Genomic DNA, 144179 nt, shown 5'->3' on the forward strand with positions numbered 1-144179 from the left:
ATATTTCCTACTATTTCCTGTGACTCGTGCACCTGCCATTGACTTTTCAGTGACAAACCAACGTTTCACAATAAAATGCTTGCACACGCATGGTACATGTAATTGTGAAAGCACTGGCATTATGAACTTCCTCTTTTAAGCTTTTGACCCTACATGTCCCTTACGGTAAAAATGCTGAGCTAGCACAAGAAGCTAATCGTGCCAAAGATAGTCTTTCTCAGTTCTTCTATGTTTCTTTTAGTTTGCCTTGTCGCTTCCTCCAGTGCCCAGCCCCCAACACCACAACACGGCCAACTGCAGGCTACTGCCATTAGTTAAAGGTGCAGTCTGGAACTTTCTGGAGGTTGCATGTACATCTACATGTTTCCATGGAAATAGAAATTTAAAACCATACTAGAGAGTTTTATGCCATACTATGGAATATTAGAGCCAAAGGAACAACATTTCCATGGAGACTACGGCAGATGAAGGCCTAGGCCAAATAGTTTAGTAGAGTCAGGTTTGTGAAGATACAAGCCTGCTCACAGTAAGGACACAATTAAAATAATATATTTTTAATACTTTTATTTTTATCTTGTTATTCAAAATTTCAAAAAGTCTATTAAAAAAGTGATGGAAAATTGACTTCAGAAACAGAGCAGACTTGGAAGTAGGCGACACTGTTGAGCTCCACTGTGCGTGCTTTAAGTTGGGTTAAAGAGAGGGTCCCTGTACCCCTTTTTGGGAAACACTTGCAGAATACCTGTAAAAGAGGAACCCTTGGGTGCTCTTGCTCGCTTGGGCCTCTGTGATGTGGCTGTACAGAGGAAGCATGCGGGCGCTCACGCTTCAGTCTGAGATCAAAACGAAACCAGAGGACCAGTGGCGCACGTCTGCTACTGTATCAGGGGGAGGGGGGAGGGACAGTAGTTTCATTCTTTTTTTTAATTAAAGATCCTATATTACTCAAAATGACTCTTGATATAATGTTACCTCATCAAAAACATTCATGGAGTTGTGTTTTGTTTCATTCACACATGGTCCACCTTGTGATGTCATGTAGTTTTCAAGTGAACAGCTCCTTTTACCTTAGGTTCAGTGGAGATTGACAATTCCAGAGGTGAAATTGTCCAAATGATTTTAGTGAAGGTGTATGGAGTTTAAAAACACAGTTGAGCACTTTCTGTATTACCACATGACATCATAAGGTGGAGTGTTTTCTGTTTGAGAGAAGAACTCAGCCTAAATGTGCAGGGTTTGTGTGTTAAACATGTGTGAATGAAACAAAACACAACTCCAGGTCTGTTTGTGATGAGGAAACAACATTAGAACATAGACCAGATAAGAGTAATAATCATGAATAAATATGAATAATCCTAGATAAATAATAAGTATATAATAATAGATAAATCATAGTAATATGGGCCCTTTAAGACATAAAGCACAGCACATGTGACAGACAAACACAAGAACGTATGAGATACTTTCTGCTGATGTCATCAACATTCTCTGGGAGGTGATGCTAACTGGAGGCACTGCTCTGTCTGAGACTATGTTTACACTGAAACAAATCTGTGTATAGTCGTATCACCGTATCGGAAACTATTTGCGTCCAGACACGTCGTTTCTGTGTCCAAGCCTTCCCTATCCACACAGCTTTGAGCATATTTGCGTTTTACAGAAACTAAACTTAACTAACTGAACTAAGGCTCAAAAAACAGCTCGCTATTGTGCGCTGATGTGGTTCAGCTTCTGTCGGACTAAAGGACATGACTCAGTGGAATATAAATGTTCTTTCTGTGACAGAGGGGTGTTCTGCTGATGGTGAGTCTGTTCTGTGCTTCTATCTTGTTGGAGATGGTTCGTGTTAAACTTTTCAGATTATACATCTGCAGGTTGTATGCATAGACCATATATATGAATGGACATATATATTATTATATATATTCTAGTCTCTTACCGTTTTGGCTGTGAATTTCTTCACAGTGCATAGACCTACATCAGCGTATCAGTGTTTTCAGGCGTCCACACGGTGCCAGATCAGGTCTGAACTCAGATGAATTCATAGGAACTGGCAGCACCAGATCGTTCCGTTTCTGGAGCCGTTTTCAATTGGATTAGTGTTAAATTAAGTAGCCAGGCTGGCACCATCTAGTGCCCCCCTCAATTTCATTTGTCTCTAGCGCATAGGTCAGGAATTCGAATACACTAGACAGTTCGCAAAAACCCTGATGTGCGAGTTCGGGCCATACATTCTGTGTTGGCAACGATTCCTGAGATTGAGGATTTAAAGGCAGAACAAAGAGAATGTTTGGTGAATTTTATCAAGGGGAAAGACGTTATTGCCCTTCTTCCTACAGGATTTGGGAACACTGCGAGGTCAGACAGTTTCCATGAAGTGAAACTGGCTGATGAATCAGGCTATAAATTAAGAGCTATGATGCAGCAATAGCTAAAAAAACACTAGATAGACCATGATTCTGTGCTTCATTTCAGTGTAGACTACAAGAAGAAATAACAGTTTTAAGCACTTTTAAATCAAAGTTTTTTGGATTAAAGGTTGTATAGAGGATTTTCCAAGGAACGAGAAATCCAGCGACTGTTTGTCCTTTTTCAAATGTTGCGCATGCGTGAAACCACCCCCCCTCCCCTACAGCTCCCTACGTAGAAACGCCTCCTCCCGCCTCCTCTTTACGCCAGAAACAGGTTTGTTTACAGCCGGTGAGCTGCACATGACTTGTAAACAACTAACTACAGTGTTGGTTAGGCAAGGCGGAGAAGTTAGGAGCGGGGGGAGCGGGTGTGCAGACATTCCGTTCGCGGACGAGAAGTGAGGAGCAGGGAGAAGAGCGGAGCAGGGAGCAGGGAGAGGAGAGGGGAGCGGTGCGCGGAGATTCCGTGCCCGGAGAAGTGAGGAGCAGGGGGAAGAGCGGAACGGGCAGCGGGGAGAGGAGCAGGAAAGGGGTGCAGAGAAGGTTGCGCGGAGATTCAGTGCGAATGAACTAGCTACAACACGCAGCAGCAAGCGGACTCTTTCTTTGCCTTGAAAATTACGTTTTCAGACATAGGATATCGCTTTCGTGTCCTGAAAAACGTTTGTCTAGCTCTTGGAAATAAAGTACGTTTTCATAATAAGCAGAAGTGACCTGTCCAGGAGTAATTTGGCGACCAATGCGTCAGTCTTTAGACCCTGCGTCTGCTTCAGTCGCGCCATCGCTGGAATGAATCTTCAAGAATCACCTTAGTTTGGCTTCGCTGCTTTTCCCCTTGTCTTCTTCTTTCAGCGACCTCAAAAACGGACTTTCTTTTACGGCGAACTGCTCCTGGATTCTTGTCTGCCATTGCAACAAACTTTGTGCTAACTGCGAGGAAGATATATAGGTCAAAAAAAGCCGCTAAGAACTGTTGCGTTGGTGGAGTAAACAGCGTCTGTGCGTCTTGCGTCTGTGGACTGCGTGACAGGCGTACGTAAACCATGTACCGGCGGCGCGCAGGCAAGTCAGTTACACTAGAAACGTAGGGAGATTGATTGACAGCCTGTCAGCTAACAGATAACGAGGCAGTGTCGTTATCTATTGGCAAATGTTTAGCCCCACCACGTCCAGAGTTGATGAATTTTTATTCTCTTTTTTTTTGTCATCATAATTACAAGGCTACTGCACCTCTATAATGCTATCATTGACAACTTGAAACAAAAAAAACAAAAAAAAAATCCTCCATACAACCTTTAAGTCTTGTCAAGGCATTTTAAGTGGAAAAAGTTGCATATTAACAGTTTTGTCAGCATCCACAAAATATCACAATAAATACCGTGAGTTGTATATCATGAAAATATTGTACCGAGAAATTTGGATATTGTTACATCCCTAATCGTGAGCCTCCACACCATACCATGAGCTTTCCCACAATATCCCAATAAATATCGTACCATGAGGTTTATACCATGACGATATCGTTTTATGAAACTTGGATATCATTACACCCCTAGTAAGCGCTGAACATCCTGCCATAGACATACATGCAGTCCCCCAGTGTCACTTCATAGAGAGGCACAATAAGAAAAGTAGCATATTGTAGTTAAAAGTGTTGCAAATATCTATCTCTTTGGTCTCTTTAGTACACATTAGAGATGCACGGATGGGCTATTTTTTCATCCGCAACCGCGACACAAAACTAATCATCTGCCCGCTATCCATTTGCACCCAAGGTTTTGACCAATTTTCAAAACCGCCCGCCATCCGCCGATTGATTTTAGATTTTAGAACAATCAAATAGCAAACAAACTAAGGAGCCTCGATAAAAATGCAAACTCTATAGCTCATTCATTCCAAAATTCGCTCAACGTGCATGTTCGCATTCTTAATTGTCCATAACAAAACGCTCGTTGCTCAGGGTTTAACTCCCTGTTCGGAACCTCACCGTACGACGGAGTATAAGGGTCAGATAAAAAAATAATAATAATAATTATGCTGGCGCTACGAGAATAAAGTCGTAACATTTCGACATTAAAGTCATAATATTATGAAAATAAAGCTGAAGCCAGAAAAAGTCGTAATTTTACAAGAATAAAGTCGAAGTTAAAATAAAGTCGTAATATTATGAGAATAAAGTTATAATGTTACGAGAATGAAGTCGTAGTAAAATCAAAGTCAAAGTGAAAAATGCGGCAAAAGAAGAACATTGTTTTTCAATATAAAACCAAAAATAAGAAAACTAAAAAAAAAAAAAAAATTTCTTCATTATTTGCGCCTCCGGACTGAACCAGGACTAAACCACAATCCGCGCATCTCTAGTACACATGCTATGAATTTCAAATATGGATCTTTTCTATAATTGTTGCAGGAAAAAATGCAGGATCAGTTCAATGCTATAGACGAGTTTCATTGTTGACAAAAGCACATGTTGCATGCTGGGAATTATTTTGGTCGGTGGCAATAAACACTAATTCAACATGACGGACGGAGTGAGAAAGTACGTAAAGGGTATTGATCGCGGTTATTTATCCATTCTAACGGCAGAGGACCAAAGACGATTTGACGATTGAAATTGGTCATAAGCATCGATGGAGCCAAATCACCCTTTTCAACCCCGACAAAAGGTGGACCAAACCAAATTTCTGGTCGGAATCACCAACTACCTGGACAAATATTCACTTCGGCGATATCCACAATGACTTGGTGGAAACTCCTGGGCCATTCACAGCAGAAAAGATGAAAGCCTCCAAGAGTCTCGATGTGTTGTTGAACTTGTTGGAGTCCACGGTTTGTTAGGATCTTCTACGTTTGCTCTGCAAATGTTTGAAAGCCATTTAATTCACCGTTAGCGGTTCTTTTCACTCAGAATACGAAAAAGACATTTTCCTTCTTCCGTGCTTCTATTTGTGCATCTGATAATGCAACAGGAATTTACCATTATTGGGGATAAATAAGCAAGGTTACGCACTGTGTTTGACCGCTATCGTGTTTCTTGCCTCCGACCAAAATATTTCCCAGCATGCAATGCAGGCTTTTAATAACAATGACGTCAGCTGAAACTCGCCTATACTGTGGAACATTACAGGTTACATCGCCATGGAGACATATTTTGCTAAACTAACCTCTTTGGACCTTTATAACCAATGTCCATGTCCATGTCAGATCTGTGGAGAATTAATGCTCACAGTAATGGTGTTATTAACTCAGTAACATAGATAATAGGAGACAAGTAGGCGGTGGACCCTCCTGCACAAAAGTTACTTAGGCTACGTTCAGACAGCAGGACTTAACACTCAATTCTGATTTTTTTGTGAAATCCAATGTTTTTGTGAGGTCGTTCACATTTCCAATTAAATGTGACTTGTATGTGATCCCGTGTGAATGTTAAATGGCCCGAAAGTGTCCCACATGTGCACTGGAGGACACCATGACGTCAACCGCAGCGAGCGTGCTCTGTGTTTACGGAAGTTGTCCAAACATGGACGCGAGCATTGAGCACCTGGAGATTTTAAAGTTCCTCTCGTACCCGAGCCAGAACATGAACAACTTTCTAGTTTTAAGGAGGAGATTGAGAAGGAGAAGGACGAGGTTTTTGGCCGTGGCGTTTTTTGGGACAGCGGCAGCGACGTCCGTTGAAAGGAACGTGTGGATGTGGAGACGTAGCCAAGAGTGGTGAGTGGTGATGTGCTTCGCTTCAGTGACACGGAGTTCATTAACAATTTTCACCTACTTCAGCTCAGAATAGTGACGTATGTGTCTTGTTAATAACGTGTAGGTCAAATGAATGCGCTTTGGCCGTTCACACTGAAGGCACATGTCAAAAGATCAGATATGTATCGGTTTCAGGACCACATATTCAAGTGGCCTGGGTCGCATTTGAAAAAATTGGATCTGTGTCGTTCAGACTGTCATTAAAAGATCAGATACAGGTCACATAGAAGCCAAAAAATCGGATTTGGGTCACTTCAGGCTGCAGTCTTTATGCAGCCATAACACGTAATTTTGTGGTTGCTATAGTCACGCTTGGGCGCTCTTGTAGCTGAGTGACTGATTCACGGAGCACTTATTAAAATTTGTATCTTTTATTCTTAATGTAATATTTGGGGGATTTTTGACCAAGCGCAGCATGTGGGATTTGGCATGTGAGATCTTTTAACTTTATTGTGTTTTTTATATGTTTGATATGCATGTCTCTTTTGTTTTTGCTGTGTCTTTAACTGTGATTTGAGGTACATTCCCTCAGTTAACAACCCGAAACCCATGAGTAACTCGGTGAATCACCTGCCCCGTAATGTGTGCAGTGGTGAGCAACAAAAAAGCAGAAAAACAGTGGGTCAAACTGCTGCTGAAACTGGGTAGCGGGAGCAGAGCCAGAGAATGCGGTCTGTAGAAGACAGTGAGAGGGCAATGAGAGAGAGGACCACACCCACACCAGATCATCTCAAGTAGAGCACCACGATGTAGACACCCTACCTCTTCTGTGAGCAGTGTTGGGAAGGTTACTTTTAAAATGTATTCCCCTACAGATTACAAATTACATACCCCAAAATGTAGTTTGTAACATTATCCATTAAATTACTTAAAGTGAGTAACGTAATCTGAATACTTTGGATTACTTGATTTGCTGTAGAGAAGCAAAGACAAGGATATCGTAACATAAGATGTTTTGTCTGTTAAAAGAAAATAAAAAACCTAGACTTTATTCAACCAAATAAAAAATATTATTGATAGAAGAGGAGGAGACACGTCCACGCAGCATGGTTGAGTCCTGTTAAATCCTGTTTTAGTCCTGTTTTAGTCTTGTTTTAGTCCTGTTTTAGTCCTGGTTTAGTCGTGGTTTTAGACCAGTTTTAGACCTGGTTTAGATCTAGTTTAGATCTAGTTTAGACCTACTTTTAGTCCTTTTTAGTCCTGTTTTAGTCCTTTTTTAGTCCGGTTTTAGTCTGGTTTTAGTCCTGTTTTAGTCCTGCTTTTAGATCTAGTTTAGACCTGGTCCTGGTTTTTCCAGGAATGAGTAGAATTACCTGAAAAAAAAAGCAAAAAACAGGAAAATACCGCCGTGTAATCCATTTATTTCAACAAAGTAACTGTAATCCAATTACCACTCACTGAAACAGTAACTGTAACTGAAGAAAAACATTAAAATCACAATAAAAACACAATAAAAACTGTGGAAACATTGCTAGCCGTCTAAGTGCAGCTGCTTGTTGTAGACCTCACAGGCTGTATTGTATTGTACTTGTGTTTGTATGTAGTGGTGCTCTGATCATGATTCATAAATGATTATATTCATTTGAACAGGTGACCTGACTGCTCTCACTGTTACATAATATTTTAACTCATCATTGACTGAAACAACAGAGTGGAGAGAAAGAGGGGCTCAGGAGAGAGAGAGAGAGAGAGAGAGAGAGAGCTCTACTGTTGTGTGTTCAGAGTTCACCTGGCGCTCCTTGGAGTCTGCCGTGATACTGCAGGACAGAAGACACGAAGGTGAGACACATTTGTCCTGAGGGCTGTTACTCTCCTCACACTGCCCTGACACTGGACTGGGGTTGGCTTTCTATAATTATTGTATTTTTACTGCTCTATGTGCTTCAATTGCCTCCCGGGGACAAATAAAGTGATATGACTGATTGATAAATTAAAAAACATACCAAGGTTAAAATGGTCAAAAGTAGTTCAGATGTCTGCAAAATGAATATATGATTTAATCTGTAACCTGTGTGAGGGAAATTTGTATTGTGAAGAAATATTTCTCTGAGTCTAAATCAGGGATCTCCAAACTTTTGCTCCGGTGAGCTATCTTTACAAAACAAAAATATCAGAGAGCTACTCATTTTAGCAGCCATAAGAAAGTGACAATTATAAGAAAGAGGGTGAACTTTTGGGACACCTATGAAACACAAACCATCATCCATTCAATACTGCACAAAGTTGGGCTTTAAAATGATATATTTACATTGGTAATAGCCCATGTAATTAACCAAATTACATTCAGAAAATTGTTATTCAGCACGATGGTATATTTCAGAAATCCTTTGGGGAGCTACTTGGAAGGGGTTGGAGAGCTACTGGTAGATCTCGAACTACAGGTTGGAGCCCCCTGATGTAAATGAATGTGATTTCTACCTGAGACCAGAGCATCATCAGAACATGTGTAAAGACTCAACAGACACAACTGTCTTACTCTGTGCTGTCTTACCTGTCCTCAAATGTAAGTTAAGTTTATTAGTTTAGTAGCAGTTTATTCTGCAGTCTTTTACCATCTAAAAAAACATAACAAAAATCAAAGATTTACTGTCTAAATCAGACTTGGAGAGACTTATCCATGCGTTTGTCTCCAGTAGGTTAGATACTGTAATGGTCTGCTCACTGGTCCCTCCAAACGAGCTGTGAGACGCTGCAGAACATCCAGAACGCTGCAGCTCGGGTCCTGACTCCAACCAGGAAGTCCGAGCACATGCGTCCTGCGCTCAGGTCTCTGCACTGCCCCCTGTGGCTCAGAGACTTTAAAGCAGCTCTGCTTGTACAAGTCTCTCCATGACCGAGCACCGAAGTCCATCTCTGACATGTTAGAGCCATATGAACCATCTCACACTCTGAAGAGCTCTGGGACCGGCCTCCTGCTGGTGCCCAGAGTCAAAACTAAACATGAGGAGTCCGTGTTTCAGGTTCACGCAGCTAAAATCTGGAACAGTCTGAACATGTGAGACAGGCCTCTATTTTGACACTGTTTAAATCCAGACTCAAAACATTTCTGTTTAGCTGCTGTTAGGTATCCTCAAAAATCATCAAGCGTGTTCTCTTAAAAATAACCACTGGAATCGATCGATTAAAATCAAAAAGAATTTATTCCCTAAACAATACAATTCTAATACAGAGCTCTGGGTCAGATCACTACCCCTGACCGCCTACGGCTACACAGGTCTTAAATCAGGCAAATCTGGACGCCTCTAAATACCTCAAATCAGGTTTTATAGACATCCATATGAATATGCAAATAATATGTTGAACAGGTAACGCCTTGAATCTTCCCTGGAGTATCTCTGCATTCCTTTAGGTTTAGGGAGTTGACAGCAGCCCAATGTAAATCAACAGTTTGTTTAGTTTCGCACCAGGCCGAACCATCTCCACTGCTGCTGCTCTGCAATGAAATTTCTTAAACGGACACAACCTATATCTGCAAAGGATTACTTTAAAAGTATACATGTTTCACATAGTGGTACCTTTAAACATACATAAGATTTCAGTGGTTAAACAACTCAATGTGTAATAGTCAAACAAATATATAAATTCAATGTTTAATATGCACATGTGATGCACTCAAGAAACTTCACCACTTCATACAGCCTTCACTGCATATGACTGAACGGTTTTCATTCCGCACTCTTCTCTCTAATTTATGTAATTAATGTCTCTCTTTCTCTTTTTTAATTTTAATCCTTAATTTTATGATGATTATTTATGTTTTGATTTGTTTGTATTGTGATTTGAATGTATTTCTTATTCTGTAAAGTACAGAAGCCGAAAGGGGTCACAACAAACGCCGCAACAAATACAAATGCAACAACACACCAAAATAAGAAGCCACAACGGAAATGACCGCGGGACTCTATTTTAATGCAAACGCCGCAACAAATACAAATGCCACAACACAAACGCGAATGCCACAACACATTAAAAAGCCACAACGGAAGTGACCCCAAGACTCTATTTTCCAACAGACTGATCAAGAGGCAAGTAAAGAAGAAGAACTACAACGTGAAAAGTAAAGGAACTGAGAAGTTGGAAACGTAAGTAAAAGTAATTTATTGTTTTATCATTATTCGTTTCACGTTGTAGTTCTTCTTCTTCACTTGCCGCCTGATCGGTCCGTCGGAAAATAGAGTCCCGCGGTCACTTCCGTTGTGGCTTTTTAATGTGTTGTGGCTTTTTGATGTGTTGTGGCTTTTGTCGTATTTGTTGCGGCGTTTGCGTTTGTTGTGACCCCTCTTGGCTTCCGTATTAAAGCACTTTGAATTACTTTGTGTACGAATTGTGCTATACAAATAAACTTGCCTTGCCTTGCCTCAGTCTATGAAACAAAAGTCACTCTGCTTTGATATGTATATAATATATATGTTATGGCGCAACAATGGAGGGACCCAAAAATGGACTTCAGACCGGTTAAAAAATGGAAAAGGAGAATTTATTTTACAAAGGGCAAAATGAGGGCAGAAGCAGGGCTTGGAGCAGGACAGGAGCGGAGCTGGAGCAGGGCTGGAGCAGGGCTGGAGAGGCAGGGATCACGTGTGCAGGTAGGAACAATCTGGCAGAGTCTCACAGGTGAGCAGGTGTCAAGTAGTGGCTCTTGATTGCTTGCAGGTGCGATGAATCAGGACCAGGAGACTCCGCCCAAACACACACACACACACACACAGGGAGGGGAGCACCAGCCATGACAATATATCCCCTTTGTCTGTGTTCCAATAAACTCATCTGGTTTTGCAAATGGATTAATTATTTATCCTCAAGAGATACAATATTTTTTCCACAACACCTGTCATCTGATCAAGAACAGAGAACGATATCACTGCTTGATTCTACTTAGTCAGAAGTCTTTGGTCGCAGTGACGTAAAACTAAACATGCCTTTGACTTTGGCTCATGTGTGAATTACATCAATAATAAATAACTCCTCTTTTTGAATGAATTTGTAATCATGAGTCATGTATTACATTACTTTCTACACGTCCATAGTAAGACAGGATGTTGTGTGTCTTACCCTGGAATGAATTTTTAGATTTCCTCAAAAGCCCGTAGTGTTTTGTAAAAATACAGAGGAAATGACAAAGCACTGGTCCAAATGTAATAGTAAAATGAAACTACTCAAGTATAGTCTCGGTTTTAGACATCTAACATCTAATTTATCATCTGAGGTTAAAGGAGATGTTATTGCTTTGCCTGGAATGCTGCATGGTACGGCATTAAACCTAATCTTACATTTATTCAATTACATGTGTTTTTATGACAAAAAACTCCCTTGGAAAACATGCATTCATAGTGTAAGCGGACTCCATTCTCATCTGTAACTTCTCCACACCTCTTCACTGAACCCCTGTGAGACGGTCAAAAGTTCAGGAGTTATTCTTGATAGTGAGCTTAGCTTTGAGCCACACATCAACTCCATCACAGTTTTTTATCATTTAAAAAATATTGCGTGCGTCAGACCACTTCTCTCTCAAGTCAGTGCAGAGACTCTGATACATGCTTTTATTACAAATCGTGTTGATTACTGTAATGCTCTCCTTTCTGGTCTTCCAAAGAAAATTACAGCTCCACTGCAGCTCCTCCAAAACTCTGCAGCACAGAGCTGACGAGGACCAGGAAGAGAGAGCACATCACCCCAGGACTGAAGTTTCTACCTGGCTTCCTGTGAGCTTCAGGATGGATTTTAAAGTTCTTTTATTGGTTTATAAAGCTCTTAATGGTCTTAGTTCTATTTATTTATCTGATCTGCTTTTATCATTTGAGCCTCTCGAACTCTCAGGTCCTCAGGTGGTCTTCTTTTAACTGTCCCAAGAGTCCAAACTAAAACTCACGGTGAGGAGACATTCAGTTTTTATGGCCCGTGTCTGTGGAACAGTCGACCTGAAGATCTTTTCAAATTCATTTCTAAACTTTTACTTGTTTTAAATTTAATTATTATTATTATTTTACTTCGTCTCCATTTTAGCTCTCATTTTTAAAATGTTTATGTTTTATGTGTTATGTTTTTTAAAGTGCTGTTACATTTCAAACGTATAAAAAGTGCTATACAAATAAAGTTTGATTGATTGAATGATTGATAGGTTTAATGCTATACTGTGGAACATTCTAGGCAAAGTAATTACATCAGAGGAAACGAGCAGGTTACATAATCAAACTTTACACTCCCCACCGATCAATCATTGGTAATATCGAAAATGTGTAAATAGTCATGAGTATAGCAGCAGCTCACTGTCTAGACACAGCTCTTAGAATGAGCTGTACTCTTCAAGTAAAAGTGGAAGAGCGAATGAAACCACCCACAACAGAGCTGGATCAGTTGCCTGGCAGTGCCACCCTCCAGTTCCTTTTAAATTACATTTACAGGAAATGTCGCTGTTAAACAATGAAGACGGCACTGACAGGCAGCTGGACTAGAGGCGAGGTCTGGAGGCAGAAGAACAGTGTGATGAGCTCAACAGGTATCTACACTTTAGACTTCACCCCCACAGCCGGCATGAACATGTGGCTGCAGTTTGGACGATTATCCAATCCACGTTTTACACACGACAGTTTCCACAGTGTTGCACGGACAAATTAATACATATATACATACATATAAATATAAATTAGGTTCAAGATGTATTGTGGGGCCAGTACTTTCAAAGCTTTAAAAACAAACAATAAAATCTTAAAATCAATTCTAAATCGAACAGGCAGCCAAAAGATCCAAACAATATGACCTCAGTCTTTCCTTCATTCAGTTTTAAAACATTTTGAGCCAACCAAGCCTTGTCGTCACTTAGACCATTGTTTCCCAAAGACTGGGTCGTGACCCACAGGTGGGTCACAAGAGATTTTTGTTTTGGGGGGTCGCCTTGTCACGATCTGCATGTACGTCTGTGATATACAGTTCTGACACATGTTGAAATGTTAAGACATGTTTTGTATCATGTATGTTTTGTATTTCTAATCATTTTGTAATTATTTTATTGACTATTTTGTTCCAGTATTGCTGGTTCAATTAAATGTTAAAAAGAAAAATAAATGTTTTACATTTAATGTCCAAATAGGCGACTTCTGGATCCTTTTATTACAGCTTTAATGACTGTTTTTCATTGTGTCAAACTTGAGTAATACTAATTGTTCAGAGACACGATCACTCAGTGAACAATAAAATATCCTCATTAATGTTCAATAATGCTCAAATCCACCTTTAGTTTATGATTTATGAATAATGTCAATGGACTTGGGTCATGAAGGTTTGTGACGTTTATAATATGAGTTTGGGAAACACTGACTTAAACAGTGAAAAAAAGGTGTCAGGGGGTTGCTGTGATTATCTTTAACAACTGGCATGTATATTTGACAGTCATCGACATAAAAACTAGAAAAGCACTCAGAGAGCGCAGACCTCCGCCAAGGACTATCCCCATTTTTTATATAAATTGCGATAAAATCAGTCTTCTGGATCAGATCCGGATCAGCCTTTGGAATATGAAAGAGGATCCCATTGTCCATCCCTGAGTCAAATTTCATGGGGTTTGGTCAATAATTAACCGAGATATTGAGAAACAAAATTTTTGGCCCTATTTACCACAATGTTAACTAAAATTTCAAAGTGATCCAGAATCCAGGATTTCTTCCGGATCATCCCCAAAATTTATCGCAGTTTATATAAAAAATGGGGATAGTCCTTGGCGGAGGTCTGCACTCTCTGAGTGCTTTTCTAGTTTACATTATAAATAACAAACAAAGATTTTCTCTTTATCTTTTATAACTCAGGGTGATCATACACCAGCAGAGGACTGATGGTCTTATAACAGTAGTATTTGTAGTACTTGGATGATGTGGTCAATAGTAGTAGTATTTGTAGTATTAGTAGTAGTATTAGCAGTACTTGCCCAGGTGTTGAATGATGTGGTCTATAGTATTAGTAGTATTTGAAGTATTTGTAGTAGTATTTGTAGTACTTATGTGACAGATTGCCAGGGAACCTAAGAGCAGACACAGGTCAAGGGGGAATCGATAGATATTTATTACTGAGATGCTCCCAGGAATTTTACAGATCAGAACAGGACGGAGCAGGACTCTGGAGCAAATCGGAGCAGGAGAATAGAGCAGGTCAGAGCAGGAGGTCTGAGGCAGATGGACAAAAGGTAAGTATACAAGTTACAGGTAGGTTACACAAACGTAGCTGGAATGTAGGACTGACTGAAGGAGGATTACGATCTGGCTGAGCTGGCTTGAGTCGAGTAGTATTTGTAGTAGTTGTAATATTTGCAGTACTTACGCAGGGGTTGGATAATGTGGTCTATAGTAGTAGCAGTATTTGTAGTAGTATTTACCAGTAGTATATGTAGTAATTACGCAGGTGTTGGATGATGTGGTCTATAGTAGTAATAGTATTTGCAGTATTTGTAGAATTATTTGTAGTATGTACGCAGGTGCTGGATGATGTGGTCTATAGTAGTAATAGTATTTGTAGTAGTTGTAGTATCTGCAGTCTTTACGCAGGGGTTGGATGATGTGGTCTATACTAGTAGTAGTATTTGTACTATTTGTAATATTTGCAGTAATATTTGTAGTACTTACACAGGTGTTGGATGATGTGGTCTATAGTAGTCAGTATGTAGTATTTGTAGTATTTGCAGTTATGATGTGGTCTATAGTAGTAGTAGTATTTGTACTATTTGTAATATTTGCAGTAATATTTGTAGTACTTACACAGGTGTTGGATGATGTGGTCTATAGTCATTGTAGTATTTGCAGTATCTGTAGTAGTATTTGTAGTATGTACGCAGGTGCTGGATGATGTGGTCTATAGTAGTGGTAGTATTTGTATAGTTGTAGTATTTGCAGTACTTACATAGGTGTTGGATGATGTGGTCTATAGTAGTAGTAGTATTTGTACTATTTGTAGTATTTGCCATAGTATTTGTAGTACTTACACAGGTGCTGGATGATGTGGTCTATAGTAGTAGCAGTATTTGTAGTATTTGTAGTATTTGCAGTATTTGTAGTACTTACACAGGTGCTGGATGATGTGGTCTATAGTAGTAGCAGTATTTGTAGTATTTGTAGTATTTGCAGTAGTTTTTGTAGTACTTACACAGGTGCTGGATGATGTGGTCTATAGTAGTAGCAGTATTTGTAGTATTTGTAGTATTTGCAGTATTTGTAGTACTTACACAGGTGCTGGATGATGTGGTCTATAGTAGTAGCAGTATTTGTAGTATTTGTAGTATTTGCAGTATTTGTAGTATTTGTAGTATTTGTAGTACTTACACAGGTGCTGGATGATGTGGTCTATAGTAGTAGCAGTATCTGTATTATTTGTAGTATTTGCAGTAGTATTTGTAGTACTTACACAGGTGTTTGGATGATGTGGTCTATAGTAGTAGTAGTAGTATTGCAGTATTTGTAGTACTTACACAGTGTGGATGATGTGGTCTATAGTAGTAGTAGTAGTAGTTGTAGTATTTGCAGTCTTTACGCAGGGTTGGATGATTGGTCTATAGTAGTAGTAGTATTTGTACTATTTGTAATATTTGCAGTAGTATTTGTAGTACTTACACAGGTGCTGGATGATGTGGTCTATAGTAGTAGCAGTATCTGTAGTATTTGTAGTTTGCAGTACTATTGTAGTACTTACGCAGGTGTTGGATGATGTGGTCTATAGTAGTAGTAGTATTTGCAGTAGTATTTGTAGTACTTACACAGGTGTTGGATGATGTGGTCTATAGTCATTGTAGTATTTGCAGTATCTGTAGTAGTATTTGTAGTATGTACGCAGGTGCTGGATGATGTGGTCTATAGTAGTGGTAGTATTTGTATAGTTGTAGTATTTGCAGTACTTACGCAGGTGTTGGATGATGTGGTCTATAGTAGTAGTAGTATTTGTACTATTTGTAGTATTTGCCGTAGTATTTGTAGTACTTACACAGGTGCTGGATGATGTGGTCTATAGTAGTAGCAGTATTTGTAGTATTTGTAGTATTTGCAGTATTTGTAGTACTTACACAGGTGCTGGATGATGTGGTCTATAGTAGTAGCAGTATCTGTAGTATTTGTAGAATTTGCAGTACTATTTGTAGTACTTACGCAGGTGTTGGATGATGTGGTCTATAGTAGTAGTAGTATTTGCAGTAGTATTTGTAGTACTTACACAGGTGTTGGATGATGTGGTCTATAGTCATTGTAGTATTTGCAGTATTTGTAGTAGTATTTGTAGTATGTACGCAGGTGCTGGATGATGTGGTCTATAGTAGTGGTAGTGTTTGTATAGTTGTAGTATTTGTAGTACTTACGCAGGTGCTGGATGATGTGGTCTATAGTAGTAGCAGTATTTGTAGTATTTGTAGTATTTGCAGTATTTGTAGTACTTACACAGGTGCTGGATTTTGTATTTTTTCGTAAAACTTTTCATTTGCGATTGTGTGCTTTGCGTCTTTGCTCATCCTTTTACTTTTTGTTTTTGTTTCAATTTAAATATCCAGACATTTAGTCATAGCAACATCATTTTAATTAACGTCATTTCGCTTTCACTAGAAAAATACCAAATGACTCCCCTCTCCCGCCCTGTTCTTGAAAAAGTCATCCACGCCATCTTCTTCTCCTGTTTACTCTATTACACCCGGCTCCTCTCCGGGATCAAATCCAAATCCATGTCCCATCTGCAAATGGTTCAGAAGCAGCAGCTCGGTGCCTGCCTGGGTTTAACAAACAATAACTTATTTGCAGTATTTATAGTAGTATTTGTAGTACTTACACAGGTGTTGGATGATGTGGTCTATAGTAGTAGTACTATTTGTAGTAGGTGTAGCATTTGCAGTATTTGTAGTAGTATTTGTAGTACTTATGCAGGTGTTGGATGATGTGGTCTCTGGTAGTAGTAGTAGTAGTATTTGTAGTAATATTTGTAGTAGTATTTGTAGTACTTACGCAGGTGTTGGATGATGTGATCCATAGTAATAGTATTTGCAGTAGTATCTGTAGTACTTACACGGGTGCTGGATGATGTGGTCTACAGTAGTAGCAGTATCTGTAGTATTTGTAGTATTTGCAGTACTATTTGTAGTACTTACGCAGGTGTTGGATGATGTGGTCTATAGTAGTATTTGTAGTATTTGTATTTGTAGTAGTATTTGTAGTACTTACAGCAGTAGTGTTGTAGTATGTAGTGTGTAGTCTGTAGTAGTAGTAGTAGTATTTGTAGTAGTATTTGTAGTACTTACGCAGGTGTTGGATGATGTGGTCTATAGTAGTAGTAGTATTTGTAGTATTTGTAGTACTTACGCAGGTGTTGGGTGATTTGGTCTATAGTAGTAGTAATATTTGCAGTAGTATTTGTAGTACTCATGCAGGTGTTGGATGATGTGGTCTATAGTAGTAGTAGTATTTGAAGTAGTATTTGTAGTACTTATGGAGTCTTTTCAGTCCGGGCGCCTCGGCTTTGGAACGACCTGCCTGAGGAGGTAAGACTCGCACCATGAGTATCATTTTTTAAATCACTTCTTAAGACTCATTTTTATCAGTTGGCCTTCCTTTAAGTAGTTTTAGCTTGATTTTATTATAATTTATTTATTTTTATTCTATTTCTATTTTTTTAATTTATTCAAATTAATTGGATTGTTTGCATCACTGTCTGTTTTTGTGCTTTCTGTATGTTATGCTTTTAGTTTTGTTCTTAAAATGTGTGTGAAACACATGATTATGTAAAAAAATTGGGGTAGGACTCTATACATTTTTGAATCTTCATCCTCCTCCTTTTGAGCACCAGGTCCCAAATATGTTCATGTACATGTCCCTGTTTCTGTTATTGTTTTTGAATTTTTGTTGTACCTGGCTCAAACAAATAAAAAATGAAATTAAATGAAAAAAGTACTTTATAAATATACCGTATTTTCCGCACTACAGGGAGCTCTGGATTATAAGGTGCACTGTCATTGAGTGGTCTATTTTCAAACTTTTTTCACATATAAACCTCACTGGACTATAAGGTGCATTAAACGAAACACAACAGTCAAAGTCAGTCAAACTTTATTTAATATAACTCTCAACTTTGTTCAATTGTAACACGTAAAAAAATATACTGTCTGAGACGCTCAATTGTTCGTGTATTCACAGTAAGTCATAATTGTTCAAACAGATGTGTGATTCCGGCGTCCAGCACCTCCACATCCCTCTTGTCATTATCCGAGTCAGTGTGGTGACTGTTCCCTGGAGTTCAGTGAGGATTCTGGTCTTCGTGAAAGCTCAGACCACAGTTGATACTGATCCTTATCTCAGACGTCCACGATCCGTTGGCAGATCGTGGCATAAGTCACTCGGCGCCGTCTCCCTGTCTTGGTGAATGTGTTCTCCTTCTCTCATCCACTGCTCCTACGCAGCTCGTACTTTCACTTTATAATAGTCTTGAGCACAGGTGACAAACATAAGGCCCGGGAGCCAGATCTGGCCCTCCAAGACCTTTAATCTGGCCCTCGACTGATTTTATACTAAAATAGTTTAATTATATTTTCTATTAAAATATTGGTAATTTTCTGTGGTGTTTATCACAGCAGCGTCTCCAGCGTCTCTGTACGTGGCCCCTCCCACCAGAGCAGCACAAATGAAGACTTGTCTCTTTCCAAACGCTCTTAAAGGACGATCGTTTTGACTGTTGACCGTGACACCCTCATCAGAAAAATGTCCAACATGAGAAAAGTGGAGCCGAGTGCAGGATTTTCCAAGAAAAATTGACTTATTCCTATTTACATACAAGTTCATATTAAAACATTGTGTTGAAATTACATTTTTTTAAAGTTTCAGGTTGTTCATAATATTATAATATTTTGTAAAAGAAAGAGTTCATCAATTAAAAAAGATTTCTGTAATAGATTTTTGTTGATTTTGTTTATTGTTATTTTTGGGGTTTATATGACATGAGTTTTCTGATCCGGCCCCTTTGGGATCAAAGTAGGTTGGATAAGGCCCCGGACCAAAATGAGTTTGACACCCCTGGTCTTCAGTTTAAAGTGGGCGTTGTAAGCGTGTCTCTTGACAGGTGCATTTTGATATTAAAAGGAATCATAGTATGTATTACTCCTGATGCTCCTGACTACGGGAGCTGTGTTACATTTGGGCACTTTTTGGCTTTCTCCTGTTTTTTTATTGTCTATATGTTTTGGGAGCATTTCTGCCTAATTTTGTTTTTGTAAGTTGGTTATGTTTTTGTGGTTTTTTTGTACTAATTTCCAGCAGGAGTCCTTAAATGCACGAGCCCGATGCCGCCTCTCTCTCTCTCTCATCCTCCTCGTGCCCCCGCTCCTTGGTAGCTTTTTTGTTAGCCATTAGCCTTTTGTTTTGACCTGGTGGGACCGGCTGTCCTGTTTTCACTTTTCTGTTGAGTTTAGGTTGTTGGGTTTTTTGGTCTTTAGTTACAGGTGCTGGGACCGGCTCCTACGGCCCTATATAGGGTTGGCCCGGTGTCGCACCCTTTTGTTCTTTTTGGCCGGCTCATCAGGTCCACCTTTCTGTTGTTACTTTTCTTGGTTTGGGCACAGATTAAGGGTTTCTTTTTGGGTTTAAAAACATCTCCACAGAAAACAAAAACAAAACTCTAATCTTTAATTTGGTTTCCGTGTCCTTTTAAAATATGTTGAGACTCATCTTCCTGGGTTGTAACAAGCCGAAATTCTGCAAGTGGTGTGGCTTTGTAGTTTACTAAAGTCGTACTAAGACACCCCAATAAATTCATATATAAGGCGCTCAGGATTATAAGGCGAGCAGTCGTTTGTTGATTAAATTAAAGGCTTTAAAATGCACCCTATAGTGCAGAAAATACGATAGATTTATTATTATTATTATTATTATTATTATTGTTATTATTATTAATGATGAACAAAACTACATGTACTAGAATTGGAAGAGGTCTACCAGTAAATTCCTGTCAAAGTGAGTCAAATTGTGAAATGTGAAATGAAAGAGGCCAAAAGTGCTGGATTTGATAACGCATTTCACATGTAGCAAGCATCAGTTGGATGTGACCAAGTGGAGATTTCCTGCCAAAACTGCTGAGGTGAAGTGGATCATTTTTACCTCCTGGCTGGATGTACAGCTAACTTCAACTGTCACCTAGCAACCACACTGTAAACAAGGGCCGTGGTTGATCTAATTGAAATGATTTGACATTACGTTATTTTCTGGTTGTTTCCTCATCACAAACAGACTTGGACACACATTTAACTCACAAACCCTGCACATTTTGAGTTCTTCTCTCAAACAGAAAATACCGTTCCATGTTGTGACGTCATGCGGTGATATAGGAAGTGCTCTACTGTGTTTTTAAACTCCATACACCTTCACAAGAATCATTTGGGTGAGTTCAGTGCTGGAATTGCCTATCTTTACTGAACTAAAGGTTGAAGGCAGCTGTTAAATTGAAAACTACCACTTCATGACATCACAAGGTGGAACAGAGCTTTGGACTAAGACTAATAATTATAATAAAGGGTTACTCAGACATTTGTGAATGAAACAAAACACAACTCCAAGTCTGTTTGTGAGGAGGTAACAGCATTCTAATATGGATTAAAGCTCACAAGAGTCCATTTTGTGTAATTAAGGACTTTTAAACTTTTTTTTAAATAAATAAGAAAGAAAAAAAGAAAATTGCTACATAAGATGGCAATGAAAAAAAAAAAAAAAACACACAAAATTTAAATCTCAACTAAATACATTTTAGCATATTTCTGGATTGCCAAAATGTATAATTTAATTTACTCATGACTTGTAACATCTTAGGGCAAGGGATAGAACATACTGTAGGCTGACATTGCTCTTCCTGCAATGTTCCACAGTATGACATTAAACAGCTCTACTTTACATTTATTCAATTTCAGGTGGTTTTATAGCTCAAAAATACATAGAAAAGTGAGCGGGGTCGCTTCTCCACAGATCTGGCATGTAATTTGATCTAGTTAGGTTTCCATGAAGATAGAAAGGTTTAATACCATGCTGTGAAACAGAGTTGGGGACTTGCAAGTCGTGATTTGCACTCGAGTCAGACTTGAGCTTGAATCACTATTTTTAGGACTTGAGACTTGACTTGATAAAATGAACTTGGGACTCATCTTGAGACTCAACTTAGACTTGAAGTTCAGTGACTTGGGACTTGACTCGGACTTGATCCCTGTGACTTGAGAAAACTTGATGCTTCTCCTAAAAATATATGTTTTTAGAAAATATTTTTCTCTTTACAGTTGATAAATCTGGTGCTGAATTTTACAGGAACAAACTGGAACATGTCCCTCCCACTTCTCTGTTTGTTACTTTGGATGTAACTGAAGTACTGTGATGCGGTATCGTCAAATGTACTGCAGTAAAACACAGTACAACACTGAAAAACGGAGGGAACTACAGAAATCATGAGCTTTCATGACAAAATAACTATTCTTAAGCACTTTTAAATGTTAACTCTTTCTATTCTGGCCGTAATGATTCACACTAAGATCTTGTTAAGACATTCAAAAATGAAAAATAGCCTTTCTACAACTCTTATATAAAAACTCATACATAAATATACCATGACTTTTTAAGCACAGTTTATTTAAAAAAATCATATAAATTGCCTCAAGTGGAGGAGTTCAAGTAAATTGCAAAAATCTAAGCTATATTTTGGTACATTTTTGGTTTAAAGACTTGAAATGACTTGAAGCTCAAAGCAGACGACTTGGACTTGACTTGGACTTATGGACCAGTGACTCGAGACTCGACTTGGACTTGCCTGTATTTGACTTGGGATTTGACTCGGACTTGAGACTTACCTAAGACTCGCAAAACAACGACTTGGTTCCACCTCTGCTGTGAAACCTTCCTGGCAAAGCAACAACATATCGATGGAGAAAAGCTTTCGAAAGTTACAAAATGCACCTTTAACTAAACAATGAGATTAAAGATGAAAGGTCTGTTTACATCGGCACAGACTGCAGCTGAGTCAGAGTCTCTTTATTACCACACACGTGTTTATTCCACGAGCTGTAGATTCCAATGTTCAGTCACATCCCGCGTGGCGGGCGGTCACCTCTTCCCCTCCTCTCCCTCGTGATGAAGACGTGATGAAGACGAGGTGGGGTTTTGGGGGGGATTTGGGGAGTTTTTTGAGTCCCGAGTAAAGCTGTGTGTCAAGCGTGACTTCCGTTGAATTCCTAAATGTAGTAACGTAGAGTGGCATGACCTGGACCTGATGTCTGGGGTCTGAGAATCTGTCCTTTTCAAAAAATTCCAAGATACAAATACTTTCTTTTTTTTTTTTTACATACCAAATTGCAGTGTCATGACAGCTCGGACTATTGTATTCAAGGGGGTACCATCATGTTTTATTTTTAATTTATTTTAAATTCTATCTACACTTTCACAAATTTATTGATCCACAAGAGAAATTATTTGGACACAGTTACACACATTACAACATAATATCATAACAAAAAGTAAAAAATATAAATGGTAATAATAAATAAATTCTAATAAGCAGCAAAAAAGTAAATAAGGCATAATTATATAAATGTGTTTGTACATAAACATAAGTATATACAGTGATTAATACAGATATTTTGCAGTTAAATGTATTTCACAGTAAGTAAAAAGTCCCCAAAATACTTCCTATGTTGGATGGCTTTCTGTAGTAATGACAAATACGGATGTCGTGCCCAGTGACATAACAACAGTATGTGCTTTTTTACTTCTCATTTTTTTTTACAAACTAATTTTGGATGTTTTTGTTGTGTCCTTTGGCAATATATTCACTCACGTTGTCCTCTCTGTGGCTTTCTGTCGCAAAAAGGTGCATTATTGTAAAATATGTGTGTCTTGCCCTTTTTACTTCTCATTTTTGAACAAACTATTTTAGGCAAGTTTTTGTTGTGTCCTTTGGCAATACACTCCCCCACTTTGCCCTCTCTGTGGCTTTCTGTCACAAAAAGGTGCATTACTGTGACGGCAGTAATGACAAATATGGGTCAAGTGTCTTGCCCAGTGACATAACAACTGTATGTGCTTAAAGTCAGATACACTTTTTTTCCTCACTTTTCATTTACTTGGTTTTACAAACTATTTTAGGCAAGTTTTTGTTGTGTCCTTTGGCAATACACTCCCCCACATCACTTTCTGTCACAAAAAGGTGCATTATTGTGACTCCAGTAATGGCAAATGTGGGTAAAATGTCTTGCCCAGTGACATAACAACAGTATGTGCTTCAAATCAGATACCTTTTTATTTTCCTTTTCATTTTTTACAAACTATTTCAGGTGTTTTTGTTGTGTCCTTTGGCAATACACTCCCCCACATTGTCCTCTCTGCGGCTTTCTGTCGCAAAATGGTGCATTATTGTGACTCCAGTAATGACAAATGTGGGTCAAGTGTCTTACCCAGTGACATAACAACAGTATGTGCTTCAAGTCAGATACACTTTTTTTCCCCCACTTCTCATTTACTTGGTTTTACAAACTATTTTGGGTGTTTTTGTTGTGTCCTTTGGCAATACACTCCCCCACATTGCTTTCTGTCGCAAAAAGGTGCATTATTGTGACTCGAGTAATGGCAAATATGGGTATCTTGTCCTTTTTACGTCTCATTTTTTTACTAACTATTTTAGGCAAGTTTTTGTTGTGTCCTTTGGCAATACACTCCCCCACTTTGCCCTCTCTGTGGCTTTCTGTTGCAAAAAGGTGCATTATTATGACTGCAGTAATGACAAATATGGGTGAAGTGTCTTGCCCAGTGACATAACAACAGTATGTGCAAATCAGATACACCTTTTTTTTTTTTAACACAAACTAATTTTGAGTGTTTTTGTTGTGTCCTTTGGCAACGCACTCCCCCACACTTTGCCCTCTCTGTGACTTTCTGTTGCAAAAAAGTGCATTATTGTGACTCAAGTAATGACAAATGTGGCAAAGGTGTCTTGCCCAGTGACATAACAACAGTATGTGCTTCAAGTCAGATACACTTTTTTTTTTTTACAGACTATTTTAGATGAGTTTTTGCTGTGTCTTTTGGCAATACACTCCCCCACATTGCTTTCTGTCGCAAACAGGTGCATTATTGTGACTGCAATAGTGTCTTGCCCAGTGACAATTTCAGGTGTTTTTGTTGTATCCTTTGGCAATACACTCCATCATATTGCTCTCTCTGTGGCTTTCTGTTGCAACCAGCTGCATTATTGTAACAGCAGTAATGACAAATGTGGGAAAAATGTCTTGCACAGTGACATAACAGTAGAACGTGCTGCAAGTCAGATTTGAACCAGCTTCCGAATCATCAGAACAAACACAAAAGCAGGACCTGAAAGTCTTACTCATTTTTTCACGTGTCATTTAGCTTTTACAAACCATGTCAGGAGGGTTGTGGTTACATTTTTGCCCAAGCACTTGCTGTTGCTGTATCCTTTGGCAACATACTTCTCCACATTGCCCTCTCCGGTTTCAGTCTGACTAAAGTGTCATTCTTGCCAGCAACCGCCAAAAAAGATAAACATTTTAAAGCGAAAAAATCTTTAAGCACGTTGTGAAAATCAAATGACGCACCAACTGTATGTGCTGCCAGTCAGATTTGAACCAGCAACCCTTTTTCATTTTCTTTACTGTCACTACGTCCAAGGCTAAGTCATTAATCTACGAATCTATGGTTGCTCGTTCAATTTTTGCCCAAGCACGTGCTGCTGTGGAAATTGGCAAGACACTTCTGACTGACTGACTAACTGACTCAAAGCCCGTCTAAAGCATCGTTCTAGTTAGCAATCACAAAAGTAAATAAAAAAAAAATACATTCAAGGGTTTCAAAACGATGCCACATGAGGACTGTTGCCATAGTGATTAACATTTCTAAACTAAATATTCTATCTTTTGAATCTGAAAAAGTCCTTGAAATGTTGCATATAACCAGAAGAAGAAACCATAGACTGTACATAAATGGACAAGTGAGCATGGGCGCTCTTCCGGCTCCACTGACTCTGGGTCCAGTTCACTTTCCATTGAAAAATCGTTGTTGTCAGGCTCTTCATTTTGGTCTTAAAATGTCCGTGTTAACCCTCTCTACGTGATCCTGGTGTTTTTATTTCAATATTTTATCTGACGTCACTCTCACTTAGCCCACTTCTTTATTAGGGCTGTGCAAAAATAACGAAATATCAATGCATCGTATCGTTTCATGTGCTGATACAGTATCAATATCGTGGGCTGCTGTATTTATATATCACCAAGAGTGTTTTTTGGTGAATTTTACTCAATTATTTTGTTACAGTGCTACAGTTTTATTGCTTGTTTAGAGGAAGGAAACTCATTTATGTGACATATTTGACATTTTCACTGTTTTGATGATTAAAATGTTTGTGTTTCACATGAACTTTGCACAAGAAGTGGTTTAACAAAGACTTTTACTATCACAGCCATGATTCAGCCTTTATTTTTACTGAACCGTGTCAAATCGATTTTAAAAATATCGTATCGCATCAAAACTATTGAGATATGTATCATATCATGGCCTATGCATTGAGATATGTATCGTACCATGGCCTACGTATTGAGGTATGTATCGTATCGTGGCCTATGTATCGAGATATGTATCGTATCGTGGCCTATGTATCGATATATGTATCGTATCATGGCCTATGTATCGAGATATGTATCAAATTGTGGCCTATGTATCGATATGTATCAAATTGTGGCCTATGTATCGAGATATGTATCAAATTGTGGCCTATGTATCGAGATATGTATCAAATTGTGGCCTATGTATCGAGATATGTATCAAATTGTGGCCTATGTATCGATATATGTATCGTATCGTGGCCTATGTATCGAGATATGTATCAAATTGTGGCCTATGTATCGAGATATGTATCAAATTGTGGCCTATGTATCGAGATATGTATCAAATTGTGGCCTATGTATCGATATATGTATCGTATCGTGGCCTATGTATCGAGATATGTATCAAATCGTGGCCTATGTATCGATATATGTATCGTATCATGGCCTATGTATCGAAATATGTATCATGTGGCCTATGTATCGAAGTATGTATTGTATTGTGGCCTACGTATCGAGGTATGTATCGTATCGGTAACTTCTTACTGATACCCAGCCCTATTCTTTATACAGTCTATGGATGAAACCCATTAAAACATGTAATGAAGTTTTAATAAAACAAGGAGAACAAAGTGTGTTTTTTGTCGTTTTTTTAATCGAAAGCTTGCAGCAGACACAAAAAGTTGACGCGTGGAGCTTTAACAAAGACTCAAAATGACAGAAAGAGACAGACCTGTGCAGACACTACAAAGAGTGTCTGAAAAAAGAGGAGAAAACTAAATGAAAAATGAAAAGTACAAACATTTAATGAACATTTTACAGTGTACACGTGAGTTTACATTGTGAACTACATTACCCATGATCCCTTGTGTGTATGTGTGTGCGTGTGTGAGAGATAGAGGGGAGGAGTCATGTGGTTGAGTCAATGGTAAAATAAAACGATAGAAATTGATGGATTAAATTGAATAGACAGCTGCTGGTGTAGTTTTGTAAGTACTTTCTACTCCCTACTACTGCTACTACAAGAAGTATTGGGGTGCTGTCTAGAATAATACAGATTTTATTATAATGAATGGGAGGGTCCTGTCTGGCCTTATAACAGGGCAATGGATAAACAGTAACAAAAATAATATATGCAAAAAATGACAAACAAAAAAATACAGAGCTTAACATGTCTGCCAGTTTGTCCCCAGGGGGCGCTACAGCTCACCCACATGCATATAATCCCTTATTATGGCAATCGCTAGCCTAGCAATTTATTTTTTACATTTTGTCTTAACAGATTTGATGAGAATATTAATATTAAGAACTTTACCCACACATACCGTATTTTTTGGACTGTAAGTCGCACTTTTTTTCATGGTTTGGGTGTGTCCTGTGACTTATACTCTGGTGTGACTTATATATCCAAATTTTCACACTGACAGCCACAAGAGGCTCTAGGCTTGTGTGTCAGTATCTGCTGCTACTGTACCACTGTCACTTCACACTCTACTGCGCATGTCTCCTGCAGAAAAAGCCGCTGTTCTGCTGCAACTAGTGAAATATTCAGCAGAAAACAAGAATCGAGCAGCAGACAGAAAGTTTGGAGTGAGCGAGAAACTTGTGAGGGACTGGGGGAAAACGGGGATGGAGAACACTGCTTCACGGTAACTGGGAGGGGTCGACATACAACTTTCCTGGAAGTCACTGGATGGAACGACAAAGCCTGGACTTCAGTGACAAACAAAACCATCCTGTTGGGATTCAGAACGGCTGGAATAATTCTAACTGGAACTGATGCTGAGTCTGATGACAGCTACACAGAACCTCAGCTACCTTATGGATCTATGGTTTACCTCTGGAGGTCGCGGAGTTGCTCAGAAGTGACACATGAAGAACTGAATGGATTTAGTGATTTGGAGTGAGATGGAGAGTTTGGTAAACTTGTTCTGTTGTTTATGTTATAGTTATCTGAAGAACTGTTCATATGTGATGTTGTCTGTTGTTCTCTGTTCTATTGACATTACTAGAACTTGACTTTCAAGATGAAATGTCGGTTCCTGGTCTCAGATTTTATAAAATAAATTTCCTCCAGAAAGTGCAAATTATGTTTTTTTTCTTCTTCATTATGCATTTTTTGGCTGGTGCGACTTATAATCCAAAAAATACGGTAGTATGGTTAAAGATACACTGTGTAACTTCTCGCCTGCTTGTCTCCGAGGATATTTTATTGCTTTACTAGAAAAGTGTGTGATGCCATTAGACCGAGTACAAGTCAGGTTTATGGAGAAGTGACACCACTCGTAATAATAATGTGATTTTTCAAGCAAAAAGAACTAAATTAAACAAATGCTGTATGATTAATGCAATACTGTGGGACTTTCCGAGCAAAGGACAAGCATGTCCACGGAGACAAGCCCTTCCAGAGAAGTTACACATACACTTTTAAAAAACACAAGGCAGATAAGCTATTATTGGCATATAACCTGGTCAATGTTGCAACTCAGACAGTGAATAATGGTGAATAATATTAAGAATTCAAGTCAGTTAACATTTTATAGTTGTATTTACCGTAAAAATGAATCGCTAGGCTAGTTCAATACTGTATCTCGACGACAGAAAAGGTCCTCACCATGCATAGACAATCTTCAATGATTTAAAAATACTAAATGCTTAAAATAAGGCTTCAAAGTACATTGTGGGGCTACAGTTCTTATGAAAGCTACATTGAAAACAAAATTCGGATTAAAACTGTACCTAACTGATGGTGAAAATGAGGTGTTCAAAAATGCCACTTTCCGTATTATGTGCATAGGCCTATTTCATAACATTCACAACCTACATTTATATATAGACAATCCCTGCTTCACGAGGACAACAAAAGCTCATTTTAAAACAATGGATATTTTTACATTCAATCTGTTTCATAGACTTCTGTTATGACAAAATAAACTTCCCTTAGTCGTTTTGGGGATCTAGCCATTTTTCAGTTCACAAACATTCACAGGGGACATCGAAATTTACGAAAACATTTAAAACACACACTTTGTAATTGCTACACTTAACAACCTTAATTAAATACAAAAAAAAGATTTAATTTAATTCGGAATCAAAAAATTGTGGTTTGATAACTTTGCGGTTGTCATTAACATTCCTTGGGGGTGTGACGCCAACTGTGGGCATGCTCCGTCTGGCGTTTTGTTAGACTTTAATCTGAGCTTCAGTTCACTGCAATCTGACCACAAACGACTCTGGCTGGAACAACAACAGAGCCGAGCTGATTCGTGCTGTTAAACAAGCCTGTCGCAAAGAATATAAACACCAAAACCGGACCATAAACGCTTTTACTGATTAGAGGCTCCTGAAAATTTGCCATTTAAATCGAGTTAAAAATTCGCTTCGACAATGTTTGCTTATGTATGTGTCTCCAAGGTAGAACACCCCCAGAGTGATGTCACCGCAAAGTATTAAATAATGATTCAGGCTTAGTAACTACTTAAAGCTGCTGTACCCATTTTTTCCCCGATATGAAAGATATTTTGTAATCTTTTGTATACTGACCGCATCTAATTCCAAAGCGTTTTATCATCAGAATATCAGGAACTGTGCGTTAACATGTTAGTTTTTAGCTTTACTGTAATGGAAAAACTCCGCAAGGGTTTCTCAAAATTTTGAAAAGCGCTTCTGAACTCAATTTACCCGTTTGTAATCAGATACAGCACCTTTAACAGCTTAATCCAAATTCTAAGTAGTTACTAACCTCGAATCATTCATAAAAAAATGATTTGTTCAATATTAATCACACGTTCGAACTTCATTAAGGCTAATTAAGATCATAGCTATTATAAAGTAGTACTAAAAATTAAAACAAGGCAAGGTTGTTTATGTTCAAGTCCCATTTACAACCTGATGACGAAAAGAAAGGACTAAAAATGTCATAATCTCTTAAAATCAGAACGTTTTGGGATCGGTAAAACGATAAAAACAAAAATAAAACATTGTAAATCGGGTGCAGTGCGACAGTTATTGCTTCCATGTTGTTTGTGTGTGAGTGTACTGGGGTGTGTTTCAGTGGCCCTCCCCCTGCACCTCCGCTATGGGGTTGCCTGCTTTCTTCCGGCGCTTGTTTAAAAGTGGGTTCGTCGAGTCTTCGATCGTTTTAATCTTGATCTGTTCGTAGTCGACGCGCATCGTAGCCAAGGCACTCGTCATCTCCTCCTGAAGACAAAAAAAAAAGAAAAGAAAATTGGTTAGAAAAGCCAGCAGCGTTACAGTTAAAGCGTTAAAGGCTGTGTAACTTTTTGGTTGGAGGTTCGTCACTTGCTTATTTCTATGGACATGTTGCTGCACTGCCTGGAATGTTCCGCAGTATGACGTTAAACAGCTCTACCTTGCACTTATTCAATTACAGGTGGATTTATAGCTCAGAAACTTAGAAAAACAGGCATTTTGTCAACAGATCAGACTTGTAACTTGGTCTGGTTTGGTCTCCATGAAGATAGCGAGGTTTAATGCCATACTGTGAAACATTCCACACAACGCAATAACATCTCCATAATGAAAAATACGGAAGCCGAGAGGGGTGACAACAAACGCCGCAACAAATACAAATGCGACAACACAACAAAAAGCCACAACACGCCAAAAAAAGCCACAACGAAAATGACCGCGGGACTCTATTTTAATACAAACGCCTTAACAAATAAAAACGCCACAACACAAACGTAAATGCCTCTATTTTCCAACAGACCGATCAAGCGGCAAGTGAAGAAGAAGAACTACAACATATCGGTCTGTCGGAAAATAGAGTCCCGTGGTCACTTCCGTTGTGGCTTTTTAATGTGTTGTGGCTTTTTAATGTGTTGTCGCATTTGTATTTGTTGCGGCGTTTGCGTTTGTTGTGACCCCTCTCGGCTTCCGTAGAAAAGGAATTGACAGACCTTCCACCTGAAAAGTATGAACCTTTAAAGGCCTTAAACCTCTGGATCTCTGTGACTGACACCTATTGATACTTTGCAGCTGATGTCACCAACGTTCCATGGAGGTGTGGAGCTAACTGAAAGCACTGCTCTGTTAAAAGCTCTGTTAGTCAACTTAGAAAGAGCTGACTTGGTTGGAACAACAACAGGTGAGATGATTTGTGCGCTTAAACAATTCTGACATTAGCCAACAGTTTTTCAGTTGTAAATGTACAATGATTAAACATAAATTAATACTTTAAATGACTGAATGTCTCATAACACAAAAATTCTATAACAGTCTCCTAAGCTGGTAGCCTGATTCATCAGATGGTTTCACTTCGTAGAAACCGTATGACCTCGCAGCGTTAGAATTCGTTCCCTCAATGGTAGGGAGGAACTTTTTTTAAATTTAACCATTTGATCGTGATGTATGTAATGCGCCGCTATCTGGGCTGACTGGTATATTAAGCTTTTCCCATCCGTCTAGTGTATTCCGATTCCTGACCTAGTTGCTGGAGAGAAGTGAAACTGAGCGGAGGCACTAGGTGGCGCCAGCCTGGTTATTAAACTGGACCGTGAGCACTCGTCTTGATCACAGGCTCCTGAAAATATGCTGTTTAAATCCATTTTGTATTTTTTCCAGAGTTCTTAGGTAGTATTTGTTGATGTGTGCATTGTGTCACCATGGCAACGCCAGTAGAGATACAACTAAAACCCCCGCAGCGTGATGTCACTGCAAAGTATCAATGTCGCTCCTCCCTCAAAGCATCATGAATAAACTACTTTACACTCTTTCCCATTAGACACTTTAGACATTGCCATAACCACAGGCTTGAAGACAGATACTATGTTTTCACTGAGTCATTAGTCCTCTGCATTTGACCCATCCTTCAATATGAATCGGGCAACCTGTTACGAACAGTGGACCAATCTCTAGAGCTTGAACTGGTCTTGATCAGGACAGCCTTAGCTGGAAATTTTTTCTTGCTGTGAGGAAAGGATGTTGCCATATTCAAATGTCTAAAAAAACATTTTCTGGTCTTATTCAAGTTTTATAGTTGGTGCAAAAACTACCATAATTTCCAGACTATAAGCTGCTAAATTTTTCTCACACTTGGACCTTGCGTCTTATACAATAATTAAACACAGTTACAAACCTTGACGTCCTCCCATGCATCCTTTTCCTCTTTCAGAACTCGACTGGTGTGGAGAGGCGTCTGAGGCACCTCCATTGATTGCTACAAGACAAATAATGGTTAAGTTGTGTTTCTTATTCACCTGTTAGTACTATGATGCTATTGCTAGTGTGTTTTTACATTGATCCAGGGGTGGTTCATGAACTCTGTGATGGTCATCCTCTGAGTGGGTTCAGTCTTCAGCAGAGTCCTGATCAGTTGTTTCGCTGTAAACAAAACATTTAAATATAAAGTTGCATTTCACACATTCAAAACCACGTGACACTGGTTCTAGTTTCACACGGCGCATATTATCGTTTTATCAGACATGAGGTTTCGGTACAAATAAAATGCAGTCCCAATGTCAAAGTTTTTAAATATGAGAAGAACAAAACAAAACAAAACAAATTCTTTAGCTAAATGTACAGTACGGAGGTCTGGAGGTGTCCGTCACCTGCATGAATCCATGGAAACATTTAAACCATATTTTGGGAGACAGATGATAGTTTTATACCATACTGTGAGATTATAATCAAGTATTATTTCCATGGAAACAAATGGGAGGAGACTTTTTTTAAATTACATACTGTGACTAAGTTTGTCATGATTGATTTGATGATTTATTAAAATTTAGCAAATCACATTTAAAATATTTAGCAAAGAATCACATTTAAAATATAATTCTATCACAATTTTTGATGATATTATATTTTGTCTTATTAAAAGATTTCTATAAATTTGAACAAAATGCATCTTGCCCCAGTACATATATATTTATATAATTGTATAACCTGCTCTTGAGGTCAAGAGAAGTCAGATGTGTGCTGCTTAAATAATTATAAAGCATTTACTGCCCAAGAAGACAGGACATGCACTATTAGCCTGCTAGTTATTAGCTTTACTGTCAAACTTGGCTCTAGCCTCTGAAAGTTGTGAAAAGCTCTTAAATTCATTACTGTGAATAATTCAAAATGCACAAGGTAAGTGAGGAATAACACTGGACAACTGCAAACCTTTTAAAATGAACTAGTTCAAATTTTTAAACACAGTAAAAATCTCAGAGCTGCTTAAAGTGTTTTTTGTAATGTTTAGTCCATGTCTGGTCTTACCTTCCTCGGACACATCAGACCACTCAGGGTTGGGAAACTCGTACTGTCCCATCCGGATCCTCTTCTTCATCCCCGGAGAGATGGCTAGACCGTGGTTTGAGTAAAAAGGGGGATATCCACATAATCTGGCAACACACACAGCATGTACAGAATATCAGGCACATGTATCACATGGTAACAGTAAAGCACAGGTTAAACACACTTAAAAATGTTCTGGGACATTTATAACTATTGGAATTATAAAACAGTAATCACTCCTATGGGCTGTGTCAAATCATCAAAATGTAATCAACATCATTTTGATTTAACTGAGAGATCCATAGCCAAACTCCAAACCAACCAAACTCTACTGCCCAAATGAATATAGATCAGATATTTAAATTCAGATGATACCCTAAGAACCTATTAAACATAGAATCATTTTAAAATGGTTGACTATATATTCTTTTCTATTTTTTATGATTTATTTTATAATTATTTTAGGACACAAAGGATAATCTGTAAGATGAATACATTTTATATTCAACCAAACAGTGGTCTATTTTGGATTTCTACTTGAAAACCTCTCATTTAATGTTTGTTTAGATTTACTCATTTCTAATTTCAAATATGGAATTATGTACCAAAAAACCCCACTATACAGTATATTCAAAATAGTCACCCTTTGCATTGTATTATTTTTCAAAGTTTGATGATTTGATGCCATGTGTATTTACATATAAAAAAAAAACATTGAATGAGGTAGTGTATATTAATGAAAAACTTACAAAATATACATAATGACTCCCAATGACCACATGTCACAGGATTTGTCATATTTCTCTGGCCCGAGCACCTCAGGGGCTGCACAAAACCAAAATATAGTCAGGGAAAAGTCATATTAAAAGTGGAGAAATTTCCAGTTCTAAGTGTAAATCCAGCAGGTCTCTTACCGACGTAGTATGGCGTGTAGCAGGGCGTGGCTAGAGAGTTGTGTGACGTCGTCTCTTTGGCGAAACCAAAGTCTGTGAGCTTCAGGAGAGCGTTCGGCCGTTTGGTCGAGTACAACAGGTTCTCTGGCTACAAAAAAACCCCATAAAACACACATACAACTTTATTAGAATTGTTTTATCATTATATATTTTAAAATTATGTTTAATTGACATTTTAAAAAGTAGGATTCTTCTGATATGTCCTAAACATAAATTCATTATTTAGAAGTGATTTAAAAAAACATAAAAATTGTTTGTGTTCATATTTCAAAGTAATTACTAGTTATTGTATTTTCCAGGCTATTAGGCGCGCTCTTAAGTCTCCAACCTCATCAAAAAACGACTGCGCGCCCCACAATTCAGAGCGCCCTATGCACAAATCCGCATCACCCGCAGCTTACGCAAACACACACGGAGCAGACAGCGACCACATGATGAAAAACACCCACAGACACACTCATCGCTCCACACTGAAGAGGAACGGAACGGAGGAACGAACCGAAAAAGCGAGTGCAATGTGCCACTTCTAGACACAATTGAACAACTGAGTCACGGCGAACACGCCAACAATCTAGCGGTCCTTATAATCCAGAGCACCTAATAGCCCAGAAAATACAGTATATATAGATGTCCACATTACCAAAATAACACCAAAAGTTATGAATAAATAGTATGGCATCATATAAAAATATGATATACTTTTATGCATTAGCATTTATGTCCATAGTACATGGCAGCTTATAAAACATGCATCCCGAATTTCTGACTTCCGATCTTTGTGCAATGTATACTGGGAAGGATCCTCCGAAAAAGTGAGCATCAAACTGCCATGTTTGATTTCCCAGTGGGATGCGTCTATTGTCAAAGCCAATCTTTTCAAGTCTTTTGAACCATATCGCTTTTGTTTCTGGTTCTGATATTGTCATATTTTAGTTATAGGATTCGGACATCGTAATTTTGTGGTTGTTGGATGTCCTAACAGCAGAAAATGGGTTTCGGAAGTTTGCGAACTCCATAACTGCAAAAGGGGATCAGATTTGTGTGACTGCAAACCTCAGTTCAAACTGTTTCCCTTCCCAACAGAATTGAAACATAGTGAAAGGTTAAGGCGATGGGCAGCATTGCCATCCAAAGGAAGGACCAAAAAGGTAACCTTTGACTGCCTAAGAAATCATCCCGAGTTTGTAGTGAACATTTTGTATGTGGCGTGCCATCAAAGCAAAATCTCAATCCCTCGCTCAACCTTGGTTGCGAAAGGCACCAGCTGTTCGCCAAGAAACACTTTCCACTGCAAAGCGACCAGGGCATGATCTTGTGGTAAAGTCAGTTGAACTAGAAAGTGCGAGCTCAGCCTGCTCGTCTTCTGTACCTCTCGTTTAACAAACAGGATTTTGCTTTGATGCCGCTCCACACCTATGACACCCACAGTATCATAAAGCTTTGATGACAAATGGAAAGCGAAAAGCGTTCTAACCTTAACATCTCTGTGTGCGATGTTGATTGCGTGGAGGAACTGAATGGCCTCGCCGATGCTCTTCATGATGTCTGAGGCCTCTGAAAGCACAACAGAAAAAAGTTTATAATCTGTGAGAGATTCAAAAGATTTTTGTATTTATTCTGAAGAGTCTAATCGGTCTGTACCTCTCTCTGTGAAGGCCTGGTCTCCTCTGTCCTGGATCCGACTGAACAGTTCTCCACCGTCCATACTGCAACACAATATGAAAGTACAAATATAAAGATACAAATATAAAGCTGACACACACAACCATTTTTATTTCTGTCATCCAAGCTCCTTCTTCAGTTCTGGTCAAAATGCTGGTGGACACTTCCTTATATCTGCCTGAAGGGAGGAGCTAACTACACTGAAACTACTCTGAAACTAACACCCTACTTGTTTACAGTTTCTGTTTGTTAGCTAGGCCTATTCATCTGGACTGAGTGAGGGGACATATTAGCAGAATCATTCAGTACAGATGAACAGGCCTAGCTAACAAACAGAATCTGTAAACAAGTACAGTATTTTCCGCACCATAGGGCGCGCTCATAAGCCTCAAACCATATCTAAAAATGACTGCGCGCCCCGCAATCCAGAGCACCCTATACACAAATCCACTCGGGTGTCCCAGCACGACTTCAGTAAACTACAAAGCCACACCACCCGCAGCTCACGCAAACACACACGGAGCAGACAGCGACCGCACAGCGAAAAACACCCATAGCCACACTCATCACTTCACGCCGTCAAGGAACGGAATGGAGGAACAAAACAAAACAGCGAGTGCAATGTGTCACTTCTAGACACAACTGAACAACTGAGTCACTGCGAACACGCCGACAATCTAGCGGTCCCAGACAGCCCCCTCCCTACACCCCACAACTGAACAAAGCCCAGAGTCACAGTGAACGCGACAAACAAAGTCCCACTGACCCATCCAACTGTTGTGTTTTGTTTAAAGTCCGGTGCGTTTTATTTGTGAAAAAAGTTCGAAAATAGACCATTCTATGACAGTGCGCCTTATAATCCAGAGCACCAAATAGTGCAGAAAATACGGTAGGTGTGTTAGTTTCAGAGTATTTTAAGTGTAGTTAGCTCCTCCCTGCAGGCAGATATAAGACAGTGTCCAACTGGATTCTAACCAGAACTGAAGAAGCAGCTTGAATGTTCTGCGACATGTTTTTGACCTAAATAAACGTTTGTCCAGGTGACAAATTGAATTTCTCATTTGCCATGGATTTTACCTGGACGACTGGGGGATTCTACAAATTATAGTTGCTTGTATACGTGATATGGTATTTTAAGTATATGGAAATGGTTTAGTATTAGTTTTTTTTTAAATATTTGTTTCAATGGTTTTCACTAAAACATAAAAAAAGTGCATTTTGTCTAAATTTGGCTTCTTCCCTTATTGTACTGACCATGTTGCAACAATTTTGATTAAAAAAAAAAAAAAAATGGAAAAAAAATGGAAAAAAACTCAAAATTTTATATAATTAAAGGGCCTGTACTGTTTTGATTCCATGTATTTTAACATATATTTTGTATTGTATAAGCAGCTCTTGCAGTCAAAAAATAATCCGCTCTGTACAATTTGCATCTAATTATAAACTGTTATATTTTTCGAGAATTGAGAAGTGTGTGGTTAAGCATGGGAGTTAGCATTACCATAACTGCAAAACTTGCAAACGTCCACTCTGGCCTCTGAAAATTGTGAAACACACTGATAAACTTATCGAGGTGAGTAATTAGGATGCTCGAAAGTCAAGGATAACTGTGGACCACTGCAAAGCATTTATAATGATCTCTGAAAGCGCCATACACTTTGCATAATAGGTCTGCTTTAAACATATTGAACTTGCAAATGTACATCAACCCGCCCAGAGACCACAAGTAGCAACTTAGGAACCGTTAGCGAAAACGGACTTCCTCTTTTGTGGAACTTTTCAGGTGAAAGGCTTGTCGAATGCTTTTCTCCGTAGAGATGTCATCGCTTTTTCTGGAATGTTTCACAGTATGAAATGAGATCTGTGGAGAGGCCTGTTTTTCTAGGTATTTTGGAGCTATAAAACCACCTGCAATTGAATAAATATAAAGTAGAGCTGTTATTGTCATACTGCGGCACATTCCAGGCAGAGCAATAAACATATAACATAGAAACAGGTGAACAGGTTAACCAGAAAAGTTGCACAATGTACCATCACATAATGTCAGGGCTAATTGATAAAAGTAAAAAATTTAATTGTATTGTGATTTTTCTGTTTTGCAATTTGGATTTTGTTGAAATATAACATTTTAAAACACATCCAAAAGAGCAGTTTTTAAGCAATTTTTATGCAGAATAAGACAGGAGATTTTATTGATTGCAACTGGGTAAATGCGTCTATTCAAAGTGTGATTTCGATTGCGAGATACTGCGCAGCTCTATGTGTATGTATCAGAGAAATGAATGCACATGTTCAATTGAAAACAGTGTGAAGGTGCAGTAAAGGCTTGCATATGATAGACAGGACAGAGGGCGTTGGATAATTGAAGTGTTGAGAAGAGCTCAAAGCTTGTTTCGTTTTTGGTTTGGAATGACTGTGCCGCACTCTCAAACCGTTTCACCTCATCTAACCTCAGGACTACATGTGTCACCTTGAAGCAGGCCTAAAGCTTGACCCACCCCATCTTGGGGACTCCCCTCAAGACCAGAGCCAGACCAGAGCACCCAAAAGTGACAGACCACAGCAGCCAAGGGTCCTGTGTGAGTGACGAAGAGTGATTCAAAGTGAAATTGGCAGAGACAGGAGCAGTTTGTGGTGAATGGAGAAGTGCAGAGTCAGAAGCACTCAAAATGTTCTCAGGCTCAAAGTGAAAACACAGACTCCAGTCTCATCTGCACAAGTCTGTGAGCGGATGGGGTTAAAAACCAGAATTAGTTTAGTTTAAACGATTTGCAGCAGTCCAAGGTTATTGCTCCACTTCTTAACACATTCCTAACATCCTCATTATTCAGAGTAAAGAGATTTTGTGCAAAACATTAGCATGCTAATAGTGCACCAACCATACTTCCAAAATTTTAAAACTTAAGGATTTGATAAGCATCCAGACAGCAAAAATAATGTACAAGGCAGAAAGGAAAGAACTACCAAAACCTATTCAGAAGCTTTTTAGGGAAAGGGAGACAATTTATAATTTAAAAGGAATTCATCTCTTTAAAATGGCCACAGTCCGTACAACAAGAAAAAGTTTCTGTATTTCAGTTTGTGGGTCAAAATCTGTAACTATGTGTGGTGAGCTCAAAAAATGTCCAAATATGAAAAAGTTTAAACATAAACATAAAGACATTATTATAGCTTTGTATGCTCAAGAACAAATTTAAGTTTATTGCTATGTAAATTACGCTATATTTATGTGATGTACTATAAGAGTCTGGCAGAAGCATATTATTGCTTTAGTGGGATTGTAAAAGGGGGTGGGGGTAGATAAGCATTGCTTCTCCCCCATTCCTTTTCGGAACAATTAATTTATTTATTTTTTTGATATTATAGTTGTGATGAGCAATGCAAAACAATTGTCTTTATGTATCTGTTGATTATTGCATATGCAATTTATCATTTACTGTATGATAATGCAATTTATTATTTATGGTAACATCCGAAATAAACTTATCATCATCATCACAATACATTAAACATATTTTACTTTCTTAATTTATTTTAAAAAAGGGGGGAAACATGACCCATCATATTTCAGATTTCAGTCAGATTTCAGTCTTGGGCTCATTTCCATGTACAGATGTCTTTGCCCCTGTAGACACGAGTCCAGTGTCTTTGCACATGTCACTGTGGCCAAGAGGGAGTCACACTCATACTGCAACTGTCCATTCACTTCTCTTCCTCTGACAATTTTAAAGTTTGGGATTATGTCATCTTAATTCATTAAAATCCCCTGATATGATGTTAAACAAAAACTGCTCAGTGTGTGAGCCAGAGAGCTACAAAAGCAGCCAACCACTCTGTTGCCATGGGAGCCAATATGTCAACTCAATTCGCATTGACGCTTTAACATAAAACATATCAAGGATGTGATCCTGCAGACAACACTGCTGTTCTACTGCTCTTTGGCTTTAGTTGAAATACAGTTTTAGCTGAAGCAGCCCGTTCTCACGCCGCATGTGTTTGTTCAGCTGTTCCTGTCTTCACTTCAAACATTTTACACTGAAATCACTGCACCTGCTCATTCAGTTTTGTTTCCTCATCTTTTGTGATAAGGAGATGATACTTCAGCAAACTCTTACTAAATAGAAACTACGGTAAGTCAAAGGTAAAACGTGCCACAGAAAGACTGAGGCAATAGGGTTAGTCACACTTACCTCTCTGTATGTTGCATTTAAATGTATAGGAAATTAGTCATGTGACTTAGCGGTACATGACCTCCTCTGCTTAACCACAGGTACATGCAGAGTTGACAGAGCGATTGTGATGCTAATGTCATAGATCTAAAATAAGTACAAGGTTTCAGTGAAAGACCTGCTGGTTTACTATAATTCACCTGCGCTCACCCACTCATCAGGCTCAGCATTTTACCAATACATTTGGGGTCATTGACACACTCGCCAACACACAAACCTCAGAACCACAGGCAGAACAAAGGCTGGGTGGTCAGTCATCTGGTTTAGGCGAATGTGGGCTGGGTAAATTTAACAGAAATTGAGACAGTTTTCGGGTTAAGCCTTCTGGCATTTTTGAGTGCCGCTTTGATGTGCACATTTGCTGTATTGTGCATTAAGCAAGTACCGAATTTACATCTTCAGTCCCTTGAAGTATGCCTATATATGGTTAAAGCATCCACTCGCTAGGTTGGTGGTTCAATGCCTACTTTGGTCAAGCTTATTTGTTAAGACAGCATATATAGCATCTTGTGGATTCTGGACCAGGGGTGGGCAAACTTTTTGACTTGTGGGCCAAAAAGGGCTCTGAAATTTGAAAGAAGGGCCCGACCAGGAGCAATTTGGATGGAGTTTTTTGATAATCCACCTCATGAGAGAAAAAAATAACAGAGGATATGTAGAAAATATATCCCATGTTATTGAAATATCCCATAATTGAAAACCATTACAAAGCATTACAACAAAATATCTGTCTTTCAAGTCCCACAGTATTTACAATTTTAAAAAAATGACTTTTAAAACACAGAAAATTATTATTATTATTATTATTATTATTATTATTATATTATTTTATATATATTCTTCTTTTTTTTTATTATTTTATTATTTTTTTTATTTTATTTTATTTTTTCAAGATCAGGGGCCAGATTAAAAAGATTAAAGGACCGCATATGACCCCCGGGTCTTAGTTTGCCCACCTCTGTTCTAGACACAGGGGTAGAGACAGAGCGATCATTCCCAAAGCATAGAAACTTCTCTGTTCATTATACAAATTGACCCTGACACATGACAAATTGGCAAAGGTCCTCAACAAAAAGCCCAGATGCTGGCACCACTGTCAAATATAAAAACATAACCTATTCAACTTTAACTAAAATTAAATCTTATGTTGATCTAATCTTATTTTATCTTAAATTATTTTTCAAGTGTCTTAACTCTGATGTACCACTGAACTCAGAATTTGCCACAACAGGTGCTTCTAGTGGTGATTATATTGTCCCAGTGTACAGTAAAGTAAATAAAAATTACAGAATGTTTCCAACCAAAAATGCTCTTATTGAAAATATAATAATGCTGCATATTTATTTTCTGTAACTAATGTCTTCTCTGTTTTTATGAACACCAGCTCAAGCGTCCCCCTGGCTTGAAAGTCCCAGCTCAAGCATCCCATTCTCTCAGCAGGAACATCCCTGTCCTCCCTTCCAGGTGCCCGCTTCTCTTGGGCGGCACTTGGGTAACTGCTGTGCCCGGGAAAAAGGGGACATTCTCGCTGGCCTTTCGCAGTTTCTATATCATAATAAAATGAAATGTGAATGTACCAGACGAAATGTCGGGCCTTGTTTATGTCATTTTACAGATTTTACCGAAGCAGCACACATTTTTTCAGTACGAAATAGTAATATAATCCTCATTTGCTCGCAGAAATTTACTACCACATCATATTTCAAATATTTTTTCCTTGTTCCCCATGTCCTATAGCATCTGTAACTGTTGATTTGGGAAGAAATACTAATTATTTCCTTACCTGCCATGAACATAATCAACTCATGTCAGGTGTCTATGTCATGAATACCAGCTCTAGCGTTCCCTGGCTTGAAAGTCCCAGCTTGTTGCTTATGCTCAACATGAACAAATGTGTTGATATTAGGGCTGGGTATCATAAGAAGTTGCCGATACGATACGTACCTCGATACAAAGGCCACGATACAATACATATCTCGATACAGAGCACTTTTGATTCGATATGATATATTTCAAAAAGATTTGATACTGTTCAATAAAAAATAAAGGCAAAATCATGGCTATGACACTAAAGGTCTTTGTTAAAATATTTCTTGTGCAAATTTCATATGAAAAACAAAGATTTTCATCATCAAAACAGTGAAAATGTCAAATGTGTTGCATAAACGAGTTTCCTTCCTCTGATCAAACAACAAAACTGTAGCACTAGCAAAATAATTTAGTAAAACATACCAAAAAATACTCTTGGTGATATATCGATACAGCAGCCCACAATATCGATACTGTATCATCACATTAATTGATATAATATATCAAAATATTAAATATTTTTGCACACTCCTAGTTGATATATACTGTAACTTGCTTGTGTAATTAATACAACATATATAATGAAAAAAAAAACAAGTTTTTAAATGAATATGTATAGAGAATAACTAACTTAGTTTCATAAAGGTTACAATTCAGGGGGACTTTGCAGCTTGGAGACCTTCCAGCCAGGGTTTTTTTTCAACCGATTCCCGCTTATATTTTTTCTACAGACAGGTGTTGAAAACTCATACTTGTGCAAAAACACTCAAATCAATACATCTGGCTGGTCTAATACGGTTGTGGTGTCCTTAATACAAATAAATAAACAAAACAGTCATGAGGCTCTTTACTGTTGACAAAATAAGGGAAGTGAACATCACCAATTTTGAATCAAATCAGGATCTAATTGGATCCCAGTCAGAAATGAATATATTTTTGTATTAACTGGCGGTGAAAAGCATAATTTTGAAGTTTTAAACGTATCTCTTGCCTATATCCATATTTTAAGTCATTTGTTTGCTTTACAGGTTCCATATTATACTATTTTCTGATCTCTGTTATAATGTTTCCTCATCACAAACAGACCTGGAGTTGTGTTTTGTTTCATTTATATGTTTAACACACAAACCCTGCATATTTACCTCTCCACCTTATGATGTCATGTGGAAATACAGCGGGTGTCCTATTGTGTTTTTAAATTCCATACACCTTCACTAAAACCGTTTTTATGATTTCAGTCCTGGAATTGGCAATCTCTACTGAACTAAAGGTAAAAGGAAGCTGTGAAACTTGAAAATGACTGCTTCATGACATCACACGGTGGAACAGAGCATTTTGAGCTTAGACGATGTAGACAGACTAATAATAAAGTGTCACTCAAATGAATGAATGAAACAAAACATGGCTCCAGGTATGTTTTTGAGAAGGTAACTAAATTAAGACTGGGGAAAGAGGATCATGGTTCATTTTGACATGTCCTCAGCCCTAGTGAAAAAAACATGTAGAGTTACAATAGAGACGGAGGACCCCGACTACAGCCAAAAGTGTGTATAAACCTACCACTCCATGACTATGAGCAGGCACTTTCGGCCCTGGTACAGGTTCTCATAGACGTCGATGATTCTCACGATGTTTGAGCACGGCGACGCCCTCCAGTGGAGCTCCACCTCTCTCCGTGCTTTGGTACAGTCCTGGAGCATCTGAGGAGGACACAAGGGGGAAGAACATTATAACAGATGCAAAAATTCACTATTTACGACAAAAACAAAAAACTGTTGGTGTTTTTCAGATAATACAATGTAATGATGTTACACTCCCAGATGGAGGGGGGTATTCTAAGGTGGGATATTCAGGACTTGATATGAAGACAATGCACATATTAGCAAACACTGTCTAAAACATTTTAAGATCGTCTGACAACTCAAGAAAAAATACAAAATGGATTCAAACAGGCAAGTAATTCAAAGTGCTTTACAGAATAAGAAATACATTAAAATCGCAATATAAACAAATCAAAACATTAATAATCATCAAATTATTAAAAGAAGAGAGAAGAATGCGGAATGAAAAATGAAAACCTTTCAGTCATATGCAGCTAAACAGAAGTGTTCTGAGTCTGGATCTAACCAGCGTCAAAGCAGAGGTCTGTCTCACATCTTCAGGAAGACTGTTCCAGGTTTTAAAATGTTGACTCCCTATCTTTAGTCCTGACTCTGGGCACCAGCAGGAGGCCGGTCCCTGAGGTCCTCAGAGTGCGAGATGATTGTTCATCTATGACACTAACATGTCACAGATGGACTTTGGTGCTCGCCCATGGAGAGACTTGTACACAAGCAAAGCCGCTTTAAAGTCTCTGAGCCACAGGGGGCAGTGCAGAGACCTGAGCACAGGATGCATGTGCTTGTACTTCCTAGTTCGAGTAAGGACCCGAGATGCAGCGTTCTGGATGTTCTGCAGCGTCTCACAGCTCGTTTGGAGGGACCAGTGAGCAGACCATTACAGTATCTAACCTACTGGAGACAAATCATGGATAAGCCTCTCCAACTCTGATTTAGAGAGAATACCTTTGATTTTTTCTGTGTTTTTTAGATGGTAAAAGGCTGCACATGTCTATGTCCATTACCCTTACATTTATAGATTGATTTGAGGGTTTTAACAGCACATTTTCAGGAGCCTGTGATCAATGCACGCATTCACGTCTTGTTTACGAAGTTTTATTTTTAACCAAAAGGTCCGAGCACCTAACTGAAAAACTGTTGGCTTATGCTAGATACCTTGTGGCTGTAACTTTATTTGAGAGGGTCTTGTTGTTGTAGCTGTTGTTGTTCCAGCTCTTTATGATTAGATTGTGACGCTCAGATTAAAGTCAAACAAAGTCTCAGACAGAGCAGAGCCTACAGTTAGCATCACCCCCAGGGAATGTTGATGGAGTCAGCTGCAAAGTATCAGTTGATCACGTCATACTTTGCCATGAAAGATCCAAAAGTTAAACGCACAAATGCTGAACCTGATCTTTTTTTATCAGTGACATGACCTGAGAATTCGGCGAATTACAACGAAAACCCACATGTCAACAAAACTAATTTATCTGCCTCCATCGGTGTTAAATATTACCAGCCTATAGACTGCTGCGATGTCGTGAAACCCAGAAATTCATCAGTAATAAAAAGACGTGGTTAAAGGTGTGAAACATGTCATCTATGTCACAAGGCTGTTATTTCAGTGGTGGACTAGTCAAATGTTTACAGACACGTTGAAAAAATATGCTGACTAAAGGTTTCTAGATAGAGAATATTTACAAATAAAGCATATTATTGATGAAAGTATTTATTTTGTTTTAGTTTATTACATTTTGATTTAATAATGAAACAGTCTTTGTTACAACAGGTTTTTTGTACGGCCCGACTGATATATCGGTTGGCCAATATGGGCACTTATGGAAATATATCGGCTATCGGCATAAACCTTGCCGGTATGGGCCGATAGTCCACGTGGGCATGTTGTACCTTGTTATAAACTTTACACTCCCTATATTATGTCAATTTAATCCAATTTACAGACAGAAAAATGTCCTAATATGTGGTGCCGCATCAATATTTATCTGTGAAGTCATTTGTCTGCCCCTGAACGCACTCCCAGAGTCACATTACTCACTTGCTCTTGTTTACACCCGCATCTGCTGTCAACATACTGGATTATATTATATTTACAGACAATCGTTTCTGAGTCAGAAAGGAAGGACACTTATTTGTGAAGATTTGTGATCTAAGAGGAGCCTGTGTGAGTCCTGAGTGTTGCAAATGTGTCGTTTTTGAAGCTGCTTTTGGTTCTTTGTCATTGGTTAGCTCTTAGCTGCTGTAGCTCCCACACATAAACAGCCTGTTTTCTCTTACACTGGCCTAGTGTAAAGTGACTGTAAGTGGCTGCGGACCTGCATTGATATGTAAGTGAGCTGTGAATATAGGTGTGAATGCTGTTTACTTACTTTTTTAACAGTCTAAAATGTCATGCAAAAAATGCCATTAGGCAGAATTACTCTTTAAGGGACAGTTCAGAATTTTGGACATTGGGTCAGAGTACTGCAGATGTGTGGAGACACTTTTTCAAATATTACATACAGTCCTTGTATTTGGAGAGGTTGTTTGTGCTAGATTAGCGCAAGTCAATGGCCATAGTTAGCCTGCCACTAAAAACGGACTTACCCACTCCACAGTGTACTCGAGGCAAATCTGTTATTATTCTAAACTGTCCGTGTGAATGTCTGTGTCAATAGAATAATTTTAGAAGTAAAACTAACCTTGCATCACATGAATCATCGCATGTTTAGGGACTATTTTCTCAGCAGCAGCAGAATTTTACTCTGCTCTAGTTAGCTGTGATGATAAGAAGCCATAACTGAAACTGGCTTCTTCCTGTGTCACTGTGGCAGCTGCAGGTAAACAAACTATTACAGAGCCAGGAAGACAGGAGCAAGGTGATATCAGTCCGCCGCTGCCAAGCTTTCTATCAGGAAGTACAACTCACTGCTGCTGCTCACACATAAATCCTTCAAATGAAAGGTTGGTTTTACTTCTAAAATTATTCTATTGACACAGACATTTACACGGACAGTCTGGTGTAATAATAGATTTGCCATGTTCATCAGTATAATATCAAAATCCAGCAATATTTTCAAACAATAAAACAGGTCCAAAACAAAAAAGCAGTTAAAACATACAATATCTATAAGAAATATCTATAACAATATCACTCTCCCCTATATCTTGATAACAACTCCTTAACTGATTAGATTTATTTAATTTATGACATTATTTTGTTTTGGTTTAATTCTTTCTGCTCTCCTGTATAATAAATTGCAAACCACCCCCATATTGTAGGAAAACAAAAAAAAGACGTATGTATGTATGTGTGTGTGTATGTGTGTGTGTGTATGTGTGTATGTATGTATGCACTTTGACTGTTTTTAGAGGCAGGCTAACAGTGGCCATTGACATGCAATAGCCTAGCACCAGCGACCTCTGCAAATACAAGGACTGGATGGATCATTTCAAAAAGTGTCTCCACATATCTACAGTACTCTGGCTCACTAGGAAATGAGGTCCTATGTCTAAAATTCCAAACTGTCCCTTTAAATATGACTGTAAAAAGGCAGAATAATAATAAATGTTGTTTAAATAAACCCAATTTAAAACCCAGTAGAGCCAAACCTTAGTTTTATAATCAAAAGAAGATTTATAGTGAATTTTAAAATCACTAAATATATCAGCATTTATATCGACTACTGGCAGCTCCAACTCCCATTTTATCAGTATCATATCGGCCGCAAAAAAAAATCCATATCGGCCTGGCCCTAGTTTTTTGCATGTGTTTTAAAGTCTGTAGAATCCAGATAACAATTACGAAGACAAAATTCTCCAAGTCGACTAATTGTTTCCAGGGATGGTCCAAGAGCTCATGAGACAACAAGATCGGGCACACGTGAGAAAAATTATCTTGAGAGATTTTTTTTCCCAAGTGTTTACATTTGGATTGGATTAAAAAAGAGTTATGTGCTGGTGAGTTACATCTTACAGTTCCAAAAATCAGTACTAGAATGGAAACAAAAATATGAACTCAACTAGATAAAAAAAAAAGTGAGGTCAAAATTGGAAACCGAAAATTGTGCCTCAACCAAACCTTAATTGTTGCAGCTCTATTATGTACTTTATTGACTTTATTGGAGAGTTCGCCACTAACTTGCCTCAGGTAGTGCCACAGGACCAAATTACAGGTCGGATTTGTGGAGCAACACAATAGCAATGCGTGTTTAAAAGCTGTTTTTGGCAAATAAAAACACCTTTAATGGAATAAATGTAAGATGTAAGCTTAATGCCAGAGGGTGGAGCATTGCATAGTGCGCCTTTAAATCAGAAAGACCCTAAAAAACGGTTATAAGTTTGAGAGCAAGTCAAGATAAGAAACTGAGCTGTGTAAAGAGTTAAGTGCTGTGAGTGCATGGAGTAAAAAGACAGACGAGCACTGCCCTCTGCTGGACAAAAGTGGTGGTTCATGTGGTACTTTCTTATGGTAATGTGGCGCCCTCTTTTGTGATTTTTAGTTAGTGCAACCTTCATGGATGAATTCACGACTCTGAGAGACAAGGGATATTCAAACAGGTAAAACTAGATCCACACTTTGTCTTTTTTTGGCTTCTACTTTGACACTGTTTAAATCCAGGCTCAAAATGCTTCTGTTTAGCCGTACATATGATTAAAAGGGTTTCATTCTGTACTTTTCTCTCTCATTTAATATCTTTTGCTCTTTTTATTTTTAATTTTATTATGATTATCTATGTTTTGATTTGTTTGTATTGTGATTGTAATGTCTTTCTTATTCTGTAAAGCACTTTGAATTAGTTTGTGTTTGAATTGTGCTGCACAAATATACTTGCCTCGCATTTTGATAAAATTTTGGAGTGAAAACTTTGTAGTATTGTGAATTCTTAAACTACTGGTGTTGTCACTAGGGCTGGGTATTATGAAGCTCTTGATACAATATATACTTTGATACATATGCCACGATACAATAGTTTTTTTTACAATGCACTTTCAATTCAATACGATTAAATACAATATATTTCAAATTGGTTCTATATGCTTACATGCTTCAGTAAAAAAAAACAAAAGGTCTTTATTAAACCACTAATACTGTACAAAGTAAAAAAACAACACCCATTTTACTCATTAAAACAGTGAAAATGTATTAGGTTTCTTTTCTCCAAACAAGCTGCACAGTTGTAGCTTTTTCACACAATAATTTAGTAAAATATATCAAAAAATATTCCAAAATATATGGTTACAGCAGCCCACGGTATCGATACTGTATCATTAAAATAAAATGATACAATTTATCGATATTTCAATATTTTTGCACACCCCTAGTTGTCACGATACTAAAATTTCAAATTCATTTCAATTAGGGATATAACGATATCCAAATCTCTTGGTACCATATTTATTGCGATATTTTGTGGAGGATATTGTCAATATTCTACTTTTATCTATTAAAATTCCTTGCAAAACTTTGGTACTGTCATAATCCAGAGAACTAAGACTTAAAAGTGCTTAATAATAACAGCTATTTCTTCATGTAAGCCTCAGTCAAGCCTCAACCGAAACAGAGCAAAGGATCATGGTCTATGTAGTTTCCCTTTTTTTTTTTGTTTTGTTTTTTTTAATTCATGCAAAAAAAATACTTTTTATTTAGACAACAGAATGTCATTTTCACCATTTGTACTTCTACTTGTTCTGATACAGCTCAAGATCATTCAAGTTCGCCTGTTGATGTCTTTTATCTAGTTTCAATATTGGTTTTGGTATCGTTTGGTATGTGATTTCCGATACTTTTGACAAGCCTATAGACTACTGTAGATAAAAGTGTTATTGTGGAATGACTCCCACTGAACTGTTTGAGAAGTGGGCAGGGCTGGCATGTCTCCCTCTGATAGACTCGCTTTGAAAACATATGACACATGGAAATCAGTGCCGACGCAGTTAGAAACGTGTCTATAGAAAAGTGAAAACCCACGTTTGTTTAGGCCTGCATGAGATCTGGACCTGCCAAGTCTGTAGTTTGGACCAGAGCCTCTTTTGAATCTGAACATGCAGGAGATTTGTCTATCAGCAGTGCAATATTTCAGTTTTATGTTGTCAGTATATCATCTTTTGTTAAAGAGGCACTATGTAACTTTTTCGTTGGGGGTCCGTCACCTGCTTGTGTTGATGGATATGTCATTGCTCTGTCTGGAATGTTCCACAGTATGACTTTAAACAGCTCTACCTTACATTTATTCAATAATAGGTGTTTTTTATAGCTCAAAAATACCTCAAAAAACAGGCATTCTGACTGAGCGGGGTCTCCCCTTCTCAGATCTGACCTGTAACTTGGCTGTTTTGTTTCCATGAAGATAGAAAGGTTTAATATCATATTAAGAAACATCAAAGACAAAGCAGTAACATTTCCATGGAGAAAAGCATTTGACAGAGCCTCCACCAGAAAATATACACAATGCAGCTTTAAGATTAGACTAAGACTAAACTGAATGGCTCAATATTTGGGAAAGGTTAGACCAGTTTAAGCAAGTTTTTTGTTACACATAGCACCATGGATCTATAAGAAGAATTGGATGTGGCCGCTCCACAGGTACTACAGCTCCCAGGAGCTCCAGCTCAGAAAGAATTGCATTTTTTGTGAAATCAAACTGCCTGTGTTCGAATGACAGGTAATCCACAGCTTTCATAAAGGTCAGATTTTATAGTGATTCTTCTGTATTTTTACAATATGAGCCTTTTCTCATTAAAGGGCCTAAAAACTAGTTGTGTAAGAGTTAGTCGATCCCTGGTTTGTGCCCGCCCTCTAGCAGCTAGCGCTCTGATTGGACAGAACTGCACATATCTGACGTCACACCTTTTACGGCGTAAAGCCAGTATTTAGGAAGTATTGCAAAAGTAAAAATCTTCTTTGGCGCGATTGCCAATGAGCACAGGCTGTTGAAAACAATACAGCACCATCTTGGATTCATCTACATTTGTTAGAGCAGTTTTCATGTGTTGTTTTCATCCAGTGAGCTACTTTTACAAAATGAAAATGCCAGAGAGCTACTAGTTTTATCGGTCACAAGAAATGTCGTATATATAAGAGCCACAGCAAGCCTTAGATGAGGTCAAGTTACATGCCAAAAACAAACCATTATTCACTTATTAGTGTTCAAAGGCATCAAAATGACATGTACAATGGTAACAGGGATATTCATTTACAAATTTGGTAACACTTTAGTTTAGGGATCACATATTAATAGCTAACTAAGTGGTAATTGTTACACTAATAAACTGTTAATTAGCTATTAGTCGATATTAATCAAATATTTATAATGCTTATTAAGATTTCCGTGTATGCACAAAAACATCTATTGTAATCTCCACTACTTTAACTGGAAGAAAATAGTTAGATACGGCCTTAGAAAAAAAATGCATTGAAAGTACTTTATAAAGAGCAACAAAGATGTAATTAAGCACTTACTATGCATTTTACTATTAACTAGCTATTAATATGTGGTCCCTAATCTAAAGTGTTACTTCAAATTTTACTTAATCAGCACTATACGTGTAATTCAGAAATCCCTTGGTGAGCTACTTGGTGTGGGTGGAGAGCTACTGGTTGCTCCTGAGCTAGAGGTTGGAGACACCTGTTAGAGTTATCGGTAACGCTATATAATAACTACACCTAATTTAACCTTAATAAAGCATGAACAAAGACTTAATTAATAATGATTCACTCTTGGTAACTACTGAATTAGTACCTGAATTAGCACTTACCTTGCACTTAATTCACCTGTGCTGTAAATAGTAACTCATAAGTATTTCTTACTTAATTACTCATGAACTAACCATTTGTGTGTGCATTTGTAAATGTATATTTAAGTACAAATTTGAGCATTTATTAATGATTAGTAAGCCATGAGCGAATTACTTACTAGTAATGCATTATTGTTTCTCTGGAATTTGACCATCCTTAACAAATGCTTAATAAAGCATAATTAGTCTTCACTTTAGAAAATCTCTCAGAAAGACTTAACAGATAACAGCTGCCTGAATTAGCATTGCATTGCATTATTAATAAATCATTCTCTCATAGCTTACTAATCATTAATAAATGCTCAAATGTGCACTTAAATATACATTTGTAAACATGCAAATGGTTAGTTCATGAGTAATTAAGAAGTACTGAGTTACTATTTACAGCACTGGCGAATTCAGTGCAAGTTAAGTGCTAATTCAGATAGTAATTAAGTAGTTACTAAGCATGAATCATTATTAATTAAGTCTTTGTTCATGCTTTATTAAGGCTAAATAAGGTGTAGTTATTATAAAGTGCTACCGAGTTATCACATGTTAGTTTTATCACGTTAGAGCAGGGGTGCTCACACTTTTTCAGCATGCGAGCTACTTACAAAATGACCAAGTCATAAAGATCTACCTAATACAAAGCCAAGCAAACTGCACTGAAACACTCTGCCCCTTTTTTGGACCCTCACCCACAGTTTGAGAACCCCTTCTTTAAGAGAACTTCCTCTGGCACTTTACACAAAACTGTGAAAAAAGTGAAGGAAGATTTTTAAACCTGTTTTTTAAAGTTTCAAACTGGAGTTTCATTCTTTTCTGGTTTTCCAGTGATATTTACCAGCCTCTGCACGTTTACCAAACCAAACGCACATCGTGACAAACACAGATGCATTTGTGCACTTTTGTTAGGCAAACTTCAGCCAAATGTGGCAGTAGGTTTGTTCTGTAGATCTGCTCTATGCTGTAGACCTGCTTTGTGCCAACACTGTAACACAAATTTAGACTCATTTTTGCTTCACGTTTCGTCTTGCTCTTCTAATCAGCGCACACTGTGGAAGGGGCTTGTTTTCTCTGTACACAGGAAGGAGCGAGAGCATGAAAAGGCGAGGGGCAGCGTGCTGACGTGAGGCAGATGGACAGGTAGGATTGTTTAGAAAGTTGAACCTGCCCTGTGATGCACGCTGGTACACGAGGGCACACACTGTTGCAGACGAGCCGTGCATAGGGAGCGTGTGTATTTGTGATGTGCCATAGAGTCTCCGCGGGTTTCAAATGAGCGCACAGGCTGCACTGAGACACCCCACACGCTCCTGCACCCCGGTACAAGTTTATTGCCAACAGCAGCGGCCGTAATGAAATATGATCTCACTTGTTGAGTGTCAGACCTTGAGTGAGAGACAAGACCGAGTCCAAACGCGAGTCCGAGACGAGACACGATGATCTACCCACACGACCTTGGCGATCGACTGGTAGATCACGATAGACGTATTGAGCACCCCTGTGTTAGAGTTACCACGTTAGATTTATCACATGCTAGAGATATAGAGTGACAGATGTCCATATTTACCCGAGACTCAGTTTTGAGCCCTGTGTCCCCTGTCCCAGCAGATTTATCCAAAACCAGTGATTTGTCCCAGTTTTATACAAGAAATGTCCCAGGTGTCTGTATTTTGGACCAATTTGATCCCTGCCAACATTAAAGGCATACATTATCATCTATTTATTTAGGTAAAATACAGAAAAGCTGCTTAAAAACAACCAAAACACAAAGAAAACGTGACTATACTGACTCACATTAGTGCTGAGTTCAGAAGAATTTTCCTTAATTACTCACTTGTTTCGCAATATTATTATTAGCAACTAAACCAAACCAAACCATGGATGTCCCAGTTTTTTATTTTGAAAATGTGGTCACCCTGTAGAGATTGAACATGTTACAGTGAGCACATGTGAACACAGCGCTAACGTCTTAAAGTGAAGTGGAATCAGGGCCTCGTGTGACTCTGGAAAAGGACCGGGCTAATATTAACATGCTAAATTTAAACTAACCGCCCTCCACAAACACAAAGACTCAACATGGGGGGCAAATGTACCACAACAGGGGGGTAAAGAGAGGGACAGAAAGAGGGAGGAGGGGTGTAAAAAGAGTGAGAAAGAAAAGAATAAAGAGAAACAGTAGAGAGAGAAAGAAGAGAGACCAGAGAGAGGTAGATAGTGTCCATGGAGAAGTTATTGTTTTACTGCCAGTATTCCAAAGTATGGCATTAAACTTTTCAATCTCTATAGAAACAAGAAGACGACGCCACCAAGCCAATTTACAGGTGAGATCTGTGAAGAGGCGACTCCATTCACATTCAGAATGCAGGTTTTTAAAAGGTTTTCTAAGCGATAAAAACACCCTTAATCGATAAAATACATCTTATAAAGTTTAATACCATACTGTGGAACATTACCATCAAAGCAACAGCATCTCTATGGTAGCGGACTCCCAACTTGAAAAGTTACATAGTGGAGCATTAAGAAACTGAGAAAGAAATTATATTGAGAAGAGGGTAACCCTGGATTTGACTACCCGAAATTTAAGACCTTTTTAAGACCACTTAAATGAAAATTAAGACCAACGTCGCACCCATTACGCAAGCAAAAAACACCAGGTCTAATTCTAATAATGATCAACCGACTACCAGTACTATATCTAGAATCTAAGGCTACATTTATATGATGACAATCTGAACAGAAGACACAAAAGTGGCGTAGCGTCTTCACTTTTTATTCCGTGTTTAGATGAGTGTTTTCGGGAGGTAATCTGCGTGCATACAGTGATGCAAAGTGTGTGGAATTGGATTGTGTATGCATGTCAGGCGGCTCGGTGGTGACGCCGGGTGGTGATGTATGTGACGTAAACGTGTACCCGACGTGTGCAGATCTGACAAAAGTTTTGCGTCTTGGGCAGTGTAGATGGAACTGATTGTTTACTCACTGCCGCCGGCGCCAAAAAACAAAGTATTTTTTGTGCATACTCCAAATTAGATGTTCATTCACGTTACATTATTTCACTTTTTTTTTCCCCCTCCATTTACCGTATTTCCCGCACCGTAGGGTGTGCTCATAAGCCTCTAACCCCATCAAAAAACGACTGTGCGCCCGCAATCCAGAGCACCCTATACACAAATCCACTCGGGTGTCCCAGCACGACTTCAGTAAACGACAAAGCCGCACCACCCGCAGCTCACACAAACACACACAGGGCAGACAGCGACCGCACAGCGAAAAACAACCGCAGCCACACTCATCGCTCCACACCAACGAGGAACGGAATGGAGGAACGAACCGAGTGCAATGTGCCACTTCTAGACACAACTGAACAACTGAGTCACTGCGAACACGCCGACAATCCAGTGGTCCCAGACAGCACCCTCCCTACACCCCACAACTGAACAAAGCCCAGAGTCACCGTGAATGCACCAAACAAAGTCCCTCTGACACTTCCACCTGTTGTGTTTCCTTTAATGCGCCTTATATTCCGATGCGGTTTATTTGTGAAAATAGTTCAAAAATAGACCATTTAATGACAGTGCCCCTTATAATCCAGAGCGCCCTATGGTGTGGAAAATACGGTAACATTGCACTGTAGCCCGGTTGAGTAAACAAAAAAATAGGCTAATGAAATTTAAGACCTTTGTGAAAAAAAATAAGACTTGGACAACATAACAAAAGGCCTTAATTTAGGAACATGAAATTTAAGACCTTTTTAAAACTTTTAAGACCTCGTGGCTACCCTGAAGAAACAAAACGCAGATGAAGACAATGAAGATGATAAAGAAAGGAACAGAGAGAAACAAAATGGAAGGGGGAGGAAAGAGAGTTTGGGCTTGAGAGAACCAAAAGAGAAAGTCGTGAGAGACAGAGAGACGATAGAGAGAATCAGGGAGGTAAGAGCGAAGGGAAAGAAGAAAACGGAAATTGAGAGAGAGGACTGAGAAGAAGAAAGATCGAAACGAGAGCGAGAAAATAGTAGTCAGAGTGGGTATGAAGAGGAGAGAGGAGTGGGGGGAAAAGAGAGGAAGAGAGAAAGGAGAGGGGGTAGCGGGCGGAGGGGTGTAGTGTGTTCTCCATCTGCTGTGGTCAAACAGAGGAGATGGACACACAAAGCTGAGTGTTGCGGGCAAACAAAAGACTCGGAGAAGCCCGGACAGAAAGAGAGAGACAAGAGAAGCGAAGAGAAAAGAGAGGGAGAGAGAAGACCCCCACCCTCCACCTGCTACTGCTCACCCTCTTTTACTCTTTCCATCAAAAACACGACTAAAAACTAACACTGTTTAAGGTAGGCTTACATCAAGACTATTATATTAAAGTCCAAAAATGTTACCTAGCAACCATGTATTAGAATGGGCTGTACACAGAACTTAACTAAAAATGTAAAAAAAACACCTTTATTTTGTTGACTTAATGTTTAACAGGTCAAAAAAAGTTTGTTTCTTGTGTAAATTGTGCCAAACTTTTAGACAGAATTCTCAAACTGAACTGTACTTCTTTCCTTTTGAACTTCTTCCGTCATTTATTTTTACAAGAGGTTTGATTCCACTAAATTAAATCAAAATTTGTGAATCATTAAAACTTGTTGTATGCAACTTTAAGGCCTTGGAGACATTTGATCATTTGTTTACTAGTTTGCGACAGAATTCTCAAATTGAACTCTCTACTTCCTTCCTTTTCAACAGATTTTTCAACTTTTCTTCACAAAATGCTTCTCAATTTGTGTGAAACTGTCATTTATATTTACAAAAGGTTTTATTACACTAAATTAAGTAAAAAAACTAAAAAACAGACAATCATCAAACCCTGTGATATGCACTTTAAGGTCTTGAACACATTTGAACATTTGTTTACTAGTCTGCAACAGAATTCTCAAACTGAACTCTCCATTTCCTATAATTTGACAGATTTTTCAACTTTTCTTCACAAATTCCTTCTTGATCTGTGTGAAACCTTCATTTATACTTACAAGAGGTTTGTTTTATTCCGCTAAATTAAGGTATAAAATTTAAGAATCATCAAAACCTGTGATACACACTTTAAGGCCTTAGACACATTTGATCATTTCACAATAGTTTGTGACAAAATTCTCAAATCGAAACTCTACTTCCAGTAATTTTCAACAGATTTTGCTTCTTGATTTGTGTGAAACCTTCATTTATATTTACAAGAGGTTTTATTCCACTAAATTAAATCAAAATTTGAGAATCATTAAAACCTGTCGTACGCAACTTTAAGGCCTTGGACACATTTGATCATTTGTTTACAAGTTTGCGTCACAATTCTCAAACTGAACTCTCTACTTCCTTCCTTTTCAACAGATTTTTCAACTTTTCTTCACAAATTGCTTCTTGATCTGTGTGAAACCTTCATTTATATTTACAAGAGGTTCGTTTTATTCCACTAAATGAAGGTCAAAAATTAAAGCACTTTAAGGCCTTGGACACATTTGATCATTTGTTTACTAGTTTGCAACAGAACTCTCAAACTGAACTGTAATTTTCAACTGATTTATCAACTTTTCTTCACAAATTGCTTCTGCTTGTGTGAAACCTTCTTTTATATTTACAAAAGGTTTTATTACACATTACAAATTAAGGTAAAAAAATCAGAATCATCAAAACCTGTCACTTTAAGGCCTTAGACACATTTGATCAATTGTTTACTGGTTTGCGAGTTTTGTCCTGGTTAGACCTGGTTTGAAACTAGTCCGAGCTGGATCCTGGGTGGGTCTAGATTCAAATCCAAGGCAACTTTATTTGCATGGCTAAGAACAATTAAAAACAACAGGGTTAACAGTAGATATACAACTAATAGAACCGCAACTAGCATTTATTTTGCTAATAAATGAATCCAGACTGTATTCTTTCGATTAATCTGTTAGTTCAGTGGCTCAAACCTTTCACACCAAGTACCGCCAAATCTAAATGAAGTATATAACAGGATTATTCCAGGTCTAATCTAGCGCTGAACCAGCTCTGATTATTTCTTGTTTAGAACTACAGTGGAAATGATGTAAAAGAGGACAAAAAACTAGGGACGTAACAATATACAAATCTCTCTGTACCATATTTTCACAATATGCATTTCACGGTATGATATTTATTGTGATATGTTGTGGAGGCCAAAAAATATGATACATTTTCCTCTTAACCCAAAGAACTAAGATTTAAAAGTGGTTAGAAGTGTTATTTCTTCATGTAGTCTGCACTGAAACTGAGCAAAGGATCATGGTCTATGTAGTTCAACCCTTTTTTTAAGCCATTGTTGCACCATAACTCTTAAAGGTTGTATGGAGGATTTTTGTTTTGTTTTTTGTTTTAGTTTCAAATTGTCAAGAGATGCAGAGATGCAGCAGCCTTGTAATTATGGTGACCAAAAAGAAAAAAAAAAAAAAAGAAGTATGAAAATCTATCAAATGTGGATGTAGTGAGCCCAGATAAACATCAACCAATAGATAACAAGGCTCCCTCTTTATCTATTGGCTGTTAGGTTGTCAATCAAACTCCCTATGTTTCAAGTGTAACTGACTCGCAGCGCGCGGGGATTACGTGGTTTATGCAGCGGTTCTTAGAGGCTTTTTCAAACTGTAGCTTCCTCGCAGTTCGCACAAAGTTTGTCGCGATGGCGGACGAGAACCCACGACCAGTTCGTCGCAAAAGAAATTCTGTTTTTGAGGTCCCTGAAAGAAAAAGAGAAAGGGAAAAAAAGCGAAGACAAACTGAGGTGATTCTTGGAGATTCCTTCCAGCGATTCCGCGAATGAAGCAGACGAAGGGTCTAAAAAGTGACGGGTCAGTCGCTAAATTATTTCTAGACAGGTCACTTCAACAGTAATTCATGAATGTGCGAAGGCTGTAAACAAGCATGATTTCTAGAGTAAGGAGGTGGGAGGAGGTGTTTCTACTGAGGAAGCTGTGGAGGAGGGAGGTGGTGTCACGCATGTTCAGCATTTGAAAAAGGATGGTCGCTGTATTTCTTTTCCCTTGTAATTTGTAATTTGATATATTGTGATGGTCCGTGATATAATTGTAAGACTTTTGACGTAACAATACCACGATATTTCGGTTACTGTTACATCCCTATAAAAAACTGACAAAAAACAAACAAAACTGAAGAGCTGAAGAGAGGAACCACAGTTTGAGAAGGACTAAATTACTTCTCTTTCTTTCTTAACCAAAAGAGATCCATAAAAAAGTTAAAATAATGACACCTGATGACATCCTGACAGAGAATATACTTTAAGTGTTTTGGGGCATTGGGGCCAATCCGTTAAAGATGACGACACGTTAAGAGAAATGGAGAAGGAAGAGAAGAAGCAGGGGGAAGAGAGGAAGAGAGAGGGGGAGTGGGGGGGTCTGGAGTGTGGCAGGAGTGTGCGTCCGGTGAAGCAGAAACATGTGACAGGCGCTCATTAAAGTCATCTGCAACAACGGGGGGAGGGGGGCAAAAGACAAACTTAAAAGAAAAAAAGTTTTAATAATATATGTATTTATTACAGTTGGGACTTGATTAAAAAAATAATAGCAATTACAGGCTTTGTATCAATGTTTATTTTATGTAAATGAATTTTAGTGGACTCATTTTTTTCTTCCTGAAGCCTGTCATTTGTTCGAGTTCAGGCCACTGTCACATGTTTTGCATTTCAATGGTATCACAGAGTTGAGGCGCTTCTGTGATATACAAAACTCTTCTCTGCACAGTTTGCAATAAACAGCGCCTCTGTCAATATTTTCATCAAGGAGTTTTATGAATAGAAATTTACCGTCCAGCAGACCCAGAGCGCTTTCATGCCAGACTCATGGATTGTTGTTGTTGGAACTATGTGCGTCAGTACAGTGGTGTACCATGACCTAGTGCACTGACAAACGTAGGGGTGTGCAAAAATATCTAAATACCTATATACTGTATCGTTTAATGTCATAATACAGTATTGAAATCGTGAGCTGCTGTATTGATATATCACCAAGAGTATTTTGTGGTCGGGCTGGGTATCGTTAAGAAGTTGTCGATACGCTACATATCTTGATACATAGGCCACAATACGATACGCTTTTCGATACAGTGCACTTTCGATTCAATACGATATATTTCAAATCGATTCGATACGGTTCAATGAAAAACAAAGGCTAAATCATGGCTGTGAAACTAAAAGTCCAATAAGTCAACTAAATTTGTGCAAAATTAATATGAAAAACAGCGAAAATCTCAACACAATCGTAGCTCTTACACACAATAATTTAGTAAAATATACCTAAAAGTACTTCCAGCAATATCTCGATACAGCAGTCCACGATATCGATACTGTATCATCAAATTAAGCGGTACGATATATTGTTATTTAAATATTTTTGCACACCCCTATTTTGTGGTATATTTTACTAAATTATTTTGTTACAGTGCTACAGTTTTGTTGTTTGTTCAGAGGAAGGAAACTCATTTATGCGACACATTTGAAATTTTTACTGTTTTAATGATTAAAATGTTTGTGTTTCATATGAATTTTGCACAAGAAGAGGTTTAACAAAGACTTTTAGTATCACAGCCATGATTTAGCCTTGATTTTTTACTGAACCGTATCGTATCGAATCAATTTGAAATATACTGTATCGAATCTAAAGCTCACTTTATTGAGATATGTATCGTATCATGGCTTATGTATCAAGTATTTGTATCGGTAACTTCTTAATGATACCCAGCCCTAGCCAAACGTTCTGTGTTGTTTAGCAAACTGTGATAAAATTTTTAAAATATGAACGCATTTTAATTAATCGTAATTAACGTGTTAATGTCCCACCCTTAGTATTTATTTAATAGGGGCATTGTGCAGTAAAAGATGCACTGCGCAACTTTCCCAGGGGAAGGGTCCGTCACCTGCTCGTTTCCATGGAGATGTTATCATTTTGCCTGGAATGTTCCGTGGTATGACATTAAACACAGCTACATAGCGTTTATCCCTATGAGTGTTTCTATTGCTCTCTCTGTGAATAGGGTTGCCTCTCCACAGATCTGACCTGTAATTTAACCTAAAGTTGTCTTCCTTGAGATAGACCGGTTTAATCTCTATCGTGGAACATTCTAGACAAAACAATAACATCTCCATGAACTAAGCACATGATGGACGCTCGAACAGAAGAAAGAAAACCCAAATTAAATAAATGTAAAAGCCAGATAATATAAATACAGCTACTTTGACCTCAATATTAGAAGTTGAGTTTCAAACCAGACGCTGTCGAGAAAACCTGACCAGAGTGCCGCAAAATCCCTGTCTGCTGCACTACTGAACTCCTGTAACCTTTATGAATGAGCTAACCACCCTAATGCTAACAGGCTGTAGTATTTGTAACAGTGGAACTTTGAAATGAGGAAATCTTTCGTTCTCTGGGTTCCGTCTTACTCACCGTGTAAAACCCCTTTAAAAACCACAAGCAACAAAAACAAAGCGTTTCCTGTTTTTATTTCAACGACCAGATCAGTACATGTGATATGGTCCAGTCACAAAGATAAGAAGTTTTTATTTGGGGCTGCGATATTACTCGAAACGAAAATGAATTTTAAATGAACATAAAAAAGAACACACAAAATGTGCGTTAGTACGGTAGTCGACAATTTGGAAGTAACAATACATCTGATTGAAATACTATGAGTACTCCATATGTCCATTATTGTAAATTCGTTATCCCATTGCCACAAGTTTTTATTTTTTGGGGGTTTTTTTTTTTGAATTAAAGCTGGACTACGGAACTTTCCTGGTGTGGTGTAGGCAACTGTTTGTATTCATGGATGTGTTATTGCTTTGTACTCATCACGATTCTAGAAATGTAAAGATGATTTCAAAACGCAATACTGATTCTGATACCATGAAAACAATAACAAAACTAAACGCTTTAGACAGTAGAATGTGATTACTAACATTAAAGTTGCGTTGCGTAACTTTTCTGGTGGAAACTCCGTTTCCTGCTCGTTTCCTTCGGAATGGATATGTCATGTTTCTGCCTGGAATGTTCCATAGTATGACATTAAACAGCTCTGGCTTACGTTTATGCAAATACAGGTGGTTTTACAGCTCAAAAATACTTAAAAAAAACAGGCATTCTGTGACTGTGAGCGGGGTTGAATCTCCACAGATCTGACTTGTAACTTGGTGTGGTTTGGTCTCTGTGAAGCTAGGAAGGTTTGACGCCGTACTGTAGAGTTGGGTAGCTCAGTTGGTAGAGCGTCTGCTTGCTTGAATACCGTTCTTGTGCTTGGGCAAGACACTTAACTGACCAGTGTCTGCGTACATCGGTGTGTGTGTTTGAATGGGTGAGTGGTTCCTTGGTGGTTTTAAAGTGCTTTGAGAGTCTTGAAGGTGGAAAAGTGCTGTATAAAAATGTGACAATTTACCATGACCAGACCGAGAAACGTTTCAGACAAAGCATTAAAGGGACAGTCCGGAATTTTGGACATAGGGTCTCATTTCCTAGTGAGCCAGAGTGTTGGAGATGTGTGGAGACACTTCATTAAATATTCCATCCAGTCCTTGTATTTGCAGAGGTCACTGGTGCTAGGCTAGTGCATGTCAATGGCCATAGTTATCCTGCCACTAAAAACAGTCTTACCCACTCCACAAAACACCCGAAGCAAAACTATTATTACACCAGACTGTCCATGTGAATGTCTGTGTTGATAGAATAATTTTAGAAGTAAAACCAACCTTGCGTTTGAAGGATTCATGTCTGAGCTGCAGCAGCGAGTTGTACTTCCCGATAGAAAGCTCGGCAGCAGTGGATTGATATCATCTAACACCTATCTTACCGGTAAATAAAAATTCCGCCGCTGCTTAAAATAGTCCCTCAACATGTGACAATTCATGCGATGCAAGGTTAGTTTTATTTCAAACATTATTCTAGCAACACAGACATTTACATGGACAGTCTGGTGTAATAATAGATTTGCTTCAGGTGTTTTGTGGAGTGGGTAAGACTGTTTTTAGCGGCAGGATAACTATGGCCATTGACATGTACTAGCCTAGCACCAGCGACCTCTGCAAATACAAGGACTGGATGGAATATTTCAAAAAGTGTCTCCACACGTCTCCAACACTCTGGCTCACTAGGAAACGAGGTCCTATGTCCAAAATTCCAGACTGTCCCTTTAACAGCTTCATGGAGAAAAGCGTTTGACGTACCCTTCACCAGAAAAGTTACACAATGCACTTTTAAATCAGAGTACTTTCTTTTCTATTCCCATGTGGCCTTATATCTGTGTAATCCCTCAGTGGTCCAGGTAGGTTTCGCAATGGTCCATGGGCATATACTAGTGCAGACATGTCAAACTCAGGCCCGGGGGCAATATTTGGCCCACGATATAATTATATTTGGCCCACGAGATCATATCAAACATGTATTAGAGCTGCCTGTCGGCTACAGATATATAGCTATAGAGACATTATTTATTTAAAATGTGGTTATCATTTTATATTTTGCTTGTTCTGCATTCAATGTTTAAGCAAAACTTTTATTAAACATTTATTTGAATACGAAAAGGTTTAACATTACATATCTCAAAAGAAGAGGAAACATGAAGATGCTGTTGAATTTTTTCAATAAGTATTTAGTTTGGCCCCTGACTTAGACCCAATTTTTTTAATTTTGGTCTCAGTGAATTTCAGTTTGACACCCCTGTGCTAGTCTATGTGCTCTTATACTTGTTCTGATACAGCTCAAGATCATTCTAAAGCTATTCAGAAAAGTTAATTTCTGTCCTGTGATTCAGACTTTTCAGTACTGATACCTGCTCAAATCAGTGTTTTAGTTTGGTTAGTTTTAGTGTTGATTAGTATCTAATTTTCAATGCTTTTGACAACCCTAATCCAGTATGGCATTAAACCTGTCTTCCCTAGATAGTCATTGTGAGAAGTACCTGGAACTCCCTTTGTTTCATCGCTTGTTCGTCTCCATGGAAATAGAAAAGTTTGCGTCGCACTATGGGACATTCCGGGAAATCCGCACCTTTTGTCTGGTCCACAGTTTCCAGCGCAACTCAAAACCAGCTTCCTCTTGGCTCAGTTGTGTAAAGAAAATGAAAAGTTTGACGTGGTGAAATTCGCTGGAAATGAGTTCGAGTCTTTCTCAGTTGTAACTTTGAGCAGCGGAAGGATGTGGTGTGTGGTTAGCGTCAATGTGATGGACCGGTCAAATTGAAATAGAAAGAGGGAGAGGAGAGAGATAAGAGAAGAGAGAAAGACAGGGGGAATTACTAATGCTCTATATCAATATATCACTATAGTTTTTTTTTCCTTTCCTTTTTCCCTTGATGGGTCAAAATGAATATGCATTAGTCAAATCTGATATTTTTCGTGCAAGTTTTTAAACTCCATACACCACTGACCTTTGGAGATGGAGATAGATGAATAATAAAGGATTACTCAAATATGTAAGTGAAAGAAAATCCAGCTCCAGGTATGTTATAACACGGCTTAAAGCTCATAAGAGTAAATTTTGCGTCATATAGGAAGGGCCTTTAAAAAACCCTCTTTTCAATACAATGCCATTACCATCTCTGCTAGTTCTGTTATAGTAGATCCCAAAAACAAAAAGTCACAGTTTAAATAAATAAACTATCAAACATTTTCCATAAAACTGAAGTAGTCTGGAAATTGATGTACAATATAAAGAGCCAGGAATAGATAACACAAATACAAAAATACAAAGTGCTGGTGAAGAAAATATAAGCGATAAACAATATTGAAACTATTTCACATCACTCACATAGTAACCCTACTCCGGAATTTACACCAGGGACTTCAGCGACACCTAATGTAGGCAGCGTACTTTAAAAAGTTTCAATTTACATCAGAGGCAACAGAGCTGCTCCTGTGACGCCAGTCTATGTGTATTCTCAAATTTAAACACTAAACTCATTATATTGCTTAAATATTCCTTGTTGATTTGATTAATTATGTTTTAAATCACAAAACAAAAAGACAATAAGAGAGACAATGCTTTTGGCGATAACGAGCCGTATCTGCAGTGCTTGCATTTATGAGACTACTCACTATTTAACTTTACTTCGTCTGTACCACGCACCTTTTCTTCAGAAGTTGTTCTTGTAAAGTTGCTGTTTCATGTTGAATAGTGTTTTATATTTATCATCTATGACCGACTGTAAACTTTCCATATTTCATCACGAGTCATTCCCCGAGCTCCTGATGCGACGCATGATTATTAAGCGAAAAGAGAATGTCTTTTGAAAGAGCACAAATGTATTTTGAAAGGCCAGATGAAGAAGGTAGGTTGCTTCACTGGGTCATAAAAGAGTAAAAAATAGCAATACAGGTGCTCTATGAGGGTTAAAACAGTGCTCTTTAAACAGAAAGTTACCCTTACTAGAAAATGTAAAAGTGGGCAAGGTACAAACCCTAGGCACTCCAACTGAATATATTAAAAGTCCTTTATTTCATGAAGGGACGCCAACGCGTTTCGACCAGCAAAATGGTCTTCGTCAGGGCAAAGTGGCCACTTTTACATTTTCTAGTAAGGGTAACGTTGTTTAAACTATTCTGAAGGGCATCAGAAGTTTATTTTGACACATTGTACGTATTTCCTGTCTTATATATATATATATATAAATATGTATATGTATACACACACACACCCATTATATATATATATATATATATATATATATATATATATATATATATATATATATACACTTTTTTTTTTTTTATGCACAAACTGCAATAAAATAGCTGAAAGAAACCGTTAAGTTTGAATATAATGCATCATATATCAAGTTATCTACTCATCTCTCTTCAGCTCAAATCTTACACCACAAAAAGCAGAAAAAAAATCCACACTAGTATAAAAAAACTACCACGAGAAACAGGGATGCACACATACAGATACGTTAAGTCTAATCAACTAAATTTACTTAGCTGATCTTAAGATTTTATTAGTTCTGTAGAAAGCCAAACAAAGACAATTACTCGAAGCTCTACAAAATCTTTTTGGGTTTGTCTCCAAAGACTGTGACCATAGACGACAAGATTTTTTCTGAACTGTATTCTCAAGGACGACATTAAAACAGAGATGTGTCTCTGTGTATGGAGTCAAGATATGGAACTTATTAAATCATGATTTTAAAAGTTGCACTAGTGTTTCTAAATTCAAGAAAATGTACAAGAATAAAATAATGATGGACGATGTGACTAAGGAAAATGTTTAAAGCTAATGAAAGCACAAGTGAGATATTGTGACATGCATATGGATTATTGATTGATGACTTGGTGTGGTTTTTGGGGTGGAAAAAGATTATTAAAGAAATGTTTTTTTGTTTTTTTTTTGGATCTGTGAAAGGAGTAGGGTTTGTAAGATTTATCTTCTTGCTGTTCCTTTTGTTCATGCAGCAAAGACAAGACAAATAATTGTAGAAATATGGATTTATGTTAACTTTCAGATCTTTTGTTGTTGTTGTTCTCTTTATTTATTTACTGCTTATGCTATTATTTTGTTGGCATCAATTTAAATAAAAATACCGATACAGGTACTGAATATCGATATCCAAGAAAATTGGCTGGATCAGGTATCAGTTCCATGATATTAGTTCGGCAGATATCCTGGTGGGCCTTAAATTATTGGTTGATTTTAGCCTAGAATGTTTCATATTGTACATTTACTATACGCAAAACGAGACGAGACACAAGACTGGATCTACGAGACAAGACGAGATTTTGATATTCTTTATAATAAATAAATTGTTCAATCCAGTTCCCAATTTTAGCCTCACCATTCTTGATTTACTTTATTTCATATTTCTGTCATCATTGTAGCAGTGCTTTTTGGGACTACAGCTTCTCCAAAAATATTACTCATCAGTACTTCATTTTGTTATCCAAGCCAAACAGAAAAACATGGAGGGGAAAAAAAAAAAAAAAAACTCTGACAAGATCATTTTCAGCATGCGTGGATAATCTCGTGGCAGTTTTGTCTCGCGAGATCTTGAGGCATGAGATCTTATCCCATCCCTAACGTTTACTTTAACTAGACAAAGATGTTCAACCGTTTCTTGCAGGATACACTACACAAATGAATCAGTTTTGTGTTAAGTCAACTGTGCTTTGATTGAAATAAAATGCTTTTTTTTCTGCCTCTAAGCGGTCTCTATCGGTATCAAAACTGAAAAAGCTGGTGCACGATAAATAGTGACCCCCAAAAGTTACAGACGTTGATATAATTATCAGCAGGACAGGCCTAACCAAGAAAGGTACCTTAGATACTAGACCCAAACTGTAGTTCCAAGTAAAATACAAGGTCTGTGTATTTTTAGAGTCTTCTCAAGTGTGGGTTTACGATCTGTAAATCCGTATAGGTCTGACGGTGGAGCCCCAAACCATCCTCCAGCACAGACACGGGGACTATTGTAGAAATGGAGAATTTTAAAAGCGCAAATGCATTTAAGAGGACATGTTATGCTTTTTGTCAAGTCTGAGGAGAGTTAGTAGTGACAATGACGCACGAAAGGTTCTGTAAAACACTGAGCAGTGACATTTTACTGGAACAAACCAATTATCGCATGTTTGTATTCTTGAAAAATGTCTGAGTGACATTTCTGAGTCGTACATGTAGGATCTGGAATATGAGTTTTATTTTAAAGAGCCTGTACCTGTGAAAAAGTAAAACATGCATATAATCTCAAAGCGGTGAATAATTAGGATGCTCTGAATGCATAAGCTAAATGAGTGGACCACTGCAAACCGCTGAAACTTTCTTCATTATTCACAAAGGCAATGATCAAAGCTGTTTGTCAGTCCCTATTTGACCTGCTGTGACAGTTACTTTGAGAGATGCACACATCCACAGGAGCAGGAAGTACAGAGCCTCTTCCTTCCTCTGACACAGAAAGAAAACAGGACTCGCAAAGAAACTGAAGCCACACAGCAGCACAGCAGACTGTACAACAACAAACATGAGACTTTTGGAGACAGGTCCTGAGCTCGACTTCAGTATCAGACATTTGAATAAGTATTGATATTTTAAAAAGTTCCGTTCACAGGACAGAAATGAACATGTCCTGTATCAGAACAAGTATAAGACCACAGACTAGAATACGCCCAGTGACCACCTGCACAACCATTGTTTTTTTTTTTTTTTTAATCATTGTGGTACTGGAATCAATAAAGTACTGAATCTATTTCTTGGAATCAAAAAATCTATAACAATGACAGCGCATATTGACCAATAGGGGTGTAACAATAACCCAAAATATCATGACATTGTATCGTCAAAATTCTCCCAATAATATCATGGACCATCACAATATATCAAATTGCAAGTCTGTTTGCTTAAATGAAGAGTTATGGTGCAACAATAGCTAAAAAAAAAAAGACAGAACTACATAGATCATGATCCTTTGCTCTATTTCAGTGTAGACTACAAGAAGAAATCACAGTTATAAGCACTTTTAAGTCTTAGTTCTTCGTATTAAGTCTTGTCAAGGCATTTTAACAGGAAAAAGTATCATATTAACTGTTTTCTTAGCCTCCACAAAATATCGCAATAAATATCGTACCGTGAGATGTATATCGTGAAAATATCGTACCGAGAGATTTGGATATTGTTATATCTATAATCGTGAACCTCCCCACCATATCATGAGCTTTCCCACGATAGCGCAATAAATATCGTACTGTGAGGTTCATACCATGACAATATCGTATCATGAGACTTGGATATCGTTACACCCCTATTGACCAATAGTACAACTGCATAATATGCCAGAGTTTTCCAAGAAGCTTTTTTCCAATCAAGAAGGCGCCTTAGAAAGAGGGATCACAATAAGACTTTAGTAAGATCTTAGTATTTTAGTAGGGATGTAACAATAATCGAAATATCGTGATCTCGTATTGTCCAAGGTCACTCAGTAATATCGTGGACTGTCACAATATATCGAATCACAACTTAATTTGCTTACATGCATTATTTTATAGTAGTAACAGCTAAGAAACATGGGGAACTACATATACCATGATTCATTACAGTGCAGACAACATGAAAACATTTTTATTTTTTTTACTTTAATTCTTGGGATTATGACAGTATTGATTTGCATTGAGTTTTGTTAAGGTATTTTAAAAGCAATGAGTATTCTGGGCCCGGTCAAGCAGAAGTATACAGCAAGACCAAAAATTCAAGTTAATGCATCTGATATAAAAATGTATTCAACAGATAGCATATGTACTCTAGTTTATGAAACTGTTTACCTTTTTTCTGTACCATTTTTGGTTCTAAAGTTACATACGTTTTAAACAGACCATGTATGAAACATGGAACAAAAATTATTTCCCAAATTTCAAAGACCTGCAAATCATGTAAATAACTGATGTATTTCATCATATCTTGTTTTATTCGATCTTTGAACTGTTGATGAAGGTACATGATTTTTTAATTTTTTTTTTAAATGATAAAAATTTGCTTGGAAGGACTGACATATTTTACAGAAATAGTTACCTTTCATTCTGAAGTAATATTAAAGTATTCGGAAGAAAAAAGCTGACAAATTATACAAAATCATGCACCTTCTACTTGCTTGAACAATTTTCCCTCCGTTACTTTTCCCTCCGTTACCATGACCTTTCTTAATAAAAAATCTCATTACTCAAAAAGTAAGAGGTTTTTCAACCTAATCTTGTACCATATGGTAGAAAACTATATGAAGCAAATATTCAAACCAGTTTGTTAAGGATATGGAAGTGAGAACCGCTAGTTATCGCTGTTGGTCTTTATTGCCCAAAAAGTGCTGCCTTACTTATTTCAATAGTCCCTCTTAGGGATGGGCATTCGGTGAAATTTTCTTAATCGATCGTCGGAAGAATTAACGATCGATTATCGATTAATCATTAACGTTTTTATATTAAAATTATCATCATTATTATTACTATCTGCACTACTAATCTGCATAAATAAATTCAACTTTACGACATATAAACCGTAACGACTCTAGAGCCACATCAATCCGTTTTAAATTATAATGTGTTTAATTCAGTTTTGCTCAACTCTCACAGAAACGAAACTTAAAACCGCATCGCTAATTTGCATAAACTAAGCGAAGATAAAACTACAGCTCTTGTGTCGCTGATGCGGTCAATTTCTGTTGGATTAAATGACATGACTCAGTGGAATACAGGTTAGTGTGACCATATTTGCGTTTGTCAAAACCAGAACACCGTACGGGGGGAGGGAGGTGGGGACTCGTCATCGACATTGCGCGACTCTCACCTGGCAAAACTTTTTCCCACTGGGCACCGAAACATATGTGCTGCTTTATACACTGTGCACATGGACTCACACTTGTCCCGAACGGAAAGCGTGGACTTTCTTGTACAAGTCATCGTTGCACATCATTCACATTTGCACTTCAGCACGCTGCAGACTGACCGACTGTCTCGCTCCTTCTGAGTGCAGAGAGCTACACGTACTGACCCTGTTTGGTCACTCTACGCTACTACATTCGGTTTGTCGATTAAAATGAATGTAATCGATGAAATTCTTAATGATCAATTATCAATTAATCGACTAATCATGCCCATCCCTAGTCCCTCTAGTTTCTGAATAAGAGCTATTTGAATGTAAAAAATCTGCTCCTGTTTCCCTCCGTTCCCGCTTGACCGGACCCTTCTATCTACAAAATCGTACCGTGAGATGCATGTCATGATAATATCGTACTGTGAGATTTGGATATTGTTTACATTCCTGTATTTTAGTATTGTGACAACAGTGGGTCGAGGCTCGGGCTGTAACACTTATTTTGATCTGGTCATTATCCTTTCAATGAAATGATTAGCTCTTATTTATCCCTCAAGTAACCACACAACAACTTTGTATAAATACAAATGCAAACAAGAGACTTTCCAGGCCACCTACAACCAGTAAAATGTCTTACTACATCAATTCATGGGGCCACCTGGATATCAACCGAACCATTATTTGGGAGCCAGTACTCGACTCCAATATTCAATGCTAGGGACATAACAATAGCCAAATCTCTCGGTACGATATTTATTTCCATATTTTGGAGAGGCTGATATAATGGTAGATAGGATACTTTTTTGCTTTTAAAATACTTTGACAAGATTTTGGTGTGAATTATTTCCATCATAATCCCAAGAATTCAAGTAAAAAACATGTTTCTTCATGTTGTTTGCACTGAAATGAATCATGGGATATGTAGTTCCCTATGTTGTAATTCTATATATAACGCGATATTATTGTGAGACTTATGACGATACGATATCACGATATTTTGGTTATTGTCACATCCCTATTCAATGCCAGTATCGGTATCAGTGCAGCTCAAATCAGGCTCAGAAAATAAATATTGCAACAAGGCTTTGAGCTGTCTAACTTGGACACATGTCGTTTTGTAGTTTTCCAGTTCTCCCATGTTTCCCGTCATACATAAGCCCAGACTGAGCACAGAAATAGTGTAGCACGAACGCGCGTGCCAGTCGCAGCGAGCGCATCTGCTGCTACAGTGTTACACAAATTAACACCTTCTTTAAATAGATTTTTATAATAGATTTTATTCACACCATTTGCGCAGAGCTTGAATGTGACATCACAACTATTCTCAGACTTGATAAGATGTGTACTGTGAAAACTAAAACGCACCAAATGGAAACATAAAAGTCACAACACTAAACCTATAAAGTATAAGTGGAAAAAAAGAGCAACCCCAAATACAGTCAACGTATTACACAAGGGATTCATCCAGCAAGGAAATACTGAACTAGTCTGATTCAACAGCCGTTTTCACTTTGTAGAAACCGCCTGACCTCGCAGCGTTAGGATTCGTTTGCTCAACGGTAGGCGGGTACTTTTTTTTTCATTAAACCAATCACTGTTAGTTGGCCGTGACGTATGTATTGCGCCACTAACGGGGCTAACTGGTATATTAAGCTTTACCCAAATCCTGTAGGAAGAAGGGCAATAACGTCTTTCCCCTTGATAAAATTCACCAAACATTCTCTTCTTCTTCATTCTATTCCGGTGTGAGATAGTATTTTGACCCACATAGTATATTGACCCCGGGGTCAACATACCGCTACAGTAAAGTAGGATTTGGACTCCCTTTACTTTTTTCTTTAGTAGTTACTTATATGATTATTATCTCTCATGTCATTTACTTTTATTATAAATTGCTACATATTCACTTTCTTTTAAGGTATTTTAAGGAATGTTTTGGTGGAGAACAACTTGGTATTTTGTGTAAATGTATCGTGAGAGCAATCTTGTAACTTTTTATATTGTATTTTACATTGTTATGGTTTTTAGTTTGTTATGTTCAGATAATCCACATGTAATTTTAAGTGAAGTTATTGATTACAGAAACCATTTAACAATTCTTCTCCTATCATCTATTTAACTACTCTATTGATCTTGAGCAAATCTTTTCATAGCCCTGTCTATTTTAACAAGATTAAAAATCCTTATACATCATTTTGTTTACCTAACTCATTAATAACTACTGATCTCATTTTCAGTAAAATATATGTTTAAACAACTAAGTCATTTTTAACATTCAAAAGTTATAATCAACATAAAAAATGCATCCGAGTTCTTCAAAAACCACTTACCAATATGTTTTAATTTGCAGATATAGTATTAATTTTCAAAGTTTTTCTATAGAATTCAAGTTCTTTATTAATAAAATACAGATTTTAATAGGGGGGTCAATATTCTATGGGGAGTTAACATACCATAATAGGATTCTGACCCCGGGGTCAAAATACTATATGGTATGTTGACCCTGGGGTCACCTCTCCGCGGGGTCAAAATTCTGGCTTTAAATCTTGGGAATCGTGGCCACCACTGAATATATGGCTCTTCACTGATTGACTGGTGCCTGAACTCACATTTCCAGGGTTTTTGCGAACCATTTAGTGTATTCTGATTCCTGACCTAGAAGCTGAAGAGAAATTAAATTGAGCGGAGGCACTAAGTGGCACCAGTCTGGCTACTACTGAAGAGCTTTGTATGAAGAAAAGTCCAAACATTATGCGCTTTTAACTATGGCTTATGGCAATTTGAATGGACGCAATTATCACATCACAAAGGCTGCAATTTTTGAAGAGTCATAATTTCCTCCACAAACAACATCATCTTTGGTTTTCTTCTGCATAAAAGCTGCTAAGCCTGTAATTTAGGTCCGTACAAACATGTTCTGAAATCTGATTTTGTTAGTTTGTCAATTCATAGTTTCAAATGTGAATTACGATATATTTTAGGATTTTGTTATATTAAAAGTTGAAACATTATGAGACGTCCTAGGCCTATATGAGACAGCAAATAGTTTCATCACAAACTAAAGAAAGTATATGTATATGCCAGGAAATATTATCTAGGAGGAGCGCACTTGAAGGTCGGTGGTGATTGCGAACACTATAAACGGTATTGATTTTGAATGTGGGAGTCCATTTTGTTGAATGCATCATCGGCATAAAGAGAACTGCACCTGCACTGTTCATATGAGTCAGAGACGTGACGGGAGAAAGGTGAAGTTTATTACAACAAAGTCACCCACAAAACAGATGTGCATCAGGAATTTACAACAACACAAACTGCGATTCAACAGACATCAGAGAAGAAACGGAGAGAGAGTGGGATGTAGAGAGAAAACGTGAGAATGAATGAGACAGAGAAATGGGGAGGGAGAGAGAATGAAAAAGGGTGAGAATGAAAAGGGATAGAGAAGGAGGGGAGGAGAGAGAGATGACAGGCAGAGGGGGGAGAGACAGAGACGGAGGTAAAGAGGAAGGGTAGCGAAAGAGGGGAAGAGAAAAAGAGGAAGGAAGAGAAAATGGGAAAGGTGGGTGATAGAAAGATTGAGAGAGATAGAAAAAAGGGTGAGAGAGAGGGTGGCAGAGAGAAAGAAAAGAAAGTGAGAGGACATAATGAGTGGGTTGGAGGTGGCAGAGAGAGAGAGAGGGTTGTGAGAGAGAAAGATAGAGAGGCAAAGAGGATGGGAGGAAGAGAGGGCATCCGGGGAAATTGAAAGAGAGAGAGCACAATAACAGAGAGTGGAGAGGAAGGTGGAGAGAGGAGGAGAGTTCGGAAGTTCAAAAAGAAAGATGCGTCAGAGGAGGACGAGGAAACAGCTGAGAACACAACGGACTAATGAACAGAATGGAGAGACAGAACAGCAAGTCCAGGGGAGGAGAGAAGGCCAGAATCAGGTCATCATCAAAAACGAAACGGTTTGAAAATCATTTAAGTAACACAACGACAACCCCGGAGGTTTACAGAAAAGCAATTACAAAAAGCTGCAAAGAAATTACAAATAAAGAGTAAAGGAAAATTAAAAAAGAGATGACATAACGTGAATCGAGTAGAAACAATGCAAGAGCCAGGAACTTGATGGCGTTCGGCACATGAAAAAAAACAAAACAAACTGAAGTACTATGAAGTTTCGAGATGTACGATTTGAATACAAAGGAATAGACTCCATACTCAATACCGGTTCAGATACCATGATGAATAGGGCTGAGTAATATTAAGAAGTTGCAGATACGATACATATCTTGATACATAGGCAACGATATAATATGATGTTCAATGTGAGCTTTCAGTTCAATACAATTCGATACAACATATTTCACATCGATTCGATACAGTTCAGTGTAAAAAAGTTTAAATGATGGTTCTAATACTAAAAGTCGACAAAGTTTGTGCAGAGTGAATGTGAAAAACTAGCCGGATTCATCAGACGGTTTCACTTCATGGAAACCGTCTGACGTCGCAGTGTTGGCAATTCGTTCAATCGACCGTATGCAGGTACTTTTTAATTTAACCAATCGCTGCTATTTGGTCGTGACATACGTAATGCATCACTAACAGGGTTAACTGGTATATGAAGTAGGGATGGGCATTCGATGAAATTTTCTTAATCGATTGTCGATTATCGATTAATCATTAACGTTTTTATATTAAAATGATCATCATTATTATTACTATCTGCACTACTAATCTGCATAAATAAATTCAACTTTACAACATATAAACCGTAACAGCCCGTTTGACATTATAATGTGCTTAATGCGCAACTCTCACAGGAACGAAACTTAAAACCGCATGGCTAATTTGCATAAACTAAGCAAAGAAAAAAAAACAGCTCTTGTGCGCTGATGCGCTCAACTTCTGTTGGATTAAAGGACACGACTCAGTGGAATACAGGTTAGTGTGACCATATTTGTGCGTGTCAAAACCAGGACACTGTAGTGGGTGGGAGGTGGGGCCTTGTCATCGACATTGAGCTACTCTCACCTGGAAAAACTTTTTCCCACTGGACACCGAAACATATGTGCTGCTTTGTACACTGTGCACATGGACTCACACTTGTTCCGACCGGAACGGAAAGTGTGAAATTTCTTGTACAAGTCATCGTTAAATACACATTTGCGCTTCGGCGTATTGCAGGCTGACAGACTGTTTGTGTTTGCTCGCTCCTTCTGAGTGCAGAGAGCTACATGTACGGACCCCTGTTTGGTCACGCTACGCACAGCAACTTACATTCAGTTTGTCAATTAAAATAAACGTAATCGATGAGATTCTTAATGATCAATTATCGATTAATCGACTAATCATGCCCATCCTTAATATGAAGCTTTTCCCAAATCCCGTAGGAAGGACAATAATGTCTTTCCCCTTGATAAAATTCATCAAACATTCTCTTTGTTCCGGCTTTAAATCCTTGATCTTGGGAATTGTTGCCAACACTGAATATATGGCTCTTCACTGATTGGCTGGTGCCCGAACTCGCACATTCGGGGTTTTTCCAAATCGCCTAGTGTATTCTGATTCCTGACATAGTTGCTGGGGAGAAATGATATTGAACAGAGCCATTAGGTGGCGCTAGAATGGCTAGTGAAAAACACCAATTTTCCTCAAAACAGTGAAAATGTTAACACGACTGTAGCTCTTACACAAATTAATTTAGTAAAATATACCTAAAAATACTCTTGACGCTATATCAATACAGCAGCCCATATTGTATCAGCACACTGAACGATACAATATTTTGATATTTTTGCACACCCCTAGAGATGAAAATAAAAAACACTCTATCTTTAGACAGTAGAGTGTGATTTTAAATTGTAGTACTTTCTTTTATATTACCTATATCTACGTAATCCCTCAGTTGTTCAGGCAGGTTCGATAGTGGTCCATGGGCGTTTACTAGTCGATCTGGTTTTGCTGTTCTGATACAGCTCAAAATCATTCTAAAGCTATTCAGGAACGGTTCACTTCTGTGCTGTCAATGTGGATTCTTTAGTATATACCTGCTCAAATAAGTATCTAGTTTCAATACTAGTTTTGGTAGCGATTAATATCTCATTTTCTATACTTTTGACAACCATACGAAGCAATGGAAAATGTATAGTTTTAAACATTTGCCTGTCATGCCAAAGAATGCAATCGCAAAAAATGTTAAGAACCTCTCTGGGACCGGTTTGCTGGGAGGTGAAATGGAAAAATGCCGGGGCCTGAAGTCGTGGAAAAAGTGAGAGAAGTCTGTAAAAGTGAAGCGCAGAAGTTTGGATCAGAACAAAGGATTCAGACCTGAAGAATATTTGACAAAAATGAATGCTGCAAATATCTGCAGTATACTAGCTTGTATCAAACATTTTTTTCTTGATAGTCTATTTTGCAAATCTCCAAAAACAACTAAACTGATCAAATCAATTAATCAATTTCCTTTGCTTTTCCTGCTGATTGATATTTTATCTGGAGGTTTTGTTGAAAATCAAACTCCTCAACAGGACCATGAATGCTCGTATGGATCGCAGGCTCCTGAAATTGCATTGTTTAAATCTATTTGGTATTTTTTTATTGCATTCCATACTATCTTAAAAATTTCTTTCTAAGTGTTTGCTACTGTGGTACTTGCAGAACATTCCACCATAGAGACGCGTGCAGAACTCCCACAGCGCGAAGCCACTGCTGCGTACCAATTACGTAGGAAAAAAACGGTCAAACCAGGGTCACGCACATGAGACTTATTCACTATGGAAAGATTGAAAACGGATGCAAGTTTAGTCTGAACGTGAAACGACAACAAAAAATTTGATATTTACCGTTCACTAGAGCGGCAAGATCACGATTATATTTTTAATTATCTCAGTTGGCAAATCACAAAAGAGCTCAATTAGGATAGTAAATAAAATACGCCCTCCACTGCTTTGCAAACGCCAACATGTCTCCATCACATCTTATTATAAAAGCTGCTAATCCCGCAGTTTAGACATCTACCAACATGTTCGGAAATGTATAACATTCTTGAATTAGTTCACAGGGGTGGGACGAGATGCAATTTCCACGAGACACGCTAAGAGCTCTGGTCCGCGAGAACGAGACAAGACGAGATTTTGACATAATGCGAGCCATTTCACAGTTCTGGCTTCTCGATTTTAGGTCTTCGCAGTACTGTTTTTTGTTAATAGTGAGTCAAACTGTATAACTCACCAGCTCTTAACTCTTTTTTTGTATCAAGCCAAAAGCTGAATTCAGGGGGAAGAAATCTCGCAAGATCATTTTCCTCATGTGTTCACGTTCATCTTTTATCTCGCGAAGATCTTGCGGCACGAGATCTTGTCCCATCTCTGTTAGTTTGTGAGTTCATATTTCAGTCTTCTCTCAAATCCGAATGACCCTGAAGTGTTTAACTCTTTCCCCCATGAAGACGACATTTGACGACCCCCCTTGTTTCCTTAATGACGTGTTTTGACACCTCCACTATATCACTAAAGACGTGATTTGACGACCATTAGAAACGATTCTGGTTTTTCACATGTAAACAGAGGCTGCAATGATATGAATAAGCTAAATGGAAAAAACGAATTAGGTACACACAGGTGTACATCAGGTAAAAACAGGTGTACACTTGGCTATACTGTATCTGGTGATTTGAAATCTGTTTAAATATTTTGACAAGTATATTTTAAACATTTCTTTATGAATATAGTACGCAGAACATGCATATATCAGATGCTGAATGTAATTTTTTTTTTTACTTTTGCACCTGACCAGGTAAACTCATTTTCAGTGAGCTGTTATAAACCTGTAAATGAGTTGAATCACATTTAAACATCCATAAATGAAGAGTTCAGAGTCTAAGGTTTCCGGAGATACCAAATATGTCTGTGTTTCAATTAAGTTCATGAGTTTGAAAATCATTTATAATCACTCATGGAAGTCTGTTTTCTTTTCTGCAGTTATGCTCTATGGGGAGCCCTAGTCATATATGTATGGGTTGTTCCTAGTAGACGTCCAAGGGGGAAAGAGTTAAAATGTGAATCTTTATTTCGAATCTAGTATATCGTGCCACAAGATCTCGCGAGACAAAATTGCCACAAGACAGCGCACGCACGAGGAAAATGATCTCGCGAGATTTTTTTTCTTCATATTTTTACATTTGCCTTGGATACAAAGCAGAGTAACTCCTCTTGAGAAGCCGTAATTCCAAAAAGCAGTGCTACCTAGAAAAAAAAAAAACTAGAAAATGAAATAAACCAAAAAGTGCGTCAAATTTGTGAACTGAATGGCAGATTTTTTAAAATCAAAATCTTGTGTTGTCTCGTTCTCGTGAGCAAATCTCGCGCCATGTCTTGTCTTGTAGAAAATATGTCTCATCCCATGCCTAAATAATTCACTTTTAGTCTTAGAGTGGCAGTGTAGACAGTATTAGACTTGTCCTTGTGTTCACGTGGAGGCGTCGTTGGTCTTGGTTGTTTGAGCTCGGGTGACGTGGTTCATTAATCATTGACTTCTTCTGAAAAAGTCACGTCACTCCAGCATCAGCCTGTCTAACAGTTCTGATAAATGAAGCTATACAAGGACATAGTCTACGTCACTAATTATTATTTTACTTATAACACTAAGTAGAGTTGCTTTCTAGTAACCCAGTGATGTTGGCTTTACCACACCTACGCTTTAGAGACTACAGTGGAATAGTAAATAGTGCTCCAAGAACATTTTTATCCAACCAATGATTCTCAAATTAGGAAAAAACACAATTGCAAATTCTCTGACCGGCGTTGTGATTGCAATGGAGGATACACCAATCCAGCGTTTTCCGCTTCGATAACGATAGATACTTTTGCTTTGAAGGCTCATTGTGAAACTTTTGTGGCAGAGGGTCCGTCAAATGCTTGTCGTTTTAGATATGTTATTGCTTTGTCTGGAATGTTTCACAGTATGAGATTAAACCTTTCCATCTCAGAATGCCTGCTTTCTAATTATGTTTGAGTTATAAAACCACAAGTAATTGAATAAATGCAAGGCAGAGCTGTTTAATGTCATACTGTGGAACATTCCAGGCAAAGCAGTGACATATCCACAGAAAAAAGCAGGAGATGGGCTCCCAACCAAAAAGTAAAACAGTCCAACTTTAGCGCAGAAAAAATTCAGAAAAGACAGAAAAATTTCACTGAGAATCCCATTTCAGGACATGTTTGCACAGATCTAAAGTATAGGGTTAGCAGTTTTCATGCAGAATAAGACAAAATTTTGCTGACTACTTAATTATGGTGCTTCCAAAATTGCAACCTTTACAATTTTCTACTTAAGTCCCATTCAAATTGTGATTTTGAATCAAATATGATTAATTCTGCAGCCCCAGACTCTGTACAGGAAAAAAAAACACTATTGGACAATTAGGCAGGCTTAGTCTTGTCTCTAAACCAGAAGTAAATCAGGATGAGCAACCTAAATAACACGCTATAGCAACAACAATAGATTAACTTATATTTAAGAGCTTTCAATCCTAGATATTTAAGCACTAAGCAAGCTACAGTGAAACTAATATAGGATTGAATGGAGGACTACCTACCTTCCACTTTCAAAGCACTTAAAGCGTTTTACATCAACGAACCACTCACCTATTCACACACACATTCATTCAACACAACAGCAGTATTCATCTGTGGGCCATTGGATCTGACCACCCTATCAGCAATGTTTATCAGAGATGTTTATGTTGAGAGCGGGATGAAGACTGCAGACTGAGCTACTGTCACCACCAGCTGCATAGGACTCGGTCTGGGCAATGACGACAAAATACCACCATGAGTTCTATTCTCATGTTGATCCTGCAAATATGGTTTGATTTAATTTTGTCTTTAATGGCTTGAAACATATATTTCCCAAACAAAATACTTCTTTTAATCACTGCCATTTAACACTAATCAAGTGTAATCAAATGTACTCTTGCAAAGTCTAAACTACTACTACTGTTACCACTACCACTGCTGCTACTGCCACTGTATTTTTTGGACTATAAGTCCTAATTTTTTCATGGTATGGGTGTTTCCTGCGACTTATACTCCTGTGTGACTTATATATTAATATTTTCAGCCACAAGAGGCTCTGTGCCCCTGTTACCCCTGTACTACTGCGGCTTGGCTCTACTTGGCTCTCTGTCCTGTCTGTATCATGTCAGTCAGTCACACCATTACTTCTGTGCCACTGAAAATTTAAAATTTAAACAAACTTATTAAAACAACTGAGAAGACTGAACACAGATGCCACCAAATAGAAAATCATATTTTGTAGATTACAAGCTGCAAGTAGTGAAATCTGCAGCTTGGAAATGGTAATCGAGCAGCAGAAAGAAAGTCTGGAGTGAGCGAAAAAAGTTGCACCATGCCACTTTCCTGGAAGTCATTGAAAATGCAACTTATATGTTTTTATCTTCTTCATTACACATTTTTTGGCTGGTGTAATTTATACTCCAGAGTAGGGATGGGCATGATTAATCGATAATTGATCATTAAGAATTTCATCGATTACGTTAATTTTAATCGACAAACCGAATGTAGGTTGCTGTGCGTAGCGTGACCAAACAGGGGTCCGTACATGTAGCTCTCTGCACTCAGAAGGAGCGAGACACAAACAGTCGGTCAGTCTGCAGCGTACCAAAGCACAAATGTGTATTTAACGATGATTTGTACATGAAATTCCACGCTTTCTGTTGCGTTCGGGACAAGTGGGAGTCCATGTGCACAGTGTACAAAGCAGGAACATATGTTTCGGTGTCCAGTGGGAAAAAGCTTTGCCAGGTGAGAGTCGCGCAATGTCAATGACGAGTCCCCACCTCCCTCCCCCCGTACGGTGTCCTGGTTTTGACAAAAGCAAATACGGTCACACTAACCTGTATTCCACTGAATCATGTCTTTTAATCCAACAGAAATTGACCGCATCAGCGACACAAGAGCTGTAGTTTTATCTTCGCTGAATTTATGCAAATTAGCGATGTGGTTTTAAGTTTCGTTTCTGTGAGAGTTGCGCAAAACTGAATTAAACACATTATAATGTCAAACGGATTGATGTGGCTCTAGAGTCGTTACGGTTTATATGTCGTGAAGTTGAATTTATTATGCAGATTAGTAGTGCAGATAGTAATAATAATGATGATCATGTTAATATAAAAACGTTAATGATTAATCGATAATCGATCGTTAATTCTTCCGACGATCAATTAAGAAAATTTCATCGAATGCCCATCCCTACTCCAGAGTGACTTATAGTGCAAAAAATATGGTACTACCACTACTACAGCTACTACCGCTACTTCTATTACTAAAGCCACTACTACCACTACTGCCAGTACTGCTGCCACTACTACTACTGACAGCAGATTTTATGTCTCCATTAAAAATACCCATTTAAAACCACTAATTGCACATCCCAAAAAACTATATTATATTAAGTCCCAGTTGTAAACTAAACCAGCTATAAAATGGGGTTAAACCAGAATGTTGCACCTCTTTATATAATGAAAGACAGCCTACAACACTTCAGTGTTTTTGCAGAAGTGAAATACAAGGGTTGGATTCATAAATAAACACTAACAGTGGCCTGTTCCTTGTTTGAGTTAACCATTAAACTCCTGATGCGCTTTTGGCTTTTCTGAGATAAACTGAACTAAACAAACAGATCCATTCATGAAAATGAAATATGAAAACTCTATTCAAATCACAACTACTGATACAGCAGTGATTGTGAACTGTGAAGGGACTGCTCAAAAGATTCTGTACCCAGGCAGGACTGGCTTATTAAGACAAAATGTACACGAATTCTTGAAAAAATACATGAAAATACCATCAGCAACCAAGGGAAACTTTACTAAAAATTCTAAATTTTTGCTATGTATCCTTTTCAAAGCTCAATAAACCTTTTACTTGTAACTTCGAGGGGGCTGAGAACTGTTAGAGTTTAGAATTTATTTGAAGGGACAATGTATAGAGTCATTAAAGGAGAATTGTGTAACTTTTCTGGTGGAGGATCCGTCAAATGCTTTTGTCTGGTATGTTTCATGGTGTGGCATTAAACCCTTCTATCTTCATGTAGACCAAACCAGGCAAAAGATCTGTGGATATACAGATTACCTCTTTTTCTAGGTACTTTTGAGGTATAAAAGTACCTGTAATTGAATAAATGTAAGGCAGAGCTGTTTAATGTCATACTGTGGAACATTGCAAACAGAGCAGTGACACCTCCATAGAAACAATACAGTGACGGAGGCTCAACCGAAAAGTAACATAGTCCACCTTTAATTCAATGAAAAAAAAAAAAAATTCTGGTCTGTATTACATTTAAGATAAATTGAAGTTTCCAGATGCAGTCCCTGCTCGCCTTGAACAAATTAGACAATGAAATTACATCCTGAATGGAATATATATATATATATAAGTGAATCAAAACCAGGATTACACGGCCAAATTCAGAATGTGGTAAGAATTCTGTGATTTCGCAAAGTAGTTATAGTTATTTAGATGGTTATTTGATCTTATTTATGTTATTAATTGATTTATATGTAGATTATTCTGAAAGGTAAGATTGGAACTTGGTACAGGGAGCCCAGTCGATGAAATCTGCGATTCATATTTTACTAGAAATCACACAAGAATCACATTTCAGAACATGTTTGTACAGATCTAAACTACAGGTTTAGCAGCTTTTATGCAGAAGAAGACAGGAGATTTTGTTGTTTATGGAGGAAATTACGACTCCTCAAAAATTGTAGTCTTTGTGATGTGATAATTGCGTCCATTCAAATTGTGATTTCGATTGCGTTTAATCTTGCAGCTCTACTAGTCTGGAACAACAGTGACAACGAAATAAGTCAAACTCATTCCTGGAAATGTTATTGCTTTGTCTGGAATTTTTCCACAATATGGTAATAAACTTTTATGGAGACCAAACCAGTCCAAGTTCAGGCTAGATCTGTAGAAATGTGACCCCGCTCAAAATCAGAAGGCATGATTTTCTAGGTATTTTTGAGCTTTATAACTACCTATAATTGAAGAAATGTAAACTAGAGCTGTTTAATGTCATACTGTGGAACATTCCAGACAAAAAAATTACATATCCGTAGAAACAAGCAGATGACGGACCCCCAACCAAAAAGTTAACCCCTTTTTTGAACGGTCATCTGGATTAGATCATTATTATCTTGACTTTATTGACACTGGACGACATCACCGGTCAGAGGCTAGTCAAATGTCAGTTTTGTTTTTCTGCCCACGTTTTCAGGTAAACAAGGGAAACTGCTTTGGTTTAAAACAAGAAAGTTAGTAAAGACCACAATATGCAAGAAACTAGCCTCTCATGAAAATACATTATGACACAATAAGGAAATCAACCCACTGGTCTGGACTTCCTTAAATTTCATTCAGAATTTTCACATGACAAAACTGGCTGAATTCCCGATGTCTGGCACTCTTAGTTGGTGTCAAAATAAAAAGTAGTTTTCCATTTATATAATCAAAATAAACACATGTTCTGCCATTGAAAAAGTATTTGAAAAACTTGAAAACTAAGTAGTGCTGCAACATTTTCCAAAGTCAACTAAAGTCATACCTTTTTAACCAGATCGTAAAAGTAAAATTTGCTGATTTGAGGCTTCTAGATAAACAATATTCACAAATTCAAGTGTAGCATGGTTTCGTTTTTGCATTTTTTATGTAATAATCAGTATTTCTCATCAACACAGGAAGCTCTGGTACTCTCCCAAATAGTCTGAAATCCTCCCCCATTGTCTAAAAACAACCAGGACTATATTAGCATAACAAATTTTGACTTTTTAAAATAAGTTTCTGATAATGAAATGAGTATCGGAGACTATACTGGTCAAAAATGAAAAAAATGGCGATGATAAAGATTTGATATAGGCTATGTCATTTCACCTCCACAGATTGAATGAGATTAAATAATTCAAATAAAAATAATGTATGCTGCCATAATTTTAACAAAATCTATGAGAAACAATGATAATGCTGCCGTCTTCTTTATAAAGAATCTTGTGCCGTGTGTTTTCTTTCAAGTCTGAACAGTCCAGATAATGACTGACTTCTAATTAAAACAGTAAACGATTATTTTACTGGACAATTAGTCATTATGCTGATTATTCACCCTACACAAAGTTTGCATTGTTCTTGAAAGTACTATTTGTTGTCATTAAATTATAATTACAGGCTCATATTACGGTATTTTCTATGCTAACCCTGTTCTTCTCTCAAACAGATAACACGCTGTTCCACCTCGTGATGTCATGTGGTAATACAGGAATCACTCCACCACGTTTTTAAACTCCATACACCTTCACTAGAATAATTTGGTTCAATTTCAGCCCTGGAATTGCCAATCTCTACTGAACTAAAAAGGTAAAAGGTAGTTGTTAACTTGAAAACTAGGTGGAGCATTTTGAGCTTTGGAGATGGACGCAGACTGATAATAGAGGGTTACTCAAGCATGTACACCTTCATTAAAATTATTTTGTTCATCTCAACTCTGGAATTGCCAGCCTCTACTGAACTAAAACGTAGAAGGGAACTGTTAACTTGAAAACAAGGTGGAGCAGAACATTTTGAGCTTTGGAGATGTACACAGACTAATAATAAAGGGTCACTCAAACATGTACACCTTCACTAGAATTATTTGGTTCAATTTCAGCCCTAAAATTGGTGATCTCTACTGAAGTAAAAGGTAAAAGGGAGCTGTTAACTTGAAAACTAGGTGGAGCATTTTGAGCTTTGGAGATGTACACACACAGTAATAATAAAGGGTTACTCAAACATTTGTGAATGAAACAAAACACAACACACACTGTTTTTGAGGAGGTAACATCCTACCATGGCTTAACGCTCACATGAGTCCATTAGGTGTAATATAGGATCTTTAATACTTGTCAATACATGTTTGGTTACTCATCCTTGGTCATGGCTGACACTTCCTCACAAACAAAAGGTGTAGCTTAACTTCACAGCAGTTTTAACACTTCCACTGTTGACATGTATGACCTGAGGCGATATTTTCAACTTTCTGCGACTTCCTTGACATCATTTCAAAGAATCCGAGACATCTGACCCCGTTTGTGATCTGAGTTTTGACGCTCTCCAAACCGCAGCCTTACCTTTAGCGCGTACTTGTCCCCCGTCTTTTTCTGAAATATCTCCAACACTTTCCCGTTGATCCCCAGCCCCAGGACTTGGCTGGTCACCTTGTAGTCGTCCGTGATGGCATTCTTCTTTATCTGTAGAGTGGGTCTGGTGTTGAAAGCCATGAAGGGGGCCGAGGGGTTCTGCTGCTGCTGCTGTCCGCCTCCCTGGTTCTGTTGCCCGGCTTGGTTCGGAAAGAGCGGCTGCTGCTGGTTCTGCGCGTTGGATAACATGCTACAGATTGAGTTATTTCTCCTTTAAAGGCGTTTATCTTCACTATAAACCAGTCCAAACAATACTGCCGGGTGAGGTGATAGTATACGCGACGTTACAGCTTAACAAAGTCACTTGATTTAGCGTCACAATGCTAAGTTAGCTCGCCGTTAGCATGTTAGCTCGGTCCTATTCTTGACCTGTGATTTTAGGCTAATCACTCGAGCTAACAGTTAGCAGCTCCATCTCCCCCGCCGGTTTCCTCAAAAAACACGTCGATAACTTTCTCAAATACAGTCCCATTCACTCGGATCCACCGCGGGTTAAATGTAGACACGTAAAGACATGGAATCAAAGCTACAGGTGTAAAAGAAAACGTGTCGATTCTGAGGTAAAAGTGGTTTAGTCGGAACACGCCAGACACTGGACTTTCGCACAGACGCCCCAGCGCAGAGCAGGTTTCAGCTGACGTCATGGATGGGTTTTTTTTTTCAGCTTAAAGCAAAAGTGACAAAAGTGCAGGTGATCTCTACAGACGAGGTGTGAACAAACTGTATACATGTACCGAGAATACGTTTAATAAAGGGTGATCAGACTTTCAGATTTAAAAAACTGGGACATACCTAGGTTGAGATGGTTGGTATAAATAAAACTGTGAAAAGAGCACGTAACAGTTCCATCCCTCCAGTTCCTTGTAGACTTAGACTTAGAGACTTAGACTTAGAGATTAACTTTATTGATCCACAAGGGAAATTATTTGGACACAGCAGCTCACAGACCACAATACAATATAATAACAAAGAGTTAAAAAAAATATAAATGGTAATAATAAATTCTAAAAGATAAGTAGCAAAAAAAAAAGATAGCATATTTATAAATGTGAACGTACAAGTCAAAATAAAATAGAAATATAAGTAATAAAATATAAAATCTCAGCTATATACAAGAGGTCATAGGAAGATGGTGCAACAATGATATGATTATTGACAGGACATAGGGTTATCTGTTCCATAAGGGTGAGTTGTTGTGCTGTTGTAGGGAGTATTATCTGTTATATAAACATGAGTTGTTGTACAGTTGTAGGGTGTATTATCTGTTACATAAAGGTGAATTGTTGTACAGTTGTAGGGAGTATTATCTGTTACATAAAAGTGAATTGTTGTACAGTTTTAGGGAGTATTATCTGTTACATAAGGGTAACTTGTTTTACAGTTGTAGGGAGTATTATCTGTTACATAAGGGTGAGTTGTTGTACCGTTGTAGGAAATATTATCTGCTACATAAGAGGGAGTTGTTGTAGGGAATATTATCTGTTACATAAAGGTGAGTTTGTGTACCCTTGTAGGGAGTATTATCCATTACATAAGGATGCAGTTGTTGTACAGTTGTCGGGAGTATTATCTGTTACATAAATGTGAGTTGTTGTACCGTTGTAGGGAGTATTATCTGCTACATAAGAGGGAGTTGTTGTACAGTTGTAGGGAGTATTATCTGTTCCATAAGGGTGCAGTTGTTGTACAGTTGTAGGGAGTATTATCTGTTTGTCTATAGTCTGTTGCAGTGGGTGAGTTTTTGTACAGTTGTAGGGAGTATTATCTGTCTGTCTATAGTCTGTTGCAGTGGGTGAGTTGTTGTACAGTTGTAGGGAGTATTATCTGTTACATAAACGTGAGTTGTTGAACAGTTGTAGGGACTATTATCTGTTACATAAGGGTGAGTTGTTGTACAGTTGTAGGGAGTATTATCTGTTACGTAAGGATGAGTTGTTGTACATTTGTAAGGAGTATTATTGTATGAATGTAGTCTCTCACTGTTTGAGCGGAGCTGTAGGAGCCTGTTGGAGAATGAGCTCTTCTGTCCCTCTATAGTCTGTTGCAGTGGGTGAGTTGTTGTACAGTTGTAGGGAGTATTATCTCTATAGTCTGGTGCAGTAGGTTAGCAGGAGTTTCCAAGATGGAGAGCAGTTTGTCCAGTGTCCTCCAGTCCCTCTCTGTGACAAATATCTCCAGCTCACAGTCGATCATGTGAGCAGCTTTACGGATCAGTTTGTCAATCCGCCCAGTGTCACGTTTACTGGTGCCGTTACCACAGCAACACATGGGTAGAAGATTTTGTCCATTCTTGACTCAGTCATAATCTGAAGGACTTTTGTTGCATTTTTTATTTATTTATTTATTTTTTTTTTTGTCTTATGGTCATTTTCAAGCATGGTTTCTATATTTTAATTAAACAAATGACAATATATCCCCCTCTTCACTGTTGGATAGGATCAAATTGGTCAGAAATGGGAACAACTGGGACATTTCTTGGATAAAACTGGGACAAATCACTGGTTTTGTATAAATCTGTTGGGACAGGGGACACAGGACCAACAACTAGAACTGCCCCAAGTAAACAGGGACGTCTGGTCACCCTAGTTTTATGAATGCTATTTTTGAGTACAAGTAAAGCCCAGTACACTTTCTTTTTTCTTTTGGTGGTTTTCAGAAGGCAGTTACTCTAAATTCATAGGAAACAATGTCATGCATCACTATTTAGGCTTCAAACTGTACAATATTAGAAGAGTTATTAATTTATAAAGAACTTAAATGATCGATCTGAATCAATTAATTACCCCTATTGTATTGTATGTATTGTATTATTTGTGTATACTATTGTTCATTTGTTTGCATGTATGTATGTTTATTATAATTTGTATGTATATGCAATAAAGTAAGGAAAAAAACACTACTCTTATGTTAGTGATGTGCAATTTTTCCTTCTCAAATTAGTAATCAATCAATGCATAATAAATGGTCAAACTAACACAATGCTTTTTTACACTACACTTTAAATGCAACTTAGTGTAAAAGTATTCTAAGTATTGAGAATACAATAACTACAATACAGTACATGATTCAGTTGGCTTACAGTTGTATTCGAACACTTGGTGAACTTTCCGTTGTCAGTAAACAGAAATTAATGGCTCTTGCAACTTCCTGCAACATTTTCAGGACATTTTCCATTCAGACTCAGACTTCAACTTAGATAAACTTTATTGAAGCACAAGGGACATTTTTTGGACACAGTAGCACATCACAATATATTATAATAACAAAGAGTAACAATATAAATAACAATATAAATAGTCAAAATAAATTCAAAATAAGTAGGAAAAATAGCAATAGAATGGTGCCAAATGAGGCAAAATTAAAGTATAGTACTACAATAAAACAATCTAGTCTATATACAAGAGGTGACTGTTAATCGCTATGGCAACAGTGCTAAATTCTCATCATACTGAAACCCAAATATTTGCCTACTTGTTGCATAAACATAGCCCAAATATAAACTCATCAACTGGAGATTACGTTCTGGAAAAATCAACTTTCCACACAGAGCACAGAGACATGATAGGCTTTAAACATGTTTTAATACCCTTCCTTACTTCATTATTAGGACATTTATAGATGCATTAAAACATATTACTCACAACTGTAGCTGACCCAAACATTCTTTTTGTGTATGCCATTTTAACACCATGAATCTGTCTGAGTGGTCAAAGTGTTGATTGAATATGAAGATTATGGTTTGCTTTGTTTTTAAGTGTAAAGATGACTGTTGGAGTATTATCATGTAGGACCCAGAAAGTTTGAATTACCGTATTTTTCAGACTATAAATCACACTTTTTTTCATGGTTTGGGTGTTTCTTGTGACTTATACTCCGATGCAACGAAAGTTTAAAAATTTTCACACTGACAGCCGTGAGAGGCTCTAGGCTTGTGTGTCAGTTTTCTGCACATGTCTCCTGCAGAAAAAGCCTCTGTCCTGCTGCAAGTAGTGAAATATTCAGCCGAAAACGATAATCAAGCAGCAGAAAGAAAGTTTGGAGTGAGCGAGAAACTTGTGAGGAACAGGTGGAAAGCGGAGATGAAGAACATAGTTTCACTGTAACTGGGTGGGTGCGCCATGCAACTTTCCTGGAAGTCATTGGATGGATCAACAAAGCCTGATCTTTAGTGACAACTGAAACCATCCTGTCGGGATTCAGAAAGGCCGGAATAATTCTGACGACAGCTACGCAGAAGAGGAAGCGATGCTCCGTTTACCTCCGGACTAGGGATGGGCATGATTAGTCGATTAATCGATAATTGATCATTAAGAATTTCATCGATTACGTTTATTTTAATCAACAAACCGCATGTAGGTTGCTGTGTAGCATGACCAAACAGGGGTCCATACATGTAGCTCTCAGTACTCAGAAGGAGCGAGCAAACAGAAACAGTCGGTCAGTCTGCAACGTACTGAAGCTCAAATGCATATTTAACGATGACTTGTACAAGAAATTCCACGCTTTCCGTTCCGTTCGGGACAAGTGGGAGTCCATGTGCACAATATACAAAGCAGCACATATGTTTCAGTGTCCAGTGGGAAAAAGCTTTGCCAGGTGAGAGTAGCTCAATGTCGATGACGAGTCCCCACCTCCCACCCCCTGTATGGTGTCCTGGTTTTGAAATATGGTCACACTAACCTGTATTCCACTGAGTCATGTCTTTTAATCCAACAGAAATTGACCGCATCAGCGACACAAGAGCTGTAGTTTTATCTTCGCTTAGTTTATGCAAATTAGCGATGCGGTTTTAAGTTTCGTTTCTGTGAGAGTTGAGCAAAACTGAATTAAACACATTATAATGTCAAATGGATTGATGTGGCTCTAGAGCGGTCACAGTTTATATGTCGTAAAGTTGAATTTATTTATGCAGATTAGTAGTGCAGATAGTAATAATAATGATGATCATTTTAATATAAAAACATTAATGATTAATCGATAATCGATCATTAATTATTCAGACGATCGATTAAGAAAATTTCATCAAATGCCCATCCCTACTCCGGACATTGCGGAGTTGCTCAGAAATGACACCAAGGATGAAGAATTCAATGGATTTAGTGATTTGGAGTGAGATGGAGAGTTTGGTAAACTTGTTCTGTTGTTTATGCTGTAATTATCTGAAGGACTATTCATATGTGATGTTAACATACCAGATGCCTGTTCAGTCTGTTGTTCTTTGTTCTATTGTTATTACTATAACTTGCCTTTCAAGATGAAATGTCGGGTCCTGGTCTCTGATTTTATAAAATAATTTTCCCCCAAAAGGTGCGACTTATAGTCCTGTGCGACTTATATATGTTTTTTTCTTCTTCATTCCACATTTTTTGGCTGGTGCAACTTTTACTCCAGAGCGACTTACAGTCTGAAAAATATGGTAAATAAACAGAATGTTAAATTTTTATTATATAGATTGTATTTATCTGTTTGATTATTGCCAATATCTGTTCATGAGAGATACTTCATTGACCATGAGCTAAATTTACACTGCACGTCTCAGTCACTTTTGTGTCTTAGTCAGAGGTCTCAGGTGAGTTTAACAGGAGGACTGGTCAGGGAGGGACAGCAGATCTGTGTCAGGGCAGTTTGAGCACAGGAACATCTCTCAGGACAAAAGTGTCCCTCCTCTAGGTGAACAGGTGAACACAACAGGAAAAGCCTCACTCTTACTCCACTCTGGTGTTTCGGATGGTAATGGAATGGGCCAGTCACTCAAAGTATTTCCTCTGGAAGGTCGTCTGACACATTTGCTGCCATATATGGTGTAAACAGCCTGTAGCATCTCAAATGTCCATAGCAAGATCCTTAGTTAGCTCCTTGGCTAGCCTCTTGCACAGTCTCCATGGATACGGGAAAAACAAACCATACACAATCCAAGAGTGCCTTACATGCATTGTGTTATTTGAGAAGTTATTGCTAAGTGAATTTGTCTGCATTCACTTTCAATTCAAGCACAACAACAAAACTGAAATGTTTTACATACTTTTTTTTAGCTGATTTTTACAGATCATGTTCTAGATTTGACATATTAACAATAAGCAACTCTTTGTCACTGTCATATAATTTCCTATGTATCGTCTACAGTTCAAATATTACCAGTCATACTCATTCATTAGTGAAATCTGAACTGTTAAAAGCTCTTCTGGGACTGGTGTTGCAAATCAGCCAAGGCTATAAATTTAACACCAGCATCACATTACTTCACAGTTAGTCCTGGTTGTATCTGTCCCTAGTCAAATAAGCACAAAATAAAAAAGCTGCCCGGATATTGTCCCTTTAAGAGCTCCAGTCCCATGTTTTGATAGAGAAGGACTAGAGTAAAAATAGCCGCAGTAATCTTTGACAGAGGTTGTCTCAAGAGCGCACAGCTTGAGTTTCCTGTCGTCACAAGTTTGGAGGAGCTAGTTACACACACAGACCGAGGAAGTACACAAGGATTATTAAGACAGACAAACTTTATTGACTCACAAACAACAATTATGTGGACACAATAGCTCAGACATAATTAAATCAGTGGTGGAATGAGTTCTGAAAATGAGTTACAAGTACAGTGCTGTCAAAATTGTAGATAAGTGAAGTCAAAAAATACATTTAAATACTACTCAGCATACAAGTTACAAGTTACTTTTTAATACAACTTTAAAAGGATTGTAGAGCATGCTTATGTTTTTATAATACACTGCGTATTCTGTGAGTCGATGCAGTACTGTTATGCGGTTTACGGGTAAAGAAACGGAAACTGACGTTTACTGGGACTTGTACTGCAATTACTTTCTGCCCCTTACTATAACCAAAAACAAATACACAGCTTTATTTATGCACAAGTACAAGGGAATCAAATAATAAATATGAATAAATACATATAGGCTCAAACGTAATCCTCAAGCAGAGAACAAGATATCCTGTTTCTATGAGGTGTGATTATATGTATGTCCTGTACTTTGATGTTGTTGTGTACTTGGGCAAGACACTTTGCCTCTCTTGTCTATATGAATGTGATGGGTGAGTGAGTGGTTTGGTGTTAGCCAAAGGCACACAGTACAGCAAAGTACAAAAAAAACCTCAAGTAAAAGTAAAAGTATCACCTGAAAAACAACTTAAGTAAAAGTATTAAAGTACCAGTTTAAAAAGTAAAAGTATTCTGCTCATATTTTGAGATCTAATAAAGCTTCAAATGTAATGATTTTGACACTGGTTTGTGCTGAGTTATTTTTCCTAGATGTTTTTATTGGTATATTTTTGTTTGCTCAACTTATGAGCATGCTAAAAATAAAACACTCAGCCTTTTCAGCATGTCTCAAACTATAATAAAAAATACTTTAACTGTTCAGTCCTGTTTGAAAATATAGTGGAGTTGAAAGTACAGATACATGCTCTCAAATGTAGTGAAGTAAAAGGAAAAAGTATCCACTGTTAAATGTACTTAAGTAAAGTACAGACACCTAAAAATTATACTTATGTAACCGGGTGGTTAGACTATTCTGACAGTGGTGCGTCCGTGAATGCGTCCACCTGTGCGTCGCCGCGCGTGGCTCCTGGCGTTACTGATTATGCGATTAGAAAAGGCTGCGCGCGCCGTAGTGGGGCAGTCAGGGCTTTCGGTGGCTTGTGTGAGTACCTGGAGTTGTTCCTTCAATGTTTTTCGTAGAACTTGTTTTAGTGCCTTGTTTCTGATTAAATCTAAAGGTGTTATCTGGAGCAGGCGTAGTGAACTGAAATTCACAGAGGGCCAAAATTAAAAACTGGGCAAAATACTACATCATGGGCAAAACTAAAGAGTTGTTAACAAATTTCAGCAATATGTTTTCTCTTCTTTCGAGATATGTAATGTTAAACCTTTTCTTATTAAATAAATGTTTAATAGTTTTGCTTGAACATTGAATCCAGAACAAGCAAAATATAAACTAATAAATAATGTCTCTCTAGTCTATGTGTAGGTGGCAGGACATCTCTAATACATGCTTGATATGGTCTCGTGGGCCAAATATAATTATATCGCGGGCCTAATTTGGCCCCCGAGTTTGACATGTCTGATCTAGCATTTCGTATTTCTTTTTTTTTTTTTTTTATTCTTGATGTGAAGTGAATCTTGTTTTAAATGTACATTGTGTAACTTTTCTGGTGGAAGGTCTGTCACTTGCTTATTTCTATGGATATACCATTGCTCTGCCTGGAATGTTCCACAGTGTGACATTAAACAGCTCTACCTTACATTTATTCAATTACAGATGGTTTTATAGCTCAAAAACACCTAGAGAATAAGCAATCTGACTGTGAACAGGGGTCACCTCTCCACAGATCTGACCTGTAACTTGGCTTGGTTTGGTAGATAGAAAGGTTTAATAGCACACTGTGAAACATTCCAGGCAAATCAATAACATTTCCATGCCGAAAAGCATTTGACGGACGCTCCACCTGAAAAGTTACCCAATGCGCCTTTAAGAAAATTAATTAATAAATCTAATAGCAAACTGATGTGTAAATTTTTCCCCCCAAAACTGTTCAACAAACGTCACAGAGCGCACAAACTACTACTTAAAAGCCTGTTTGACTCTCCCCATTCCAAAAAGACAGTGCAGTCTCAAAACACGCCAAACATTTGACCCATTTATATGTGTTAACCTACATCTTTGCATTACATCACTAAGTGTACGGTAAGCCGTCCATGGCAACTGTTTTCATGTTACTGGCCTATTCACCAACAATCTCACAATCACTGGTATGTGCGATGGCATGCCAAATATTTAAAAGTGCTTTGAGACAGTGAAAGTATTGAAAATCTCTTCCTCGTTACTCACATTTTTGTTTTGTTTGTGTAAACCGAAAAGTAAAGTCAGTTTTAAAATGCTAATACATACAGACAAAACAATAACATCTCCATAGAAAAGTGTTGGACTGATCCTCCTCCAGAAAAAAGTTACACAATGCACCTTTAAGCTCTTAGATAATAAGTGCAGTACCATCGTAGGATTAGGGTTGGGATTTTATCAGTCGTAACACACACAGAGATTGGAATAGCAACAGGTGCCAGCATGATACAACTCGAAGAAGCCAGGCAAGGTGAGTGTCTTGCCTAAGGACACAACGACAGAACTTGGTCAAAACAGAACTCGGTCCATCAGGTTGGGGGACGACTGCTCTAAACACTGAGCCACCTCTTTAATTTCTCTGAGGAAAAGATACGACCATGCTTTCTTTGTAAATGTACAGTTCTAGGGAGTATTATCTATTATATAAAGGTTAGTTGTTGTACAGTTGGAGGGAGTATTACCTGTTCCATAAGGGTGAATTGTTGTACAGTTGTAGGGAGTATTATCTGTTGCATAAGGGTGAGTTGTTTTACAGTTGTAGGGAGCATTATTTGTCCCTTTATAGTCTGGTGCAGTGGGTGAGTTGTTGTGCAGTTGTAGGGAGTATTATCTGTTCCATAAGGGTGAGTTGTTGTAGAGCTGTAGGGAGTATTATCTGTTCCATACGGGTGAGTTGATGCACAGTTGTAGGGAGTATTATCTGTTCCATAAGAGTGAGTTGTTGTAAAGTTGTAGGGAGTATTATCTGTTCCATACGGGTGAGTTGATGCACAGTTGTAGGGAGTATTATCTGTTCCATAAGGGTGAGTTGTTGTAAAGTTGTAGGGAGTATTATCTGTTCCATACGGGTGAGTTGATGCACAGTTGTAGGGAGTATTGTCTGTTCCATAAGGGTGAGTTGTTGTACAGTTGTAGGGAGCATTATTTGTTCCTCTATAGTCTGGTGCAGTGGATGAGTTTTTGTGCAGTTGTAGGGAGTATTATCTGTGTCTCTATAGTCTGGTGCAGTGGGTGAGTTGTTGTGCAGTTGTAGGGAGTATTATCTGTTCCATTAGGGTGCAGTTGTTGTACAGTTTTAGGGACTATTATCTGTAATGCAAGGGTAAGTTGTACAGTTGTAGGGAGTATTATCTGTAATGCAAGGGTAAGTTGTACAGTTGTAGGGAGCATTATCTGTTAAATAAGGGTGAGTTGTTGTACAGTTGTAGGGAGTATTATCTGCTACATAAGGGTTAGTTGTTGTGCAGTTGTAGGGAGTATTATCTGTCTCTCTATAATCTGGTGCAGTGGATGAGAAGGAGTGTCCATGATGGAGAGCAGTTTGTCTCCAGGTCACAGTCGATCACGTGAGCAGATTTACGGATCAGTTTGTCAATCCGCCCAAAGTCCCTTTTACTGGTGCCGCTCCCCAAAACACTCAAAAGACGGACAGGTGGACACTAGTTTGGATTCTGAAACCTCTGACCAGTGGTTGAAGATAACAAAGTAAAAGTACTGTACTTAAAGGTGCACTGTGTGACTTCTCTGGTGGGGTGTCCGTCAAATATTTTTCCATTTATTGCTGCTTATTTTTAACACTTTCATAATCCCAGCAGACAAAATTATACAAATAAAAACAGCTAGGAAAAAATGTAATTCAGTTGTTTCTGCGAGACTAATTTCAGCATGAAGCTTTGTCAAAATCACTACATTTGACTTTTTATTAGGTCTTAAACTCTGTACAAAATATGTTTACTTTTTATCTTTAAGTACATTTTAAACAGATTTTTTGTATGTGATTCTTTTACTTGAGTATTTCTTTGCTCTGCTATGTGTACTTTTACTTAAATTACAAAATCCAGTGCTTCTTTCACCGCTGCTTCTGACTGCTCACTTGTAATAATAATATAATAAGCAGTACCTCCGTTGACCACTAGATGTCAGTGTGCTCCGTGTATTTGGCGCAGGTTAAACAGGCCTCTACATGTGCGGAGGTTTTACGGGACGCTGGCTTTGGTTGAACTGCCTGAGGAAACACAGTCACCCTGACACACACTGTGACGTGAAGTACATCACATTACTCACTTTGCACAAACCGTTTTCTAAAGTTTAATGACGAACATTTCTAAAATTCTTGTTTTGATTTTCAAAAATTTACTAAACGTTTAGACGCAAAATAAAGTTGACTCAACACAATTAGTGTGCAAAAATGTACTAACGAATCATGATTCATAGAAGTATCAAGGTTTGCACATCACTACTACTAGGCTAATACTTCTACTAGTGATGCCACTACTACTACTACTAGGTTAATACTTCTACTACTGATGCCACTACTACTAGCCTATACTATGACTACAACAACAACAACAACTACTACTTTCCTACTACTACTATTACTACTACGACAACTACTGGGCCTACTACTACTACCTTTATTAGGCTACAACTAGTACTATTACAAGATATTAATGCAACTAATAGTACTACTACTAGAGTATTACTACTACTACTAGGCTACTACTACTTCCAGCCTTCTAACTACTACTACTATTATTGCTATGATTAGTACTTCTACTACTACTACTACTACTACTACTAGATATACAAGTGCAACTAATAGTACTACTGCCAGCCTATTATTACTACTTCTAGGCTACTACAACTTCTAAGCTTCTAGCTACTACAGTTACTACTAGTAGTAGCAGTACTTCTACGACTACTACTACTAGGATACATTACAAGATATAATACTGCAACAACTAGTACTACTACCAGCCTATTATTACTACTACTAAGCTACTACTACTTTTAGACTTTTTTGCTACTATTACTACTACTAGGCTACTACAATTTCTAGCCTTCTAGCTATTACTACTACTACTACTGCTACTACTACTGCTACTACTGTTACTACTGCCACTACTACTACTACTGCCAACTGCTACTACTACTACTACTACTACTAAAACTACAACTAGTACCTCTACGACTACTACGATATTATTACAAGGTATATTACTGCAACAACTAGTACTACTACCGGCCTATTATTATTACTACTAGGCAACTACTACTTTTAGGCTTCTAGCTACTACTACTACTACTACTGTAATAATAATACTATTCCTACAATAATCCTGCAATTACTAATACTACTACTGTTTTTACTACTTGGCTACTACTACTACTACTACTACTACTACTACTACTACTACTACTTCTTCTAGGCCTCTAACTACTACTATGCTGCAAGTACTGCTATTACATGCTACCATGACTACTACTCCTACCACTACTCCTAATACAAAACAAATAAACTGAAGTACTTGTGAACCTCGTAACCTTGTGCAAAATTATGTAAGACTAAATCAGGTCAAATCAAACTGGCTCCACTTTAATCCACTCAAATTTGGCAAATGTCGCATTTCTCTAATTTTCCTGATCAATTCTGAGTAAAGTAAATGAGATAATGAGCCTGAGCATTCTATCTGAGTTTTGGATCTGTGTGGAGTCTCTGAGGCAGCAATAAATTCCCAGAACACCAATATGTCACAGTACATAACAGCGTGAAGTCAAGTGGCTCCTGATAGGCCAAAACAAAACAAAAACTTCATTTGAGACACTGCTACTTCATATTGTAAGTACTTTCTGGGTATGTACGACACAGTATGACATTAAAACATTTCTATTTTCGGATTATTTTTTGATTACGGTTGTTTTTATTGCTCGTAAATACATTGAAAAACTTGCATTCTAACTATGAACAGGGGCACCTCTCCACAGATCTGAGCTGAAACTTGGCCTAGTGGTACTAGATTCTTGTCTCCATGGTTACATAGTGCACATTTAAAGGTACTATGTTGTGCAAAATTGACTCTTGTGTGCGTTAAGTCATGTTATAGTGTTGAGTAACCCATTATTGTTGGTCTGTCTATGTCCATAAAAGCTCAAAATGCTCTGTTCCACCTTGTGATGTCATGAAGCGGGCCAAAACGTCAAGAAAAACTTAATTTAAGATACTGCTACTTCATACTGTAAGTAATTTCTGGGTATGTACGACACAGTATGACATTAAAACATTTCTATTTACTACGGTTGTTTTTATTGCTCGTAAATACGTTGAAAAAATTGCATTCTAACTATGAACAGGGGCGCCTCTCCACAGATCTGAGCTGAAACTTGGCCTGGTGGTACTAGTAGCTCAAAATGCTCTGTTCCACCTTGTGATGTCATGAAGTGGTAGTTTTCAAATCATCCAAATTACTCTAGTGAAGGTGTATTACTCTAGTGTAGGAGTTTAAAAACACAGTGGAGCACTTCCTGTATTTGTACATGACATCACAAGGTGGAACAGTGTTTTCAGTTTTCATTATTCTTTTGAGTAAATGGTCAATACAAAAATCCTAATGGAGCAAAATGCATATTGTTGCAGAAATGACCAGTCACAAGATTTCCAAGGATAAATTTAAGGTGCATTTAATTTTATTTTTTTGCTGGGGGTCTGTCACCTGCTTGTTTCTATGGATATGTCTAGAATGTTCCACAGTATAACATTAAAAAGCTCTACTTTACATTCATTTATTCAGTTACTTGTGGTGTTAAAGCTCAAAAATACCTAGAAAAACAAACATTACTGTGAAGCATTCTAGACAAAGCAATAACATCTCCATGGAGACGAGCATATGACGGAGCCTCTACGGGAAAAGTTACACAATGCACCTTTAGCTTGTGTTTTCAGGACGTGCGTTTTCTCACTACAATTGTGTTGTGAAATGATCCCATCTGATTTAATAGCTTAGTAACAATTTCATCATCAGTCTGTCTTTAGTCGGCTCTCATGACCTACTTTTTTAACTTTATTATTCCCACGCCATTTGCTGAAAGCTTGTGGTTGCTGGGGCAATAGTACTTTGTAAAGTAGTAAAGTGGTGTTTTGTAAAGTTGTCAGTTGAAGTAAAACAGATCAAGTGTTGGTTGAGATACTTATAGTAGTGAGGGTACTTAACTAGTATTTATTCAGAAACATGCTTATGCAGTTTTCAGTGGGCCTAGTACCAACTGGAAAACAGCAATTTTTGAAGTACTTCAGTTAAAAATATATATCTTGGGAGTACTGTATTTTTCAGACTATAAGGTGCACTGGATTATAAGGCGCATTAAGTGAAACAAACTGACGACACTTTAGACTAATTAAGCCAAAGATGTTCATTTTATCTTCAAACGCGAAAAGGAAACATCAGGGAGACTCACCAGAATACAAAAATACAAAGCAGAACAGGAAAACCTAAACTCCGCCATATCAGAGCACTGTAAAAGAAATAAGCACATTCTGGATCGGGACGGGGCTCGGGTCATTGGATCAGAAAACACCAAGTTCAAACACTGGATCAGGGAGGACAGTGAAATCAGGAAACGAGGCACAGACGGCATTAACCGTGATGACGGCGTGTTCCTCCTTTCACACACCTGCGACACCCTCTTCCAGAGAACACCGGGCGACGGGAGGTGTGGTCAGTCTGAGTGAGCTGCCAGGTCCATCAGGCTAACAGGAAGTAACAACAGCTGATATACAACACGTCACCACCAACACCGGTGACAGTTCTGAAGATGGCTTGCAGCTAGCAGCCAAAACATGTCAACAAGGTAAATACACTTTACTGTATTGTCTTTAAAAAGAACCCAAGAAGTTACCTGAGACTGATCCCTTAGCCCAGGCGACCACGATCCATTGGTGTAATTTGTCCGGTGTTACCTCCCTGTCTTGGTGAATGTGTATTATGAAAGTGAATGTAGGTGGATAATTTAAGTTTGTTTTTATTTCCTACGAGATGAACTCAAATATAGACTGAGTAATAATGTGTTTAATGCAGCTTTGTGCACATTTGTTCATGTTTTACAGAAACAAAACTTAAAACCACATGGCTCATTTGCATAAACCAGGGATCTCCAACCTGTAGCTTGTGAGCTACCAGTAGCTCTCCACCCCCTTCCAAGTAGCTTGCCAAAGGATTTCTGACTTATATGTACTGTGCCTAATAACTCAAATCTGATTAAGTACCATTGTAAATGTTTCATTTTGATGCCTAACTTGTGCACTAATAAATGGATAATGGTTTGTTTACATCTACTTGTACCCTGCCCAAAGCATGCCATAGCTCTTGTTGTTTCTTAATTTCTTGCGACAACTAAAATGAGTAGCTCTCTGGCATTTTCATTTCATGAAGGTAACTCACCAGGGGTAAAAGGTTGGAGACCTCTGGCATAAACTAAAAGTTCTGAAAAAACAGCTCTTTCCATGTGTGCTGATGCGGTCAGCTTCTGTTGGACTCTGTCGGACACTGCGAAGCTCCTGACTACAGTAGCAGTAATGCTCCAACAATCCACCAAGTGGTGCGGCTTTGTAGCTTCCCAAAGTCATACTAAAACATTTTGACAGTTTTTTAAGCACCGTGTACCACATAAAATTGGTGCGACATTAATAAGCACAACCAGAATTAATACATAAGGCACACGGGATTATAAGGTGCTCTGTCGATTTTTGAGAAAATTTTAAGATTTTAAGTGCACCTTATAGTCTGAAAAATACGGTACATTTTAACAATATTTGAGTAGATTTTTACTAGTCTCTTGACAACAGAATAATTCTAAAACCATACTTCGGAACATTCTCCTTGGAGATAAATACATGTTATATCATACTGTGGAGGATTATAGCCAAAGAAACATGGAAGCAACCAGGAGGCCCCCCACCAGGCCAAATAAATCAGGTTTGTGGAGATGCAAGCCCAAGATTTATTTTCAGTGCAATAAACGTAACCAAAAAAACCCCAAAGAATATACTTATATTTTAGTTTATCTTCTGGATTTGAATTAAAATGTTATAGCAAAAAAGTTTTGTTTTTCTTATTTATGGCCTCTTCCCCCTTGACACTTCATAAAGTGAAAAAATCATAAAGTTGCTACACAGGCCCCAGCACCACAATTTAAGAACCGCTCTCTCATAAACTCATGTTTCTTCAGTCACGGACTGTTCTTGTATCAGCAACATTACACAACCCCTCGTAACTATGTGTGTACTGAGCTGAGTTTCCACAAGTTTTCCTGTCATTCTCCACGCTTACATAACATAACGTAATGGCCTCTCTTTACAGTATGTTCTAGTGGAAGTCTAATGTACCTTTGTCAGATAGATGAGAGCGCGTGGTGGTGCTAGAAGGGTGGTCCCGAATTGGAAAACGTTGCATAAGTTTTGACAGGTCAATGTTGATGAATGCCCCCAGGTCACATAGCTCTCTCCTCGGACACTCGCGACATCTGCTTCTTGGGGACATTGCCTTCATTACTCTCTGTCTGTCTGCTTCTGTCTATTCAGGCCGCTCTAACGTACAGAGGAATATGGGACAAACCTGTAAGTCTATTGCTGGGTATCAGAGGACATCACCACATTCTACTGTATAGGCCAATAATAGCCAAAAGACATCAGGATAGAAGGTCAAAAATGATCATTACCAAGGAAATTTGTTGTGTTTGTGGCGGTAGTGCAAATATCTGATAATGATATATTTGCCAAAACAATGTTAAAAAGTAAACAAACATGTGATGTAACCAGTGTTGTGCATGAACGAGTTCAAAAGAACAATAGATACATGCTCTCTGTGTATTTTGACGGGGATACGTGCCTACGCTCGTGTAGAGCGTCAAAAAATAGGATGGATCCTATTTTCTGAAATCTACACGCACAGGACGTGCTGCTCCGCGCGCGTATTATTTTACTTGGTACATATGTCAGTAACGCGCGTCACAATGCTTTTTTAACCTGGATTGAAATGGTGGGCTTTTTCGTTTTTCTTCATACAAATTTGCTAAAATCACCGCGATATCAGCAGCGGTGAAACACCGGAGGTGCGCCCGCGTAGACCGTGATCCTGAGCGAAAGGACCGATCGCACTCGGGGTTCCCTCAGGGGCGGTCCTAGATTCCAAGTTCTAGTCCAGGATTAGTCCTGGTTTAGTCCTGGTTCAGTTCTGGTTTAGACCTGGTTTAGTCCTGGTTCAGTTCTGGTTTAGACCTGGTTTAGTCTTGGTTTATTCCTGGTTTAGACCTGGTTTAGTCCTGGTTCAGTTCTGGTTTAGACCTGGTTCAGTCCTGGTTTAGACCTGGTTCAATTCTGGTTCAGTCCTGGTTCAGTCCTGGTTTAGACCTGGTTCAGTCCTGGTTCAGTTCTTTTTTAGTCCTGGTTCAGTTCTGGTTTAGACCTGGTTCAGTCCTGATTTAGACCTGGTTTAGTCTAAAATAAATGCAGCCTTTCATTTACAGATCTCACCTAAATATAAAATGAACTGAACTTTGAACTAGTTCAAAATTATAATTGTGAACTATGAACGTGAACTATTCATTTTGAACAAGTGTGAACTGAACTTTGAACTAGTTCATGAAAAGTGTGAACTTGCACAACACTGGATGGAACAACCCGACAAACTGCTCGGTCACTACCATAGACCATCTATCCATTTTCTTACGCTTATGCTGGGGCCAGGTCGTGGGTCCCTAAGGTCATTTTCACACAGCGAGTTCAATTATTTGGTCTGCACCAGGCAAACGAACCAAATTTGGTGTTGATGGTCTTGATTTAGTGTGGGTCCTAGTCCGATTGATGCTTTCACACCAACGAAGACGAACCAAACTAAGAGCTTTTGGTTCGAATGGACTGTTTGGTGTGCACCAACTACTGTGGGTGTGAAAGCACCCTGAGTCTTAGCAGGGACTTCCTTCACCCCAGACATTTCCTCCAGTTCCTCCAAAGGCCAGTCCAGAGACATAATCCGTTCAGCGTGTCCTGAATCTCCCTGGGGCCTCTGGGGCCTCTGCATTTGACCCATCCTTCGAGCTAAGGTTAACATACACTTTATTGTCCTTGTAATGAAATTTATCCTCTGCATTTGACCCATCCTTCAAGCTAAGGTTAAGGTGTACTTTATTGTCCCCATAGGGAAATTTTTCCTCTGCATTTGACCCATACTTCAAGATATGGTTAAGATGTACGTTATTGTCCCCATAGGGTAATTTGTCCTTTACATGTGACCCATCCTTCAAGCTAAGGTTAAGGTGCGATTTATTATCTTCATAGGGAAACTTGTCCTCTGCATTTGACCCACACTTCAAGATATGGTTAAGATGCACTTTATTGTCCCCATAGAGTAAATTGTCCTTTACATTTGACCCATCCTTCAAGCTAAAGTTAAGGTGTACTTTAATGTCCCCAAAGAGAAATTTTTAAAGATATGGTTAAGGTACATGTTATTATCCTCGTAGGGAAATTTGTCCTCTGCATTTGACCGATCCTTCAAGCTAAGGTTAAGGTGCACATATGCTATGCCTTCCCGGTAACAGTATTGTATTAATATTGTTCAAATGCAGATTCTTGTTTTAATCCAGTGAATTCTTGAGTCTAACAGACGATAATAGAAATGATCAGATGAGATAAGTAAATTTTCTTATTAGATATTTCTTTTGAATCTTGCTTTTGTTCCTAATCTGGGAGTATCACGTCATGACATTCTAAAATCTGAAAAACAACAAACTTATTTCATCCAGAGACAGATTGTGTTCACTTGGCAAAAATCTAGTCAGTTTCAGCCAGAATTCTATGGTGAATTTGCTATTTGATTGTCAGATTACAGATTTGTTGACCTGGTTTATGGTTAAAATGTAATCCTAACCCAATGAAACAAAACTGGCACAAAGTTCAATGTGATTTCTCTCAGTATAAATAAACAAAAGTGAAGTTGTTTGCTCACAATAGTTTCAGAAAATGGCTCCATTATTCAACTAAAAGACCAAGTTATTGTTGTCAGTTGAAAGGACTTAATCCGTTCGAGTTTGCTGAGCCAATCCCTAACATATAATAATGATTCATGCATGTTGAGAAAATCCTGTTCTTGTATTATCCTGCATTTGAGGTTTGTGTAGTTAGAAGATGTCTTTTATTGTGGAAACCTACACAGACAAAGGAGGAACATGCAAACTCTACACAGAAAGGCAACAGCGAGACACGACGAAAAATCAAAACAAAGACATTCTTATCCGCAAACGCACAAAAAAACGAAATATTTCTCCGTCACCGTGTTTGTTTGGGTGCTTCGCCTTTGGCTCCTCCCACACAACAACACCGCCCCGTGATTGGTCTGACCGAGCGGGGGCTGGTGCGACGGATCAGATCAAGATTATGAACTCCCAAATATCGTGAGAATTTGTCTTGCTAGCCAGGTTCGCAAATGGTTGGTTCTCGTTTTTCCCGTGACACCGATCCCAAAGTTCACGTTTGATATCATCCATAATTGCAACTTGTTGTAGTACGTCTTTTCCGTCGCGCTAAGCAGTAATTCAATACGTGTACACCTGGATCTCGAGTCTAGACATGATTTTGTGTTGAAGGGATGTAAGATGGATGCGTGTGCTACTTCTGCCCTGGTTTGAGCTTACACTGGGGCCATTCATTTGTCCTCTCTGCTCTTCATTAGTCTCTCAGTCACAGTCCTGATTGAGTTGAGTTATTTCAGAGCCGGTTCGGCCCGTGGTTCTCAGAATAGTGCATTTGGCTCTGGACCTGGCGGTAACTGGAGCCTCCCCTGGATTTAGCTCCACTTTGGGACTGGATTCTGGCACCTGAGCCCCAAGTGGACCTGGTGAACCTGCTCACTCCCCCTCCCATCGTCATATACAGTCTAATCGCTGGGTTTGTCGCTTCATTCCTACTACAGACCTGTGTTCAGTATACTGGTAAACAGGATACATCTAAAGTTAAAGATACACTGCCCTCTGCATTTGACCCATCCTTGTATCTTGTTGTCTCTTGGGGGAAATTTCTCTTTTGCATTTGACCCATCCTTCAAGTTAAAGTTAAGGTGCACTTTATTGTCTGCATAGGGAAATTTGTCCTCTGCATTTGACCCATCCTTCAAGCTAAGGCTGAGCTGTAATATATTGTCCCCATAGGTTAGTTTGTCTTCAGCATTTAACCCCTCCTTCAAGGTAAGGTTATGGTGAACTTTATTGTTCCCATAGGAAAATTTTGTCCCCTGCATTTGACCCATACTTCAAAATAAATTTAAGATGCACTGTATTGTCCCCATAGGGAAATTTGTTCTCTGCATTTGACCCATCCTTCAAGATTTGGTTAAGGTACACTTTCCTGTCCCCATAGGGAAATTTGTCCTCTGCATTTGACTCATCCTTCAAGAAATGGTTAAGATGCGATTTATTGTCCCCAGAGGTTAGTTTGTCTTCAAGGTAAGATTAAGGTGTAATTTACTGTCCCCATAGGGAAATTTGTCCTCTGCATTTGACCCATCCTTCAAGGTAAGGTTATGGTACACTTTATTGTCCCCTTGGGGAAATTTGTTCTACTCTCTGTGTTTAACCCATCCTTCAAGATAAGGTTAAGGTGCACTTTATTGTCCCTTTGAGGCAATTTCTCTTTTGCATTTGATCCATCCTTCTAGCTAAGGTTAAGGTGCACTTTATTGTTTCGTTAGGAAAATTTGTCCTCTGCATTTGACCCATACTTCAAAATATGGTTAAGGCACTTTATTGTCCCCACAGAGAAGTTAATCCTCTACATTTGACCCATCTTTTAAGATATAGTTAAGGTGCACATTATTGTCCCCATAGATTAATTTGTCATCAGAATTTGACCCATCCTTCAAGGTAAAGTTAAGGTACATTTTATTGTCCTTATAGGGAAATTACTCCTTTGCATTTGACCCATCCTTTAAGATATGGTTATGGTACACGTTATTGTCCCCATATGGAAATTTCCCCTCTGCATTTGACCCATCCTTCAAGATAAGATTAAGTTACATTTTATTATCCTCATACGGAAATGTGTCCTCCACATTTGACCCATCCTTCAATGTCTTAAGTTAACCTTGTCAGGAGCAGCGGGTGGGTTAGTCATTGGGCCAACCTGACTCACACAGAAAGTTTATCCATGAATTGAACCCATAACCTTCTAGCTGTGAGGTTGCAGTCTTAACCACTGTGCCGCTGTATCACACAAATACTCCAAAAGAATTTGTCCTCTACAATTGCCTGAGAGGGAGATTACAAAGCAAGTACCCAGGGACACTTTTCCAGATCTGAGACAGGATCTTGGCCAGTAGCAGCTGCACTTTAGCCTACCACAAAAACTACCACAGCATTTTCATTTGTCAGTTGAAGAATCGAACCTTTTGTCTTCAAACATGGGAAAGTCTAGGTTTGCAACTTTTCAAATTCCTCAGTCTCAAACTCGTACATGTTTCAAATGAACTCAAATTCCTCTGGATTCGTCTCACGATTTGTAATATTTTTAGCCACTCTAACATGATCAAAGTCTGGTGTAAACAGGATCATTATTGTTTACAGTTTCCTAAGTTACCTCTTTAAAGACACTGACCCTTCTCCACTTTGGTCTTAATTTTCGCACCGACGCACAAAGTCGTAAAACTCTCAACGAGGGGTTAAGAACATCAGGAGGACATGGACCACAAGGAAGCCTCCTTCTCCACAGCTGTGCAAAACATACAACGTCTTCTGTGTTTATGTGTAAACAGTGTAAAAACATATTATAGTAAACAGTGGTGGGCCTATGACACACCCTTGAGGAATGCCAAGCAAAATTTAAATAAAAGTATCATCCATATTATATTTTTACTCAACATAGTGCAGTTTTAGTATTTTTTTTGTGTATTTTGTGATTATTATGTTGATATTATTTTGACACAAGTAGTAGTAGTAGTAGTAGTAGTAGAAGTAGTAGTACATTATGTTTTAAGGTGTATCTGTGATTATTTTGCTGATATTATTTTGACACAAGTAGTAGTAGTAGCCAGTAGCCAGTAGCCGGCAAGCAAAATTAAATATAGTATCACCCATATAATATTTTACTCAACATAGTACATTATGTTTTAAGCTGTATTTGAGATCACTATGTTGATATGATTTGACACTAGTAGTAGAAGTAGTAGTAGTAGTAGTGGTAGTAGTAGTAGCCAAGCAAAATTCAAATAAAGTATCGTCCAGATTATATTTTACTCAACATAGTACATTGTGTTTTAAGGTGTATTTGTCATTAATATGTTGATACTATTTAGACACAATTTGCAGTAGTAATAGTAGTAGTCGCAGTAGTAGCAGTAGCATTTGTAGATTAGATTTTGATATATTTTTGTATTGATGTGGCAGGAGAACTGTGTGACATCAAAGCTAAAAACAATAAATTGTATGATGATTTTTGAATAATTTTGTCCTCTAAGTAGAAATTATAATGCCTTGAATTTATATTGTACCATTCAAAATACTCAGACTACTTTACTCACATGGCCATGGTACAGTATTTCTTTAGCCACAGTTGCCCTGGAGTCAGCTTACAAAAGCAAGGCTGCTAAGTTGATGTCTTGCCCAAGGACAGAACAGATGCATGTATTGATCCGAGTGCAGTTGGAGGTTGGTTGGAGATTCCTAAATTAAAAGTTAAATGAGAATGGAAGTCTGTTTAGTTCTGCAATTGTTTTAATGACAGTTTTACACATGAATTCAAAACAACCTCGGACAAAGCGCTCAAAAGCAGCATTGTGGTGAGTGTAGATTTAAACCTGCATGAAAAATACCTTCACGTTCCACCTCCAAATATTACAAAGCCTGCCCTCTGCGCTAAGTCCCGGTCTTAACACAGTAAATGGGACAATGACACAGAAAAATGCCAAACAAAAGCTGCCGTGTGGAGCAGCTCATTCCTCCATGGCCACAGGGACATGTGACCGGCTGGAATCCCCCTCTCTTCCCCCAGCAGGTCAACCGCTCCACGACTGTAAAGCACCAAGACACATGGCTACTGTGCTATGAACTGTCATGTACTACTAACAAGAATACATGAAAACTCTTAGAAGCAAAACATGTTAAACACAAGCAGTATTCATCCAGGGACTATTAATTGAATATACTTATTTATTTATTTGAGCAGTGGGTTGAGAGTTTTACATGAAGTATTGAGTTTTTATCAGTATTTAAAGATGCATTCTGTAACTTTTCTGGTTATTGTTTTGTCAGGTCAGATGTTTTACAGGCCAGATCTGTGAAGTACGGGAGCCGGGAGAGCTCCTAACAAACACAAAAGCCGAAACAAATACAAATGCGACAAAACAACAAAAAGTGACCGTGGGACTCTATTTTCTGACAGACCTTTTTATTAGGTTAAGGTTTTCTTTTTTCACCAATCAAATGAATACCTGAAAATAAATAAATAATAAGCCTTTTTGACTATAGCTATATCTATCTATATCTATAACTATTATATCTATCTATCTATCTAACAGTATAGAAGTTTATAATTAGGGTTTGAGGTCACGATGTCTCCAAAACTGATATTGGAGATCATACAGAGGGACAAAATCTGATAAAGATCAAAGATCACTGCACTTCCCACTCCCATTTAAGGCACATTATTCTTGCGTTAGTACTTGTGGTAAATCTGTATTATCGTTTTACATTGTCAAGTGGCAGTTTGTAAAGAAAATGTAAAAAATACAGGAAGTAGCGCCAAGTAATCAAAAGGTCTAGGTCCCTTTATGCAGTAAGGTTGCTAGGTAACTAGTAGTGATGTAACGATATCCAAGTCTCACGATACGATATCATCACAGTATGAACCTCACGGTAGGATATTTATTGCAATTTTGTGGAGGCTTAAAAAAACTGTTAATACAGTATACTACTTTTTCCTTTTAAAATGCCTTGACAACACCTAATCCAAAGAACTAAGACTTACAAGTGCTTAGAACTGTTATTTCTTCTTGTAGCCTGCACTGAAATGGAGCAAAGGCTCATGGTCTATGTAGTTTGCTGTGTCTTTTTTTTTTAGCTATTGCTGCACCATAACTGTTAATTTAAGCAGACATTTGTAATTCATATATTGTGATGGTCCACGATATTACTGTGAGAACTTTGACGATACGATATCACGATATTTCAGTTATTGTTATCTCTGCGGTAACTAGGTTTTATTATCTGTGTCACATCTGCTGCCAAACCAGGAAGTGAAATTCTGAACTTTGCCAAAACGAGGCAATATTTTGTGTGATAAACATCTGTGAATGAAACAAAACACCACTCCAGGTCTGTTTATGACGAGGAAACAACATTATAACAGATCAGAAAATAGCGTGATGTTTTAATAAAATAAATACTAGTCTAGCCTGTCATGTGTCTTTAATGAGTTATTTTCCTCACATTTTTCACAGTGCAAATTATGAATGGGCTGAACATAGAGCTTCTGTGGGCTGAGCGGAACGGCGGCTGCACAGAAAGGGGCTAACCACTCTGCGCTCATCAAAGGGCTCTTGTTTTATCGAGGGCCCAGGAATGTCCATGTGAGCCGAACGTGAGAGGACACCGCTCGCTCGCGCAAAATACGCCTGCCCCACTGACCCAGAAACCACCGGAAAAAATCTGAAAACATACACGAGCAGTACAGTTCGCAAGTACTAGGAGTTGGATATAATGACAACGGTGTAATGGCAGAGTGGTTAGCATTTCTGGCTCACAGCAAGAATCAAGAGGGTCCTGGGTTTGAAGTGGAGCTATTTGATGTGGATTAGGCATAAATCGATTTTGAAATAGTTGGATGCAATGGCAATTTATGTCAAAACAGGACAGTGGCAGAGTGGTTAGCATCTCTGACTCACAGCAAGAGCGTCCAGGGTTCAAGGTGGGTTATTTATAAGTACAAATCAGCTCTGAAATAATTGAATACAGTGGCAAAGTATGTCAAAAAAGCAATGTGGCAGAGTGGGTAGCATCTTTGTCTCACAGCAAGAGGGTCCTGCGTTTGAGGTGGAGCTATTTGGTGTAAGAGTGGTTAGCATCTCTGACTCACAGCAAGAGGGTCCAGGGTTGAAGGTGGGGTTATTTAGTCTGGATTTGGAGCAACTCAGTTCAGAAATAGTTGAATGCAATGGCAGTGTCAGTCAAAACAGGACAGTGGCAGAGTGGTTAGCGTCTTTGTCTCACATCATGAGGGTCCTGGGTCCAAGGTAAGGTTATTTATAGGTACAAATCAATTCTGAAATAACTGGATGCAATGGCAAAGTATGGCAAAAAAGTCATGTGGCAGAGTGGTTAGTATCTCTGACTCACAGCAAGAGGGTCCTGGGTTCAAGGTGGAGTTATTTGGTATAGATTTGGCACAGTTCAATTCAGAAATAGCTGAATGCAATGGCAGTGTAAGTCAAAACAGGACAACGGCAGAGTGATTAGCATCTCTGACTCACAGCAAGAGGGTCCTGGGTTTGAGGTGGAGTTATTTGGTGTAGATTAGGCACAGATCGATTCAGAAATAGTTGGATGCAATAGCAATGTAAGTCAAAACGGGACAGTGGCAGAGTGGGTAGCATCTCTCACTCACAACAAGAAGGTCCTGGTTATACATTGTGGAGGAAGCATAAGTTTCTTGTGGGTGCAGTTCTCTGTTTTCACATCAACCAAAAGCATGCACAATATTATAATCCTTCAACTAGGTTAACCTAACTTGTGCGTTAAAAAATGTATAAAGGTTTATGTTTTATAGACATCTAACTGTACCCCATTAAAGGTTTGTCATGGCACTTTCTCCATTTCTTGCGACCGCTAACAGTAGCTCTCTGGCATTTTTGTTTTGTAAAGGTAGCTCACCAGAGGAAAAAGTTTGGCGACCCCTGCTCTAGGGTAACCTGTCAGGAGCAGTGGACCCATCTCCAGATCTTGAGCTAGTCTTGGTCAGGACTACCAAAACTGGAGGATTTGACATATTGTGCATGTTGTGGGTTGACGGGGAAACCGACGTACGAAGGAAGCCCACCAGACACGAGAATAAACTTGAAGATGACTGTATTCATTCATGACCTCTGTAACGGTCTGGTGTGGCACCGTTGCAGCGTTGATGTAGATCTGGTTTGGTGACAGGACTAGAACAAGACCTAGCCAAGTCTAGGTTTTTATTTTCTATATTTTTACTACTATGAATATATTCTGTCTGTATTTTGAAAAAAAAATAATAAAAATAATAATAAGTACTGACGAGTTACATTTTTTGAGAAGCTGTAGTTCTGGGTTCAGTCACAGTCAAGTCCCAAATTTGATGAGATGTTTTTAAGTTTACTGAATGACTTATTTCTTTCTTTGTACGATGTTGTGTAATCGCTGATGTAGGCCGTGCTGCGTGATGGCGTGTCAAAGTGAGTGTGAGATTACTTGTTTGTGTTTGGGGCAGAGGCAGTGGCCTGGTCTGGATTAGAACAAAACAACTGCGGCGTTCATGTTGTGTCTGTGAAGAAACAACGTTCTGCCGAATCAGCAAAAGCTCTCAAACCAACTGTGAGTCCAGAACTGGGCCACCCGCTGTCCTCTGTGTCACTGGGTCACAATAACTAGGCCTGTTTCAATTTGCTGTATTACGCACATCACTGGAGAGATTAATTTGTTTCAACACTAAAAGAACTGATTAAAAGACTTGCCTCTTATTATATTAAACTTTTCCCCATTGAGATATTATAGCTTTAGTAGTAGTGTAAAGTAGAGCTGATTAATGTCATACTGTGGAACATTTCAGGCAGAGCAATGACCTATCCATAGAAACAAGCGGGTGATGGACCGTTGATCAAAAAGTTACACAGTGCACCTTTAAGTTAATGAATTAAAGTGTGTTGAATTTACCTTTTTAAGTTTGAACTGAACTGAACTAGGACTAAAACAGGACTAAATCAGGACTGAACCAGGAATGAACTAGGACTAGAACAGGACTAAAACAGGACTAAACTAGGACTAAACCAGGACTAAACCAGAACTGAACCAGGACTGAGTGTCGGAATGGGCCCAGCCGTTGGGTGACCACAGGAGAAAGGACAGAGCTCCGCACCCACAAGGCTAAGCGCAGCCATCTGAGTTCTCTCTCTCGCTCTCAAGTCCAAGATTAGTCCTGGTTTAGTCTGAGTTTAGTCCTGGTGTAGTCCTGGCTTAGTCCTGGTTTAGACCTGGTTTAGTCCGGGTTTAGACCTGGTTTACTCCTGGTTTAGACCTGGTTTAGTCCTGGTTTAGTCCGGGTTTAGTCCTGGTTTAGACCTGCTTTAGACCTGGTTTAGTCCTGGTTTAGTCCTGGATTAGACCTGGTTTAGTCCTGGTTTGGTCCTGGTTTAGTCCTGGTTTAGACCTGGTTTAGACCTGGTTTAGTCCTGGTTTAGTCCTGGTTTAGACCTGGTTTAGACCTGGTTTAGACCTGGTTTAGTCCTGGTTTAGACCTGCTTTAGACCTGGTTTAGTCCTGGTTTAGACCTGCTTTAGACCTGGTTTAGTCCTGGTTTAGTCCTGGTTTTATCCTGGTTTAGTCCTGGTTTAATCTTGGTTTAGACCTGGTTTAGTCCTGTGACCTACTGATGTTCAGTCATATTAAAATTCGCCTCAATTAGGCCTGCATGAAGTTGGAAATCATTTTTGTTTATGTTATTGTTGTTGTTTTTTTTGGCATTTATGTTTATGAATGCAATAAAAAATATGAAAATACAATATTAAATAAATATAAAAATAGTAATATTGTAGTGCTGCACTGGATCAAAAACTTACACATACAGGTGGTGATCAAAGCGGAGGGCTTAAATTCTTGTGGAGTAGATGTAGGTGAGTGTGTTCATCAGATCTCAACCCTGATGAAGACCAAGTAGTTGAAACGCGTTGGCGTGACTATCAATAAATACACTGCAAATCAGAGTGCCTCTACCATCCTTTTTTCTGCTCCATTAAAAACGTATATTATCAGTTGTTATTGAGACTCATCATTGCCAGGAACACAAAAGATGCATTTACTTCAAAGGCCTGTGTGGGGGAGGACGGGCGGACGAGATTTTTTCTACTCTAAGAGGAGGCTCACATTCACCCAGTTTGAAAACCTCTGTCTTACATCATCACGTTTCAAATAGTTAGATACAGTAACAAAGGGATACTACAGTAAAAAAAAAAAAAAAAAAAAGAGTTTGAGTATTTTGAAATTAGTAATGTGAATCAGTTACAGTTACAACTTTTTAATAAAAAGTTTTATTTTCTTGCACCATAATTGTAGTCATATTTTGAAGTAATAGTACTCGTACTTGAGAAAGTCTTCACAGTCTACAACAAAAGCAGTCAAAAGCATTACCATATTATTGACGATATGGAATGGCTCGATGATTTGACAATACATGACATACTATGCACTTTAAAGGACTATTCTGTTTTCTGATCTGTTATAATGTTGTTTCCTCATAAGAACAACACAAAAACACAGAAACCTGCATATTTAGACTGAAATCTCCTCTCAAACTGAAAACACTTTGTTCCACCTTGTGATGTCATGTGGTAATACAGGAAGTGCTTCAGTGTGTTTTAAACTCCATACACCTACAGTAGAATCATCTGGATGTTTGCTAATCTCTACTGACCTAGAGTTAAGGTCTAATTATGCAGGATTTCATTTGTGAATTAAACAAAACACAACCCCAGGCATGTTTTCGTGGAGGTAACATCATTCTAACATGAATTAAAGTTCACAAGAGTCCATTTTGTGTAATATTGAACCTCTAAATTATAAATCCTTTATTACACCCAGACTGCCTTCATAGCGTTGTAGTGTTTCCCCAAATACTTTTTTAGTCTTACCCGAATAATAAATATCTTGGATCCCTACTTTGCACATATTCTTCTACTTCAGCCATATTAATTTGAAGTAATGATACTTGGCACCAAACCAGGTTATAGGTGAGATGTAAGGAAAGGTGACACTGCTCACAGTAAGAAGGCCTGTTTCCTCAAACACATGGAACTGAATAAATGTGAGGTAGATTTACGACCATACTGTGGAACATTCCAGGCAAAACATTTCTATAGAGATAAGCAGGTAACAGACGTCCCACCAGAGGAAAGTTACAGTACATGGTGCATTGTTACACCCCTAATAAAAATATCTATGCTAAGTTTCCCAAAGTCATCTTAACAACCTGAAAAAGTACTAGGAGCTGATTTTTAAGTACATTACTGTCTATAGAGGAGGATGTGTTTGAGGTTATGCTACTGCTATGATTGATTATTTTGTTTTCTTTTTTTCTAATTACCTATCGCTATCACATCAGGTGACTGTCCACTCAGAGTGAGCGCTGAAGAGGTGAGGAAGACACTGCTGAGGATTGACCCACGGAAGGCAGCTGGACCTGACGGCATCCCTGGTCGGGTTCTGAGGGATGCAGCATACCAGTTGACTCCTGTGCTGACTGATATCTTTAACATCTCACTCTCGCAGAGCCTAGTACCATCATGTCTAAAAAGAGCCACTGTTATCCCTGTTCCAAAGACTAACACTGTGAACTGTTTGAATGACTATCGTCCTGTGGCATTAACATCTATAGTCATGAAATGTCTGGAAAGGCTAGTGATGACACATATAAAGGGCATAATTGACATCAGTGTGGATTCTCATCAGTATGCATACAGGGAGAATCGCAGTGGCGGCTGTTGTCCATCAGGCCCTCACCCACCTAGAGAAGCGGGACACATATGTCCGACTTCTCTTCCTGGACTTTAGTTCGGCATTCAATACCATCATACCACAGACCCTGATAAACAAACTGCAATTGCTTGGACTCCAAACATCACTCTGCAATTGGGTGCTGGACTTTCTTACTAACAGGGAGCAGACTGTTAGGATTAATGGCTGCTTCTCCTCACCAACCACTCTCAACACCGGCTCCCCCCAAGGCTGTGTCCTGAGCCCCCTGCTGTATACTCTGCTAACATATGACTGTGTGGCTTCTCACCCGACCTGTCAGATTGTTAAATTTGCAGATGACACTGCTGTTGTGGGTTTAATCTCGGAAAACAACGAGCAGGCATACAGACAGGAGGTACAGCTGTTGGAGACCTGGTGCAGAGAGAACAACCTCTGTCTGAACCTTTCAAAAACAAAAGAATTAATAGTGGATTTTAGGAGGAACAGCTGTTCACTGTCGCCTCTCTACATCATGGGCACAGAAGTTGAAAGGGTGTCTGGCTGGAAGTACCTGGGTCTGCACATCACCGACAGCCTAACTTGGTCCACTAATGCAGCTGGCATTGTTAAGAAGGCCCACCAGCGTCTGTATTTTTTGAGGAGAGTCAAGGCTGCTGGACTAGGCCTCCCTGCTCTCATGTCTTTTTATCGATGTGGAGTGGAAAGTGTGTTGACCCAGTCCATCACAGTGTGGTACGGCCACTGCTCAGCCCAGGACAGGAAAGCTCTACAGCGTGTGGTCAGAGCAGCAGAGAAGACCACTGGATGTGACTACACACCCATCTGTGAAATTTATGAGGAGCGTTGTAGAAGACGGGCCTCCAGGATCATGGGGGACCCCTCGCACCCCTCCCACCATCTGTTTGTTCCTCTGCCTCTGGGAGGAGACTGAGGAGCATTAAAGCTAGAACTTCTCGGCTGAAGTTCAGCTTCTTTCCTGAGGCTGTCAGACTTGTGAACAGGGCACACTGACTTCCTGCTTTGGTTGCCTCTTTCTCTATCTTGCCACGTTTACTACTTGTTCATTGGAACTGCTAAATGTTGTTGTTTTAAATGTATTTATTTTTTAACATTGCTTATTATTATTGTTTTTTTTATCTCTTTCTGGATCACTGGGCCTCGGGGAGCACATTTCGTTCTGTCATGTGTTTCTCTCACATGTTTGAATGACAAAATAAAGAACCTTGAACCTTGAACCTACTCAATAATCATTTCCATTTGAAGGCTGTTTGCTGAATATGCTTCAATATGTTCTGATGTGAGGACAGGTGCATGTGAGGACGAGCTGATGGAGCAAATTCAACCAACAAGAGAAGATCTGTGTACACAAAGAGGCTTTATAATGATGATAAACCAGGTCAGTGCATCGCAAACTGAGGAGTGGGCACGGCCTGCAGAATTTTCTTTTCCTTCTGGTGACCTTCTTGATTTAAAATATATTTTTTGGACTATAAGTCACACTTTTTTCATGGTTTGGGTGGTCCTGCAACTTATACTCTGGTGCAACTTATTTTAATTTTCACACTGACAGCGGCTAGAGGCTCTAGGCTTGTGTGTCAGTATCTGCTACTACTATTACTCCTGTACCATTGTCACTTTCTGCTCTACTGCACATGTCTCCTGCAGAAAAAGCCGCTGTCCTGTCAGTCAGTTGCACCACTGAAAATTAAACATTTAAACAAACTTATTAAGACTAAGAAGACTGAACACAAATGCCCCCCAAAACAAAATTATATTTTGCAAATTACAAGCTGCAGGTAGCGAAATATAGAGGCAAAAACAGTTATCGAGCAGCAGAAAGAAAGTTTGGAGTGAGAGAGAAACTTGCGAAACCAGGAGGATGCACCATGCAACTTTCCTGGAAGTCACTGGATGGATGGACAAAGCCTGGACTTTAGTGACACCGAAACCATCCTGTCAGGATTCAGAAAGGCCGGAATAATTCTAACTGGAACTGATGCTGAATCTGATGACAGCTACACAGAAGAGGAAGTGGCGCTCTGTTTACCTCCTTGCTCAGAAGTGACACTGAAGATGAAGAATTGAATGGATTTAGTGATTTGGAGTGAGATGGAGAGTTTGGTAAACTTGTTCTGTTCTGTTGTTTATGTTATAGTTATCTGAAGAACTGTTCATATGTGACGTTAACAGTCTGTTGTTCTCTGTTCTATTGTTATTACTAGAACTTGACTTTCAACATGAAATATTGGTTCCTGGTCTCTGATTTTATAAAATAATTTTATGTGACTTATATATGTTTTTTTTGTTTTGTTTCATTCACACATGTTTAACACACAAACCCTGCATATTTAGGCTGAGTTCTTCTCTCAAACTGAAAGCACTTTGTTCCACCTTGTGATGTCATGTGCTAATACAGGAAGTGCTCTGCTGTGTTTTTAAACTCCATACACCTTCTCTAGAATCATTTGGATGATTTCAGCCCTGGAAATGCCAATCTGTACTGAACTAAAGGTAAAAGAAAGGTGTTAACTACATCTTGAGCTTGATGACATCACAAGGTGGAACAGAGCGTTTTGAGCTTTGGAGATATAGACTAATAAACCAGGATTACTCAAACATGTGTGAATGAAATAAAACACAACTCCAGGTCTGTTTTTGAGGAGATAACAACATTAGCATGGCTTAAAGCTCACAAGAGTCCATTTTCCATAATCTAGGATAAGGAGACAGCCTAAATATACAAAATCACCGAAAGAGAAAACAAAAATTAATCCAAACAAACTTTAATGAGATACGGAAAACACTGACATGGATAAACGCTTTAAGAAGTTTGAGTACAGCCCCTTGAAAATGCTAACACCATTTAATATCTACACACAATAAAACGCAGTAACTTTCCTCGCAGTACAAACTGAATGAAACATGTATTAGATTTTAAAGCACCCATCCCTTTGTCTCTGCCTACGCCTGAGGTCCTTCCACATAATCCAATAATCCCGGTTAATCCCAGGGCAGATTAGAAGAGGTGAAAGAGCCACTTTGTGTGTGGGATTATGCTGAAATCACTCCACTCTTCACAAGTCCACACGCCACAACACTGTTTTCATACACTGCTCTTTATCCATACAGTACATGTGCGGGTTGGGGGCCCCTGTTTAAATGAGCAGCTGTTGGTATCGGGGCCGTTTCGGGTGCCGCCTCCCGGGTTCCTGTGCCGCTCTTCGAGGTCACTGCTCTTTAATCTGGTGATGTCTGATCCTGGTCACGTTTCACCTCCTCAACTCAACCCACTGCCCCACTGGCCCCACACGTCTGTGCTCAGATACACACTAATACTTACAACTAGTGCTGTCATGTGATTAAAAAAATTGAGAGATTAATTAATTATGATCTGTAATTAATTAATCTAATTAATCTCATTTTAATCTCACCTAAAAATTGAGAAAAGCCTTCAATTTGAGGTATTTTCATTTAAATTCATTATTACATTATTGTGGCAGATCAAAAGATATAGAATAGATATAGAACAAAAAAAGTGACTTTATAAAGTCATTTATTGTTTAACAAATCTCTCCAAATTGGCTGTTGAGCCCAAGTCTCCATGAATAAGAAACTTTGCTGTTTGCTGTAAAGTAGCAAAGACGAGGAAATCTGAACATAATAACTTTTGTCTACTTAAAGACAATAAAACCTTAACCATATTAAAAATATTATTGATAGATAAATGCTTTATATATGAGATCACTGGTTTTAGTCCTTGTTTTAGTCCTGGTTTAGACCTGCTTTAGTCCTACTTTAGTCCTAGTTTAGTCCTGGAATGGATTAATCCTGGTTTTAGTCCTGGTGTTAGTTCTGGTTTAGTCCTGGTTTAGTTCTGGTTTAGACCTGGTTTAGACCTGGTTTAGACCAGGTTTAAGTTCTGGTTTTAGTCCTGGTTTAGTCCTGGACTGGATTAGTCCTGGTTTTAGTCTTGGTGTTAGTTCTGGTTTAGAGGCGCACAGGAGGAAGCGCGGTTTACGCCGCGTACGCGAGAAAACACGATCCACACGCGGCGCACGGGAGCACGTCGGTGTCCGCGCAGTAACTACGAAAGGAAACGTGGTCCGCGGGTTCTCAGGTTAATGACGATGATGAAGGTGTATGTTTGTGTTTGTGTGTGTCTGTGTGCGTGTCCCCTCATGTGGCAGGTCACTATAGACAGTAGTGCAGACATCATGAGTCTATGCAGGTTGTTTTCACCAGTGACATTTAAGTTGTAGGCAATTTTATATTTGTTATTTTCTTTTATATTTCACGTCGGAGAAATAATTTCCAAGACACGAATGTGTTTTTACCTGTGCACTGCTGACTCTCTGTTCTACTGGCTCTTCGACCTCGTCCATTGTGCGACTGATGCCGCCAACGTTAACATGACGTTTACGGCGCTCTTATTGCGCGCGTTTTGTGTGGGTTTCCGACAATGAGTGGAATTACCGAAATTAAAAAATGTATAAATGTGTTTTGTGTGTGTGTGTTGTTGTTGTTGTCCCAACAACACATAAAAACTGGTTTTATAATAAAGCAACTCACATACAGAAACACTAAAGTTAGAGATTAAAAATGAGATTAACGTGATTAAAAAACATAACGCGCTAAATATGACTGTAATTAATTAATCGCAATTAACGCGATAATTTGACACCCCTACTTACAACAACACAAGAAAGAAGTAGTAGTATAGTATAAATGAGCAGTTGAAGTATTAGTATTAGGAATAGTATTAGTAGTAGTAGAAGAAGAGGTATACTTTCTGTCCCACCGGGCCCACACGTCTGCACTCATATACACACTAATTTACAGACTAATACACACTTACAATAGCAATGTCAGAAGAAGTACAGAAGTAGCAGTAGAGTATAAATGAGTATTTGTAGTATCAGTATTAAGAATAGGATTAGTAGTAGTAGTAGAAGAGGTACATTTTCTGTCTCACCGGCCTCACACGTCTGCGCTCATACACACACTCATTTACAGACTAACATTTACAGTAATAGAAGAAAGAAGTAACTGTATACGAGTAGTATTAGGAACAGTAGTAGTAGTAGTAGTAAAAGTAATAGAAGAAGGGTACTTTCTGCCGCACTTGCCCCATATACACTCTTAAAACAACTCTGTAAGAAGTACAGAAGTAACAGTATAAATGAGTATTTGTAGTATCAGTATTAGGAATAAGATTAGTACGGTAGAAGTAATGGTAGTAAAAGTAGTAGTAGTAGTAGTAGTAGTAGTAGTGAAAGTGCATTTTCTGCCCCACAGGTTCCACAGGTTTGTGCTCATGTACAAATGCAACAACTCTCTAAGAAGTAGTAAGCAGTGGCAGAAGTATAAATATAGTATTTATTTGTAGTATTAGTATCAGAAATAATATTAGTAGCTGTAGTAGTAGGAGTAGTAGAATAGGTCAGTTTTCTGCCCCACTGGCCCCACACGTATGGCTCATATACACACTTACAATAACAATGTCAGAAAAAGTACAGAAGTAGCAGTATAGTATAGTAGCCTCAGACGTCTGTGTTCATACACACACTAATTTACAGACTAATATTTACAACAGCAGAAGAAAGAAGTAGCAGTATACAAGTAGTATTAGGGACAGTATTAAGAGTTTTAGTAGTAGTAAAAGTAATAGAAGAGGGGCATTTTCTGCCACACTTTGCCCATATACAGACTTAAAGCAACACTGTAAAAAGTATAGAAGTAGCAGTGCAGTATAAATGAGTATTTGTAGTATTAGTATTAGTAGTAGGATTAGTACTAGTAATGGTAGTAATAGTATTAGTAGTGCATTTTCTGCCCCACAGGTTTCACAGGTTTGTGCTCATGTACAAACAAATACAACAACTCTCTAAGAAGTAGTAATAAGTGGCAGTAGTGTAAATATAGTATTTATTTGTAGTTTTAGTATCAGAAATAACATTGGTAGTTGTAGTAGTGGTGGTAGTAGTAGAAAAGATCAGTTTTCTGAATAGGATTAGTACTAGTAATAGTAGTAATAGTAGTTGCAGTAGTATTAGTAGTATTAGTAGTAGCAATGAAAGTGCATTTTCTGCCCCACAGGTTCCACAGGTTTGTGCTCATGTACAAACAAATACAACAACTCTCTAAAAAGTAGTAAGAATTGGCAGTAGTATAAATATAGTATTTATTTGTGGTATTAGTATCAGAAATAATATTAGTAGTTGTAGTAGTGGCAGTAGTAGTAGTAGTAGTAGTAGTAGTAGAATAGGTCAGTTTTCTGCTCCACTGGCCACACATGTCTGCGCTCCTATACACACTTACAATAACAATGTCAGAAGAAATACAGAAGTAGTAGTATAGTATAAGTATTTGTAGTATTAGTATTAGGAATAGTATTAGTCGCAGTAAAGGTTTAGAGGTCCACTTTCTGCACCACATGCCCCACACGTCTACACCCATATACACACTTACAATAACACTGTAAGAACTAGTAAGAAGTAGCAGTATAAGTAAGTAAATAAGTAAGTACGTTTTTATATATAGAGAGCTTTCACAGACATAAAGAGCATTATTCATTCATATATATGTACATATAGTATAAATAAGTATTTGTTGGAATAGTATTAGCAGTAGAAGAGGTCTGTGCTCATACACACACTAATTTAAAGACTAAAACTTACAACAACAGAAGAAAGAAGTAGCATAATGTTGTAGTAGTTGTAGTATTAGTATTAGGAATAGTATTCAGAGGTGCATTTTCTGCTGCACTTGCCCCCAACACACACACACACACGCCCATATACAGACTTAAAACAACAATGTAGGAAGTAGAACAGTATGTGAAAGTATAGAAAGTATGTACAAGTAGATCTAGTATTTGTATTTTTTAGTAATAATGGAAGTGAATTTTCTGTCACACTAGCTGCACACGCCTGCACTCATATACACACTTACAATAACACTATAAGAAGTAGTATGTAAATGTAGTTCGAGTTAATACTAGAACTTCTACATTCTGTACTACTTCTTATGTCAGTATTAGTATTATTATTAGTAGTATTAGAAGTAGTAGAGGTGCATTTTCTGCCCCACAGGCCACACACTCATATAGACTAATACTTACAAAAACACTGCAAGTAATTGAACTTTGGAGATGTAATGGTTGGAGTAGTGGCAGTATTATTAGTAGTACACAGTAGACAGTAGTAACATGCTCTGATACTAATGCAATTGAACTTTTGGCAGTTATGGCAGTGTAGGTGTAGTAATAGAAGCAGAAGAATCTTGAACTTTATACTCTCTAAGAAGTAGTAAGAAATGGCAATAGTATAAACATAGAATTTATTTGTAGTATCAGAAATAATATTAGTAGTTGTAGTAGTGGTAGGAGTAGTAGTAAATAGGTACATTTTCTGCCACACGTATGTACAAGCAGATCTAGTATTTGTATTAGTTTAGTAGTAGTAATAATGGAAGTGAATATTCTGCCACACTTAGCTGCACATGTCTGTGCTCATATACACACTTACAATAACACTATAAGAAGTAATATGTACATGTAGTTCTAGTTAATACTCTTACTTTTACATATTGTATTACTTTTTACGTCAGTATTAGTATTAGTAGTGGTATTGGAAGGTGTCGAGGTGCATTTTCTGCCCCACAGGCCACACAAATCTGCACTCATATACTAATACTTACAAGAACACTGCAAGTAATTGAACTTTGGAGATGTAATGGTTGGAGTAGTGGCAGTAGTACTAGTAGTACACAGTAAATGGTAAATGGTCACATTTTTCCACCTTCAAGGCACTTTACAACAAGGAACCACTCACACATTCACAGACACATTCACACACCAGTGTACGCAGACACTGTGGGCAAGGTGGGTTAAGTGTCTTGCCCAAGGACACAACAACAGCATTCATCTGCGGGAGCTGGAATCACACCAGCCAACCTGTGGGTCAGTGGATCTGACCACTCAACCTGTGATGTTTCTTATGTTGAGAGCTGGATTTGAACCGCCAACCTTCAGATCAGTGGGCGAATACTCTACCAACTACCAACCGCCGCCCAGTAGACAATAGTAATGCTCTGACACTAATGCACTATTTAAAAAAAATATAATTTTATGGCAGTATAGGTGTAGTAATAGAAGCAGAAGAATCTTGAACTTTATACAAATATATTAGTAGTTGTTGGAGTAGCAGTTGTAGGGATTATTATTCTCAAAAGAAATGCGTACATCTAAAAGGTAAATTTGAACCTGATATTTTTTACTCATGACTAGGCCCCACAGAACTCAGTATTACAATAAAATTTTAACAGTATTTACTTTACTTATGGCCCTGTCACACCTTGACAATTTAGTGTATGCTGACATATGAAAAATGTGGCAAATCCGCTGGCGTATGTCGGATAAGTTATAGGTAGGTTTTGTATAAGTTATGAGCACACTGAAGCACGCTGGCATATGTCGACACATGGGAAGGTCGTCGAAAAATTTTCAGCATGCTTAAAATTTCTGGACGTATGTAAGTGTGTGCTTCTACATCCTGCACACATGGGCCATAAGTTGGTAAGTTATGTGATCGTTGACACACGTTCACACATGTTAACTGTAAGTTACTCATAAATCCAAATACATTGAGATAATGTCTAGCTTACCCATAACTTATGAGTAACGTGCTTTGAACCTTGTGTAACTTATATCGAACTTATCTCCAACGTATATGGATGTATGCAGACATATTTGACATGTTCTGACGACCACAAAACTTACTAAATATGTTTCTAACTTATAGCTACTGTATAATGGCGTATTGGCAGCGTGTAGGGGAATTGGCATATAAAAATGGGGAAACCGTCAATACTCCTCCACACTTCATGGTGAGCAGATGTCTCTATCATCAGAGAGATGGAGGATCCGACAAGGCTGAGACGAGAATATGAGACGACACGTGTTTGTCGGCTATACCCTGACGTGCGCTATGCATAAGTTAGACTGTTGTTGGGCATAAGCTGTGGACACTGGCAACACGTTAAGCATAAGTTATCAAAATGTTTTATATAAGTTACTAATATGTTTTGTATTTGGTCAACTCAGTATGAATACGCTATGTGTACGCCCAAAATTGAAAAAAAAAAAAAAAACATTGATAGTTCAGCACATACCGCTGTTTTAGGGAAATTCTGTTACGTGAGAATACGCTGGCTAAATCATCAAAGTGTGACAAGGCCATTATATACAAGCAAAGGCTGTTCTGATGTACCACTGCGAGTTTTGTGCATAGACTGTAAAATCTGGACTATTGAGCGCACCTGAAATACACGCCACATCAACAAAATTTTAACAAAATTTTGAAATTGTACATATATAGGCTACACCTGAATATAAGACGCAGGTGTCCACATCCTCAAGAACGTTTTAAAGTTCAGACCATCTGCTTTTATATCCTCTGAAAGTTTTTGTCATCTTTTTGGGCTGAGTCAGTTCGTCACGCTGCCGTTGCCAAAATCTCACCCTCGACTCACTGATGTCGAGCTCACGTGCAGCAGATCTTTGTCCTTCTTCCACAGCCACATCAGTTGATGATGTAAACTTAAAAGCTGCATCATCTGCATTTCTTCGTGTGTTTTCCATGAGGAGGGTGTGTGTATGAAGCGCTAAATAACTATTCAAAACTTCCTTGCCGTCTCTCCCCGCGTTCTTTATGCGCATGTCTCCTGCAGAAAGAGTCTCTGTTCTGTCTGTGTCATGTCATTGTCTTGGAGGATTTCAGCAGATTTCAGACTCTCTCGGGGGCGGGGTTAGTTCTGTCAATCAGGAATGAGTGGATGTCCGACTACTGAAGTTTGAGACATATCCCCCTCACTATTGTTCATTTAGCAGCATAACTTATTTGATCACACGACGACTAGTTAATGTAGCAACTTCATGTTAACCCTAGATCCATGTGTGAACTGCACAGACAGCTGCGTTTTCTGCACTCAGGCTGCTTGTATCCGCTGTGTTACCAAACCATAGACCGTATACATGAATGGACAATGTGCCAAACAAAGAATCCGTCCATATCTTCGCAGCATCGTTTTATTAGCTGCAGGGTTCAAAGTGTGAGAAAAAAGTAGCGGCTTATAGTCTGGAATTTATGGTATTTATATAAATTCCTGATTATGTTTTTTTTCTATATGTGCTAGGATGACAAAAGAACATTAAATTCTGTCAAACTGAATAAAAGTTTCACCACTCATCCAGGCAGCTTCTTCAGGTCTGGTCAAGCGCTGGTGGGACACTTTTATTTATATCTGTCTGAGGGGAGGAGCTAACTACACTTTACGTTTGTTTGTTTGAACCTACCTAGAAAATGGAGGGATTACACTGATATACTCTATGAACTGTAGGGTTAGAAGAGCAGAAAGAAAAACTTTGAATGCACATTGAAAACATTCTAGCCTGATTCGGAGTCCCAGTTCACTAGAGTTAACCGTGCACTTGATCAACTTGTCTTCTGTATTCAGACTCCGGCCCGCTCCCTCCCTCCCTCGCTCCCTCCCTCCCTCCCTCCTCTCATCACTCGTCACATTGACACAGATCTCTCTCTCTCTCTTTCCTCTCTTTCGCTCTCGGTCATGTGCCCTGGCAGTCCCGTGCAGCTGTGGCTCTGCTCTCAACACTATTTTAATCCTCTGACGGCCAACGCCAACCTCCCCCTGCTGACTCCTCCCCCTGCTGCTACTGACCGCCAGGAATAAAACCCAGGCATTTGGTCCATGTAGCTGCTAACTGAGACATCTGTTTATTTCTAAATGATTGGCATTGGTGTTTCATGTTTACAGATAAAAAAATTTATAAATGTAAGGAAAACAAGTAATACAGTGCTGGTTTCTGAGTGGTTTATATGAGGCAAAAAACAATAGCCAGCTTTAGTTTCAAGATAGTGTGAATGTTAGTGGAACTTTATAGAACGTCCTGTATTACATCCTGTAAAGATACATGAGCAAAGTACCTTATATGAGATGTATGTGTACCAAGGTATAAATAAAACATATATGTAAGGAATAGGATTTGGGTGAGTGTATTTTTGTATGTGCGTGACCTCATGAAAAAAAAAAATAAATAAATAAATAATAATAATAATAATAAATATAATAATAATAATAATAAATAAATAAATAAATAAATCATGTATTAATTTTTGATAAAATAAAACAAATGCAATTAAGAATTCAGCCGGTCTTTTCTATAGCCTTGTAAAATTGTAACAAGGTAAGAAATAGTTAAGAAATAAGAAATAATTCAATTTAAAATAAAAAAAATGCAATTAAGAATTCAATTGGTCTTTTCTATAGCCTTGTAAAACTGAAAAATCTAAGAAAAAAAAAACATTATTAATAAAATATAATAAAATTTAATAAAATAAATTTTAATAAAATTAAGAATTCAGTCAGTCGGTCTTTGCTATAGCCTTTGTAAAATTGTAACAAGGTAAGAAATAAAAAAGAGTAGCCAAATTTTCTTTTTTCATTTTAACTTGTTTTTAGTTGAATCAGTAACTTGTTTTTAGTGAATCAGTAACTCCACATTTGTTGACCATTTTCTCACAACAATCTTAAACTCCTCCCTGATCTAAACGCCTGGGTTTCAGCGAGCCTCTTCCTGCCCCTCCCCCGACTCTGTGACTCCGCCCCCTGTCTGTGGAGAGGTGCGGTGCAGGTCGGACACTGGGCATGTCCTTGTAGGGTGCTCTGACCCACAGACCCGCTTGCCTTCACGCTGGTGTAGATTTCCATTCCTGGAGTCCGCTGCAGCCTCCATTCACAACAGTAGCCCAGATAAGAAAGGCTAGACACAACTAAATACTGGATATCAGCAATTTGCAGTGACCTAAAATGTACTTCAACTTAAAATATCATGCTACATTAACTTTTTAGACCTTTTGTAATGCCATAGAAAACATGTTTTTAAAAGACCCATATTATCTGGTAATCCAGGAATTTTTTTCATAGGCTACATATATATATGTATATATGTACTTTTTGTGTTTGAAGCCCTTAACAAGGCTTTAAACAGATTACATGTATGAACAATTTTAAATGTTTGAAAACATAAAAGTGACTGGAAGAATACTTTGAAAATGCATTTGTTTACAGAATTCCAAATACCAGCATCAAGTCAAATTTTTGTATCGTTTACCCTCACATGTGATATGGTATTAAAACAGCTTTTTGTTTGTTACATTGTTTGTTGTGACCTTATTTATCACAAAATAAAGAAAATAAAGAGCCGTTATATTTTTTCATATTAATTCTGTTCCATACTAAATTGCATTATGAAGTCCTGTGATGTATTTCTTTGATTTGAAAAAGTAACTGTGATCTCAGTATGCTTTAGTGGACATGTTTTATTCCAGTATCTTGGTCAGGAGTAGCCAGGCTGGCACCACCTACTGCCTCTGCTCAATTTCATTTCTCTCCAGCGACTAGGTCAGGAGTCAGAATACACTAGACCACAGGTGACAAACATAAGGCCCGGGGGCCAGATCCGGCCCTCCAAGACCTTTAATCTGGCCCTCGTCTGATTTTCTACTAAAATATTTTAATTATTTTTTCTATTAAAATCTTGTAAATTTTTTGTGGTGCTTATCACAGCAGTGTCTCCAGCTCTGTACGTGGCCCCTCCCACCAGAGCAGCACAAATGAAGACTTGTCTCTTTCCAAACGCTCTTAAAGGACGATCGTTTTGACTGTTGACCGTGACACCCTCATCAGCAAAATGTCACAAATGAGAAAAATTGAGCCGAGTGCAGGATTTTACAACAAAAATGGACTTATTCCTATTTACATACAAGTTCATGTTAAAACTTTGTGTTGAAATTTTATTTTTCTTAAAGTTTCAAGTTGTTCATAATATTATAATATTTTGTAAAAGAAAGAGTTCATCAATTAAAAAAGATTTCTGTAATAGATTTGTGTTTCTCTGCACAAATATTTGAACTTATTGCTATTTTTGAGTTTTCTGATCCGGCCCGTTTGGGATCAAAGTAGGTTGGATACGGCCCCAGACCAAAATGAGTTTGACACCCCTGCACTAGACGGTTCACAAAAACCCCAGAAGTGCGAGTTCGGGCACAAGCCAATCAACAATGAGCCATACATTCTGTGTTGGCAACGATTCCCGAGATCGAGGATTTAAAACTGGAACAAAGAGAATGTTTGGTGAATTTCATCAAGGTGAAAGAAGTTATTGTCCTTCTTCCTTCGGGATTTGGGAAAAGGCTTAATATACCAGTTAGCTCCGTTAGCAGTGCATTACATACGTCACGACCAAATAACAGCGACTGGTTAAATTTGAAAAAGTACCCACCTACCATTGAATAAATTCTAACACTGCGAGGTCAGACGGTTTCTACGAAGTGAAACCGGCTGATGAATCAGGCTAGGTCAGGAGTGCCTAGCTGAAGAATTATTCTAAAACATCATTAAAAGTCATGGGAGAAAGTGGACCGACCTGACCAAACCCACAACACTCTTTGCGAACATGCACGAACGATCCGGGAATTGAATTGATTTTGTTCCACATTAAATTACATTATGAAGTTCCATGATGTATTCCTTTGTTTTTGAAAAAAAGCAACTGTATTCTCCATACCACAAAATGAAAGTGTAACTGCACCAAAATAGTTACTCAGAATAAGTATTCTGAATATGTATTTTCGGTTCATGTGTTTAGTTACTTTCCAACACTGCACAACATGATTTGAATAGATTTTTTGTAGGTTTGTCACATGAATTTTGAATTTGCTTTGGGATCTATCTATATTACTACTACTACTACTTCTACAACAACTACTACTACTACTACTACTTCTACAACTCCTACTACTACTACTACTATTTCTACAACTACTACTACTGCTACTACTACTACTACTACCTAGTGCTGTCATGCGATTAAAAAAATTGAGAGATTAATTAATTATGATCTGTAATTAATTAATCTAATTAATCTCATTTTTAATCTCACCTAAAAATTGAGAAAAGCCTTCAATTTGAGGTATTTTCATTTAAATTCATTATTACATTATTGTGGCAGATCAAAAGACTAGATATAGAACAAAAAAAGTGACTTTATAAAGTCATTTATTGTTTAACAAATCTCTCCAAATTGGCTGTTGAGCCCAAGTCTCCATGAATAAGAAACTGTTTGCTGTAAAGTAGCAAAGACGAGGAAATCTGAACATAATAACTTTTGTCTACTTAAAGACAATAAAACCTTAACCATATTAAAAATATTATTGATAGAGAAATGTTTTATATATGAGATCACTGGTTTTAGTCCTTGTTTTAGTCCTGGTTTAAACCTGCTTTAGTCCTACTTTAGTCCTAGTTTAGTCCTGGAATGGATTAATCCTGGTTTTAGTCCTGGTTTAGTTAGTTCTGGTTTAGTCCTGGTTTAGACCTGGTTTTAGTCCTGGTTTTAGTTTTTTAGTCCTGGGTTTAGTCCCTGGTTTTAGTCTTGGTTTAGTTCTGGTTTAGAGGCGCACAGGGTTTTAGGGTTTAAGCACGGTTTAAGCAGCGTACGCGAGAAAACGTTTACGCGGCTCACGGGAGAACAGCGGTGTCCGCGCAGTAACTACGGAAGGAAACGTGGTCCGCGCGTTCTCAGGTTAATGACGATGATGAAGGTGTGTGTTTGTGTGTGTTGTGTGTGTTTGTGTGTGTGTGTTTGTGTGTGTTTGTTTGTGTATAGGACAGTAGTGCAGACAAAATGAGCCTATGCAGGTTGTTTTCACCAGTGACATTTAAGTTGTAGGCGATTTTATATTTGTTATTTTCCTTTATATTTCAGGTCGGGAGAAGAATTTCCAAGACACGAATGTGTTTTTACCTGTGCACTGCTGCCTCTGTTCTACTGGCTCTTTCGACCTCGTCCATTGTGCGACTGACGCCGCCAACGTGAACATGACGTTTACTTCGCTCTTACTGCGCGCGTTTTGTGTGGATTTCCGGCAATGAGTGGAATTACTGAAATAAAAATTTTATAAATGTGTTTTTTGTTTTGTTTTGTGTGTGTGTGTGTTGTTGTTGTCCCAACAACACATAAAAACAGATTTTATAATAAAGCAACTCACATACAGAAACAGTAAAGTCAGAGATTAAAAATGAGATTAACGCGATTAAAAAACATAACACGCTAAATATGACTGTAATTAATTAATCGCAATTAACGCGATAATTTGACACCCCTACTACTACCACTACTACTACTACTACTACTACTGCTACTACTACTACTACTTCTACTACTACTACTACCAGTGTTGTGCAAGTTCACACTTGTTCAAAATGAATAGTTCACGTTCATAGTTCACAATTATAATTTTGAACTAGTTCAAAGTTCAGTTCATTTTATATTTAGGTGAGATCTGTAAATGAAAGGCTGCATTTATTTTAGACTAAACCAGGTCTAAATCAGGACTGAACCAGGTCTAAACCAGAACTGAACCAGGACTAAAAAAGAACTGAACCAGGACTGAACCAGGTCTAAACCAGGAATAAACCAAGACTAAACCAGGACTGAACCAAAATTGAACCAGGTCTAAACCAGGACTGAACCAGGACTGAACCAGAATTGAACCAGGTCTAAACCAGGACTGAACCAGGTCTAAACCAGAACTGAACCAGGACTAAACCAGGTCTAAACCAGGAATAAACCAAGACTAAACCAGGTCTAAACCAGGACTGAACCAGGACTGAACCAGGACTAAACCAGAACTGAACCAGGACTAAACCAGGTCTAAACCAGAACTGAACCAGGACTAAACCAGGACTAATCCTGGACTAGAACTTGGAATCTAGGACCGCCCCTGAGTGAACCCCGAGTGCGATCGGGCGTCAGCTGCGTTTATCTCGGTGGAGCGCGGACTTCTGCGTCGGTCCTTTCGCTCAGGATCACGGTCTACGCGGGCGCACCTCCGGTGTTTCACCGCTGCTGATATCGCGGTGATTTTAGCAAATTTGTATGAAGAAAAATGAAAAAAACCCACCATTTCAATCCAGGTTAAAAAAAGCATTGTGACGCGCGTTACTGACATATGTACCAAGTAAAATAATACGCGCGCGGAGCAGCACGTCCTGTGCGTGTAGATTTCAGAAAATAGGATCCGTCCTATTTTTTGACGCTCTACACGAGCGTAGGCGCGTATCCCCCTCAAAATCCACAGAGAGCATGTATCTATTGTTGTATTTGTGCATTTACCATCAGCACATTGTGCTCCCTGGGCAGTTGTGGATCATGTGAAAGAGCCCAGATCCACATACACTGTTAATTAGTGCTTTGAAATTTACTTTTGAAATCCTTGCGTTTGCCGTGGTCAGCCTGTACAGAAGGTAAATACAAGCAGCTAAACGCGCCCAGTCAAGTTTGATTGACTTCCCATTGAGAGACACAAGAGCCCGTACGTTCCGCTAAAGCTGCCGGTGGAGTCGCCTTCGCGTTGACACGCGGCTGTGGTTTCGCGAGGTGAAGTGCGAGCAGATCGTCACTCGTCAAATTCCGACGTTTAACTGAACCCCAACAGTGACGTACGTCGTTCATCACACATAATTTGAACAAATTCACGTTCAAGTTCTTGATTTACAAAAGTGTTGCGTTCAGTTCAAAGTTCACTGAAAAATGAACGTGTTCAATGAACGCGTTCTTTTGAACTCGTTCATGCACAACACTGACTACTACTACGACTACTACTACTTCTACTACTACTACTCCTGCCTATCTATCTATCTAGGCAGTAATTTGTTCACTGGACTTGTTTTATTGTAGTATCTTGGTCAGGAGTACCGGGTTGGAGGCTTATTCTAAAATATCATTGAACTTCATGGGAGAAAGCGGACCACCCTGACCAAACCCTCTACACTCTTCGCGAACGTGCACGAACAATCCGGCGACTGAACCCGCAACCTCGCTCGCCGTAATCCAGTCACGTTAACTATTATCCCAAATATCTAACAACGCACTGGAAACACGGGAAACACGGGCACTAGAGCCACGCTCCCTAAGCCAACGCTACATGCAGTTCAAGGTCTTACTGCGAATTCACGACTGGCTTTGCACTTGGGCTATTTAAAAACTGCTTACAGCCCGTTTTAACTCCAGCTTCATCGCACCCCATTCAAACTGTGGCCCTTTAACCCGCACGACTCACTTTATATGGGCCTGTTGTAACCGGCGCTGCCTCTAGTCCGTGTACTGTGAATGCATTAAGCCCCATAGTTCAAGAGTTCAAGCCTTATGTTGCTAATCCCGGTGAAATGTACACTGGAAACGTGAGGCCTTGTGCAGCTGGAGTTCTACGTGTGTGCATGTGTGTGTGTGTGTGTGTGTGTGTGTGTGTTACTGTACTGTATGTATAGGGCCAGTATAGAGCAGCTTATGGAAAAGGAGGGGGTTATTTTTTGTCCCTACCCCAAACAGAAACCTGCACGGGCCCATAAGTGTCGGGGCAGGTGTATGGAAGATATGCATCACGAGCTGACACACTTTCAGCACGTGTGACAAAATAATCAATACAAGGATACGAGAACCTGTGGATCATTATTTCATTAGTTTTTCAGTATAAAACCAAAAATAAGAAAATGATAAAATAACAGTTTTCTTCATTATTTGTCTCATAAACCAAATTAAAAAAACAGATATCGATTAATTTTTTCAGGTTTCGATTTTGTGTTTGAATGAATAATGGAAAAAACGGATAACAACCGTTTCCCGTTTACGTGACTTAAACTGCGATGCCGGACTTTTGCGCCGCATATGGACTGAACCATGACTAAACCAGGTCAGGGACTAGACCGGGACCAGACCAGGACTGAGACCGGGAACAGAACCAGGACTGAGACCGGGAATGACACCAGGACCAGACCAGGACTGAGACTGGGACTGGGACCAGATGCGGTGAGTTTGTACAAAGTTCTACATGTTGCTGTTTTATGAGTTCATGGTGAAATGAGACTAGGACTGAGACTGGGACCAGACCAGGACTGAAAATTGTTTATTCCTGGTTTAACGTCCTGGAGTGTATTAGCTACCAATGATTGCCTGGTGCGGACCAAATAATCGAACTAGCGGTTGAAAATGACCTAAGTCACAGAAATGGGAAACGACCATTATCCGTTTTTTCCATGATTCATTTAAACACAAAATCGAAAACTGAAAAAATGAATCGTTATCTGTTTTTTTAATTTTTCAAATAATGAAGAAAACTTGTTTTTTCGTTTTCTTATTTTTGTTTTTTATTTAAAAAACAAATCAACACAGATTTACGAGGTTGACAGTTTAAGTCAAACTAATAATACTGATATGTAATTTTTGCCGTCTTGAAAAGGTGAGAAACAGAACTAGTTCATTTAAAACGGTTTGCAATGATTCAAAGTTATTCTGAGCTCCCTAATTATTCACCATCAAGTGTTTTATTGGTGTTTTTCACAGCCTTCAGAGGCCAGAGTAGAGTTTTGTCATCGCTGTAAAGCTAACCACGCACTTCCTGCCCCTCGAAAAATATAACGCTTTATAATTAGATGAAGTACACAGCAAACTTATTTTGACCTCAAGAGCTGCTTATACATCTTATGACCATGACACTTATGACAATTTTCCTAAAACACTGGCAAACACTGAACTATCAATGTTTTGTTTTGTTTTTTTCAATTTTGGGCATATACATAGCGTATTTGTAATGAGTTGGATGTATAATAATAATGTATTAGTAACTTATATAGAACATTCAGGGGCAGAGTTAGCGATTTGGGGGCCCTAGGCGAACTTGAGTTTGTAGCCCTCACTATAATGCACCGTTTTTCTGTTTTTGGAAGCTTGTCTCATTAGTTCGGTCGCCTAGTAGATAACCAGAGCTGAAAAAAAGTGATATTTTTTGCTAGAACAGTAAAATTTTTGTTTACATCCACTGCATTTGATGATTATTATTTTTCTTATGACTAGTCCTTAAAAGTAAAACTACTCTCATTTAATGTCATATTGAGAGAAAATCTAATTGCTCTGAGGCCTCGGCCATTAGTGACACTAAGGTAATTGGTTGGGGGCCCCTCCAGGTTCGGGGGCCCTAAGCAGCCGCCTACTTTTGCCTAATGGTAGCGCCGCCTCTGAGAATGTTCTGATAACTTATATATAACTTATACCAACTAATGCTTAGCGTGTTGCCAGTATCCATAACTTAAGCCCAACGACAGTCTAACTTATGCACAGCTCACGACAGCATATCCACCATCAGCTGATCATTCATGCCAAATTCTCCACCGTTGATCTCTTCTTCTCCTGGCTCTATTGGCACTCAACCGTTACAGTGACAAATCATTGAGATCGTGCTCATGCTGGTGGACAGCTAGTATGTATTCTCGTCTCAGCCTTGCCAGATCCTCCATCTCTCGGATGATATGTGGTACCACCGGGTCTGCTCACCATGAAGTCTGAAGGAGCACTGACAGTTTCCCCATTTTTATATACCAATTTCACTACACGCTGCCAATACGCTGTCATACAGTAGCTATAAGTTAGAAACACGCTTAGTAAGTTCTGTGGTCGTCGGAACACGTCAAATACGTCTGCATACATCAATACGCGTTGGAGGTAAGTTTCATATAAGTTACACAAGGTTCAAAGCATGTTACTCATAAGTTATGGGTACACTAGACATTATCTCAATGTATTTGGACTTATAAGTAACTTATATAATCGTGTGTGATCGTGTGTCAAGGATTACACAACTTACCTACAACTTATGGCCCACGTACGCAGGACGTATAAACACATACAACATACGTCCAGACATTTTCAGCATGCTCAAAATTTTCCGATGACCTTACCGTATGTCGCCGTGCTTCAGCGTGCTCAGAACTTATACAAAACTTACATATAACTGATCCAACACACTCCAAATTTGCCAAACTTTTCATACATTGGGATACGCTGGCTAAATCGTAAAGGTGTTACTGCCTCTTTATATACAGTATCTGAACTGGGTGTGTATGTACTCTGAGTGCAGTTCTACAAAAACGGAATGTTGAGGCAAATACCTGAATCTGATTGGATGAAGCCAACAGAAGAGTGAGACATCATTCCTGTCCACAAATGCACAAAGCCCCTCCCTCTGCCTCTGTCTTTCATAAATTTTCTGTGTTTCTGCTCAAATAAGACTGTCCATGTTTGGGCACTGCTATGTTTGTCACAGTGTGTTTGGGCACTTTGCCTTTGGCTGCAGTCCTGGGATTGGTCTGATTGATCCACTGGTGGATTTGAGCTAAACACGCAGCAGGGGGCTGGACTTCTGCGAGTTTGGGAGTCCACAAATATCGTGCGAGGTAACAACACAATAAGATTCTGTGAAATTTGGACAGCGTCACATCTTATTCACTCTATGGGTCCAGTATGTATTCCATATCCTCCTGGTGATTTAGATTTGAGGTCCAACACCTGCTTGTTTCTATGGATACGTCATTGCTCTGCCTGGAATGTTCCACAGTATGACATTAAATCAATCTACTTTACATTTATTCAATTTCAGGTGATTTTATAGCTCAAAAATGCCTAGAAAAACAGGCATTCTAACTGTGAGCAGGGTTGCTTCTCCACAGATCTGACCTCTAACTTGGTCTGGTTTGGTCTCCGTGGAGATAGGAAGGTTTATACCGTGAAACATTCCAGACAAAACAATAATATTTCCATGGAGAAAAGCATTTGATGGACGCTGATGGACCAGAAATGTTACACAATGTTCCTTTAAAAACATGGAAAACCTCTCCTCCAACGAGGTCAGAATGGACACCAACAGAAATAAATCTGGAACAGCTGATAGCGAAACAATCTGTGTGTCATTTATTCATTTGTTTTTCAAAATAAAACCAAAAATAAGAAAATGAAAAAATAACAGTTTTCTTCATTATTTGTTTCCAAAACCAAAATGAAAAAACAGAGAATGTTTTTTTTTTTTTTTTTCAGTTTTTGATTTAGTGTTTAAATGAATAATGGAAAAAACTGAACCAGGACTGAAACAGGACTAAACCATTTTCAGTCCGGTCTGGTCCAGGTCTCAATCACGGTGTGGTCCCGATCTGGTCCCAGACTCAGTCCTGGTCTGATACTGGTCTAAGTCCTGGTCTGAGTCCCGGTCTGGTTGGACCTGGTTTAGTCGTGGTTCAGTCCGTATGCAGCGCAAAAGTCGGGCTTTCAGTTTAAGTCACAGAAACGGGAAACAGCCTTTATCCTTTTTCCATTATTTATTTAAACACAAAATCAAAAACTGAAAAAACAAAAAAAAAAAAAAACACTATCCTTTTTTTTCATTTTGGTTTTGGAGACAAATAATGAAGAAAACTGTTGTTTTTTCGTTTTCTTATTTTTGGTTTTATATTGAAAAATGAATGAATGAATGATACATGGATTCAAAACCTGACAGATTTACATTGTTGATTCTAATTCATGGCTTTCAACTTCCTGTTATAGACAACATTTTGGGGGTGTTTCATCCTTTCAGATAATAAGTTTTTTAGTTAAAAATTGTTAATCGCTATGGTAGCTGTTGTAATTTCACATTATTTTGAAATCCATGGATAAATTATATAAGAAACATTTCATTTTGCTTTTGTTGACGCATTTAGCCCATATTTCTGAACAGCCTTGTCAGTAAACCTGTGTAATACTGCCGTCTGCAAACATTAATGATCTATTTGCCCACTGTAAACATGTCCTTCCATCCTCTTTATGGCTTGGCCCTGGTTTGTCTAATCTTGTGGCGCTCGTAGCAGGAGTTTGCCTCTCAACACGGATCTCCTGTTCTTAAAATAGCTCCGACCGAAGCCAGCGCCGCACAAACATTCAGCTAACAGCTACATCACAATAAATGCATTATTGATGGAGCTCTCCTGCCTCTGTTCTCTCTGCATCTCGTTTACTGAGCGACGGAGAAAATGTGGGCTGAGGCACCAGGCAAGAGTGATGAACAATTAGGACTGTTGCCATAGTGATTAACAAATTAAAAGAAAACAGAGCTTTGGGATCAAAAAAGTCTTTGATAACAAGAAGATGAAAGTCATGAATAGAGAAGGGTTATGTAATTACCATGTTCTTGCTTCTACTACTACTACTAGGCAAGGCAAGGCAAGTTTATTTGTATAGCACAATTCCTACACAAAGTAATTCAAAGTGCTTTACAGAATAAGAAATACATTAAAATCATAATAAAAACAAATCAAACATAAATAATCATAAAGATTAAAATTAAAAAAGAGAGACATAAATTGGAGAGAAGAGTGCAGAATGAAAACCTTTCAGTTATATGCACAGTTAAACAGAAATGTTTTGAGCCTGGATTTAAACAGCGTCACAGAAGAGTCTGTCTCACATGTTCAGACTGTTCCAGGTTTGAGCTGCATGAACCTGAAACTCTGACTCCCCTTGTTTAGTCGTGACTCTGGGCACCAGCAGGAGGCCGGTCCCTGAGCTCCTCAGAGTGCGAGATGGTTCATATGACACTAACATGTCACAGATGTACTTTGGTGCTCGGCCATGGAGAGACTTGTACACAAGCAGAGCTGTTTTAAAGTCTATTCTCTGAGGCACAGGAAGCCAGTGCAGAGACCTGAGCACAGGACTTATGTGCTCGTACTTCCTAGTTCGAGTAAGGACCCGAGCTGCAGCGTTCTGGATGTTCTGCAGTTTTTTCACAGCTCGTTTGGAGAGACCAGTGAGCAGACCATTACAGTAGTCTAACCTACACATGGATAAGTGTCTCCAAGTCTGTTTTAGACAGTAAACCTTTGATTTTCGCTATGTTTTTTAGATGGTAAAAGGCTGCAGATGTTATTGATTTGATGTGGCTGTTAAAGTTCAAGTCTGAGTCCATTATTACCCCTAGATTTCTTGCCTGATTTGAAGGTTTTAGAGAGAGAGACTGGAGGTGACTGCTGACACTGTCCCTTTGTTTCTGTGGACCAAACACTATGACTTCAGTCTTGTCAGAGTTTAGCTGGAGAAAGTTGTTTTGCATCCACACACTGATCTGTTGGATGCAGTGACCAAGTGAGTCCACTGGTCCATAGTCTCCTGCTGCCAGAGAGACGTAGATCTGAGTGTCATCTGCATAATTGTGGTAGGACACATTTATTGCTGCTTATTAACTGGCCTAATGGCAGCATGTAGAGATTGAACAACAGGGGGCCCAGGATTGACCCCTGAGGCACCCCACAGGTCAGGGCCATGTGATCTGAGACACAGTTTCCAATTTCAACAAAATACTTCCTGTCTTCTAGATAGGACTTGATCCAGTTTAGTGCAGTACCAGAGATGCCCACCCAGTCCTCTAGTCTCTGTAAGAGGATCCCATGATCTACTACTACTACCACTACTACTACTACTACTACTACTACTACTACTACTACTACTACTACTACTACTTACTATGAATATATTTTTTATCCTTTATCAGTGTTATAACTATGATACAGAAAACATTATTTTGGTCACACTCCTGTTTGACTAATCTTGCATATTTACACTGTTTCTTTCTCTATAGTTCAAAACACTTTTCAAAACAGTGAGTTTTGTAACTGACATTTTTGAGTAAGGCTGCACAATAAATCGAATTTTGATGTTGATTTTGATTTGTGTGTCACAAGATCTCCAAACTCATATAATCATGTTTATTTTATTTATTTATTTGTTTAATAGGGACAGTGCATATTAATGAACATTTACAACACTGCAGTGTAAATATGACAGATTATAGGAAGAATGCTCATTTCCATCTGTAGTCCCTTGGCAGGTAACACCACAAATTTAACAGAGAAAAAACAATAACAAGTGACAGCTCTGAACTAAAAATGTCCACAAGTCTGGTGTTAAAACAACTGACGTGCCGATGAAAGTGAGGACCGGGGTGCGATGACTGAGGTTTTGTGAGGATTCTTGTGGTGCTCCCCCAAGCACTTGGTGCCGTATGTGCTGTGCGTAATGTGCATAATGGGAGCTACGATACTGATTATATCCATGAACTCAGAGAGGAGCGCATATCACAGACTCATATATTTATTTATTTATTTATTTAATTTACTTACTTACTTACTTACTTATTTGAGACAGGGACAGGGCACAATTTTTACATTAACCTTAACAGGAGAGATGCATTGTACCAGGTTGTAGCATCAGTGCTAATTTCAACGTGTAGTCCCTGGGCAGGTTCATTGATTGATTATATTTAACTGGCCTTAACTATCAACTGTTCTTCCTGGAGACCACCACCGTGCTGTGCATATCTGCCTCACTATTTAATAGATATTTCTGCCGCGGTCTCACTTTCTCCACTAAACCGTTAGCGCTGCTGCACAACATGTAAACAAACAGCACCATGTGATGACGTCACTGGCCATGGTCTGGTTCGGTTGTGCAGGTGTGAGTGCAGAACATAAAACCCACAGTAATCGTACTTGAACACAACACGGTTCTAAAGTCCTAGTGTGAGTGTGTCCTAAAGCTTAACAAAGTTTATTTTGGGATATTTTTTAATGTAAATAAGTATATGGCAAAAATGCTCTAAGGTACATAGTAGCCTATATTTATTTTCAGTGTGGAAGTTTTGTGTAAATAGTCAATAACAAAGTAGCCTCTCCAGCCTTCAGGAAACCCTTGTTGTTTTACCTGTCTTCAGGGGTTAAAGTTGATGAACTAATGACTGTGAAATAAAAGTCACTCTACTTTGACATGTATTTGGCTTTGTATTTGTGATATACACAGACGCTCCGGAGAGAAGAGACTCAGGGAGACTTGTTTGCTTGTCATAAAGACGTAAAAACCTTAGCAGCTATTTTCTTTCAGCTTTGTTTGAACACTGTAGCTCCTTTGTATGCACTTGTGACATAGTATGAGTAAATCCTCTGAATGTCTTCTAGGACCTTAAAGTACCTCTGATATGACCTGACTAGGCCAATGGAGAGCGGTGAGTGAAAGAGTGAAAGAGTGCAGGACATCTGTCCATCTCTCTCCAAGAATACAAGCTTCTATTTAGAGCTTTACAGTTCCTCCTGACTCTGTGGGCCAGTCCCGTCACTCACAGATGGAAACTCTCAGTGGAGCCACAAAACTCTTCACCTTCGGACCGTCACAGCTGCTGCACGACACACACGACACACAACAGAGAGAGAGACAGAAAGAGAGAGAGAGGGAGGGAGAGAAAGAGAGGGGAGGGAGGATGGGAAGGAGGGAGAGAGATGCGGGTAGAAAGAGAAAGGCTGAAGGAAAGAGAAGGAGAGAGGAGACAGTAGAGAGAGAGAAAGAAGGATGGAAGAAAGAAGGATGGAGGTAAAGAGAGAAAGGGTGAAAGAGAGAGGTAAGAGAAAAAGGAAGAAGAGAGGGGTGAAGGAGAGGGGAGACAGGAGAGAGAGAGAGCAAAAGATGGAGGTAAAGAGACAAAGGGTGAATGAAGGAGAGAGAGGGGTGAAGGAGAGAGAAGACTGTAGAGAAAGAAAAACATGGGGTAAAGAGAGAAAGGATGAAGGAGAGAGGAGAATGTAGAGAGAGAGAAAAGGAAGAAGAAAGGAGAGGGTGAAGGAGAGAGGAGACAGTAGAGAGAGGTGTGAAGAGACAAAGGAAGAAGGAAGGAGAGAGGGATGAAGGAGAAGGGAGACAGGAGAGAGAGAAAAATGGGGGTAAAGAGTATAGAGAAAAGGTATAGAGAAAAAAAGAAGGAAGCAGAGGGGTGAAGGAGAGAGAAGACAGTGAGAGAGAAAGAGAAAGAAAGATGGGGACAAAGAGAGAAAGGGTGATGGAGAAGGAGACAGTGGAGAGAGAAAGAGAGAGGTAAAGAGAAAAAAGAAGAAGGAAGGAGAGAAGAGTGAAAGAGAGAGGAGACAGTAGAGAGAGAGAAAGATGGGAGTAAAGAGAGAAAGGATGGAGGAAGGAGAGAGGAGTGAAGGACAGAGGAGACAGGAGAGAGAGAGAGAGAAAGATGGGGTAAAGAGAGAAAAGATGAAGAAAAGAGGGGTGAAGGAAAGAGGAGAGGGGAGAGAGATAGATAAACGAGAGAGAGAATGAGAGCGCGAGAAAGAGATGATGAAGATGGAGAGAGAGTGGGAGACAAAGAAAAAGTGGGGGGCAGAGAGAGAAAAGAGAGACAGGGGAGAGAAGAGAGTGGGGATAAGAGATCATACAAAGGGATAAATAGAGGGAGAAGGTGAATAATAGAGAGAAGAGAGGAAGAGTGAAGATAAAAAAGAAAGAAAAGAGACAGGGGAGTAGAGAGATATTGCGTGCGTCTGTCTCTCCCTCGTGTCCTCTGACTCTGCACACTCTGGTTCACTGGGGCAGCCCCTAAACTATCTTCTAGTCTGCTTCTTATAATAGACTGACAAGGGTATTATCTGTTAGTTACCACGGCAACACAGGACACAGATAAATAATCAAACTCTGACCTACATATCGGTGGCAGAATATCGGTAGAACTTATCGGCCATCAACTGCTCCATTGTATCGGCCGTGAAAAATGACAAAGCCGATCTTTTCAAGTCTTTTGAACCATATCACTTTTGTTTCTGGTTCTGATATTGGCATATTTTAGTTTTGGGATTCGGACATCGTTAATCGTGTGGTTGTTGGATCCTAACAGCGGAAAACGGCTTGAGAAATGTGTTTGCAAACTCCATAAATGTAAAAGGGAATCAGATGTGTGTGAGTGCAAACCTCTGTTCAAACTGTTTCTCTTTCCAACGGAATTGAAAAATAGTGAAAGGCGAAGGTGATGGGCAGCATTGATCCACGGGAAGGACGAAAAAGGTAATCTTTGACTGCCTAAATCATCCCGGTTTCTAGTAACTGTGATACTGCCTTATTCAGGATACTGAAACGGGAATACTGTGTATACATGCACCATGACGAAACCAGGATACTCAAAAAACTCGATCATAACCAGAATACTGATGTGCATCTAAACACACTCATTGATATGTATCACATGTCATACTGAGGGAGTACACGTACAAGTATGGTGGAATGTTTAAAAGTTACCATGGTGACACAATGCACACATTAGCAAAAACCCTGATAGGTTATTTATAAACATCAAGAAAAATACAAAATGAATTTAAACAACACATTTTCAGGAGCCTGTGATCTGTTGTGTGTACACGATCCTGTTTAGGTGTTTGATTTTCAACAGAAAGTGAGAGTGACTGAAAAGTGAAAAAGTGTTGGCTAATGCTACTTAGCTTGTGACTAATATTATTTGAGAGGGACTTGTTTAGCCCCTTAACGCCGACTGTCACAAATATGTGACAAACTGTTTGAATCATGATATAAGCAGAGAGCATGGCTGCATTCCCACAGTGCCGGTTTGTGCATGTGCAGGACCTTCTGGAACCTGTGGCAAGCACTTGTTTCTAGTTGTCTCAAATTTGCAACACACCCAAATATTCTTTTTTTTTTTTTTTTTTTTGAGTCAAATTCATAATTTCAACTTTATTTACCATCTAATTAAAGACAAAAACACACACAAAACTATTTTTAATATACATATATATAAATCCAGGCGTTACCAGCACAAATCACCTCTCCTGCTGTAGTTCCAACTAAGTCAGCTCTTTCTGTTCAGATTGTGTTCAAATAATTCTCAGATTACTAACAATCTAATTTGAGTAAAAAGCTTCAGACAGAGTAATGTTTACAGTTAGCCTCACACCTCCAGGGAATGTTGATAACATCAGTAACAAAGTGTCAATAATTGCAATTTCATGTATAGTAATAATTCACAATAATATCAGATGTAATGGTATCAGTAATAATGGTTTCAGACTCTGGAGTGGAACAGTGACAGGGAAACACTGTACATGTGTTTGGACCATTTGTTGTTTGCACTGGGGCAGCCCCTAAAAACAAAGTTCTGGTCTGGTTCTAATAACAGACTGACAAGTGTGTCATGTGTAAGTGACCGCAGACACATGACACACAAAACAGGGACACTGGGACATTTGTTTAATTCTATTTGACCATAACTCAGCGCTCAGCTCTGTGCATTAGTGTTGAGATGATGAGCAAGCTGCCCTGAGACAGACGCACACAGATATGGCTGCATCATATTATGTCAAATAGTAACTTTTAACCACTTTATAAAAGTCTTCCTCATTATTATTTTACTAGTTGTATGTAAATGGATTAATTGGACTGAGTTTGAGGTATTTTACACAGAATTGACAAAGTTGTGTGTGTGTGTGTGTGGTGTCTCATAGACTGTAGACATGTGTGAATGAAACAAAACACAACTCCAGACATGTGTGTAAAGAGGGAACATTATAACAGAGACCAGAAAATAGCCTAATATGGGCCCTTTCATAATGAATATAAAAATACTACTAGTATGTAAATGTCTTGCCAAATGACACAGTAGTATGCGACATTCCCAGTGCCTCTTTGCACAGGAATCCTACGCATATTTCCTGGTACATACTGTATTAAATAAACAGAAGGCTACACATGAGACCATCTAACTGGATTAAGATGAAAATTGGAAAAAGCAGTCTCCTATAGTGCAGACATGGGTTGTGTTACGAAACAGCAGCAGTCCTGTTCTGAGCTCTGCTCTTGTAAACATTTTGAGACGTTGTTTACACCAGAGAAATGGATAATAAAGTTTCACGCTTCTGAATGCACGTTGAGTTCAGCACATTAACAGGGCAACATGTGACCAAGGGTCATGTTCTGTTTACTCTTTAAAACAACATCACCATAGATGTAAGTAATAGGTTTTAGTACTTTTGTTTGCTATAATGCTACTTCCATTAGCAAGTATGACTATTACAATATCAGAGACTGTATGAAGAAGTGGACTAAGCAACTGTGACGTCACCCACAGTGTCCACTAAAATGAAGCTCCTGATGCTCGCGGTCACAGGAGCAAATTTGGATCCAGTCTCAAAGAATGTAAATTTTATTTATTTATTTATTTATTTGGTTTATTTAGCAGGGGCAGTGTACATTAATTAACATTTTTGAGTTACTCTGAGAGGCTATTTTTCATCTGTAGTCCCTGGACAGATGTCAAGTTTTGTCACCCTAAAAAACAACACTTACAGATATACAAAACAATTCAGTTATTCATAACAGTTCAGTTAAAAGGCAGTGAAAATACAAACACACACTAAAGACCATTAAACGCAATGTACACAAGGCTCAATAAAACATACAAAAGGACACACGCGACAGCAGCTCAGGAGAAGCATAAGTAAGAAGGACAGCACACTAGTGACTACAAGTCTATGTGTTATTAGCCATTAAATGACTGGGAAATCCTCTTGAAGATTGGAATTCAGCACATCTGCACTCTTCTCTTTTAGGGTGCACTCACACCAGCCCAATCGAAAGGCCCTAAGCTTTGGTACATTTGTCCGGTGTGAGCGCAAACGGCACGGTTCAGATGTTGGCCTGTTGGAGGAGGTTAGGCTTTAGCACACCTCACAGGGCTCATACACTAATAACGTTACTCATGCGAGGAAAACAGTGAATAAACTCCCCTCCAAAACACACTGTGCGATTGTGTGCTTACCTTCAATGAGGACTATGACAGAATGTAAATACAAGTTTTGCGGAATCTGTCCTCAGGCTGTCCTCACTCCTCCACCTTGTTATTAAATCCATAAACTCGAGGAGCGAGCATCACAGCAGGACTCACATCTGTCTCACTATTTAAGAGAGATTTCACACCGCTGGACTTATTTTTTCCGTCATCGAACCGTGGCTCAGGTCATGCAGGTGTGAGTGTGGAACATAGAACGCTACACTCTCATGCTCGAACACGGCACGGTCCAAAAGGCCTCGTGTCAGTGCCCCTAGATGTAAATTTTATGATGATTATTTATGTTTTGTCTTGTGATTTGAATGACTTTCATATTCTGTAAAGCACTTTGAATAAGTCTGTGTATGAATTGTGCTATACAAATAAACTTGTTTGCCTTGCCCCTCGCCTTGGACATATAATCCCACGTTTTATTTGAGGTAACTGAGTAAATGTGGTAAGTGTAATTGTGTAAAACTATCTGGTTCAGAGGCAGATGTACTCCATGTAACTGGAGCTTCGTCGTAAATATCCCGTTTACCCGGCAACAGAAAGGTAAGTGAAGGCAGCGTTTATGAGCCAAACATACAGCAGGGCAGACAATGGGAAACTAGGCTACATAAAAAGCAGTATCA

At 38.5% G+C, this 144179-nt stretch overlaps 2 protein-coding genes across 3 annotated transcripts in view; both read right to left on the reverse strand.

Annotated features, from left to right (window-relative positions):
• Nucleotides 1-26379: 26379 nt before the first annotated feature.
• mapkapk2a (MAPK activated protein kinase 2a) lies at nucleotides 26380-85206 on the reverse strand. Of its 2 annotated transcripts, none has more exons than XM_020936952.2 (10): nucleotides 84510-85206; nucleotides 43205-43344; nucleotides 35586-35650; nucleotides 35419-35498; nucleotides 33906-34032; nucleotides 33741-33816; nucleotides 32974-33098; nucleotides 32006-32091; nucleotides 31847-31927; nucleotides 26380-29946 (listed from the first exon to the last, which is right to left on the reverse strand). In XM_020936952.2, exons 1-10 carry the CDS (start codon nucleotides 84765-84767, stop codon nucleotides 29797-29799), a joined length of 1188 nt encoding a protein of 395 aa, XP_020792611.1. In that variant the 5' UTR covers nucleotides 84768-85206; the 3' UTR covers nucleotides 26380-29796. The 2 variants fall into 2 exon arrangements, with proteins under 2 accessions (XP_020792611.1, XP_055016219.1); XM_055160244.1 differs by lacking the exon at nucleotides 84510-85206 and adding an exon at nucleotides 62964-63098.
• Nucleotides 85207-116056: 30850 nt separating this feature from the next.
• ikbke (inhibitor of nuclear factor kappa B kinase subunit epsilon) overlaps nucleotides 116057-144179 on the reverse strand; it is a 257205-nt gene continuing 229082 nt past the window's right edge. The window contains exon 22 of the transcript XR_008633096.1: nucleotides 116057-116106. The gene's annotated coding sequence lies outside the window, so the exon portion shown is untranslated. The remainder of the gene's footprint in view (nucleotides 116107-144179) is intronic.

The sequence above is a fragment of the Boleophthalmus pectinirostris genome, unplaced genomic scaffold, assembly GCF_026225935.1.
Source record: "Boleophthalmus pectinirostris isolate CB_2022bp ecotype Guang Dong unplaced genomic scaffold, ASM2622593v1 HiC_scaffold_3, whole genome shotgun sequence".
In the NCBI taxonomy this organism is placed as follows: domain Eukaryota; kingdom Metazoa; phylum Chordata; class Actinopteri; order Gobiiformes; family Gobiidae; genus Boleophthalmus; species Boleophthalmus pectinirostris.

Excerpts from the sequence above, each read along its gene's own strand:
- mapkapk2a (XM_020936952.2), bottom strand. The coding sequence starts at position 84,767 with ATGTTATCCAACGCGCAGAACCAGCAGCAGCCGCTCTTTCCGAACCAA. Across the intron at positions 35,651-43,204 it reads CTGCTCATAGTCATGGAGTG|TATGGACGGTGGAGAACTGT; the intron begins GTAGGTTTATAC and ends ATTGTGTTGCAG. Across the intron at positions 32,092-32,973 it reads GTCTGATGTGTCCGAGGAAG|CGAAACAACTGATCAGGACT; the intron begins GTAAGACCAGAC and ends TTTTGTTTACAG.